This window comes from Barbus barbus (assembly GCF_936440315.1).
Source record: "Barbus barbus genome assembly, chromosome: 32".
In the NCBI taxonomy this organism is placed as follows: Eukaryota; Metazoa; Chordata; class Actinopteri; order Cypriniformes; family Cyprinidae; genus Barbus; species Barbus barbus.
The window spans coordinates 8,943,484-9,081,767 of record NC_136760.1 but is presented as its reverse complement, the minus strand read 5'-3'; the positions used below and the strand labels follow the sequence as shown (position 1 = coordinate 9,081,767).

The following is a 138,284-nucleotide window of genomic DNA, read 5'->3' as shown; positions in this document are numbered from 1 at the left end:
TGATCTCTCGTTGACTTCTGGGATTGAAAAAAAAAATCTTGATGTTTTCAGAGACAGGAGTAGACATATTTTTATGATTACTGTGTACACAATTTTTCAAACTCAATGGAACGTGAAGTTTTAATCCAACATAAACCGATTTGAGAAAGCGGTGGCTGCTAATCCTAAATGATGTTTCAGCACAGGGTGTCAGTGTTCTAAACTAGTGGCCTAATCCCGACGCTGCAGTGTTTGTGACATCTGATGAATAAAATCAGAATGAACCTTTATTTATCTGTATTAAATATGTTAGTTGCTATTCTGTGTCATACTCTGTGTCATCATTTCACTGTATGTAGCCTAATGCCAAAATATGAGTATTCAAAGTAGTCGTAGTGTTAACGTGTTACTGTTAAAAAATATTTAAATATTTAACATCGTTAAATAAGGCAGTTACTGCACATTCATTCAGCCATTTTAAACACTGGAACAAAGACTAGCTTGAAATAAGAGCACCAACACATACAAACAATACATATTAGCCATGGTTTTACTACAAATAAAACCAAAAATTGTAAGTGAAGTTAAACCATAAAACCACAAATTTAGTTTTTTTTTTTTTTTTTTTTTTTTAATACACTGACCATACTATAATTATGGTAGGCTTCAGGGATGTGCAGAGAGTTCCTCAGGGGCAGAGGCTCGAATGTAAAAAGGGGCAATATGAGGGAAAAAACAATATATAAGTCAAAACATTGGATATATTACTATTTTATATTTTTGCAAAAAGTCACTTATAGTCATCAAGCCTGTGTTAATAAATAAATAAAATAAAAATAAAAAAATTAAGAAGCACAACTGTTTCCAACTGTTACGGAAGAGGTTCCTGTACCGCCTCCCTCGCACCACCAGAGGGAGCCGTCTCCCGAATATTAACTCTCTCATGAACTCCAATTCCCATCATGCCTCATACCTGGGACTGATTGCACTACACACCTGCACTTCATTAGCACACACACATATAAGCCATTCACACACTGCGAAGTCTTGATTTTCCCCCGGCTCTCATTTCCGAGCGGTATATACTAGTGTTTGTTTTGTACCTCTCGACCTTGGACTGCTTCTCGTTGCTGATTGTTTTCTGCCTGCCCCGACTCGGATTGTTTACTGGACTATTGATTCTCGCCTCGACCTTCTGCCTGATTCTCAACTCTGTCTCTGCCTCGTCTCCATTGTTCAGTTTGCTGGTGTTTGACTCTGCCTGTTTGGCCATTCTTATTAAAAGCTGCAAATGGATCCAAACCAGTCTGATCTTTCGCAATCTTATACCCCACCGAATCAAGCCGTATAGCTTTTGTTTGTTCATTGCTTACCGGGAAGGCGTTAGAGTGGGCTACAGCAGTCTGGAGTCAGTAGCCTACAGCAGTGGGCTACAGCAGTCTTCCCCACTTTCGTGAAGTGTTCGAACATTCCACTGAAAGGGGAGATGCCGAAGAGCAATTACTAACCCTTTCCCAAGGGAGAAGATCGGCCGCTGAATACGCTCTCTCATTCCGCACCTTCGCTGCTCAAACCAACTGGGTTGAGATCACACTAAAACTGTTGTTTCGAAGAGGATTAAGGCCTGAGTTGCAGTCTGAACTGGCTTGCATTGATCTCGCCATTCGGATCGATAACTTAATCCGCTCACGACGCTTGACACAAGCCACACCCCACTTGTCCCATGAAACTGCCATGGCTCACGAACCCATGCAGCTAGGAGTCACCCACATCACTCCTGAGGAACGTGAACGCCACATGCAAAATCACCTTTGTATCTACTGCGGTCAACCGGGACATATGAAAACTTTGTGTCCAATCCGCCCGGCGTCGAAACCTCAAACGGTGAGTTTAAGCAAAAAATCTAACTTCTATGTCCTGCTTTAAGTTACCAGCTCAATTAATCATTCAAAACAAAGTAATTCCCACCACAGCGTTATTAGATTCTGGTGTAGGGGTTTATTACATTTTATAATATTAATACGTAATTTAAAGAAATAGTTTAATTTAGCTCAAAGGGAATCATTTATGAGTTTATAGGGATTTGAACAGAATCAGTGTTACGGCGATTCACTGAACGAGCCGTATGACAAACTCTGTACTGGATATTAAAATCCAAAATATAGTGAAAACACTATTAAATAGCACAGTAACGAAATCGACAGATTAAGGCATTAACTTGTGAGCAGAAAACACAAGATACTTCTCTTTTAAAATATAAATCAGATTTTATTTATATAAACCTAAGACATAAACTAATCTAACACATGAACACAAGCATTCACACATTCACACGTTGCAGAAAGAGAGAAAGTGAGGAAAGGATGAGTTTAAGAGAATGGAAATGTGAAATCCCAAGTTCACAGCAATATGTTCAATTGCATAGACCTGAACAACCATCAATCACTTATTTAACCCTCGCTTTGAGTTTCTCAATGAGGCTAAAATTTACATTAAAGTCACCAATTCAGAACTTCGAGGCGTTGCTTGCTTGCCTGTGTTACGGGGTTTCCTTTGTGTCGTCGTTGCAGACAGGGGGTTCCCCGAAGTGTCTGATTGGCTGGAAGTTCAGTAGTCTTTGAAGTGACGTCTTTGGGCGTTGGCTTGCTGGACGTTTGAAGAAGTGCAGTCGAAGCTGGACTTTGTATCAAACTTAATTAACACACGAAACTCCACGGAAAGAAAAGAAACTAACGTAAAATAATAAAATAAAATGATGTAACGAGACTAAGTTGTTTTCCTTCTCATTATGGCACATGAGGCCAGAGCACGCGGTGAGAGGGACAAGGGTAGGAGAGTCAGAGAACGGTACGAAGAGCGAACAAAAAGTAAGAGAGAGAATTTTACGATGTCCTGAGTTTTTAAACTCAGCTTCTGGACCGTCCCATCTGAATGTCTTGACCAATTAGATACTGTTCTTGCTTGGGGTATTGCTTTGTTTCTCCACCCCCCTAATAAATCTGTTCAGTCAGAGGTCTGAACGTTACAGGCTCGTGCAAAGTATACCTTTTCAACATTGATTTTATAACAAGACTATGATACATTTGACAAAGAATTGACCGGAAGAAACATTTCAAGCATGAATTCTCAAACTCATAGATACTAAACATGCAATAGGTCTCTTTAAGGCTTGAGCCATTCAATACTTATTAAAAGCAGGACATATTGAGTTATTAAAACAAGGATATTCAAATGGGTTACATACACAATATGCAGTTATGCCTAGAAATTATTAGTTTCATTAAAATTGAAAATGAAAGTCTTTGTGGTTCTATGGAGAACGAGGCATGTTCTTTAGACGAAGGAATGTTGGTTGGACTGTCTTCTATGTGGAGACACGCCCGAAAGAGTCTGTAGCTAATGATTTTCTATCACAGGTTTACATGTGAACATCAGTCTTGATTACTTGCAACAAATTTGACAGTCTCCTTCTTGAATTGGAATTATCAATAAGTGTTTCTTTTTCCTCAGTGTTGCAAGTTGTTTGGTGACAGAGGCTTGCTAAGTTAGGAGTTGCTTGCTCCAAACTAGATTTATGACGTCCTGTTCCTTAAGGCCTCTCTGCATTCCAGCTCCTCAGGTTTCAGTGTTCTGATGCATCTTAAAATTGTCTGATTCAGTCTCTGATATCCTACACTGGGGCAGCGGGGAACTTTATTTCAAGCGAATTCGCTACCCAATGCAAGTTGAAACTAACCCCATATAACTCATCCTTGGCAGTGGAGGCGCTAGACGGCCGACCCCTTGGCGAGGGGAAGATTCTTCAAATCACGGACAAGGCCACACTCTGCATTGGACCTTTACACTCAGAAAAAACTGCGCACCCATAACCCTCACATCTCTTGGAGAGAAGGTCAAATTATCCAGTGGGATACCACCTGTCAAGATTGTTGTCTGTCCAAGATTTCAAGAACCCACAGTAAGACCCCTGACTCATCTGTTACAGACTCTGACAAATTAAATGTGCCATCTGAGTACTCTGATCTAATCGAGGCCTTCAGCAAGAAAAAAGCATCTCAACTACCTGAACATCGCTCAGTTGACTGCGCTATAGATCTCATGCCCGGTACCACGCCACCAAAGGGAAGAATCTTTCCTCTGTCTCAGCCAGAATCCGAAGCTATGAAACACTACATCGAAGAAGAATTAGTCAAAGGCTTCATCAGACCCTCGACCTCACCAGCATCAGCCGGATTCTTCTTCGTGAAGAAGGATGGGGGATTGTGGCTCTGTATTGATTATCGCGGTTTGAACGACATCACCGTAAAGTTTCGTTACCCAGTGCCTCTGGTGCCAGCCGCATTGGAACAGCTTAGCCGCGCCAAATTCTACACTAAGTTAGATCTATGCAATGCCTATAATCTGATCCGCATTCGTGAGGGGGATGAGTGGAAGACCGCCTTCTCTACCACTAGTGGGCACTACGAGTACCTTGATATGCCCTTCGGCCTAGCCAACAGTCCGTCAGTCTTTCAATCCTTCATGAATGACATCTTCCGGGACATGCTCAACAGATGGGTGATTGTATACATTGACAATATCTTGATCTACTCCAACACCATGGAGGAACACGTTCATCGCGTCCGGTCAGTTTTAAACCGTCTCGTCCAACACCAACTGGAAATGCGAGTTCCACCAGACAAGCACATCACTTCTGGGATACGTGATCAGCCAGGAAGGGGTAGCCATGGATGAGAAGAAGGTTAGTGCGGTCTTGGAATGGCCTTTACCCCAAACAGTCAAAGAACTTCAACGTTTCTTAGGATTCGCAAACTTTTACAGACGTTTCATCAGACGAACTTCAGTGCCATTGCCTCACCATTAACCACCATGACGAAACGTCACACATCCCGTCTAAGCTGGTCCACAGAGTCACGTCAGGCTTTCAACGAGCTAAGGACTAGATTCACCTCAGCACCCATCCTACGACATCCAGATCCCGAGCGACAATTCATCGTCGAGGTCGACGCTTCCAACACGGGGGTAGGGGCAGTTCTGTCGCAACGTCATGGACAACCGGCCAAAATGTACCCATGTGCCTTCTTTTCCCGCAAATTGTCAGATGCCGAACGCAATTACGATGTGGGCAACCGTGAGCTTCTTGCCATGAAACTGGCCCTCGAGGAGTGGCAACACTGGTTAGAGGGATCTACACACCCCTTCATTATTCTCACGGACCACAAAAACTTAGAGTATCTCCGTTCAGCCAAACACCTAAACCCACGTCAGGCCAGGTGGGCTTTGTTCTTTACAAGATTTCACTTCTTGGTGACATATCTTCCAGGCTCCAAGAACACTAAAGCTGATGCTCTATCCCGCCAAACAGAGGAATCGACTTACAGGTCCTTCTCAAAATATTAGCATATTGTGATAAAGTTCATTATTTTCTGTAATGTACTGATAAACATTAGACTTTCATATATTTTAGATTCATTACAACACAACTGAAGTAGTTCAAGCCTTTTATTGTTTTAATATTGATGATTTTGGCATACAGCTCATGAAAACCCCAAATTCCTATCTCAAAAAATTAGCATATTTCATCCGACCAATAAAAGAAAAGTGTTTTTAATACAAAAAAAGTCAACCTTCAAATAATTATGTTCAGTTATGCACTCAATACTTGGTCGGGAATCCTTTTGCAGAAATGACTGCTTCAATGCGGCGTGGCATGGAGGCAATCAGCCTGTGGCACTGCTGAGGTGTTATGGAGGCCCAGGATGCTTCGATAGCGGCCTTAAGCTCATCCAGAGTGTTGGGTCTTGCGTCTCTCAACTTTCTCTTCACAATATCCCACAGATTCTCTATGGGGTTCAGGTCAGGAGAGTTGGCAGGCCAATTGAGCACAGTAATACCATGGTCAGTAAACCATTTACCAGTGGTTTTGGCACTGTGAGCAGGTGCCAGGTCGTGCTGAAAAATGAAATCTTCATCTCCATAAAGCTTTTCAGCAGATGGAAGCATGAAGTGCTCCAAAATCTCCTGATAGCTAGCTGCATTGACCCTGCCCTTGATAGTGGACCAACACCAGCAGCACTGACTGTGGGTACTTGACACTGGACTTCAGGCATTTTGGCATTTCCCTCTCTCCAGTCTTCCTCCAGACTCTGGCACCTTAATTTCCGAATGACATGCAAAATTTGCTTTCATCCGAAAAAAGTACTTTGGACCACTGAGCAACAGTCCAGTGCTGCTTCTCTGTAGCCCAGGTCAGGCGCTTCTGCCGCTGTGTCTGGTTCAAAAGTGGCTTGACCTGGGGAATGCGGCACCTGTAGCCCATTTCCTGCACACGCCTGTACACGGTGGCTCTGGATGTTTCTACTCCAGACTCAGTCCACTGCTTCCGCAGGTCCCCCAAGGTCTGGAATCGGTCCTTCTCCACAATCTTCCTCAGGGTCCGGTCACCTCTTCTCGTTGTGCTGCGTTTTCTGCCACACTTTTTCCTTCCCACAGACTTCCCACTGAGGTGCCTTGATACAGCACTCTGGGAACAGCCTATTCGTTCAGAAATTTCTTTCTGTGTCTTACCCTCTTGCTTGAGGGTGTCAATGATGGCCTTCTGGACAGCAGTCAGGTCGGCAGTCTTACCCATGATTGCGGTTTTGAGTAATGAACCAGGCTGGGAGTTTTTAAAAGCCTCAGGAATCTTTTGCAGGTGTTTAGAGTTAATTAGTTGATTCAGATGATTAGGTTAATAGCTCGTTTAGAGAACCTTTTCATGATATGCTAATTTTTTGAGATTTTTTTTTTTGAGGTTTTCATGAGCTGTATGCCAAAATCATCAATATTAAAACAATAAAAGGCTTGAACTACTTCAGTTGTGTTGTAATGAATCTAAAATATATGAAAGTCTAATTTTATCAGTACATTACAGAAAATAATGAACTTTATCACAATATGCTAATTTTTTGAGAAGGACCTGTACACCACCCTCTCCGAAAATATCATCTCTGAGAGTCTGCTCGTGGCCCCAGTACAGTGGGATATTATGACGGAAATCGAACAAATGAATCTTCAAGAACCACCTCCTGCCGAATGCCCAGCCAACCTCACTTGTGTTCCCGAGACCCTCCGAAAACAACTCATCACCCAGGTACACACAGCACCAAGTTCAGGTCATCCCGGAATCGCAGCCACAACACAGCTCCTTAGAAACCGCTTCTGGTGGCCAACTCTGTTAACTGACACAACCACGTTTATCCGTACCAGCTGCAATACATCAAAAACTCCCCGACAGTTACCAGCCGGCCTTTTGACTCCACTTTCCACACCACACCGACCTTGGTCAAACATCGCCATCGACTTCATCACTGATCTACCCAATTCACAAGGTCACACCACTATACTCCCCATCATTGATCGCTCCTCCAAAGCTTGCCGTCTTATCCCTCTGCCCAAACTGCCCACGTCCTTTGAGACCGCCGAACTTCTCTGTAATCATGTGTTCCGATTCTATGGTTTACCCGAAGATATCGTTTCAGATCGCGGACCACAATTCACCTCCCGAGATTGGACCGTCTTCTTCAAACATCTCAACATCAATATCAGTCTCACATCCGGTTATCATCCAGAATCCAATGGACAGACAGAACGTCTAAATCAAGAAGTAATCTGGTTCCTACGATCATATTGTCAACAACAACAAGCTGAGTGGAGAAGATACTTGTTCTGGGCCGAATATGTCCAAAACTCCCTCACTAAACCCACTACAGGTATGACTCCTTTCAAGTGTGTTCTGGGTTTTCAACCACCGCTATTCCCCTGGTTAGGCGAACCCACCGATCTACCTTCAGTAACGGAATGGTTACAGAACAGCGAAGCAGTCTGGGATCGAGCTCATATGCACCTGCTCCATGCAGTCTCCAATTCCCATCATGCCTCATACCTGGGACTGATTGCACTCCACACCTGCACCTCATTAGCACACACACATATAAACCCTTCACACACAACATCACACTGCGAAGTCTTGATTTGCCCCGGCTGTCATTTCCGAGCGTTATATACCCGCGTTCGTTTTGTACCTCTCGACCTTGGACTGTTTCTCGTTGCTGATTGTTCTCTGCCTGCCCCAACTCGGATTGTTTACTGGACTATTGATTCTCGCTGCCTGCCTCGACCTTTTGCCTGATTCTCGACTCTGTCTCTGCCTCGTCTCCATTGTTCAGTTTGCTGGTGTTTGACTCTGCCTGTTTTGACCATACTTATTAAAAGCTGCAAATGGATCCAAACCAGTCTGATCTTTCGCAACACCAACATTGATAATAAATCAGCATATTAGAATGATTTCTGAAGGACCGTGCATTGAAGAATTGAGTAATGATGCTGAAAATTCAGCTTTGAATCACAGAAATAAATTATATTTTACTAAAATAGTATAATTTTATATTAAAATAGGAAAAAAATACATTTTTTTAAAATTTTAATAATATTTCACAATATTAGGCTACAGTTTTTTTTCAGTATTTTTGATCAAATAAATGCAGGCTTCATGAGCATAAGACACTTTTATAATGCTGCATAATTATCAAAAATGGTTATATAATAAAGTCTTTTCACGTTACCATTTCGCCAGCCTACACTTCACATAATAGGCCTGCAGGTGGCACTTGGGCTTAAATAACTATGATAGTTTCATTATAGTAAACTGTGTATTTCATACATAAATATAAGTCAATTAAATAGCCCACTGATTATTGCGACTTTTGGCGCTGCACGGTTTTGTAGTCATTTAGCATACATTTTCCCAGCGATGTAATTTGATTTATAAAATGAGACAAATCGCAGATCCAGATCGCTCCACAAATAAGCTCGTCTGTCCCATTAAATTTTCAACTGATCTATGAATAAGAACGGAAAATAACTGCTCCACTTCAAATACTGTCCAATGAAATTTTAACTTCTTGTGCCAGATCATGATTGGTTGGTATATGGCTTGGCGTGACAAACGGGCATTGATGAATTATGTGAAATTCTAAAATATATATCAGATTATCAGTGTTTATATGCAGTGTTTATCAGTCAAATGAAATTCATTTTAAACTGTACATTCAACAGTTATGAAATATGATCAGTAAAAGAAAAATACTGCTCATGAGAAGATGAACACTGATGCGCAACGTTATGGGGAAGTATTATTCAGAATGCACATTTGGAAGGAAAATATATTTATAGGAAAATTTCAGCAGGTTGAAGATAATTCATGTTAACGCAGAGAATACGATTATTATTTTTATTATTATTATTATTTAAGGAATATCAGGCGTAAAATTTATTAATAATCTGCGTTCTCATGATGTGTTCTAAACAGTAACCGGAAACTCCCGAGGCATAATAAGTAGAACGTGGAAGTAGTTGTGCAAGTAGTCCATTGCTTGCTGGGTAGGATAATTATGAATGAATTACTAAAACTTATTTATTTAGTGTTACAATAATTTCAATTCAAGTGCATGATACAAAAATAGTTAAAACAACATTACAAATATTTGTTTCATTATATTTTAGTTCTTTGAATACATTTAAGGCAGAATTTAAAGGGGTGGTTTACTGCCTTTTTTCTTTGCTTGATTGTTTATGGGGTGCAATATAACATGTCTTCGTGTTTCGTTTGTTAAAAAACGCCTTATTTTTCATAAATTTCACCTTTATTGTAAGCCGCTTTCTCCTCTGTCATTTGAACAACCGGTTGACTTCCTGATTCTATGAAACCACTCCCTCAGAAACAGGCAATGGGATCTGATTGGTTAGTTGAGCCGGTGTGTTGTGATTGGCTAAACTGCATACTGCACAGTGTCCGGAAACTTCACGCCCATTACCTTTACAGGCGACAGGTGCATGTGCTCCGGTCAAATGTCAATAATGGTGTCAATATTGCCGTATCAGTTTGAGCCAGAATCAGACCCAGAAAGCGGTAATGAAGAGAGTAAAGCAGAACCTCTGGAAACACGGCTCTTACAAAACGTTTCTGAATGGTAATTTTTTTAAAAATTATTATTCTCTCAAAGAATTTCGATACGCTGTTACTTGAAAATGCTACTGCTGTTTGTTAGCTTTTGAGATACGGTTTTCTCCTGATTAAACATTTAATATAACTGAATACATGACTAAGTAATTACATGAAAAATTACGTCAAAGTATATGGAAAATACATTTACAAATATATAATTACAAATTCGGGTCCAAAATGTTTGTACGCGTTTGTCATAGACACACGAAATAGCATCACTAACTGGCTACTAAAGCCAGCGTTGGCATTTGTTTACGTCCTTGATAAAACTAAAACATTACGTCTGAAATTATACATGCAAATACATTTAAAATGATTAAATCTTACTTACAGGTTGTGGCCCAACAACTGCTGCCTCTGGCGAGCGCGATTTCTAGGAACTCTCTATCCAAGTCCTGTACAACCCTTCCAGCACTTCTTCGGTGGCCCAGCTCCTCCGTCTCCTGCATGGCCCTGGTTGACTCGGGGGCGGAGGGGAATTTCCTCGATGAGTTGTGGGCACGGAAGCAAGGTATTCCCCTCATAGACTTAAAAGACTCCACCCCTCTCTATGCCCTAGATGGTAGCTTCCTTCCTAGGATAAAGCAAAAGAGGGTGCCTCTGACTCTTACCGTCTCGGGAAATCATAAAGAGACAATTTCTTTTTTTATTTTTCGTTCTCTCTTTACTCCTGTGGTACTCGGTCATCCTTGGCTAGTACTACACAATCCCCAGATTAACTGGTCTAACGGATCCATTTTGCCGTGGAAATTGTCCTGTCATGTTGAGTGTTTAACCTCTGCTGTCCCACCTGTCTCCTCTGTGTCTGTTTTTCAGGAGGAGCCCGGTGATTTGTCTGGAGCCCCGGAGGTTTATCACGATCTGCGGGAGGTCTTTAGTCGAGCCCGGGCCACTTCTCCCCCCCCCCATCGTCCGTACGATTGTAGTATCGACCTTCTCCCAGGGACCACACCTCCGCGCGGCAGATTATATTCTCTATCGGCCCCCGAACAGGAGGCGCTGGAGAATTATCTGTCCGACTCCCTCAATGCCGGTACTATTGTGCCTTCCTCGTCACCCGCCGGAGCGGGGGGTTTTTTTGTCAAAAAGAAGGACGGTTCGTTACGTCCCTGTATCGATTATCGAGGGCTGAACGAGATCACTGTCAAGAACCGTTATCCCTTGCCTTTAATGTCGTCAGCCTTTGAAATCCTACAGGGAGCCAAGATCTTCACCAAACTTGATCTTCGTAACGCCTATCATCTAGGTCGTATCAAGGTGGGTGACGAATGGAAGACCGCCTTTAACCTGTTAACCTTCACCCCCATTTGTGGCCTCGCAGGTGAAAATAACCTACCTAAATTAAAATGGTAACAGTTTGTGACAAAGTGTGCTTACACAAACAAATTAGGTATCTTTGGAAAGAAGAGACTCTGGGCTTTACTATCTATCATCCAGAGTTGATAATGCTCAAAAAGATAAAAAGTTCTAGGCACTGACGTGCCTTGAAAAATATTTTTCCACACTGAATGTTTTTTTATTTCATATACAAATACATGAAATAAGTCCTGGAGCAATCCAGAAAAGTAATGGATCGAAAGCCATGTGTTTCATGAGTTCATATTTCAAATTTGAAGAAGATACCATGAAAAATGAGATTCCTGCAATATTTTTTCTGAAGCTATTTATAGTCCCCCCACCCCCCTGTTTGAGGAAAAATAACCACCAAATGGATTGCAGAATTATACAAGCTATTTTAGTCATTATACATGTTCCTGCATAGTTTTTCAATTATAAAATAATAGACAGATTTATTTGAGCACTAAAAAATACAAAAATAATTATTTGAGTAATAAAAAAGGAAAAAAAATAGAAAAAAATGCTTTGCATATAGTATGTATACTGAAGTATTCTTCGTTATTCGTTATTACAATGATAAATATCACTGCCAGACGTGAAGTGATATTGCCAGACATGGTCATAGAGTCAGTAAACACACGCTGATGTGCTTCCATTCAGATTATAATCAAACAGATGGGCCATATAATCAATAATAGCTGATCAATGAATCACAATGATAGCCGTCATAGATTCGCTAATAAACACGCTGATGTGCGTCCATACATATTATAATCATGCAGACACGGCCACATTCCCCACACAATACACACATATAAATATACCCAGACCAAGACCGGTAACTCCCCACCGGCAGGGTTGCTTCGACCGCTGCCTGTGCCAACCCGGCCCTGGTCCCATATCGCTCTTGATTTTATTACCGGGCTTCCTCCGTCGGCTGGCAATACGGTTATCCTAACCGTTGTCGATCGCTTTTCAAAATCTGCTCGTTTCATCCCACTCACTAAGCTTCCGTCTGCCAAAGAAACAGCCCAGATTATGGTAGATCATGTTTTTAAGATACATGGTCTTCCCACTGACGTGGTTTCTGATAGAGGTCCGCAATTCTCCGCCTTTTTCTGGAAAGAATTTTGCCGTCTTATTGGCGCCACTGCCAGCCTCTCGTCGGGCTTTCACCCCCAGACCAACGGGCAAGCCGAGCGTGCCAATCAAATTGTTGCCCGCATTCTTCGCAGCCTTGCTCATCGTTGTCCCGCGTCGTGGTCTGGGCAACTGGCCTGGGCAGAGTATGCACACAATTCACTCCCATCCTCTGCTACAGGTCTTTCGCCTTTCCACTGTTGCCTCGGTTACCAACCTCCTCTGTTTGCGTCTCAGGAGACTGCGTCCAATTCACCGTCTGTTCAAGCCTATATTGACCGTTGTAAGCGCACTTGGAGGAGTGTGAGAACTGCACTTCGTCGCTCTAACACTCACATGAGCATCACGGCCAATAAGCTTCGGGTCAAGAGCCCGCGCTACGTTCGTGGGCAGCGTGTGTGGCTTTCCACCACTAATTTACCCTTACATTCCGAGTCCCGTAAGTTGGGGACCCGGTTTATCGGGCCATTTCGTATTGTTAAGATCATTAATCCTGTCGCGGTACGGCTTCGCCTCCCATCCTATCTCCGTCGACTCCATCCAGTTTTTCATGTTTTGCATATTAAGCCTGTCGTTCGTGCGCCCTCTCGTCCTGTCTGCCCACCTGTTCGTGTTGATGATCCTCCTGTCTACAGGGTTCGTTGCATCCTCGACGCGCACCGCCGGGGTCGTGGTCACCAATACTTAGTCGATTGGGAGCGGTATGGGCCGGAGGAGAGAAGCTGGGTTCCCTCCCGGGACGTCTTGGACCCTTCGCTCATTGATGATTTCCTCCGCTCTCGCCAGCCCTCTTCCTCAGGAGCGCCAGGAGGCGCTCATTGAGGGGAGGGTACTGTCATGATCCGGGTTCCTCGCTTCTCTGCCTCCCTCTTGTGGCCGCACGTCACACTCATTCACTACACCGTCTCTTTAGCCTCATCAGTTTCAGCTGTTCCCATTTACCTTAATCTCCGCTCTATCCTCTCACCTGTTTCTCCTTTTACCCTGATGCTTCCTACTATTTCTAACCCTCCCTTTCTCTGTCTCTTTGTCAGTTTATTCCTAGCTTTCTATGCAGATGACGCTTCTCTTACCTACCTTGTTGAGCCGAATCAAAGTCTTGTCCCGTTCTGTCCTGTCCTGGCCTGCCTTGTGTGATTTGTGTGGATGCCTCTCCTCGAGCCGGTATATCCATCCATTCTCTTACTCGCTCACTGAACTCTGTCCTGCCGATTCAGACGCTGAGTTCCTGACCAGACGCGGCATCCAGTCTACGGTACCCTCGCTCTCGGAAGATGTGGTGGTGGTCTGTGACAAAGCACCTGTTTGTCACTGCTGAGGGAGCGGCACTGGCCTGAACACATACTTACACAAACTCAATTTACCCCCCCCCCCCCCCCGTCATTTATGCGTTCGGCAAAGTGAGTGCACGCGCTGAACCGATCGCCCACGGACATTTCTCCGCATCGCAGTTTCCACCGTCGCATATCCATTCACCTCACACACACATTATCCGCATATTGTCTTTTGTCCTTGTGTTTACATTTGAGTGTTTGTTTGTTTGTCAGGAAGTAGTCGGTCTTTCGGTGGGTGAACGCTGCATTAGCGAAACCTATTTGAAGTGTGGGGAATATCAAATGTGTAAGCATACCTGAATACTTACCTGTTGGTGAGTGATGCCAAAGAAGGGGCGGAGTTTGGCCTATCAAAAGGGAGGCCAGACTCACACATAGTTGCTTGTTAACCAAGTCGGTGAGAGTGTTACAGTGGTACCTCAAGCAAACTCTTTTTTTTTTTTTGTATATTGTGGTTACTGTGGCGTGTGTTTGTAAATCTAGTTTTCATCTTTATTTTTTCTATTTGTTGTTACTTTGGTACTTTGGTATAGTTTTGTGCACACCTGTTTATATTCTTCACTGTGGACCGTCTGGATTATTGGCACTGTAAATAAATTACACCCTGCACGACAGTGCTGTGCGAGTGAGCCATCGTTTTGTATTTTGTACACGGACTCACGTTCCCTTTTTCCCCTCCCCCTGAAGAGAGTTGTGGTACTTGCTTCATCACATGGTCAATCCTGAATTATGGTTTGTTTCTGAAGAACTCGTTTTTGCATTGCGAGGTGTTCTCTTGAAGGCTTAAGTCAAACATCTTGTAAAACTGTCTGAGTGGTATGATAGTATTGAAGTCAGAGCTGGTGTCCTCATATTGCAACTATTCATATGTTCCTTGTTGCTCTATGAGCAAAAGTATAGCATAGGTCAGCATACTGGTCAGGGTGTAAATTAAGTGGGGAAGCGCACTTCATGTAGTTTAGAATCAGTCTTTCCTTAGCAGTTCTTTATTATTTCTGTTAATGTCATTGGCCTGTAATGATTGAGGCAGGTTACTGCAGTCTGCTTTGGGAAAGGTATCAAGGTGGTCATTCTGCTTATTCCTGAAATCAATTGAGATACCTTTTGTTGTTAGTTTCTGAAGAAGTCGTTTATGCATAGGAAGGTCCTGTGATGGACGCTTTGGTCAAACATCTTTAAAAAGTGTCTGAGGGGTATAATAGTGTAAGTGTGGGGATTTAGCTGCCCGTGGGTTGATGTGAATAAAGACGATGGACTTGAAAATATAGACGGCTAATAACTTTTATTGAGCGAAGCCCTAGAACTGGGGAGGAGAGCAACTAGTCTCTGTGCCCGCCAAACTCTACTCTCTTGACTTCCCTTCACATACTTGACCCTCCTTCTCGGAGGACGCAACACCAAAATAAAAGTCCTTGGCAAAAACATCCAGAAAAAGAATACAATGAATATTAAACAACAACTTCACATTAGTCACCCTGTGGGAAAAGAAACGTCCATGTTTTCAATACACAGAAAGTAACAATGTCCTTAAACCAGACAAAACAATGTGCAGATTATTGGTGCAACATAACCAACACTTTCAATAAACACAATACGGGGTGTTAATGCATACTGCAGCAAAGCTTCCAAAACAAAGAACTGATAAGTGTTTTTTATTTTTTTTTATTTCACAATATAATCTTTAAACCTTGCAGGCAATTTGACAGGCCTGCGACCTAACGGTCTAGGGTCCAGCACACCATGCGGAGCCATAGTAGGATGGTCCACTTTTGAGGATACAGTGTCCATGTCATCAGGCTGTGTGACAGTAAACTGTCCAGTTTTTTGAGTCAAGTTTAGGGGGGACTGTCCCAAAAGCAAAGACCTAGCTGGACTCTGACTGGGGACCTCACCAGTAAAGACAACAGAAGGCAAGTTCTCCTGGACAGCAAGTGTAGAGGAATTAGAAGTACTAGTGGGTACTTCCCTTTCAACTGGCTGTGCAACGGGAGAGGATGCATCCGAAACTGTTTGTCCAAGCTGATAGGTGGAAAACAAGTAACTTTTAAGACGGTTATGGTGTACCACTTGCGGTGTCTTTGCAGGAAAACCTTTTGGCTGAATAGCATAAAGTACAGAATAACCATCAGTAGGCTGTACATTTTGTGTTACAGTGCAGGGTCCTTTCCAACGTGGGGCCAGTTTACACCGGGAATGAGCAGGATCATTCAACCAAACCAAATCTCCCACATTGTACGAGGTATATTTGGCCTTTTTGTCATATTGAGCTTTTTGCTGTTCATGAGCATGTTCCTGATTCTCCTGACGGAACTTGAAAGCACACTGCAATTTCCTGTAGACAAACGTAGCATACACTGCTGGGGTGCCTGCAGAGGCACTGGAAGGTTCAGTAGGACAAGGGAAGAGTAAATGAAGTGGCAATCTGGCTTCACGTCCATGAACGAGGAAGAAAGGGGTGTATCCAGTGCTGCTGTGTACACTAGTATTATAAGACAACTGGATTGCCCTTAACATGGTATCCCATGGCTCTGTTTGCTGGTACAGACATTTACTCAACTGATCTTTCAGGGTGCGATTGAATCTTTCGATTAAACCATCTCCCTCAGGATGATAAGGAGAAGTCCTGGTTTTGGTGACACCCAACTTGGAACACAACTCCTTGATTAAATCTGCCTCAAACTGACGGCCTTGATCTGTATGAAGGCATTCAGGAGCACCATGCTCTGTGATATACTGTTCAAAAATACATTGTGCAACCGTTACAGCTCTTTGGTCTTTCATAGGGTACAAATTCACATACTTGGTGAAATAGTCTTGGAGAACGAGGACATATTTATGGCCTGATGGTGACACAGGTAGCTCGGTAATGTCAACTGCCACCTTTTCAAAAGGACGACTGGCATGAATAGTCTGCAGGGGAGCTACACGATGTGGAACTGGCATAGATCTTGACTGACATGGGACACACTGTTGGCAGTAGTTCTCTATGTCTCTAGCCATGTATGGCCAGTAGAAATGCTCTCTAGCTCTTGCAAGTGTCTTTTTATGACCAAGGTGACCTACAGTGGAATGTCCATGTAAAAACTGTAACACCTGGGGGACAGCTTTGCTGGGAATGACTACATGAAGAGTAGGTGACTCTTTTGGTTTGTTACAGGCAAAACTGTAGATTTTCCCATCCTGCAAATGCAGTCTATCAAACTGTCACCAATACACTTTGAGCTCTGCCGAACCTTTCTTTAGAGCCCAAGCTGGAGGTCTTCGTCCATCTTTCAACCACTCACTCACTGTCCTCAGTGTGACATCCTCTTTTTGACACTTTGCAATATCGACTGACAAAGTCTGAGAAAGGTCTATGATGGCATGAGCGGTAAGAGGGGCTGTGACTAAAGGAGGTTCTGACTGGCCTGATATGGAGGGATCAGAAGTAGGCTGAGGAGTGGTATCACTTTCAGTCGGGCGTCTAGATAGTGAGTCTGCATTTGTGTGCTTTGCGCCATTCCTGTGTTTTATGACCCAATCGTACACATCAAGCTCCAATGCCCAGCGTGCCCTACGTTGGATCACGATCAATAGGCATTTTCTTTAAAGTTAACAAGGGACGATGATCAGTAACAATCACAAAGGGGCACCCTTGCAAGTAGTGTGAGAAATGTCTAACGGACCAAACAATAGCCCACCATTCTCTGTCAAAGGTGGACCAGTTGCGTTCTGTTGCACTTAGCACATGACTGGCATAGGCTACTACCTTTTCAACACCCTGTTGTTGTTGTGCAAGAACGGAGCCAATGGCATGGTGAGATGCATCCGTATACAGAATAAACGACTTGCTGAAATCAGCGTAGGTGAGAATAGGAAGGGAAGCTAAAGCATGCCGAAAATACTGAAAAGTGTCCTCACATTGTTCACTCCATGTGAATTTGGCATTTTTCTTCGTAAGGCTGTGTAAAGGGGCTGCCTTTTCTGCAAAGTATTTGATAAAACGCCGATAGTAGGAACAGAGGCCTATGAAAGCTCTAATCTCTGTAGGCGTAGTTGGACGAGGCCAGTTCAACACTTTCTCAGTCACTTTGGGGTCTGGTTGAATGCCATCCTTCGAAACAAGATGTCCTAGAAAGAGTACAGACTGCTTGAAAAACTGACACTTTTGAGGATGGAGTTTGAGGCCAGCTTGCCGTAATCTACCAAACACTTCAGAGAGATCCTGAATGTGGTCTTTAAAGGTCTTACTGAAGACTATTATATCATCAAGATATACTAAAGTCTTGGACCAATGGAGGCCACGGAAAACAAGCTCCATCAATCGCTGAAATGTTGGGGGGGCATTAGTAAGACCCATTGGCATGACCTTAAAATGATAGAGGGAATCACCTGTAGTGAAGGCAGTTTTCTCCTTGCTAGCATCATCCATTTGAATTTTCCAGTAGCCACTGGACAAATCTAGAGTGCTAAACAAGGTGGCTCCAGAAAGGGCGTCTAAACTGTCATCCACACGTGGAAGTGGGTGAGCATCTTTGATAGTAATTGAGTTCAAACGTCTATAATCGATACAAAATCTGTAAGAGCCATCCTTTTTACGGACAAGTATCACTGGGGAGGCCCATGGGCTATGACTAGGCTCAATTAAGTCAGCATCAAGAAGTTTCTGTACTTGGTTGTCGATTTCCTTTCGTAGGACAGGAGATGTACGGTATGCTCTCTGACGCACAGGGGAGGAAGAAAACATCTGTATGCTATGCTTAATCAAATCAGTTCTACCAAGATCGGCAGAGGTAGTGCTAAAGACATCACAGTTCTCTTGTAGGAGGGAGTTAACTACTTCTACCTCACTGGGAGTAAGAGTGTCAGTACCCATGTGAACATCAGGTATTTGGCATGAAAGGCTTGGCAGGCTAACCTGAGCCACAAGACTTTCCACAGGCCTATAGAAATCAGAAGGCACATTGCGTACAGTGTAGAATTGACCTAAATGGGTCTGTTTGGGCAGCTCAATGTCCTGGTGTGTAGGATTAAGTAGATGAACTACAGTGAGCCCATTCTCAACATTAGAGAAGCTACGAGCAACAGCCAAGTCTTTGTCAAATGTCACATTCGGTTCTAGAATATCTTGAAAACCATGAAGCTGACTTCTTGTTTCTGAGGTACAAGCTACTGAAGCAGGAACAACAATCTCTGTCAAGGGGGGGACTGAGACCTGTGAGAGCAAGAACACATTACAGCAAAAAGGCAATGCATGTGAGGAACTGAGAAGGGAAATTTTCTCATTATTGAACATAAAAGTACCAGAGACTGTGTCAATTGAGGCACCATGTGTTTTGAAGAAGTCCCATCCAAGAAGGGCATCCTGTCTAGAGTCTCTTACAACATACACATTCATACTGAATGTGTGTGACCCAAGACGTAATGTGACGGGTAATGAACCTAAAATGTCTAATTGTTGTCCTGTCAGTGTGTGTGCCACCTGGAAACTTTTCAGTAAGGGGCGATGTTTCAGTGAAGGGATGCGTTGACGTAAGGCCTCACTAATGAGCGACAAACCAGCGCCAGTGTCAAGGAAAACACTGACTTCTTGGTCCTCAACGAGTCCTTTTATGTATGGCGTCCAGATTGCAGAGTCCGAAGATGTCACCGTGTTTTCGCTATGGACCGCTGACAGTTGAACTGAAGATTGGCCCTCATCTCCAGCTACCATTCGTTTCCCGACCGCTGCTCGGTGAAGTGTACATGGCGTGAATGTGTTTGTTGTGGACTTGGAGAGCGATGTCTGTAATACTGCTCACCCCTACGTCGATCTCGGTTCCTGCCTGGACTGCTGTCATCGTTTGATTGACGCCTGTAACCGGGTTGAGAAGTCACTGAGTCATTGTATGCAGCATATCCCCGCTGAGGGCTGAAGCGAATATCTCGACTGTCATAGAGTAAGGGTGTTTCATAGCCGTGCTGCTGATGATAACTTGGCCTGGGGCTCCCTTGTGGTCTGCGATGGCTGTTACTGGAACGTACAGGAGATCTTCCTCTGGAGTAGGGCTCATCAGATGCAGTGAAATGTTGATAGCGAGAAGACGACAAATATAGATTTTCTTTAGCTCGGTCTAGTGAAGTTGATCGTCGACGATAGGCAAAGTGATGCTCTGGAGATGAAACAAAACTGGTATAATGAGACTTCGGCTGCGTAAGCATAGTAACAACAGACTGAAGTTTGTCTACTTTCAGATGGAGGTCACTGAGCTGTGCTGCAAGCATATTGGTGGACTCCGTCGTGAGGCTGTGAACCACGGCTGGTTGAGGTGCAGCAGGCGCCGGCAGAGGAAAAGTCTCGGTGGCTGCAGAACGTGCTCTCTCACACCGACCAGCTACTTTAATCGCATCGTCAAGTGTAGTAACACCAAACTCATACAGCTTAGCTCGCAATGCAGGTTCAAGTCCAGCTATAAAACGTCGCAAAATTTCACCTCTGATGGCTGATTCTCCATAGTCTGGAAAAGCTTGGTGAACAAGGCGGGTCAGTTCGGCAGCATACACTTCCAATGGCTCATTACTCAGACGCAGTCTGGCATTCAAGTAAGTTTGAAAGGTTCTTTTTTTAGCTGTTTTTGATCGAAAACTGCAGCTAATTTGCTACAAGTGGAATCGTAATCAGCTTTTATGTCATCCGACAAACTATCCCAGTAACTGAATGCAGCACCTGCCAATCTTGAAGGAAGTACCTTGGCAAGCTGAGGTTTGTCCATACCTGAGGTCTCACAGCATACTTGAAAACGACGAGCCCACTGAGAAAAGCTTTCGTTACCATCCCCAGTGAAGTCTGGCGGTAAAACAGCTCTGAAGTGCACTTGCGGGTTTGTTACATTGTCCTCTGTCATGTTTGAATAGATTGAAGTCAATGCAGTGTTGTATCAGTTCAATCGAGCAAAGTCTTTTATTGGTAAAGATGGTCTGCAGGTTAGACTTGCAGTCACCGAAGTCCTCCACAGGAGGGAGTAACACGCACACGTGTCCGAAAAGTGAGCGCTGTTCAATCCTGGCAATAGGCCAACTTCTAATAGTCCAGTTGCAAACGTCTTCTTGTACTTTACTTATTTTTCCAAAATAAAATGAAAGAAACAAATAACTGAACGTGAAATGAAAACTCACACGATGGTGAAAACAACAAAACTTCTCTAAAGTTATAAATAGTCCGTCGGAATACAGTCCATGCAATTGAAACGGTGAGTAAAGCAAAACGCGTTTCAGTCTAAATTAATCCACTAGCACAACTGATCCAGCATATATGATGAAAGGGCAGCGATTATCATATATTTTAGTTCTTGTCATCATACCAGTCCAACAGCAACTTCTCCAAAGACGCCGGAGACAACCACCGCTGCCACCAATAAATGTGTAAGGCGTGGGTTAGCTGCCCGTGGGTTGATGTGAATAAAGACGATGGACTTGAAAATATAGACGGCTAATAACTTTTATTGAGCGAAGCCCTAGAACTGGGGAGGAGAGCAACTAGTCTCTGTGCCCGCCAAACTCTACTCTCTTGACTTCCCTTCACATACTTGACCCTCCTTCTCGGAGGACGCAACACCAAAATAAAAGTCCTTGGCAAAAACATCCAGAAAAAGAATACAATGAATATTAAACAACAACTTCACAATAGTATTAAAGTCAGAGCTGGTGTTCTCATGTTGCAACCATTCATATGTTCCTTGTTGCTTCAGATGTAACAGCATAGCATAGAAGATAGTGAAAATACCATCATCTGTTGGCATGTTGTATCCATATGCATACTGGTCAAGGTTTCAAGTGAGTGAGGAAGCACACTTGACATAGTTTAGAATCAGTCTTTCCTTAGCAGTTCGGGATTAGTTGTGTTAATGGCATTGGCCTGTAATCATTAAGGCAGCTTATTGCAGTCTGCTTTGGAAGTGGCATCATACTGAATGTCTTCAGGCATGTAGGAATGAGACACTGTTGTAGAGATCAACTACACACATTATATCTTAGTTAAATCCACAGCACAGTCTTTTAGATTCCATACTGGAACAAAATCAGTAGCATTTGCTTTCCATACATTGATATTTCGTTGTGCATTTATAATGTCAGAAAGCTTTATAAACTGATGTAGGGGTTATGACAATGTATCATCTGTCTTTGTTCTAGCAGGTGAAGCAGTTGTTGAACTGCTATGGTAGTAAGGAATTGTTGCTGTTTAAAGCTGGGCTGCGATTATTATTTTTGTTGTTGATGTTACCTATATCTTGACATGCAAGGTTGGGTTTCAGTTGTCAAAGTGTTTCTCCATTTTTTTGCTTGCAACCTGCTTTGGCATATCTGATGCCCACTTTCAAGTTCAATATGGTCAAACTGTAGTGTTGTGCATTGCCATACTGAAAAGTCTTATGACATTTTTTGCAGACTGCATTTGCTGTCATCCATGGCTTGCACTTAGGAATAACACATTTTCGCTTAGTTGTTATTACATTAGAAATGCAGATATTTATATAAAACAGTGCAGCAGAGTTCTACAAATCAATATTGTCATGTTCAAATAAAGTCCAGTCAGTGGTGTTAAAAGGAGTTGCTGTCCAGAACCTGAATTGCTGCTAAACTAATGTACACAGATATTATAGTCAGTATTTAGTAAAAAGACCATGAGTCCATGAAACCAACTTGCCTTGAATCAAAAGTCCAGGAGGGTGATAGTTGTATGATGTCCAGTCACATACTTGCATAGCAGGCTATAGAGTACAGTAGACTGCAATATTGTCCTAATGATGAAGATGACGTGGTCTTCAAAGTAGCTTAAGACATTTGATTTACCTATAGACAAATAGGTTCTGATTAAAAAATTCTTTATTTAACAATTTGTAACATTTGAAAAAAAAATATTCTTACCTGTTCATCAGTGCTTGAAGTACTGAAATGTTCAAAATGAAGCAGCAATGGTACACCAATATTTCTGAAAGTTCATCTGTGTTCCTTAGTTCTTTATCTTTTTATGCTGTTTTGTTGAACATAATTTTTCAAACATTTTGTACACAATCATTTAAAGTAGTTCTTTATATAGTTCATTAGTCTTAACACTGTGATCCAAGTCCAAGATAGAAAATTATTGCAAAACGATAACAGATAAACATTTTGAACAATAATATACATTAAGTACGTAGATACTGTACACACACTACGTAATTTTTGTAACTGTGTGTACAATGTATGTGCAGATGACACATATGCAGTTGTTTCACAGTAATTAGTTGTTCCAGAAGGTGGCACACTGTCTCAGCCTATTGTTTCACAGTATAAAATGAAATGAAAGAGACATAACAACAACAAAATAGTGGACACTGCAACAACAACAGATGCTGACATTGACAAGTGCTTGTAAGCAAGAGGGTACAAGATAGTGCAGCTTTGCTTTAAAAGAGTCCAAGATATTTTTATTGATCATAAATTATAGGAAAAAATAGAGCAGACATTAGACAGATGGGCTGACTATCTGTGTACGTGTACAAAAATGAAGTATACTTTGGGCTTAATGCTGCCTTCACGTGCTATTGGAATTTGAGTACTTCTGACTTCTGAAATCATCATTTTGACTGTTTTGTTCAGGTGCTTTGCTGTCAAAAAATAAATAAATAAATAAATTTTTTGCAGATGGCAGGTTTAATTGACTTTCACTTGAAAAAAAAAAATAAATAAATAAAAAACGTTCTTAGTGTCCTTTTGCATAATTAACAAACTATTTTACTATTTGACACTGCGCTGCTGCTTTGACACAACCTGTATTGTATAAACCACTATATACATAAATAAATGTGATTCTTGATTATATATTTAAGAAATCATATTCCATGTTACTTCAACATATTTACTTAGTTTGATGTATAGGTAAAATAGCAAATTAGAACATTTGTATTTATGATCATTTGCATCAGTGATATGCACAAACATTTGCAAAAGAAGTCTTAAAAATCAGATTTTTCTTGTCTGTAATATTGTTCAAATTGGAGTATTACTCAATATTACTGAAAGTGCAGTTTTTTGTAATCAGTTAAAAAGGCAGAAGCAAAGGCAAAGTTAAAATGAAGTCCCTCATAGTTGAAATTGTGATGAAATTGAAGGGTTAATCAACAGTACCGAAAAAGCAATTTTATCATTATTGATGTCCAAGATGGCGCAGATGATAGCAGCTATTGTGCGTTGCTCTTCAGTGTTTGTACTGTTTTTGTTTGTTTTTCCTGTTTTTTGTTTTTCAAATACGATCAGTTTTACCAGGGATGACCTGCTGAACATTCGGCAGAACACACCACAAAATCTTTTACCGGATTTAGATTTTTCGGACGTTTTGCTGGACATTGTAGTTGGCGGAGCTGTAGCTCTGGTCAAACGCTACAGGAGGCGCAGGCGGCGGGGGAAGAGAGCCGGAACGCTTGTGAAGCTTCGTCAGCACGGACTTAGAACGGCGTTGCCGAGCATCCATCTGGCAAATCTCCGCTCTCTACCCAACAAAACGGACGAACTCCTTCTGCTCTCCCGGACAAACAAGGATTTTTCTAACTCTGCTGCTCTGTGTTTCACGGAAACCTGGCTGAATGGCGACATACCGGACAGCGTGCTACATCTGCCTAATTATCAGCTGATCAGAGCAGATTGGAACGCAGAATCAACGGGGAAATCGCGCGGCGGCAGGACATGCTTTTACATCAATGATCTAGAATCGCTCTTCATTAACTGCAAGCCATTCTATTCGCAGAAACTTAAATCTGCAAAGCCTGTATTAAGATCTGTTAAAAGATGGACTAACGAAACAGAGCGGGATCTACAAGCCTGTTTCGACCTCACTGATTGGACTGTTTTTGAAGCCGCTGCCACCGATCTGGACGAGCTCACAGAGACTGTAACATCTTATTTCAGTTTCTGTGAGGATATGTGCATTCCTAACAGGACTCATCTAATCTACAACAATGACAAACCACGGTTCACTGCAAACTCAGACAGCTCCGTCAGGCCAAAGAAGATGCTTTACAGAAAGGGGGATAAAGTCTTGTACAAACAGGCCAAATACACACTGGAAAAGGAGATCAGAGTGGCAAAGAGGAATTATTCTGACAAGCTCAGGAAAAAAATTATCTTCCAGTGATCCTGCTTCAGTGTGGAAGGATATCACCAGTTACAAGTCACCATCCCCCAGCACTGTGGAGAATCAACACCTGGCAGACAACTTGAACGAGTTCTATTGTCGTTTTGAAAGATCACCCCACACCCGCCCTGAACACCTCTCCACACAACCATTAACACCTCCAGCAACCCTCCTCTCCCCCACACCTACGATTCAAATCAGCGAAGAAGATGTGTGTCAGGTCTTCAGGAAGAACAAAAGAAGGAAAGCACCAGGCCCAGACCGTGTGTCACCAGCCTGCCTAAAAACCTGTGCTGACCAGCTGGCCCCCATCTTCACACAGATCTTCAACAGATCACTGGAGCTGTGTGAAGTCCCCTCATGCTTCAAACGCTCCACCATCATTCCCGTCCCAAAGAAACCCAAAATTACTGGACTTAATGATTACAGACCTGTGGCCCTAACGTCTGTAGCCATGAAATCATTTGAAAGACTGGTTTTGGCTTATCTGAAGGACATCACTGGACCCTTACTGGACCCCCTGCAGTTTGCCTACGGAGCAAACAGGTCTGTGGATGATGCAGTCAACATGGGACTGCACTTCATCCTGCAGCATCTGGACAGACCAGGGACTTATGTGAGGATCCTGTTTGTGGACTTCAGCTCCGCTTTTAACACCATCATCACGGAAACCCTTCAAAATAAACTAACCCAGCTCTCTGTCCCCACCTCCGTCTGCCAGTGGATAAACAGCTTCCTGACAGACAGACAGCAGCTAGTAAAGCTTGGTAAATTCACATCCATCACTTGTACCATCAGCACTGGAGCTCCTCAGGGCTGCGTTCTCTCCCCACTGCTCTTCTCCCTCTACACCAACGACTGCACCTCTAAAGACCCCTCTGTCAAGCTCCTGAAGTTTGCAGACAACACCACACTGATCAGCCTCATCCAGGATGGTGACGAGTCTGCTTACAGACAGGAAAAGTAGAAAATGGCGCCGCTGTGTTCGGACGCCATACAGGCCGCTCCGCTTAGATTTTGCTTTAACTTACTTTTTTACTTACTTTTACTTTTACTTTTTACACATTTCACGTCGGCACTGATCACCTATAACATAGAAACACTTTTGGACATTGGAAACCGCTACACCAACCTGTTCCAGGACACTTTAGCCACGAATCCAGCATGGCCTCTGGAGATTCTTTGGAACGCAGAGATGAGCAATAACCCCCCCGAGGCGAAGGATCAAGAAACACCGCGGGAAACACGCTGGGATTCGAGATAGACTCAGGAAAAGGGCTCACAGTCCTCCTCTTCCGAGCATTCTGCTCACAAATGTCCAATCCTTGGATAATAAGATGGACGATCTTAGAGCCAGGATTAGTTTCCAACGGGACATTAGGGACTGTAACATCCTTTGTTTGTCAGAAACATGGCTCACGCGCTCGGTCCCGGACACTGCTGTTATGCCGAGTGATAACTTCTCTGTTTTTCGGACGGACAGAACAGCAGAGGCCAGTAAATCCAGGGGTGGAGGAGTGTGTTTCATGATTAACAAGAAATGATGTGATCCCAGGAATATCTCCATTCTGTCGCGTTCCTGCTCGCCTCATCTGGAACATCTTTCCATTATTTGCCGCCCATTTTATCTGCCCCGGGAGTTTTCATTGATCATTGTTACTGCTGTGTACATTTCACCACAGGCGGACACCGGCTTGGCTTTGTCTAAACTTCACGATGTGCTCAACGGCTACATTAACAAACATACTGACGCTGCCTTTATCATCGCGGGGGACTTTAACAAAACCAACCTCAAGCAGGTCATGCCGAACTTTTATCAACATGTATCCTGTCCAACTAGAGGACACTCAGTTCAAGAATGCCTACAAAGCCCGCTCACTACCGGCTTTTGGCAAATCAGACCATGCCGCCATTTTCCTCATACCGGATTATAAACAAAGGCTCGTTCAGGATCCTCCGGTGCAGAGAGTAGTAACGCGCTGGTCCTCCCACTCAGAAGCTATGCTACTGAGGATGATGACGTTGACTGAGACATGTTCCGGGTGAGTTTGTAAACACGCTAACTGAACAAGCTACAGAAACAATAATGATAAGGACATTCTCCAATCAGAAACCGTGGGTGGACAGAACAATCCGTGCTGCAGTTAACACACGCACTGCCACTTACAATGAGGCTCTTCTGACCGGGAATATGAGCGAGTACAAAGCATCGTGCTATGCACTCCGACGCGCAGTAAGAGCCGCCAAACACGGATACAGAGAGAGAATTGAGTCCAGAGAATTGATTTCCAGCTCAATGACTCTCGACGGATGTGGCAGGGACTGAGGACCATCTGTGCCTTCGGAAACAAATCCTCCGCTGAGGTGGGAGCAGATCCGTTGCTGGCTGATGAGTTAATGGCGGCGGCGCGTCTCTGCCGTCCAGTGCGTCAGGAAGCAGCAGGCAGAGCAGAGATGATCCTGTAATCACCGTGTCAGAGGATGAGGTTCGGAGGGCGCTAAAGAAAGTGAATGTCAGGAAGGCAGCCAGGCCTGATGGGATAACCGGCCGTGTTCAGAGGTCCTGCGCCGATCAGCTAGCTGGTTTGTTCACTTCTATCTTTAATGAGTCCCTTGCTACCTCCGTGGTTCCCACCTCACTGAAAAAATCCATAATTATCCCTGTGCCAAAGAACAATAAACCCTCTTGCCTGAATGACTATCGCCCAGTTGCCCTCACATCTATAGTCATGAAGTTTTTTGAGAGTCTTGTAAAAAGCCACATTTGCTCCTCCATACCCGATATTTTGGACCCCCTTCAGTTTGCCTATCGCCCAAACAGATCTACGGACGATGCCATCGCTCATGTCCTCCACTCTTCCCTCACACACTTGGACAGCAACATACATAATTCCCATTGTTGCTGTCCAAGTGTGTGAGGGAAGAGTGGACAGCAACAATTCCCATTGTTGCTGTCCACTCTTCCCTCACACACTTGGACAGCAACAATGGGAATTATGTAAGGCTGCTATTCATTGACTATAGCTCAGCTTTCAACACTATAGTCCCCATCAAGCTGGCTTCTAAACTCACAGACCTCGGCCTAAACTTCTCACAGACATCGGCCTAAACTCCTCACTCTGTGACTGGATTCAAGACTTCCTCACCGGCAGACCTCAAGTGGTGAAAGTTGGCCAGTTCACCTCAAACTCCATCACCCTGAATGTAGGAGCCCCACAGAGCTGTGTCCTGAGTCCCCTGCTCTACTCTCTACACGCATGACTGCGTGTCCTCTCACAGCTTCACATCTATTATCAAATTCGGGATGAGGTAGAGAGACTCACATCATGGTGCCAGGACAACTGTCTCTCTCTGAATGTGAGCAAAACTAAAGAGCTGATCATGGACTTTAGGAAGAGACAGCAGCAGCCCTACAGTCCTCTTATGATCAGTGGGACCCCTGTGGAGAGGGTGAGTAGCTTCAAGTACCTCGGTGTAAACATCTCTGAGAACCTGACTTGGACTACACGCATCCAAACACAGGTTAAGAGAGCCAGGCAAAGACTGTACCGTCTGCGACAGCTGAGGAAATTCAGGGTCTCACCAGCAATCCTGAAAACTTTCTATTCAGGGACCATAGAAAGTGTATTGACTCAGTGCATCTCGGTGTGGTATGGAAACAGCTCCAATCAGGACTGCAAAGCACTACAGAGAGTTGTGCGCTTAGCTGAGCACATCTCAGGGTCTGCTCTCCCCTCTCTGCAGGACATCTACCTCAAACGCTGCAAAAATAGAGCTGTCAAAATCATCAAGGACTCTAATCACCCTGGTAACTGTCTATTCACTTTGCTTCCATCTGGTAAGCGCTTCCGTAGCCTGATGGCAAAAACTGAGAGACTTAGGAGGAGCTTCTTCCCCCAGGCCATCAGGCTCCTAAACTCTAACTCTGTGTCATAACATCACTTGACTCCATGTAAATATCACTATATCATAAGCTATTCATAAGTTTTCTCTACCTCATATTGCTGCTATTTAAATACCCTGTACAACTTTTTTGCACATTGCTCTTTATTACTATTTAAGTCAACAACATACTGACCTGCACATTTATATTTATATCTATATTTTTTATCTTTTATTTTATTTTATTCTTTTATTTTTTTCTACTTTCTTTTTCTTAATATTTGTATTCTATATAATTGCACTGTCCTTGGAGCGGACCTGACCTACATTTCACTGCTGGTTATATTCTGTATAATTGCGTATGTGACAAAAAAATCTTGAATCTTGAATCTTGAATCTTGGAGGTTAAGGAGCTGGCTGTCTGGTGCAGTCTTAACAACCTGGAGCTTAACATGCTCAAAACTGTGGAGATGATAGTGGACTTCAGGAGAAACCCCCCTGCTCTCCCCCCACTCACCATCATGAACAGCACTGTGACTGCAGTGGAGTCATTCAGATTCCTGGGCACCACCATCTCCCAGTACCTGAAGTGGGATATTCACATAGACTCCATTGTCAGGAAGGCCCAGCAGAGGTTGTACTTACTTCGCCAGCTGAGGAAGTTCAACCTGCCACAGGAGCTGCTGAAACAGTTCTACTCCGCCATCATTGAATCCATCCCCTGCACTTCTATAACTGTCTGGTTCAGCTCAGCTACCAAATCTGACCTCAGAAGACTACGGAGGGTAGTCCGGACTGCTGAGCGAATCATTGGTACAACCCTCCCCACTCTCCAAGAACTGTACTTATCCAGAGTGAGCAAAATGGCTGGTAAAATAACTCTGGATCCCTCACATCCAGCACACTCCCTCTTTGAACTGTTACCGTCTGGTCGACGCTATAGAGCTCTGTGCACCAGAACGACCAGACACAGGAACAGTTTCTTCCCTCAGGCAATCCATCTCATGAACACTCAACAATAAACATGGAACACACAACTATAATACACTATCCATTAACCACACTCACTAATTTTATTTTTATTTTCTCATTTCTAATTTGCACATACTTGACCTGTACATACATAGTTGTCAATATTATATATTGTGTTTTTGCTGCTTTGTACATTGCCTATTTGGTTATTTGTTGTTATTCTTTTATTATCTGTGTCGTGTCCTGTCCTGTTGCTGTCTTTCTGTTGCACTGTGACGCTTCTGTCACTACAACAAATTCCTTGTATGTGTAAACATACCTGGCCAATAAAGCTCATTCTGATTCTGATTCTGATTTATTGAAAAGGTTTTCATTGAAATCTCCTGCAATTATTTTACCACCTGGCAAGCAGTTCATATTATTAATTTAAGTTAATCAGTTTTTCTCTAAATAATGACATGTTATATGATGGTGGTCTGTATACAACTGCCAAAGTTGTGTTCAAATGTTCTATTCTGCACATTAGACATTAAATTAAAATAAACTGTAAATCCAATAGAGCAACTTGGACTTTTTCTTTGTGATATATACCAACACCACCATGATTTTCCTCTTTCAGTTTAGCAAAAACATTGTGACTTGTGTCATATGCAGCACTACGTGATTTGTCGTGGAAAAAGTACCCATCAAGATTAACAGCATTCTCCAAATAGTTTGGTTTTAGCCAGGTCTCTGTTACACACATCATATATCCTTCAAAATATCTCTTATCTTGGCGAATATCTAATATGTGTGGAATTAGTCCTTCAACATTATGTAACATATTTTGAATTTAAATGTTTCTGTTGTTTCACATGAAACAATGAATGGAAGCATACTCTGTAGTTCTTCCTTAATGTTATCTTTTGCAAAAATAGCTTTTTCCTTGAAACCTTGTATGATGAGTCATCAAGAGAGGTTACTTGACTTAATGCTACATATGCTTGTCCTGGAGCAAATATCGTTTTCATAGAAACAACAGCTTTGTCCACTGTTAGGCCTTGTACTTTATGAATTTTGCAAGCCCAAGCTAATCTGATAGGAAACAGCCTTCTGACACCACCACTGCTTGTTACTTTGTCTTCCTCAGGTTCAATAAGTGAAATTCCAGTCCAGTCCAGGTTTTAAACATGGATTTTTGGCTTTGTTTACCAATTTGTTCATTGTCAAATTCAATATATATGGAAATGTTTCATTATCATCATAATGGAATTCTTTAATTGTCCCAAAAATTCCATTCACAAGACCATCTGAAACATTAATATTTTTCAGTAGCATTATTCAAGCACCAACAGCTAATTCAAGGGCTTTTTCTAAACAGCTGATATGAATTCTGAAATGATGCCCGTCTTTTTCTTCCATTCAGCCAGTTTTAGGATTTCTCTCAAAGTCTTGTGCTTTAACAATAACTGTGTCAGAGCACAATTTATGCAGCATATGTATGTTGTGCACATCAAGTTCACTGTTGGTTGCATAAATGTGAATATCTGTACTGTTATCACCATCACCTGTTTCACATTTTTTTAAGCATAGCAATGTCATCTTCAAGCATTGGTTCATCCTTTTTATGTAGCCTTAAACGATTTAGTAATTCACCAAATTCTTTGTCCTTTTGCCTCATAATCTCTGTAAGTTCAATGAAACTAAAGTGACTTTCCCAAAGATTCACAAAGTTCACTGGTTCAGCATAAAGTGGTTTTCCTTTGACTGGAGAAAGTTGATCAAAATCTCCAACTGCTATTACTGAGACTTTTCCAAATGCTGAATAATCTCCTGTTTGTTTGATTTGTCTCAATCTGCCATGAACATATGCCAAAAGTTTATGATCAACCATTGACATTTCATCAATTATTAATATTTGCAGTTTTCCAAATTTGGCTCTCAAATAATTATTTTGTTCATCTCCAAGCATTTGTTCCAATACAAAAAGTTGAATGTACAGTTTTTGCATTTATGTGAAAGGCACTGACACCAGTCGGAGCTGTTAACACCACATGTGTCTCATCTGGGTTTTCTGATAACTTTGCGAGAGGTTTCAAAATAGATTGCTTTAATCACAACTGACTTTCTAACACCTCCAGGCCCAGATATGAACACATGAAATGGATCTGGGTTTTCACCTTGTACTTTTGCTAGACACCACTTCCGCACTTTATAAAGGATTTCTGTCTGTTTCTCATTCAAAGAAAACAGCAAAGCAAAACCATCACATCTTTCTTTGTCATAGTACATGGATTATTTTCTAATGTGAAACCATCAACATTTGGTAATAGATCAGGTATGACATCATCACCTTCCCCTGTTTCTATTGGTTGTTCTTTTCTATTATCCAGACATTGTAAACACTCAAGTTTTGCTTCTGGACAGATTTGTGCCCAAGCATCTTGAGCTCTTTGTATGGTCTCTGCTTCTTTTTCAAATTTTGCCCTGTTTGTGTCTACTATGATTTTCACTTACTCAAGCTCATCATTGTACAATGTTACGAATCCAGTCTCATAAAAATCCTGATATGAAGTGAAATTTGGTGGTTTCAGTTGGCTTTACAAAAAATTAGGCAAAAATAATTCCAAAATACTTTGATAATAATTTTCAGAATTTTTAGTGGGTGAAAAACGAGCATATCGTACAACTGCAAAATCTGTACGAGTTCTCTTTCTCACAAACCCCATGTCATTCTCCAATTTTACTCTGTCTGAGCAAGACTTTTCAGATTTGGACTATGATGTCCAAATCTGATGCTAAACACATTCCTGTAAATTATTTTGTCTTTGGGACGGGCTCTGTATCTTTCTGTGATGCTTTTCATTCATATTTCATCATTGCCAGTTTCTCCATTTTCAGTTTCACAACCCTCTTGTTTGACAATACACTGCATTAACTCTGTCTATCGCAAGTCAGCTGATGAAAATGAGCAGAACTATGTTGGGATCCCAAGTTGCTTCACCATTGCAAACAAATCTTTTTGAATAGATTGCCAAAAAATAGGACTGCCTCTCACTGGTTTTAAAAATGTATAAGCCTCATCATAATTTAAAATCCTTTGAAGTGAATCTTTGTTCGTCAGCATTTCTGAGGTAATTTTTGGTTTATTCCTTAAATCACAGCCTTTCCTCAAAGCAATAGATACATTAGAGATAACTTGATTGAGCTCAGACAATTATTGTCCATAAAAGATGTAGTCAATGTTTTGGGCAAAACATCCATCTGCATTTAAAATTATATTATTTAAATATCTAGACAATGTTAATGTGGAGAGGGGGGCGGGGTAGAGCGGAGTCTGCAGTGGGAGAGCAGGTGCGGAGACGAGCGGTGATAAGGAGGCCAAGTGGATGATGATTAACACCTGTCTTTAATTCCAGTGATTGGTGGGGGAGACGGATATATATCAGCCTGCACATCTGGGAGGTGTGCTTGACGCGGAGAAGGCTGGTTGAGAGACGGTGAAGGGCAGGGAGCCTCACCTAGAGATTGTTTGGAGTTTTTTCTGTTGAAAGCCTAATAAAAGGCCTTATTTCACGCACCAAACCTGACTTCCTTGTCCTGCTTCCACACGAACCGGGTTACATTGGTGCCGAAACCCGGGACTAGGAAGTCGTCACGCCGCTATGCAGCAGCCAGCTGGATCAACGCCACTTGCGGAGCTGGTGAAATCCCTTGCCGGGCTCCACCACTCGCAGCACGAAGCGCTGATGGACCTCCGGCGGGAACAGGAAGAGCGGTTCCGCCTGTTGGTCCAAGCGCAGGAGGAAGACCGGCGAGCCTTCCGGAGCTTGCTGGGCCAGGAGGCCCGGCCGGACGCAGCCCCCCCTATGGCTCATGTCCCGCTGGTAAAGATGGGACCACAGGATGACCCAGAGGCGTTTGTGGACCTATTTGAGAAAACAGCGGAGGCATGTGGGTGGGAGCGCGCTCAGTGGCCGGTGCGCTTGATCCCGCTGCTGTCCGGCGAGGCACAGGTGGCGGCCCAACAGCTGCCTGTGGAGAACCTCCTCGCCTATGCCGACCTGAAGCGGGCTATTCTTCAGCGGGTCGGGCGCACCCCGGAACAGCATCGGCAGCGTTTCCGCTCAGTGGATCTGGGGGACAGCGGCCGGCCTTTCGTATTGGCCCAACAGCTCCGAGATGCTTGCCGCAAGTGGCTGATGGCCACGACCCGTGACGTCGAGGCCGTGGTGGATCTGGTGGTGCTGGAGCAGTTCGTGGCGCGGCTGCCCACTGGAACGGCTGAGTGGGTCCAGTGTCACCGCCCGACGTCGCTGGATCAGGCCATCCAGCTGGCTGAGGACCATATGGTGGCGTGCCCGGGGGCTGGCGAGCCCCCCTCTAACCTCTCTCTCTCTCTCCCCAAACCTTCTCTCCCTCTCCTCCGACCTGTTCCTGCTCCTAGGTCACGGAGCAATCTTCACCCTCGAGCCCCACAGCGTGGGACGATGGTCCTGGGAAGCAGACCGGGAGCCCGAGGAGGCGTGGCAGAGTCCGGTGCCATTGCTCCACCCCCTCCCTCTCCCCGCCAATCGCTTGGTTCTCCTTCTGCCGCTGGGGTGGGGGGAAAGTCTGGGCCGGCTTGCTGGAGATGCGGGGATCCGGGGCATTTCCAGGATCGCTGTCCCGTAATGGAGGTGGGCATGATGATCCGGGTCCCCGACTCCCCGGTGGCTGCCCCTGATCAAGCCGGGCAGTACCAGATACCTGTGAGTATTAAGGGGGGTACATATCGGGCTTTGGTGGATTCGGGCTGTAACCAAACCTCTATTCATCAAAGCCTGATGCAGCAAGGGGCATTGGATATGAGCCGCCAGGTTAAGGTAAGGTGTGTGCACGGGGATGTGGTCGGCTACCCGCTGGTGCCTGTAGGGATCCAATTCCGAGGGAAAAAGCATAGTGTTAAGGTGGCGGTTAATCCCCACCTTCGGCATCCGCTGATTTTGGGTACGGATTGGCCAGCATTTTCACAATTACTGGGGATTTTATGTGCGGATGCTGCTTGGGGGCCAGGACTAGGGACAGGGGAAGCGATGGCTCAGGCGGGAGATGCTGTTCCGGGACCTTTACCGTCTGACCCGGAGGAAACGAGTGGGAGGGCGGAGGTTTTTCCGCCTGACCGAGATGACTTTCCTCTGGAGCAGTCCCGGGATGAGACGCTTAAAAGTGCGTATGACCAGGTCCGCACCATTGACGGACAGCTTCTCCAGCCTGACCGGCCGCTCTCTTTCCCCTATTTTTCCATTATTAAAGATAGGTTGTATCGGGTAACCCAAGATACCCAGACCAAGGAAGATACAACACACTTGTTAGTACCACAAAGCCGCCGGGAAATGCTTTTCCAGGCGGCTCACTGTAGTCCCAAGGCAGGCCATTTGGGGGAAGCAAAAACACGGGAACGTCTCATGGCCCGATTCTTTTGGCCAGGCATTCATGAGCAGGTCCGCCGGTGGTGTGCGGCTTGCCGTGAATGCCAGCTGGTTAATCCACCGGCTATTTCAAAAGCGCCATTGCGTCCTTTGCCTTTAGTGGGGGTCCCCTTCGAAAGAGTTGGGATGGACCTCATCGGGCCATTAGAACGTTCAGCACGCGGCCATCGTTTTGCATTAGTTCTGGTGGATTATGCAACACGATACCCGGAAGCAGTGCCGTTGCGCACCATCTCAGCGAAAAGCGTGGCGGACGCACTGTTTCGCATTATCTCCCGGCTGGGAATCCCTAAGGAGATTCTCACCGATCAGGGCACGGCATTTATGTCACGTACAATAAGCGAATTATACGAATTGCTGGGTATTAAATCGATCCGCACAAGCGTCTATCACCCACAAACGGATGGCTTGGTGGAACGATTTAATCGCACGTTGAAATCCATGGTTCGTAAGTTCGTAAAAGAAGATGCCAAAAATTGGGATAAATGGCTCGACCCCCTGTTGTTCGCAGTACGCGAGGTCCCACAAGCCTCCACGGGGTTTTCCCCATTCGAGCTTCTCTATGGTCGTCAGCCCCGTGGGGTGCTTGATGTGATTAGGGAAGCTTGGGAGGAGGGGCCATCAAACAGCCGAAGTGAAATTCAGTATGTCATGGACCTCCGGGCAAAACTCCACACTTTGGGGCGGCTCTCCATGGAGAATTTGCTCCAGGCTCAAGACAAACAAAGTCGGCTGTACAACAGGGGTACGCGAGAGCGTCAATTTGCACCGGGGGATAAGGTACTTGTGTTACTTCCAACGTCCAGTTCCAAATTACTCGCGAAGTGGCAAGGACCGTTTGTGATTACACGGCGGGTAGGGGATCTCGATTATGAGGTTAAGCGGTCGGACAGGGGTGATGCACATCAGATTTATCATCTCAACCTGTTGAAACGCTGGCAGGAGGAGACTTCAGTTGAGCTAGCCGTGGCCGTTTCGGCAGAGGAGGATTTCGGTCCAGAAGCAGCACTCAAAGCCGATCCGCTTGCTCTGGTCCCTGGGGGAGATCATCTCTCGCCACGGCAGCTCACTGATGTAGCCAAGTTGCAAACAGATTTTGCGGATGTGTTTTCACCCCTGCCTGGTCGCACAAACCTCATACAGCACCATATCGAAACGATCCCGGGGAAGGTCGCCCGTAGCCGCCCCTATCGCTTACCTGAACACAAAAAAGAGGTGGTTCAGGAAGAATTAAAGGCCATGCTGGACTTGGGCGTAATAGAAGAATCACATAGCGACTGGGCGAGCCCGATTGTTTTAGTTCCTAAGACGGACGGCTCTGTCCGTTTCTGTGTCGATTATAGAAGGGTGAATGCTGTGTCAAAATTTGACGCGTATCCAATGCCCCGAGTTGACGAGCTGCTTGATCGGTTAGGTTCGGCTCGCTTTTACTCGACACTGGATTTAACGAAAGGGTATTGGCAGATCCCCTTATCGCCCTTATCCAAAGAAAAGACAGCCTTCATTACGCCGTTTGGATTACACCAATTTGTTACCCTTCCGTTCGGGCTATTCGGGGCTCCCGCTACCTTTCAGCGTCTCATGGATAGAATCCTTCGACCCCATTCGGCGTACGCCGCTGCCTACTTAGACGATATCATTATCTATAGTAAGGATTGGCAGCGGCACCTCGAGCATGTGCGCACGGTCCTGAGAGCGCTGAGGGTTGCGGGACTCACGGCGAACCCACGGAAGTGTGCAATTGGGCGAGTGGAGGTCTGGTATCTGGGCTTCCACTTGGGACAGGGGCAGGTGCGTCCCCAAATTGACAAGACTGCGGCGATTGCGGCCTGCCCAAGTCCCAAGACCAAAAAGGAGGTGAGACAGTTCCTGGGGCTGGCGGGATATTATAGGAGGTTCATACCCAATTATTCGGAGCTCACCAGCCCGCTGACTGATCTTACTAAAAAGGAAGCGCCAGATCCGGTCCAGTGGACGGAGCCGTGCCAACAGGCTCTAACCAAGGTAAAGGCTGCCCTGTGCGGCGGGCCGCTCCTACACTCTCCTAACTTTGATCTCCCTTTCTTATTGCAGACTGACGCATCGGACAGGGGGCTGGGGGCGGTCCTGTCCCAGGGGGTCAGAGGAGAGGAGCGACCGGTGCTGTATCTTAGTCGGAAGCTCTCAAATAGAGAGACTAGATACAGCACCATTGAGAAGGAATGTTTAGCCATTCGTTGGGCCGTCCTCACCCTCCGTTATTACCTCCTGGGACGGGAGTTCACCCTCTGTTCGGACCATGCGCCCCTCCAGTGGCTCCACCGCATGAAGGATACCAACGCACGGATCACCCGTTGGTATCTAGCTTTACAGCCTTTTAAATTCCAGGTGGTCCACAGACCGGGGGTGCAGATGGCGGTAGCCGACTTCCTCTCCAGGAATGGGGGGGGTAGAGCGGAGTCTGCAGTGGGAGAGCAGGTGCGGAGACGAGCGGTGATAAGGAGGCCAAGTGGATGATGATTAACACCTGTCTTTAATTCCAGTGATTGGTGGGGGAGACGGATATATATCAGCCTGCACATCTGGGAGGTGTGCTTGACGCGGAGAAGGCTGGTTGAGAGACGGTGAAGGGCAGGGAGCCTCACCTAGAGATTGTTTGGAGTTTTTTCTGTTGAAAGCCTAATAAAAGGCCTTATTTCACGCACCAAACCTGACTTCCTTGTCCTGCTTCCACACGAACCGGGTTACAGTTCATTTTTGAGGTCGTGAATCATGAAATGTGCCTGTTCCTTTTGGAAAGAGAACTGGAAAACACTTGTCTTCATTACTTTCATGCATTAACATTCTCACTGGGTTATTGCCTAATGCTGGAGCAAGTGACATAATGCCATCAAAATATTGATCTAAAACCTCTTGTGCAATGTCCACAGGCTGTAAACATGAATCCATGAACAAACCATGCTGCTGTTGATCATGAATTGTTTCATCACTGATCTCATCTGCATTTTTAATATAGTGTTCATTATCAACAGAAATATTCTGGCAAATGTCTAAATCAGCCTCATTGTTACTTTCATCATTCATCTCTTCTTCTATTTTACTCAGATTATTAGTCCAACTGTTGTTAAACTCCACATCTGTATAAAATGTGTTATTTTGCTTCAAGTATGCCAAAGCTGTTTTTATCTTCTCAGTATGCACACATTTATAATCATAATGCCCTTTATATGTCAGTTTTCTCTTAAGCTTTATTGGTATCAAAAAATAATTTTCTGATCTTGGTAAAACATTCACCACTTCTGTAACATTAGTTGGTACACAAGTTACAAGGCCGTGAACTCCATTCTGTCCTCCTCGTGGTAAAGCCAACATTTTCATAAATGGAATGTTCTTTGATATTAAATGTTGCTCAAGAGAGTTTAAACACTTCAATTCACAAGGCGTAGCATCTAGAGCAAGATTGTTTGCTGTCATAAGTCAGGGTCCTGCGCTTCTCCCTATCGCCACAGGAGGCCACCATCTCCCGGACTCATTTCCTGCCACATCACATACACCTGCCACATCACACACACCTGCCGCATCATTCAATTACACTCATTACACCCCCAGCTGTTCTCCATTTTCCACAGACTATATAGTCTCCCCTCTCCCACCACTCTGCCTGGGTTCGTTAGATGTTTTTGTGTTTGTAATTTCATGTGAGTGTAATTCTAATGTTTGCTCGGGTCTGGGATACATGCACTGTGTTGCCGTTCTGTAGCCCAGTCCGTTTCTGTTTTGTCTTTGTGCCGTGCTGGCCTTTTTGTTTCAATTAAAGAGCACCTTCCCTGCACTTGGACCCTGACTCCGTCTTTCCACGGCGCTCCCCTTAGTGTCCCGTGACAGATTGCTACACTTTCAGATGGTATTTTACCTTCACAGATTTTTCTATCACATGTGTGGCAAATCCATAAAGATTCAGCAGGGCTATTTTTGTGTACACAATGTTGCCTACATTTTTTATAAGGTAATTCAGTGTTATACATTTTTGTGCTGTACAGCCAACTTCAGTTGATATTTGAAAATATTTATTCTTATTGCAATGTTTGACTTGTGTTTTGAAGCAGCACCGATGACACACTGCACAAACATATTCAGGACCTGAAGATATTTTTTCTTTAAACTGTTCAATTACATAGTTGATCTCCTTTTTTCATATCTATTTCATGCTGTCTTACAACATTTCTTATTTTAATACTATTGGCAAAATTAATATCATCTCTATATTTTTGTATGTTGTAATGTATTACCATGTTTTAGATTACTATTGTAAGAATTACAGAACCTCAGACACTTTGAACTTCTGAGATGGACAACACACACACAATGCATTAACATACAGACATCTGTCTCCACATCCCACTGAGAAAAAATGCGGGAAAAGGCCTCTCTGAAATATGCATCAGTTCCTTTTCATTCCCTCTTCCCCTCACCCATCCTTCCCTTCACTCAACTCACTCAGAATGGTCAATAGTAGAATGTAATGTTCTGCATTAATGCAAGTGATATTTACAGTCATGTTTGGTATCATTTGAATTGTCTCAGGGCGACTGGTACAATGGGCTCATTCTTATAAGAAGTAAACTAAAAGGTAATACAGATCATAAGAGTTCAGAGATATTTTGCATACTGTAGAGGGTGGGTCAGTTCCTAGTGGTTTTCATGCAAATTACCTTCTGTCCCAAAAGGTGCTAACTCGACTTGATTAAATTGCAAATTACAATTGTTAGTTCCTGTCTCCACCTCGGGAGGTATTGGTCTTGGTCTGAAGTACTTAAGGAAATGTTGCAAAATGTTGCGAATTCTGTAGCCAGAAGCCCGTAGTGTGGTGTCTCAATGCTCCACACTATGTATTTCTATAAAGCCAGATATGCATTCTTTACTCGTAGATTTATCTTTGAGAATTCTATGTTTTGTATTGATATGATTTGATCTCTTTGAATTGCTGTGTAATTGACATAATACATACAGTATTTACCTGACTGATAATAAATTGTTACATTTGACCTTATTCTGTTTTACTCTGTAATTATTGACTCTAGTAGATTATGTTGCATCCTTGTTAGAGACATGAGCAACCGAATGAAAGAGTAAATATAAAGTCAAGAGTTAACTAGAATAATCAAATATCAGAAGAATACTAATTAGACTTAAATTGAAGAACTTTGCACACTGGAAAGACCGAACACGCAGGAAACCTTCTCCACCATCGGATACCTTCTTTGGGCCAAATGGGTGGACCTTACACTATTATACTTTTGGACACTGTACTGTTTGACAGACTGTCTATGTGGTACATTTTGTTTATACTTCTTACTGAACTGTTTGACAGACTCTCTGAATAATTCATTCTGATTATACTTCTTAAAACTGTACCTTTTGACAGTTTGTTTGTGTGCTTCATCCGTACTGTACTTCAAGATGCTATATTCTTTTACAGCCTTACAATGCACATTGTTTAATTTGCATTTGTTCATGCTATATGTCTTCACTTTTTTTTAATATGTTTCAAATAAATTCCCTTCTGTTGACAGCTATGTCTATTAGAAGAGACATTTGAAGATGAATATTTAAGCCATTTCTCTTGACTATGTGTAAATATGTCTACACCTATTAAATCACTGGCTGCTTGTATTTCCATCTCTGTTGCCCAAGTTCCAACAAATTTTATTCTTGATGTGGCAATATACTCTGGTACACAGCTGTAGCCTTCTCTGAGATACTGTACATACTTTTCTTCATCCTGCAGGATGTGTGTAACTACAGTTCGCCTCACTTTTCTGTGTTCTCGTTCACTTCCACTTAAAGCATAAGCTACCGCTCTGAAAAAGCAGTTACCATGAGCAACAATATCTTTAGTTTCACAAGGTTCAGCCATTTCAACTCAGTCAGTCTCATTTGGATTATTGTCTTCTTTTATGATATTTACGATGTTCAGCTTTAAGCAAACACTCTTTTGTTGCTGTACTATTGTAATAATTTTAGAACTATTAATTTAATTTCAGTTTCTGGAAATCGAGTCATATCGATTTCATATTCGTATGATTAATGGATATTAATCAAAACGTCCAACTTATACCTTATTAACGATACCTCATTAACGACTTGTCCAGCAAGCATTAAAACCAGTATGTTTTAACAATTCAGATTATTCCCGTGGCCACAGTAATAAGGAATTGATTAGGTAAATTTTAGCATAGGTAAATGTTAGCATAGGTAACGCGATCTTTGGCAAATAGTTTAAGACTTGAAAATCACATAGCACCAGACAAAGATTTCTTAATAAATCAAAGTTTATTTGCTACTCTACAACACTACTAAGTTAAAATAACACAAAACAGAATACGTACACACACAAACACACAAACACACATACACGCTGCAGGCAATGAATTGTTTTGATTTGAAGAGGGTTTAAGGTTCTAATGCTCGTTTCCAAGAATGCTATAACTTCAACCTGAGGGAGTCACAAGCAAGGAACTTTACTATCTTTACTCTTAAAGATGAATGCAACCAGTTTCCAGCAGAATTATGAAGAATTATTTGATTACTTGCTCTGAGTTGTTTCTTTCCTTTCCTGGTTGAGGGAACCCCGGGTGCAGATTGGCTGCTGAAATTGCTGTTGCGTGATGTCACTGGGGATGCCCTCTTGCAATTGGTTGGTTTCTCTGTGACGTGATGATGCGCTTAGGAAGTCTGTTTAGAATTCTGTCGGCTTCAGGTGTTAAATTTTCTTTGGTCAGAACTTTGAAGGCATGTGTGGATCCTTGCCAGATTGTATATGGCTGGGAGCGCTTAACAGCGCCATCAGATGAGCAAGCTACTAAACAAAGCTTTAACATGCTGACCACTGTCCGGCTGCCACGCTCAACTTGACCCGAGGAAATTGGGTGGAAGCTTATGTGGAGCTTGGCCTGTATACCCAGGAGTTTCCACACTTCCTGCATGATTGCGGCAGTGAAGTGGGTTCTGCGGTCAGAGTTGACCCTTAAAGGCAGTCCAAATCTTGAGAAGATGTGGTTCATTAACAGGCAGGCTGTTGTTTCTGTGGTATCATTGGGAGCTGGGAGGCATTCTATCCACTTTGTGAAATCGCAGACCATGGTGAGGAAGTATTTGTTAACCCGTGTTGACCGTGGCAGGGGTCCTACCCAGTCTATTTGGAGGTCCGACCATGGGAAAGTCATTCCTTTCCTTTGCAGTGGGGCTCGGTGGTTTGGGTTTGCCGGTTGGAACTGCCAACACACCAGGCATCCTTTTACATATTCCACTATGTCTTGCTGCATGCCAGGCCAGTATGCTACTTGCTTGAGTGTTTCATAGGTGGCCTTGGCACTGTGGTGTCCCGCGCATGGTGCATCATGTGCGTGTGTCAGCATCATCCCCCTTTGGCCATGAGGTACTACGAGCTTTGGCGCAGTGAGGGGCTCAGGGACATATGTGAGAACACCGTCTCTTAGATGCAGCATGTGCTTGATTGAGTGGAGCATGCGGAGCTCGGAGGAAGCGGTTAGGTCGGAGGTGGAAATAGGATTAAATAAGGGATCGGCAATGTGAGCTGCCATAGTTCGCAGCGTTGGATCCGCAGTTTGGAGGGTGAGGAGATCGTCAGCAGCGAACTGAGGTGATAGGGCAATGTGGGAGGAGGCCACTGATGGGTTGGGTGGGAGGGTTTTGAAATGTACAGGACTCTCCGTGTAATGCACCTCCGTGAGGTTAGTGGTCATGCGATGTCTGCGTAGTTTTCGATGAGCTGTCGCGAGTAATTGCACACTCCCAGAAAGCTTCACAGCTCAGAGATGTTAGTCGGCACTTTTATGCTTTGGATTGCTTGGGTGCGATTAGACTGTGGCTCGATGCCGTTTCTTCCGACAAGCAGTCCGACATAGTTCACCTTGGTTTTGCAACACTGTCCTTTGTGAAGGGCGATTTTAGCTCCTGCCGTTGTCAGCTGGTTTAGGACGTGATCAATTTCTTTGAGGTGGTCTTCCACACATGAGCTTTTCATCAAAACATCATCTATGTAGACAAGGTTGCCTCTGGCTCTGGCGTCAGGGCATGCTTTGTTCAGAACGATGTTGAATTCAGCTGGTGAGTTGGCATAGCCGAAGGGACACCGTGTGAAGGTGTACTGTCGATTGCACAAAAGTGAATGTCAACTTGTGTTGGTCATCGGGGTGGACAGGGATCGTCCAGAACCCGGAGGCGACGTCCAGTGTGTACAGGATCGTCGAGCCTTTGATTTTGGGAATTTCTTGGTCCAATTGGGTCATAGGCCATCATGACAATGGTACTTGCTGATTCAACTTGCGATAGTCGATGGTGGGCCGCCATTTTCCATTGGGTTTTAGGACTGGCCATATCGGGGCAGAGTATGTGTTGTTACAGGGCCGGATGACCCTCTTTTCCAGCATGGAGTCAACAATTTCTTGCACTGGCTCATATGACGCTATTAGAATCTTGTACTGTCGCACAAATGTGGGTGGCGCATTTGGGTTTGTCGGGATGCGCACAGTGTGGATGTCGGTCAGTCCACAATCCAGGGAATCCTTTGCGAAGAAGTCCTTGTACTTGAGCAGAACCTGGTTGAGTCCTTGGCGATCCACTTCGTCGTGGAGGGCATCCGCCTCACTCAGGATCTGTTGAATTTGTGCGTTGAACTCGGCGTAGGGTTCTTCTGCAGTTAAGTCATTTGACGGGCTTTGGGCCCTGGTGTTCACCTGTGTAGGTGATTCTGTCGCAGGCTGTGTTGAGACAGCGTAGACAGCGAGATGAGTGTCATCTGTTAGTTCTGATCGGCAGACGCTTTCTCTGGACACCGGCAGAATAGAAGTGATGGCAATGATTTCATGGGGTTTTGTGAACGTTACGGTGTCGTCGTATTCGTCTGACATTAGCTGTGCTGGTATAGGGCTTATGACAGGTACCATCAGTTCAAAGTCGTGGAATGCCTGGCTGATGAGCCATCCCAGGCGATTGGCTTTGGGAACAACACATACACAGCACGAGATGACACTTCGATGAGAAGTGTGGCTTCCAGGGTCAGCCCTAGTTTCAGGCAGGTCCTGGAAGGTTGGAAGAAGCCTAGCTTACTGTTCAGAGTTTGGCCAGGTCGCATGTTGAGGCAGACACTGACACTCTTGCTGTAGGCAGGTATTGTGGCTTCTTGCTCTGTGATCATAGCACATGGTTTGACCACATTGGAGGTTCTTGAGGTTGACTTAAGTTGTCAGTCGGTGTGACAGAGGAGCCCATATTATGTCGTTCACGGTATCAATGCAAGCATTGAGCCGGACCATGATATCCGCTCCAATGTAGATGTCATGAGGCAGGTCTGGGATGACGAGGAAGTAGTGACTCAGATGTCTGTTGTTCCATCACATGTCCAGAGTGCAGATGATCTTGGAGGTGGCCATGGTTGTCAACCAGGGACTGAGAGGGAAGCGGCTGTGCTTAGCGACATGTGGTAGACTCTGATGTCTTTGCTTCAGTGTTCTGAATAGCTTCAGGCTGATGGCTGAGTTCTCTACCCACAGGGCTAGTGCCACGACGGACACTGATGTGCCTTGGACATCTATTGCAGTCATGATTCGAAGGGGGCCTGTGTTTGATTCAGGCTCCTGCAGTGAGCAGAGGAGAGGGTCCTGGTCCTTGCTGTTTGTGCTTGGTCCAGATCCTGGCTTTGATACTGCATCATCAATCAGTGAAGAATGGGCCAGTGTCTGTGACTTGACACTGCTACTCGTTGGGAGTCTAATGACTGGCAGGGCAGAGGTTCGCGGACTTGTGTCCACATCTTTAGGTGCTTGAAGTCTATTAGAGGTTTGACGCGATTAAGCAGATCTTTCCCTATGAGAAGTGGATACATCTTGAGTGGTGAGACATATACTGGATGGACGAGATCCATTGATCCCACCGTTAGGTGGATTGGGGCCACATGTTTCAGTTGGAGGCCCGTGTGGGAATATGCTTGGAGGTTCAGCTCACACCTCTGGAGTCTGAGGGTTCTGTTAGTCCTATTTGTTCTTTCTTGGACCTTTTCGAGGAGCTCGGTGGACATTAGAGTGATGTCGGCTCCCGTATCAAGAAGGGCTTCGACTCTGATGTGTCATTCAATGATGATGGAGAGGTAAAACTTTCTTGCTATACCTTTCTCAATGAGATCGCCTAGAAGTTGAGGGACTGGAGCTTGGAAGGAAACGGTTAGGATATCAGGGCTGATGTGGTGTTTTTCGGAGGAGTGGCAGACGACCAAGACAGCACTTTCAGGAACTTGAGTGGTTTCATTAGCAGGTGTTTGTTGGACGCTGCTGTGATCTGGAGCGTTGGGTGTTGAGTTAGTGTCTAACTCTGTTGCTGGGTTTTCAGGTGGGGTTTCGTGTCCATCTGAAGTTATTGCGATTACGGTTCTCTGAGAGTGAGGTGAAGGAGTGCTGTTCGCTGTGGCTAGTTGGGTCAGCTGGTCGCTGCCTTCTCGTCTGGCCGCTAGTCAGGCTGAATCTGGTTTCTCTTTCTTTTCCCATTTCCGATCTTCCTCTTTCCGTTGGAAGAATTCTTTCATCATCATTTTCATCAGCACACACACACGGGTAGCACAGCTAGAGAACAGATAAAGGGAAGAAGAACACAAACAGAGCAAGGAACCGGGTGATAATTGAATGCTTCCCCCTTTTCCTGTAAAGGAACGCCCTTCTTTTTTTCTTTTCTTTTTTTTTTTTTCTTTTAAGGGCGAAGGTTAGGCTAATGCCAAAGTGAGGGAGAGGGGCAAGAACAAAATATCTCTTTATGATATTAGATTTCCTTTTTTTTGTTAAGTCTGATCTTAGAAGGTTGCTTCTAGTCAGAGGATTGTAAAATAAAAAATTTTTTGTAAGTCTGTGATTGTTATTAATTTTCTCCGGGGTGAAGTAAACTAATAACAATGACAGCACTGGTCCCGTAATGGCAAGATTGACACCAGTTAGCGTGTCTCTCGTGCGTGCTGGAAATCTCGCCGACGCCTACCTTTTCGTTGACCTGCTTTAGCCTGGTGGGGTAGGATTTCACAAAAGAGGAAGGTCAATGGAAAACAATTTTGAAACGTCGTTCTCAAGTTTCACAAATACCAGTTCAATTGCTAAAGTTGTCTGCTTATGCTTTCCCTCAGGCAAAATCCCAGCAACCAGTAGCAGTAGTCAAAGTAGAAGATAGTGGCAGGGAGAAAAGAGAAGAAGAAGAGTGAGGATTTACTCCCAATGTCAGGATTAGTAACAAGGGTGGCAGCGCGGTGGCGCTGTTGAGTCGATGCACCTAGGGGTTTGGCTTTGCTAATTTTAGTAGAGTAAAATACACTGGCCTAAGTACTGAGAAAAACCTAATTTTTCTTTTGGAGTTTGGCCAATTAGAAGGTTAAGTTCTTATGCCCTAGGCAGGGTGAGGAATTAAATTGGTCCAGTGGAGTACAGCAGCAAGGCCCACCGCCTGAGCGCACCAGGTGAGCTCCTTTTCATTCTTGTTGTGGGAATGCACTCTGGTACAGAGCTGTAGCCTTCTCTGAGATACTTTACATACTTTTCTTCATTCTGCAGGATGTGTGTAACTACAGTTCGCCTCAGTTTTCGGTGTTCTTGTTCACTTCCACTTACAGCATAAGCCACTGCAGTTACCATCAGCCACAATATATTTAGTTTCACAAGGCTCAGCTATTTCAACAATCTCATTTGCATTATTTTGTTCTTTTACGACGTTTGCAATATTCAGCTTTAAGAAAACACTCTTTTGTTGCTGTAGTGTTATTGGAGTAAATGGTAAACAAACACTGGCAGTTTCTGAAATAAATTCAACATCACCTGCATTTTCATTAGTTGCGTTTCTGTTTTCTGTTCTACACACGTTTCATTTACAGATATTTTACCTGTGTTTATGAAATCACTCAGAGATCGACTGCAGCCAAAATCAATTTCCATTTCTGACTTCTCACCTTCACTCTCTTTTACCGCTTGAACAGGTTTCTGGATCACTGGACAGTATGACTTACACTGCTGGGTGTTTTTGTCAATCATAATTGCGTTTACCCCAGTTACCTCAAACTCATGATAACGTGCATTAATGGACACACCAAGCTTCCGGAAATGACTGAGCACAGAGCTCATATCACGATGGTAAACCACTACAGTCTTACCATCAGCTCCACATCTGCCATCACTGCGTCTCGAATGTGGATCAATCACTGCATACCAAGAACCTTCTCTGACAGCTGCACACATGGTTAGCTTAATGTTTACTAAACATGCATCAAACCTCTGGAATGCTCGATTGACTGCTTCATCAAGTGACATAGCATACCCTCATAGTTTTCCATCATATTTATTGACACCAATCAAGCCAGTAAATGATTCACCATAGTTTATTGAAAATTGACAATTGTTCAGCACGTGTGTGTGTGTGGCAGCTCATCAACACGTAGGAAGCCTGATTTACGATCACTGATTTTCCCTGCGTTTCTCACGGCACTGTACAGGTCATCTCCATGGATCAGAACAGCATTCAGGTCACTTCTCGTCCACTGTAACACATTTTTCATCTTGCACATCATAATTGCAGTTAAACTAATTGGACCACATTGCCTTCCACCATTCCAGCCAAAACGGTAATGTCCTTGATGAAAAGAGCCTCTGATGTAGGAAGTCTGTGGACATGGAGCAGAAACAGCATTCATAGTCATCTTAGTATCTTCAGTACTAGACTGAGGCAGAGAGGAAGATTCAGGTAGAGTTTTAGAGAATGTTTTTGTGTTCTTGAGACTTGTCAAAGGTTTGTCAAGATCATTTTCAGGTAAATTGTTAAGGGCAAGTTGTTTGCGACAATTGTTAAGGGCAGGTTCTTTGCGAAAATTATTAAGGGCGGGTTCTTTGTGAAAATTGTCAAGATCAGGTTCTTTCAGAGAACTGTCAAAATCAGGTTCTTTCAGAGAATTGTCAAAATCAGGTTCTTTCAGAGAATTGTCAAGATCAGGTATTTCAAGCACGTTGTGATGCACACAACGTTCAGATATTTCTGCCAGTTTTTTAAGAGGTGTCAAAACCTCTTCAGCATCAGCAGCCATCCGGTCCGCCATCCTCTTTTTGGCTGCCTGGGAGCGCTGAGAGTGCTTCGTCCAAGGCATCTATACATGCACACAAAATGTAGAAAGATAAATTAAATAACACATTGCTGCAGCATAATTCAAAAACATGATACAATAAAAAATTGAAAAACATGAAGTGTTACTTCTCATTACAAAAATGCGTATTAATGATAATATTACGTCACTGAGTTTATTGTGATCTTTTTCAATTGCAATGCTTTACATATGCAAACATGAAATAAATACAAGAATTAAACTTATTTGACTATAAAATATTTAAATGATAAAAGTACATTTAGTAAGTAACTGCAAACTTTTAAGATACAACACATCAGCTTATCATAATACCCACACAGAACATATTTGACACATGTAACAGACAAAAAATTAACCCGTATAGAAATTCTGCTTTTCAATAAACATTACATTATACAGAAAATAATGTGATTGCACTAAAAGCCATAGATAGGCAGCAATACAATAATCTTTAAATCCCTACAAACAACTATACATCTCAAAAGTTCTCAAAGCAATTAGATTGCAAAACTCTACTTTAATTAGTTATACTGGCATCTAGTGGTGAAATAATGGAGTTACATCTCATTTTATTTATTGTTTTATTCCAGTGAAGACAATCTACCTCCTCTTCTTTACATTTCAAATACTTTACCCTATTTTTAACTTACAAACTTTATCAAATAAAATAATTATAAATATTGTTCTTTGTATTTTCTATATAAAGAAATAATAATTTAGAGATTAAATGCACTTACACTGTAAATGTGCAAACTTCCTATTAAATAATATGACTACACTTACATGTGTACATAAATGTGTACACCCACAGCCATTCTATACTGTTCTGAAGCAATACTAACTCATATAACGATTAGACTGATAATTATTAATTTCTCACAGTCAAATAACAACACCAACTAGTTATGACTATTTTCATTTTATGACAATGTGCTAAACAACTAATTTTAATATTATTTAAAAAAAATTGTACATGATGCACAAAATTACTCTTTTGATTTTATTTCAAAGTTAATAACATTTTAATTAATTCAAATTCATCATACCACTTCACAACAGTTATCCATGGAAAACATTTATTCTAAGAACTAATCAGTGTGGACAACACAACAACAACCGCTGATTAATAAGATCCACACCTTTTGAAAGTCTTAAAGTTCAATAAACAATAACAATTTCCAATTTTGCTTGATCTGCTTCTCTTAAGAAATTAAAAATAATACCTATAAAAAAATTTAACCATTTGACTTTTTCTTACGTACCTATGAATCCATCTGAGTGTTCAATCAACATGAAGGAAAAAACAAAAATGAATTAGTTTACAAGACACATATCTTCAGAAAGCACTTATAATACCTATATACAGTATATTAGGGATGTAACAATTACCGGTTTGACAATAAATCATGATAAAATTCCCCATGGTTACTATTACCGTTTCATATTTTAATTATCATTAAAACCGTATGCAATTACCACAATCCGAAACAACTCATGATAAATAAAATACTGTCCAGCATAAAGCACAACTTTCAGTAACAGTCTCATGTGCGCACAGCACACAGAGTAGTTTCGTTTTGAGTGAAAATAGGGCAGAAAAGCTGGAAGGTTTCAAAAGAGTACTAAGGGAATTATACAAATGAATATATGAATGAATTAATTACATGAATGTACCTCTGAAGGTTCTGACTGTCTTCAGAATCGATTCGATGGCATTTTGTATTTATCTTCACTCCATGTAATACCTAAAGGAAGTGTTCTTAATTGCTTAATTGCTAAATACTGCTTTGTCCATGGAGTTTACGGGAAACTGTTATTGAGCTTTTCCATATAAAGTGCCAGCTGCTGTCAGAGAGTGGATTTACAGAGACTTATATTTACATTCAGTCGGTGTGCAGTTTCTGTCTGGGCAAAAATGGACTGAATTTGCATGCCCTGCTGTAAATTTTGCCCGGTTGATGAAAAAGAAGCTTATGTGGATTCTACACATTTAAACAATTCAGATAAGTAATCTAGAATTATTTTTGGAGCAGATAAAATACATATAATCATTTATTAATCAATTATGATTTTGACATAACACTGTTCTTTATTTAAAGGCTGAAATGTGAGGTTTACCTTTTTATGAAACTTTTTCAAAGCTTTATTTGAAAATGCTATTAAACTGTTGTCAGTCAAGTTGTCATTTAAAATCCGTACATCATTAGTAATGTTATTGTTTTAGTGATTATGCAAACAAAAAGTAAATTTATTTGTTGTTTGTTAATTTTTAAATATAAAACTTGGTGAAGTGATTTATGTCTCTGTACTTTTTGAACATCTCCAGCATTTTTTAACAATACCGTGATAATGCTGGTCATTATAATCGTGATAAGAAATTTTCATACCATTACATTCGTACAGTATATAAAATGCACAGTATAGTATACAAATGCTAACAACATACTTTCTATTAAAAACACTTAAACATTCACTACTTTACCTAAACAATTGAGAATTGGCTATATTATTGCAATATAAAAAATAAATCAATCAATAAATAAATAGAAAAGTAACATCTTACCTCAAATCAAGTATTCAAAATATTCTGCAAAACAAAATTGAGACAAAACAGCTACATGAACAAAAACATAATTTCACTTTACACTACATTACAAAGTTTTTGCAGCATTAACAATTACAAAACATCCGCCTCCACTTTGTCTGTACTAAACTATAGTTCTATTTATTTTTTTTACAGGATTTAATTTTGGATTCATATTACGTAGTATACATAGCATAATATGTATCATTTATTAAAAATATCTATATCTAGAACAAAATGTGCGCATCTATGTTTAAGACATGTTTAAACTGTTTTAAATATTATTCTTTAACTCATTCTTTTCAGTACGTGCATGTTTGTGTCCTAAGCATATTCTTTATAACAAATGTGCTCTACTGTCTCACCTACATTTTGCATCAGTCTAGGGTAAAGTTCTTGGTCCTAGTTTTTTTTTAACGTAAAATCAATCAAACCAATGCATTGCAATTCTCTATGTAAAGAATTATCAAAAAAAGTTGAACCTTTTCGACAGTTATCACAGGGCCATTTAATAATATGATCTTGATGTACTGTATCAAAAAGCAAATTAATTATTAAATAAAGCTCAAAACTAAGCCAACTCGTTCATCATATAATTCTAAACCACCATACAAACCTTCATAGAAATCAGGGGAAAAAATGCACTATAATAGTCAAATGTAAAAAAAAAAACAAAATGATTGCTTCCATGTTAATCTCTCTAAAGACACAATTACAACCACTAGATGGCAGTAGAAGACCACCAACAGACTCATTTAACAGACTAAGAAATTATTTCTAAATTTTTCTCAAATGAATTACAATTTAGATGTCATAAAATCAGGACCAATTTAAAATCACATTTAGTCAAACATTTACCATACATGGATATCAGTTTTTACAATGGTCACATTATGATTATAGTCAAACATCAAAATGACTTGAAAAACTCTTAAAAACACAACACTTGCAGGGTTTTGTTACCTATCCTTTACTACAGAAGTCTATGTGCAACAAAACAACTGTGCACGCATTACCTATTACATTTGTTTGTCCCAGTATGATGACAATATCTATATTATTGAATCCAAATTCTCAATAAAACTGTTTTCATTTATATATTTTTCTTTTGACAAACAATGGGATGAATATAAATAAAGACTGAAACGCAGCACATTAACAATACATTACAAACTCTTCCAAGATGTTAATCTGCACAAAAATCCATATTTATATAAATGAACCACCATCTGACAAATCAAATAAACGTAACAAAGACAAAGGGTCTGCTGTAATTTTGGATATTTGCATGTAAAATTACATTTGCATGTAACAATATCTATTTTAACTGAAAACACTGTTCCTGTCAGTCACTTGCTGAACTAAGCAAATGCACAGAGTAGTGTATTCCCACTGGGAAAGCAACACCTGATGCTCATGCAACACTACAAGCGAACCTTAGAAACTAAATAAGGTTTATCCAAGGAATGACTAGATTACAAGTCTTTAATTTTTTTTTGCACTAAAGTTATTCAAGACGCCATAAAACTGAATAAATCTAGTCACAAACAAAAAGTTGGCAACATGAAGTATATATGTTACTCAAATTCTAACATTATAGTTTCTATTAACTATTTACTTAATTTTTTTAGAATCTGATTATCTGGACCTGTCCAGTGACTGCTGAGAAAGATCAGCTGACGACAGGGGAAAGTCCTTGTGACAGCATGGAGAGACAGCTGGCAGGAGGGAATAGACCCCAACGGGACAGTCTTGGGTTAGCTGCCCACGACTGTAGTCTCTCATGCCTTGCAGCAAGTCAGAGACACCCCCCATTAGCTACGAAGAATCGAACAAAGAGAACACCCCCAGAGTCTGCGAGAGCGGGGGCGGAAGAAGACTCATCGGCTGACAAAACGGTAACGACTGGACTGGAATTGACTACGAGCAAAGACAGCACAGCGCAAGAGAATACCACAGCAAGCAGAGCAAGCTCTGCCACAGCATCGGACCACAAGCTGCAGGTATGTAGCTGTGGATGGAGGAGAGTAACATCTTTTCGGGGTCTGAGGATTCACCAGGGAAAGAAAAGGTGCTTGAGGGAAGAGAGACCGGGGCCTCGCATTGACTACTTCCTGCGGAAGGGGTCAAATCAGTCGAGTGAAGCTCACCAACTGGATGAAAACCATAGTTTGGAGGGCATCAGTACCCCCGTCGTGGAAGAGGCAAACTCAAGCACAGAGCTAGCGGTGGAACAAACATCAGCGGTGGAACCCACCCAACCTCCCCGACCTGCAGTCGAGCGGAGACTTCCAAGTTGCAGACTGCGTGTGAAGTGGCCCGGTGCTGCAGAGAAAAAGCTGTGGGAAACGGTGAATAAAGATCTGACCCTGTCCCTCGAACAACTTCGAGGCACAGTGGAGAAGAAGTTAGAGAATATGGGAAACATCATCTATCAATATGGAACAGAACGCTTTGGGGTACTAGAGCCGAAAGTCACTAAACAGGTTCCCACTCCACCAGTCTCCAGGAGGCAACAGGAAATCAAGTGCCTTGTGCAAGAAAGGAGACAACTCAGGAAACTTTGGAAGAAGGCCTCGGAAGTGGAAAAGGAGGGCATAAGCACCCTCCAAGCTGACATTAAAACACGTCTGGCATCCCTCCGCAGAGCAGAGAATTTACGGAAAAGGAGGAGGAATAAAGAACAAACAAGAACACGGTTCTATAAAGATCCCTTCAAGTTCCTGAAAACTCTCTTCACCAAGGAGAAAAGTGGAGTTCTAAGAACAACAAAGAATGACCTGGAGGAGCACTTGAGATCAATGCACTCTGATCCAAAGCGCTATGAACACCTGACCATCCCTCCAGACATTCCACCAATCGACCCTCCAGAGCATCAATTTGAGATCGGTCCTCCAATGTGGAAAGAGGTGGAGAAGATCGTCCATCGGGCACGAACAGCATCAGCGCCTGGGCCAAACGGAGTCCCATACAAAGTGTACAAGAACGCACCAGATGTTAGCAGGTTTCTCTGGAGCCTCATGAGGACAATATGGCAGAAGAGGATCATACCCAAAGCGTGGCGTAGGGCAGGTGGGATCCTTATCCCAAAGGAGAAGGATGCAGCAAACATCAACCAGTTCCGCCCCATTGCCTTGCTTAACGTGGAGGGTAAGATCTTCTTCGGGGTCATTGCACAAAGGATGGCCGAATACCTGTGCAGAAACGAGTATGTGGATACATCGGTACAGAAGGCAGGAATATCTGGCTTTTCTGGCTGCCTAGAACATGCCAGCATGATCTGGCACCAAATCCAAATGGCAAAGATGGAGAAAAGGGACCTCCACGTGATCTTCCTGGACCTTGCAAATGCCTTCGGCTCTGTGCCCCATGAGCTCCTCTGGACTACTTTTGAGTTCTTTAACATCCCGGACACCATCACAACCCTGGTCAAAGGCTACTTTCAGGACCTGCAATTCTGCTTTACTACGCCTGAATTTACCACCTCATGGCAGTGCCTGGAAGTAGGCATCATGGCTGGATGCACCGTCTCTCCCTTGGCTTTCACCATGGCGATGGAGGTCATCATCCGAGCCTCAAAATGGGTTGTAGGTGGGCAAAGACTTGGCTCTTGTCGGCGCCTTCCTCCCCTCAGAGCCTACATGGACGACATCACCACCCTAACTACCACCGTTCCATGCACCAGGAGGCTACTCAGAAAACTCAAGGAGAACATCAGTTGGGCCCGTATGAAGATTAAACCATCTAAGTCACGCAGCATCTCAGTGGTGAAGGGAGTGCTTACTGACTTGCAGTTCTTCATCGGTGATGACCCAATCCCCACTGTATCTGAGCAGCCAGTCAAAAGTCTCGGAAGGCTTTACGACGCAAGCCTGAAAGACAAAGACCAGGTGAAGCAACTGCGTAATGATATCAATGCAGGCCTACAGGCGATTGACAACACCCAATTACCTGGGAAATTGAAGACCTGGTGCTTCCAGTATGGGCTACTACCCCGAGTGTTGTGGCCCCTGGCAGTCTATGAGGTGCCCATCACAACAGTAGAGAAGCTGGAGAGAAGAGTCACAGCCCACATCAAGAAATGGCTTGGAGTTCCGCGCTGCCTCACCACCATAAGCCTCTACGGAGACAGCGTCCTCAAGCTGCCCCTCACCAGCCTTACAGAGGAGTTCAAGTGTGCTAAAACACGTCTGCAGATGACCTTGAACGAATCCAAAGATCCAGTGATCAGAGGAAATGCACCGACCCTGGTTACTGGGCGCAAGTGGAGACCAGCAAGAGCAGTAGAGGAGGCAACAGCAGCTCTCAGACATGCTGATATTGTGGGGAACGTGCAGCAAGGAAGAGGAGGCCTTGGACTAACAACTAGTCGTCCAGCCTGGAGAAACGCCACTGCTCCAGCACGGAGGAAGATGGTGGTGGAGGAAGTGCGGCGTCAGGAGGAAATGGCAAGATGGGCCAAGGCAGTCGCCCTCGGCAAACAGGGACTGTGGACACGGTGGGAGAGTGTCGAAAGGAGGAGATTGAGCTGGAGGGATATATGGGCCATGGAAGCGAGGAATTTGAGCTTTACCATCAGAGCCATATATGATGTCCTCCCAACACCAGCTAATCTCCATCAGTGGTTTGGCGAAGATCCTGGGTGCATCCTGTGCTCCAGACCAGCCTCCCTCCGGCACATACTCACCGGGTGTAAAACCAGCCTTACCCAAGGACGATACACTTGGCGCCACAATCAAGTTTTGAAGGGCCTTGCTGCCACACTGGAGGAAAAACGATCTAGCATCAATGCCCTGTCACTGCCAATGTCTAACACCTCAATAACACCATGGGCAACTGCCTTCGTCCGTGAAGGGACTACAGCTGCCAGGAGCAACTCCACACCATCAGAGAGAAGCCAGCTGTGCCTAGCGCGCGACTGGAAGATGTTGGCAGACATTGGGAAACAGCTGGTGTTCCCCTCAGAGATTGCCACTACCTCCTTGAGGCCTGACTTGGTGCTCTGGTCCCCCTCCATAAAGAAAGTATACATAATCGAACTCACCGTACCCTGGGAGGATTCCATGGAGGAGGCATATGAGTGGAAGCACCTACGGTATGCCGACCTAGCCGCCGAAGCAAAACATTGTGGCTGGAACGTGGAAGTCCGCCCAGTGGAGGTTGGGTGCAGAGGGTTTGTGGGAACATCTACCACAAAACTGCTGAGGGACCTGGGAATTAAGGGCCAGAACCAGCGCACAGCCGTTAAAGCTGCATCAGAGGCAGCAGAAAGAAGCAGCCAGTGGCTCTGGCTGAAGAGGAACGACCCCAGCTGGGCCCCCAAGAAGTGTGCCAGGAGATAAGACGGCTTTGGCTTGGCTCAGGGAACAGGACGTCTCTGCCATGCACAGTCCCCTGAGATGTCCACTTGACAACAAGGTGACTCTCATGGTTAATTGGACTCGGGACGCAAGCTGAGGTCTGATCAACCTAGAGCTGGCCGCCTCTGGAGAGGGTGTATAGTGTCAAAGGCCGAAACACCCCATGACCCAGAGGAACACTACTGATGATGCGTCCCGTAAATCCAATTCTTCTCACGAATCTACCATCCACCATTCACCGACAAGTCCACCAGTAACTCGCATGTGCTCGCACAGGGAGTCTCCATCTCATCCTGTGTTTTTAGAATCTACTTCTTTAACCAAAATACTTCAGTTACGGCTATACTACCACAATATTAAACACAATTTTATAACACAAAAGTAACATCTTACCTCAGAGCAGGTTTCTTCAAATCCTCTGCAACACAAAAGTGCAAACAGAAAAAACTTTATAAAGCATAAATCATTATATTTAACAAAAAACATATATATATATATATAGACAGGACACTTGATTCATCTCAGCACATGAGATGTTACACACACAACCAATTCTGAGACAAATAAAACACACTTTTCATTCAAAAAAATGAAAAACCACAATTCATAAGCACATATTGAACCGTGTAGGTCATACCAAATGATTCAATATTATATTAAGTATTATACCATCCCTACCTCTCACACTCTTATTTCAAGGAACTTTATTTATTTTTTATACTAAACCTATTATTATTGGTACATTCTTGAACATAATTGATATTTTATGGAAATTATCACCAATAAAGTTCTCAAATGACTAATATCTTAACTGGTGGGTTACTGCTGCTTCAATGCAGCCAGTGTATTTATGGGAACACAGAACACTTCATATAAATCTGGCAACTTATCTATCTTTGGTGACTGCAACAATAGTTTTTCCCAACCAATAACATGGAGCCATTTAGTTAATATCCGTAATACACAGCATTAACAATATAAGGAACTGGTCATTAACATCGTCACTTTGAGATAAGATATGATATCTATATCAGTAAGATCAATTCCATGTGATATAATATATTCAATCATGTGATTAAAACGTGTAAGTGGTCCAAATGACATTTTGCCTAACTCCAAAGAGTTTATTAGGTCAATAAACTTACCACGTCAGTTCTATTATCAACGTGAATGTTAAAGTCTGCAGTAATTACTGCCTTATCAACATTAACCAACAGATGTCAGAATTAATCTGCAAATAATTTTAGGAAATCAATACAAGGCCCTGGGGGTCTATACACACTAGCCACAAAAATAGATAGCAGACATTTCTATTACATATCTGACAGTTTTACTTTAAGAACTGAAATAATTTAAACGTGCACCCTGTTTTCTGAATAATATTAGCAAGATCACTATAAATTGTTTCAACACCACTAACACAACCAATCTAACAAGCCTCATGCTTATAGCTAGCTTGCTGCAGACTCATTTAGACTAATACAATTATTTGTTTTGAGCCAGATTTCAGTCAACCACGGTACATAAAAACTATTAAATGTTATAATTTCATTTATAATAAGTCAGTTGTGTGCAAATAATCTAATGTTTAACATCGCAAGCTTTAAAAATTATTTTTGTTAATTTATTTAAATTTTTTCTGCTTTAATCACAATCAGATTTTTCACAGATTGTGCATTAAATTTACATTTTTATTTCACTATTCAGGAAACAAACAAGTGTTTATAGATTAAACAATGCAATTACTTCTATCATTTAGGTTGGTAGAAAAAAAGCCATCATACTAATTATTTGGAAATTACCTTAGTAGTCATATATAGTGTAGAGTGCTGCAGATGTTCTCCACCAGCAGATCTGCTCCAACTCCACTGAGGTGCAGGCCATTGGCATGAAAAAAAAAAAAGCATACCATAAAACATTTACAAAGAGTAGTTACTATTTTTAACACTATGAAGATAACCATCAGTTTTAAGTAAAAACTCTACTAACCCTTTCATGTCCACACCAACATATGGCAACTTGTCCTGAACTTGTCATGATCATGTCCACAGGCAGTGTGCTGCATACTGTCTCAATTAGACTCCTGAAGTCCCTCTTTACAGTTTTCATCTGCCACAGCTTGACATCATTCACCCCTACATGGAGCACAACAGCACAGATGCTCTCGTCACCCTTCAGAACCACAGGTGTATCTGCACATAAACATCAACAACACAAACACAACAAAAACACTGAGTTTGCACCATACCTTTAGTTAATACAGCACAGATGAGCTGGACAATGCAGTCTCCGATAATCACAGCATCATGTTCCATCTCACAAAAGAGAGCAAAGCGATTCCAGACAGAGATCTTGAACACCCAAGTGACAAGTCCTTGCCTGGAACTTGGGTCACATTTTGCACTGTTGATTCACCAAGGCCACATGGTATTCCAATGACACACTAAAGGAAATCTGGACAGATCATGTCCTGAATGCACAAACAGTTTGCAAAGAAACATCGTTAGAGATGCTGGAAAAGTTACTATCACACTGTATACTTACTGTTGTGGAATAACAGTTAAAACCCATGGACCAGGTATGATGAAAGAAATTTACTGAAGAAGTAGTTTTCAGTTTCATCTGCAGAAATCAGCTTTAACACTCACACGGAGTTCGTAGGCCGACCTGCTTTACAATACAAAAATCACCAGCAATTATACCCTAACAGAGGTTGCCAATTGCATTAATGCATAAGTTATCAAAATTCAGATTGGTTCTAAAACCTAGATAAACTTAGACAATTTCCACATATGGACGCAAGCTTGAAGCATATCTTCTGATGACTATTTTAGTGACAAGTGATCAGAGGTCCTACACAATACGTCTCTCCAAAGACGTATATCTGATACGCTGGACATCAGCAGCTGAAAGTTTGTCCTGGGACTGCCTGAGCTTCTCCCTGTACATACAGATACTAACACACATACGCAGAGAAACACTTATCTTACTTCAAGGCTGCCTCTGCCCTAAACCTGACTTCAAGGTTACCTTGGCCCACACACAATGAGAGCAGCTTCTTAGAGAGTAGAAAGGCAGACTAAAGCCATATTCAACTTATTCTCTAACAAGCATAAATGTAACTTTGATTAATAATTATTCAAGAAATATTATAATAAATATTATTATGAAGGCCATTGTAGATCTGCCATCCAGTACTTCATTACAAGACACTTGTGACCATCAGGCCAGAATGTTTTCACCGTTGCTCTTCACTATAACATATGATTCATTTTATATCAGTAAACATATCCAAACAATTACTCTCTCCTAAAATAAAACAGATGATACACTAAAACACCCTAAGTTCATCCAAGGCTCATACAGATACAACATCATTCAATAGCCACACAATCACATGCTATATCATACTATTAAAAATACTTAATTTCTATGGATATAAACATTATTGAAAATATTTGACATAACAGACAACTTAACTACACATATCACATTGTTGTACCAATTTTAGATGATTCCAATGCACAAAAACTTTACACATATAATGCCTCTGATGATTTCTTAGCATTATAAATTTTTCTTTTATTTCTTATATCTGCTTTCAACAAAAATAAAATAAAAAACTAAAAAACTCTGCAATACAAAAAAGTACACTATATTGCAAGACTTAAAAAAAAACTACTGAATCATAACACCACTACCTTTACGTTACCTTTACGTTATTTACTAACTACTCATAATGGTAATCACGTTATGAAAAATCAACATACCACAATGACAAATTATGGCAATAAAATACATTGATAAATACAAAAAAAGTTTACATTTGTACACTGCCAACTTATTATTTAATGCAAGACTCACAACATCATTATCATATCAAACACTTTCACAAATCGAAAATATTTTATCAGTTGACTTTCAACACCTTATACACAAGACGTTTATGCATATAAAAACGAAAATTAACACACAGCCTATATACACCTCGGGTTCGTTTTTTTTGGTTTGACGCGCCGCGTCAAAAACTATCCGACCAATGAGATTGGCGCTTTTGCTCACGTGTCTGGAGCTGCTGAAGTTACAGTAAAACACAACTTGAGGGCGCTCAAACACAAAACGGTCTTGCCGAGCACACATACGTAACGAAGAAGAAGATATACGCCAAGTAGCGTTTACACTCATTCAACAGAACAATAATTTCTTCATCGCTCAGTGATTAATCCGCGCAATGCGATGCAATCAACCTGTTTATTTATCTATGTATTTCTTTATTTATTGATTGATCGATTGATTGATTATTTATTTATTTATTTATTATTTTTTTTTATTAATGAACAATGAAATATCACTATTACAATATAATATTAAAACATTGCGAATACCAAAGAACACAGGGAACAACCAGGGGAACAAAACGACAACAAACAAAAAAAATTACATAACATCAAGTAATCAAATTAATAAATAAATAAACAAGTACAATATAAAGTAATAATTTTACAGGGGAATTCTGAAAAGGGCACAACAGGATAGGGTTTCCCTTGCCTTAGTATTTTCCGATAATGAGAGCGTTTCAAAATATTGTTGTAACTCTTTAACAAACACCTTAAACTGTGGCTTATTATTGGAGAATTTGCATCTGTGGATATGGCACTTGGCTAGGAGAAGTAATACATTTATAAAATAAAACTCTTTCTCAGTATGTTTATCTGTATCCACAAAACCAAACAAAACATCTTTCCAAAACAAAGAAAATTGAGAGTACACAAAATCAATTACAAATTTGCAAAAACTATTCCAAAACACTTTAGTATAATTACAGTACCAAAATAAATGTACAATCGTTTCATCTTGAACATCACAAAAGTTGCACATTGTGTTAATATCATGTTTGAATTTTTTTAGGTAACTATTCACTGGGTAGAATCTGTGGATTAATTTGAAAGATTCTCTAACTTTGTTCACAATAAGGTATTTATGTGGCAAAAGCCAATTTTTTTTCCAGTTTGCAATATTAATAAAATTATTCCAATAGACAATAACTTATGGTTTGGATACAACTTCCTTCTGAAAAAGAGCACGAATCAGTTTGTTACTCGAGTGTGGAACGAGACAAGCTTTACCCACTGTTGTTTGGAGTGGATCACAAAGAGGTGGTACAGTATATAGAGTTCTATCAAAGCCTTTAAACAGTGTAATGATTCCTGAAGGAACAGCATCAAAGATAATTGCAAATTCTTTGGGGGAAATAGGAAACTTAAACTTCTGTAAAAACTCATAATATGATAGAAGAAGACCATTTTCATTAAAAAGGTCACGTACTAAAATTATTTTATTGTTATACCAGTTCTGAAAAAATAAAGACTTATTTTTATAGAGTATATTACGATTGTTCCAAATAGAAAAAGAGTGGGAGAGAAATTATGCTTATAAATAAGAGACCAAGCAAGAAGCATTTGCTTGTGGAATGCCGAGAGTTTAACAGGTAATTTTTCAATATTATAATTACATAGAGAAAGAAAATGTAGGCCACCCAGCTGTGAAAAAAATATAATTAGGGATATAATTCCAAATCGATGAGGGACATTTTAAGAAGTGTTTCATCCAATTAACTTTAAAAGTATAATTTAGAGTATTAAAATCTAGAAAATTCAGTCCTCCATTTTCATACGTGTTCATCACAACTGTTTTCTTAATATAATGATTACGATTCCTCCAAACAAAATTAAATAACAGATTATCTATCATTTTACAAATTTTACTTTCCAAATGTAAAGCCAAAGCTGCATACATCAATCTAGATAAACCTTCAGCTTTAGTAAGTAATACCCTTCCTTTTAAAGAAATATTCCTTTGAAGCCACTGGTTAAGTTTTTTACGGGTTTTTTCTATAATTGGGATAAAATTATCATTACAGCGTGTAGATTCATTTTTGGTTATAATAATTCCTAAATAAACTACTTTTTCTTTAATCGGAATATTACAAATTGATGAAACAGTACAATCCATAATAGACAGTAATTCACATTTAGAAATATTCAGGTGTAAACCAGATGCTTTGGAGAACGCATCTATTACTCCTAAAGCTACTGCAACTTGATCACTATTTTTCAAGAAGAGAGTAGTGTCATCCGCCAACTGACTGATGATCACTTCTCTCCCTGCAATAGAGAGTAAGATTACTTTGCTTAACATGGTCTGCTAATAGCTGCGCAGCCAATAAAAATAAGTAAGGAGAAATGGGACAACCTTGGCGTATACCCCTTTTAACATCAAATCTAGATGAAGTGCCATGTTTAATTGAGCTTTTAGCATTACAATATAAAGTTCTAATTACATTACAAAAAAAGGACCAAAACCAAACCTTTTAAGACTAAGAAAAATAAAATTATGTTCAAGAGTGTCAAATGCTTTGTAGAAATCCAAAAATAAAATAAAGCTTTGATCAGAAATCAGATGGGAATAATCAAGAATATCCAAAACCAGTCTAATATTATTGGCAATGTGTCTATCCTTCATGAATCCTGACTGTGTTGGATCAATAATTGAATCTAGAACAGTTTTAAATCTCTCGGAAAAAAACGTAGCCAGTATTTTATAATCATTATTTAATAGACATATTGGTCGCCAATTATCAATAAATAGCAAATCTTTCTTTGACTTTGGAATAAGTGTGATAAGACCTTGATTCATACTAGATGGCAGATGACCATTGGAAATACTCTCATTGAATACATTCAGTAAGAAGGGCGCCATCTGCTGGGTGAAGGATTTATAAAACTCTGCTATTAACCCATCTGTTCCAGGTGACTTATTATTTTTTAAATGGTTAATGGAGTCCAGTATTTCTTTAATAGTTATGGGTTTGTCACAACAAATCCTTTCTTCTGTTACAATATTCTTAGAGTCTTTTAAAAAGGAAAAAAAGAGGATGTAAATTGTTCTGAGTAATTTGAAGTGTATAATTTACTGTAAAACATAGAGCAAAATTTGGAAATCAACCTAGAGTCAGAGCTAATCGTACCATCAATATTAAGTTGATGTATAGTATTGTGATTTGCATGCTGTTTTTCCAATCGGAAGAAATAAGAGGAATTTTGCTCGCCCTCCTCAAGCCACTTCTTCCTAGAGCGAACGAATGCACCCTCAGCTTTCCTTCTATAAATCTCATCTAATTTGTTCTGTGAATCTGTTAATTTTAGCTGATCTTCTTCTGTAAAATTATCTATGCCCTTCTCTATGATGGAGGAAATGTGCGCTATTATATTGTCTTCCTCTACCCTCGTAGCCCTTACACACATATTACCATAAGATCTCAAAAATTTTGCACATTCGTATTTAAATAACTCCCAGTTTTTACAGAAAGACTGTTCTATAGTTGCTTTCTTTAAAAAATATTTAAGTAAACGTGAGCTATTAAGCTTCCAATAGGATGTTCTGGCTGTTTCTCTCTCAATTGCACATATATTAATTCGTATTAAGGTTGCTTTATGATCGGTCAACGGGGTGGGATGAGTAGAAATAGAAATGTCCTCTTGATTAAAATCCTTTGATACTAACCAGTAATCGATGCGTGAATAATTACTAAGATTCTTGGTAGACCAAGTAAAACCCGGATCATCTGAAAATTTTTGCCTCCAAGTATCTACTAATCCATACCTATCATTAATGATTTTAACTTTGTAGTTACTGAGGAATTTCTACCAGGAGGCCAGCGATCAATTTGACTATTAAGAGTAATATTAAAATCTCCTCCAAATAAAATGTGTGCACTAGGAAATTTAGTCAACCAGTCTTTAATTCTATGTTCTATCAAATCAAGCAGCCGGGCATTCTGTGCATTGGAGTTGTACCCATAAATATTGATAATCAAAAATGCTATGTTAATTATAGATATCACGTGAATGAGAAAGTGGCCATTACTGTCACCTTCTGAGTGTAAGACATTGCCATTAAAATGATTTAACAAAGTAATAACACCAGCAGAGCGCTCAGAACAATTGGAAAACCAAATATCGTTCCCCCATTGGGATCTCCAAAACTTGGAGTCTTCAGGTACAGAGTGCGATTCTTGAAAAAAGCAAAAATCTGTTTTAAATTGTTTAACAAACTAAAAAAGTGCTTTACGCTTTAAATTAAGCCGTAATCCCCTGGCATTTAAGGACAATACAGATAAAGACATATACAGTCAATTTGAAAAACCGAAAAACAAAAGAAAGAACCGAATGTCACTTGTGCAAAGATGTATCCACTAAAGGACCGAACGCAGCACCATATCGTTAGTAAAGGCAAGTAGAGTCAAAACTAAAAAAAAGAAAAAAATCCTGAGCAAAGGAGTCTTTAAAGCTCTAGCCTATGCATGGCATGAAGAAACCAAATTGACCGCAAATGGTCTTGTATTTAAGTCATTTCATCTCCGTCACCTCTAACATCCAGCTGATCATCCTCAATCTGCTGAAGATGAAGCTCAACGCCCCCGATGAAGGCCCGCGCCCCGACAAAGTAGGCTGATTTCCCCTCACTACGTGCCTTTTGAATTGTAGGCCAAAACTTGGCTCTACTTTCCTTAACAGCTTGAGGTAAATCTTCAGCGAACCTTAGGCCCTTTTCACGTAGGAACGGGTTGTTCTTCGCTGCAGCCGAGATAGAATCCCGGTGTGTTCTCGACAGAAAGCGAAGTATGATCCCTCTTGGTCTCACAACCCCTGGCTTCCTCTTTCCCAGACAGTGTACGATGTCAATCACCTCCGTCAGCTTGCTTTGTTCTTGAGGCAAAATGGCCTGGCAGATCTTGATGGTCTCCATTTTAACATTTTCGATTGACTCTGGTAACCCATGTAATTTCAAATTCCACCTTCTTGAGTAATTTTCCAGCTCTGTTACTCTGTCTTTAAGCTGAGCAACCACCTCCTCTTCTTTCTTCAAACATTTTTCAACCTTCTCCATCCGTTTTTTCGCATCCTTTATTTCTTTGCATGCAAAATCAATTGTCAGCTTTAAGCCCTCTATTTTCATGGAGTTTTCACCTACCATCTTTTCGATGGCATCTGATCTCGCGTTGATCAGTGTCGAGAGAGAATCAACAATGTCCGAATTGGAAGGGGAAACTGCACATTCACCTTTAAGGAGAGCTTTTTTAGAAGCAGGAGGCTTGCATGGTGTCGCTGGATATGAGGGAAATTCCTCTTCTGCAGGCATCAGAGCCAACTGACCGATCGGGTCATGACAGTTAGACATGAGGGGGTTCGTCAAACCTGTTGCAACGGCCTGTTTAGCCTTTTTATTTATTTTAACAACAAAAAACAGACATTACACAAACAACCCAACATTAAAAATGCATTACAAATTCATACATCTGGCATAACATCCATATGAGACAGAAGAATGGCATCTTGTTTGACTTTGTCGTTAGTGAAATAGAGCTGTTGTTTGATGTATAATAAATCAGATTCCTTCAAAGTAACAGCACTGCATGAAAAACTGTCATGAATGCATGCTACACTTGCGACCGAGCCATTTCCACTGTATCTACTTTCTTTCTTTCTTTTATACCCAGCTAACAATTTTTGGTTCCCAGAACGTTCTCAAGAACGTTCCCTTTTGGGTAGCCAGGAAAGTTTTCTTAACGTAAATAGAATGTTACGGGAACCCTCTGGGAACGTTCCTGGAACATTCTCGGTAGGTACCCGGAACGTTCTCCTAACCTAAAGGGAACGTTCTCTTTACGTTCCTAGAAGGTTCCCAGAAACTTCTCTTAAGGTTCCCAGAACGTTCTCCTAACCTAAACTCATAAATGTTTTGTCTTTGATTTTAGGTAGCTCTAAAAAGGAAACTCCCTGTTTCCACAGAACAATTTCAATTCAGATTGACAGTCCACTGTCCCAGGGTGTCACTCAACCAGTTTCAAGACGATCTGATGTTGCATTACAAAATTAAAGCCCTCCAAAAATGACCAGTTTTGTCTTTGATTTTAGATAGCTCTAAAAAAGAAACTCCATGTTTCCACAAAATAATTTCAATTCAGATTAATAGTCCTCTACCACAGGGTGTCACTCAACCGATTTCAGGACGTTCCGATGTTGCATTACATAATAAAATCCCTCCAAATAGTATTTTGCCTGTCAATTCTGATTGGTATAAAATTAAACTCCCTGATTCCACTTTCACTTCGGAGTGAGAGTACACCTGCTCAGAGAGTTACTCAGTGCCAGGACTATTTTATGTATAATTCCAAAATAAAAGCCCACTAAAGGCTCATTTAAGATGCTTTGTCTACACTCTAAAAAAATGCTGGGTTAAATACAAGCCAGTGCTGGATTATTGGACAGAACACATGCTTGGTTGTTTTCAACCAACAACTTGGTTAAATGTTTAACCCAACCTTCTGGGCAGTAACCCAAGCGCTGGGTCTAAACAACCCAATCGCTAGATTTGTCCGTATTTTACCCAGCATTTTTAAAAAGGAAACTCCCTGTTTCCACAGACCACTTTGACTTCAGATAACCAGTACACCTCCTGAGTGTCGCTCCCACAATGTCAGGATTATCTGGTGCAATATTACAAGTTGAAGTCCTTCAAAAACTCATAAGATGTTTTGTATAACAGTTTAGATTTGTATAAAATGGAAACTCTGTTTCCCCAAACCATTTTCACTTCAGACTGATTGTACATCACCTTAGAATATCACTCACACAATGTCAGGACTTTCTAATGATTCATGTAGCACCCGTACAACCACTCTGTGAGTTACTTACATAAGAGTGGGGGGTGCTTGGGTTCGGTGTAGGTCAGGTGGATACCACGAAGGTGCACCTAATAAGTGTCTGAGTTGTAAAAACCTTTTGACAATAAAATATTAAAAAATAAGGAGACCCAGAGATGGTTTTTAGTTTAGAAAAACAATAGGGTAACGCCCTTGTTTAATTGAATAAGAGAATTTGGCAAATAGAATATAAAAGCTTTCCCCAAAACTCAACACTAACGAATATACAAAAATAAATAACCAAAAGATTCCCCAAACACTTAAATAATAGCCCCTTTAAATGTAGCTAAAAACCCCAATAGTTTCAATCACACTTGTTACAACAGAATAAGTGGTCCCAAAAAATCCCCTCCCTTAGCTCTTTCCTAACAATCGATAATACACAGTAAACTTTACAATAAACAACAACAAAAACAACCTGCGCCAAGTGTCCTGAAACGAGTCTTAGCAAATGCAGTGGTGGGCCCACTCACACACACACACATTCATATACGTTCCAGTTTACTCACGGTAACGTTTTGAACAAAGAAAAAACACGTTGCAGGCCTGTTTTGGTCTTGCAAAACATTGAGTGCGCTGAACGGACACGTGCAATAAATTGAGAGCGTGGAAAGACTTTGGTCCAGATGATCAGGTGCGGTGCGATTAACCGACAATTCCGCCCAGCATACGCCCACCGTGGCTCGCTATCTCAGGTACCTCAGATCACCGCCTCCGCTCCTTCTCTCCCGCTCAGTTTCTCATTCAGTCTCTCCGCTCACAAAAATCCTGAGTCTGCGGTCCTCTTTTCTGAGCCTCTCGCTCAGTTTCATCAGCTTTACTCGCACTTTCTAGCATCTTTTCCTCAACGTGTCAGTGTTCCGTGCTCCACACGGATCCAGCGGGAAACGAAAAAAAAACATCCCGCACTTTCTCCCGCGTCTCTCTTCCAGGTCACGTGTATAAACCCGTGCCACCTGCAGCCAAACACTATTGACTATACAGCATGAATACCCGATTGACCAATAAGAATAATAACATAAAAACAGGAAGAATAAAGTAATAAAAGGATAACTGCATAACCTCTGGCAATATTATTCAGCTAAATAATATAAACTTTAAACTTTAGTTCTAATTACGGTCATGAAATAAAGTCACCAAATATTGATCTCCTTTTAATTATGTAAAATAAATTGATACTTCCTTATTTAGAAATCAAGTGTCCTCTATTTATTTAAAGTAAAAAAACGTTTACTTTTTTCTCTTTTATAAATAGACATGAGATGCTGTTTTGAGAGTAAGAGAGATTAATCATAACCCACCCTATTCCCATTACTCTATAATACCCAAGTTTACCACTGGGCTACATTCAGATAAGTAGAAAAGTCCTTGTTTACACAGACTACATTCACATCAGATTGATAGTACACCTTCTCATAGTATCATTTACACTACTTTAGGACTGCGTAGACAAAACAGCGTACATAAAAGTTTTTGGCGGGGTCTTATTTTGGAATTCAACATCAGACAGTCCTGAAATGGTGTAAGTGACAATGTGACACAGTGTACTGTTAATCTGGGGGAAAACTAGTCTGTGGAAATCAGAAGTTTCTTTTTTATACCAATCTGAAATCACAGACAAAGTCGAATTTATTAGATTTTTTGGAAGGCTTTCATTTTGGAATTACACATCATATAGTCCTGAAATTGTGAATTATGAAGTGACATTCTGTCTAAAGACGCTATGGGAAAAGCCTTTTTTCCTTCTGACTGAAGCATTCATTCATGCAGTGTGTTAAAAACGGAGCCATCTGGCAATATAAGCGGCCGTTTCGCCATAGGAACATAGATGTCTTCTCCTACAGCGACGACGACAACTCCGTCTCTCACTGATCCAGGAAGCCTGCTCGCTGTTGAAACGCCTCGCAGCTGGATCCAGCGACCTCTGCTCGGCTGAATCCGCCGCCTTCTCAGTGCCATCAGCACTGCAGCAGTTACCGGTCCCACTCCCCTGCAGCCATCCGGTGAAGCTCACGCATTCTTTTCTAAAAGAGCAAACGGCATTGTTGCAAATGCCGCGCCGTTACTGCAGTTCGTGCAGGTCCTCCCTGTACGCCGATGACGGCCACAGCAAGTGCGTGTCCTGTTTGGGGAAAACCCAAAAAGTTCTCACTGCGAGAACATCAGTCTCGCCTCACTGCGCTCGCCGATAGCTTTCTTTTCAGAGAGCGACACCGCCCCTCGCGGCCTCCCGTTTTTTTCCTCGCAAGGACCTGTGAGGAAAAAACAGCGGGGCAGAGGATCTCAGCGCATGGCTAAGAGCGAGCTCACGTCGGCTCAGACCCCGCCTGCCTCGCTCTCACCACACAGAGAGGTTTCTCCCGTCCTCTTTTCTCAGCCTGACCAGCGTTCCTCTGCTAGCACAAGCGATCTGGTCTTGTTTGGGGGGAGTGATGAAGAGCTGAATGATGAAAGCATGTCATTAGCAGCTTCGGATGCAGAGGAGCTGTCGGACTCGGCAGCTGACCCCGCCCTCCTGCCTTCGTCCGCTCCCAGCGCCGCCAAGGCTGGGATGGATGCCGATCTTCTCTGCATCCTCTTGAAAGCGGTGGAAGAGCTGGGTCTGGAGTGGTCTCCACCGGAAGAGCCATCTCGCAGCCGTCTGGATGAGTGGTTCCTGCCGGGGCACCGTCAGGCCCCTCGGCAGCGATCGTCGCCGTTCTTCCCTGAAGTTCACGATGAGCTCACAAGATCATGACGCTCCCCCTACTCCGTTCGCCTACGTTCTTACGCTTCATCCGCCCTCACCACGATCAACGGCGCTGAAGAAAAAGGGTATGAGAAGATGCCTCCTCTAGACGAATAAGTGGCAACGCATCTCTGCCCGCCCTCTGCTATCGGCTGGAAGGCAAAGGCCGCCCACCCATCTAAGCCATGCAGGACCACTGCAGCGCTCGCTGGGCGCTCCTACACTTCGGCTGGACAGGTGGCTTCGGCGCTCCACTCTCTGGCGGTCCTCCAGGTCTTTCAGGCCAAACTCCTCTCTTCCATGGACGAGTCTGAGCCTGATCCTGCGACTCTCAAGGAGCTAAGAAGTGCTACAGACGTGGCACTGTGCGCCACCAAGACCACCGCCCAGGTGATCGGGAGGTCCATGGCCAGCCTAGTGGTGCTCGAGCACCACCTGTGGCTCACGCTGACGGAGATCAAGGACGCAGACAAAGTTCCCTTCCTTGATGCCCCAATTTCTCCCAGCAGCCTCTTTGGACCGGCGGTCGAAGGGTTTGCTGAACGTTTTACTGAGGCAAAGAAGTCGTCCCAGGCCATGCGACACTTTCTGCCCAAGTGCTCCACCTCCGTAGCTGCTTCCTGTCGCCATAAGCCTATGCCGACACAGGAGCTAGCAAATCCTGCTGCCCCCGCGGCTCAGCCTGCCAAGACACAGCAGACGCGAGGGAGATTCCGTTCAGCCAGACGCCACCCCTTTTCTAAGCGCCAGGGCCCCTGACCTAGAATAGCATTAGACCCAGTGCCTCTGGCATCTTCCTGATCTGCATGGGCGGACCACCCCCCAAACAGCCTCTCTGGAGCCTCTTATCACCCTGCTCGGTACCGGGGGCGGAGGGAGATGTGTTTGTTGCGTACAATCACCCAAGCAACTGCCCGCTGTTATAGTGGGAAAAATAAAACACAAACTTTTTCAAAAAGAGAGCCCAGTCAGAGGTTGAGCTCATTCTGGCCCAGTCAGAGGTTGAGCTTTTATTGCACAGAACCCTCCTCCTCAGCCACCTAGAGTGCCTGGGACTCAGGGTCAACTTCGCCAAAAGCACGCCGTCTCCCAGCCAACGAATATCGTTCCTGGGAACAGTTCTCAACTCGACTCAAATGAGAGCCATAGTCGCGCCAGAACGTGCTTTGGCCATGCGAGAACTCGCGACCTCCTTCGAGATCTGTGCCACTCGCCTTCTCAAGACATTTCAAAGGATGCTGGGCCTCATGGTCGCAGCGTCGCCAGCACTACAGTTTGGTCTGCTCCGCATGCGACCTCTTCAGTGCTGGCTGAAACCACAAGTTCCATCACATGCGTGGCGTCACAGACGCCTGGGTATCAGGGTGAGCCAGGCCTGTGTAACAGCCCTAGCCCCCTGGAAAAACCCTCACTGGATGGAAAAGGGCATGGCCATGGGAATGGTTTGCAGGAGAAAGGTTGTCACGGCAGATGCCTCCAACACAGGTTGGGGGGCGCTGTGCGAAGGCAAACTGACTTTAGGCCATTGGTCGAAAGCGGAGAAAAGGCTTCAATCAACTGCTTGGAAATGCTAGCAGTATGTCGAGCCTGCCAGTTTTTCCTGCCAGACCTGAAGGAACACCACGTGCTAATCCGCTCGGACAGCATGTCTGTGGTGTCCTACATAAATCACCAAGGAGGCCTCTCCTCGAAGCGTATTTGCCTACTGGCAAAACGTCTTCTGGAATGGGCTCAACCCCATCTGCGCTCGCTGAGAGCGGCACACATTCCGGGTAAATTGAACCAAGGAGTGGACAAGTTATCTCTGAGCAATGTTCCCTCAGATGATTGGACGCTCCATCCGCAGATCTTTGGCGAGGCCGAGGTAGACCTCTTCGCCTCAGGAGCCAACTCTCACTACCTGACTTATTATTCGAAGATCGAGGATGCATTGGCCCACGTATGGCCCAAACTCCTCTTTTACGCATTCCCCCCGATCTACCTGATTCCACAGGTTATCAGGTGAATCAGGGAGTGGGGACACAAGGTCCTCTTGGTGGCCCCCCTGTGGAAGAATCAACCTTGGTTGTCAGAGCTGAAGGAACCCATTCCTCTGAGACGGGACCTCCTGTCTCAAGCGAACGGGACAATTTGGCACCCTCGGCCCTATCTGTGGGCCCTGCACCTTTGGCCGCTCAACGGGAGCCTGCGAGCTTCTCAGAGAGCGTGCTAAATACCATTTCTGAGGCTAGAACCCTCCTTTTGAGCTGCTACAGTCCACTACCCTTCGGTCACTGTCGCTCAAGATTGCTCTGCTCTTAGCACTAGCGTAGGTCAAGCGAGTAGGAGACCTGCAGGCGCTCTCCATTAGCCCTGCCTGCCTGTAATTTGGGCCTAACGACTCCAAGGTCATCCTGAAACCAAAGCAGGGTTATGTGCCCAAAGTGCTTTCCACTCCATTCAGAGCTCAAGTCATCATGCTCTCCGCACTTCCTCCCTCTGATGAGGACCGAGAGTTATCCTTGCTGTGCCCTGTCAGAGCCTTGAGAATCTACTTTGAGCATTCCGCCCCCTTTAGGAAGTCGGAACAACTCTTTGTTAGCTTCGGTAACCGTGCCAGAGGGCGTCCGGTTATGAAGCAGAGGCTCTCCAGATGGATAGTGGATGCCGTTATGCTAGCGTTCTCGTCCTTGGGTCTACAATGCCCCATCGGAGTACGAGCCCATTCCACAAGAGGCATCGCCTCATCGTGGGCGTGGTCTAGTGGTGGGTCTATTACAGAGATCTGTGTGGCAGCCGGCTGGGCCTCGCCGTCCACATTTGTTAGGTTTTATAACCTGGACGTACCGCCATTACAGACCAGGGTCCGCTCTGCTTAATGGCACATTTTTTACATGGGAACTTTCTGACGGAGAACTCTTGGCTGCACGGCGCTCAAGCTCTCTGATTGGTTACTTGTATGTTTCGGCCCAGTGTGCCGAAATGCAAGAAGTTCTGGAACGATTATCTAGGCCGGGCGTGACCTCTTTGAGTTTAGCCTGCTTTAGCCTTGGAGTTATTGTTATGCTTCCCTTGAGCATTGATGCTTGAGGAGGTATAAACTGAGTCATTCCTCTATCAGCACGGCGTGATTGAACTATGTTCCCATAGCGTCTTTAGACAAGTTGCAGTACAAAGTGGAGTATCTCAGGGAACTGAGGTTACGACAGTAACCGAGTACGGTTTCCTTTTTAGAGCTATCCAAAATCAAAGACAAAACAGGTTATATTTGAGATTTATTATGGATTTTATTATATAATGAAACATCAGCCAGTATCAGAATTGACTGAGTGATACTCTGGGGTGGTGTACTATCAATATAAAGTGAAAATGGTTTATGTAAACAGGGAGTTTCCTTTTTGGAGATATTCTACCTGTTCTGCCTGTGATTTTGGATATGAGATTTTGAGGGCTTTTAATATGTAATGCAACATCAGATCGTCTTGAAACTGGCTAAGTGACACCCTGGGACAGTGGACTGTTAATCTGAATTGAAATTGTTCTGTGGAAACAGGGAGTTTCCTTTTTAGAGCTACCTAAAATCAAAGACAAAACTGGTCACATATGAGATTTTGGAGATTTTATTTTGTAATAGAAAATCAGACAGTCCTGACATTGGGCAAATTACATTCTGGAGTGGTGTACTGTTAATCAAAAGTGATTTTTTTTTGTGGAAACAGGGAGTTTTCTTTTTATAACTGTGAATTTACAGATAAATATGGTTATATGCAAGTTCATGAAAGGCTTTTATTTTGTTATTTCTCATCAGTTATTTTCATATTATTTGTTAATTCTACATTTAATATTACTGAACATTTGAAGTCATTTTCATTTTATCAGACTGTTTTTTAAACATTTGTATTATTTAAAATGTATTTATTTATTCGTTCATTCATAAATTTATTTATTCATTATTGACAGAGAAACTGGCTTAATAAATTAATGCCAGAGATCGTTTTTCCTTTGATCTGAGTGGCGGCTAGAAATAAAGTTATTATTCACCCTTTTATGTTTATGCTTAACTGCCTAAAATGTCCGGGTTGCAAACCTGTCTACATATGATCACCATGGTCAAGACAATACACTTTATAAAATAGCACCTTTGTAACATATCAGTCAGCATTTGGACTGCTGTGTGTGTGTGTGTGTGTGTTTTGTAGTTTTTCATATGTATCATTACATTATTCAAGTAAGCTCAAAGCCAATACCAGCATTTAAAGTTGTAATCTTCCCAAGGTTTTATCCACATCGTTTCGCTCTCAGGTGGTCACACTTCACTCTTTCCATCCTCCTCCCTTTGCTTCAAGCAAGGATGAAAGGCTTCACATGCTCGGTCCTGTTTGAGCTTTGAAGATCTATGTGGACCGCTCCAGCCATTGGAGGAAATCTCCCCAGTTGTTGGTATGTTTTGGTCCTGGCCGCTGTGGGCTTGCCACATAGAAGCACAGAATTTCTCACTGGGTGAGGGATATTTCGCTGGCTTATGAGGTGCATGGTCTTTCTTTACCTCTCAGCGTTCGGGCGCATTCTACTAGGAGCGTGGCTTCCTCTCAAGTTCTTTTTAGAGGGGTCAACCTAGAGGATATGTGTGTAGCAGCAAGATGGTCCTCTCTGCACACTTTTATCAGGTTTTATAACTTGGATCTTGACACTGCTCTGGGTTCCCAGATTTTATCTGCTTGAACCGGCTGTGTATGCTGTCCGGTTCGTAAACGGGCCAGATAAGGCAGCGTTTTTAGCCTGGCGTGTTTGGTATATCATTCCCAAAGTGTCTTAGCTTACACAGCGTTAATTGAACCTATGAAAGAGAACGTCTCGGGTTACTCGCGTAACGCTTGTTCTCTGAATAGGGAACGAGACGCTGCGCTTGCTGCCAAGCTCCTCACGCTGCCGACAGGGGCCTTTTCAGCAGAGAAATCTGAGGAGCAGACGGCGTGTTCGCCAGTATAAGGAGGCGACGTAAGAACGTCGAGGACGGCATCCGTGCCATCAGCCAATGAATTGGCATGATTCTATAAGGGCTTCAGACAATCAGCATGCCCAGGGGCATTTCCCAAAGCGTCTTAGCTTACGCAGCGTCTCGTTCCCTATTCAGAGAACAAGGGTTATGCGAGACGTTTTTTTACATTTTCAAAAATCATGTTTTTTATTATAATTTTTTATTGTGTTTTATTGTGTTAGTTAGCTGTTTTTTGTAGTTATTTTTTAACCTAGTCAAAATAACCCAACTGCAAGTTTGATTGAGATTCATATTTGTGTGGAAACCGCTCTCAGAACATCCTCCAGCATTTCCCTTTAACTGTATTGTGATAAACTTCCAACCCTCAAGAACAGGAAGCTTGCTCCTGGTGTGGTCCCAATGTTTCCCACACCTTAGATTCCTGTAGTTTTTCTGAACTTCAATAGCATTTCTCCTTTTTCTTTGGAAAATGCATTACCCTGTTTAGAAAAACACAACAATGGTACAGATAATATCGCCTTCCCCATAAAAGGATGAGAACACAGTATCCCTAGAGTATCAATAATTGTAATATTTTTCTTAAACCAATCCTGAATTTAACATGAATTAGACATTTTGTTTGATGACACCTTGCTAAAGAAGCAAGGACATCAAACTCATTTTAATGTTCATGTGGCTCAGAACATCATGGTGCTTAAGAACACCATGGGTTTAGTTCTTAGGGAATGCATGAACTAATAAAATGTATATCCTAATTTCAATTCAAGTCGCTCCGTGTAACAGTATCTGCCAAATGCATATATGTGAATGTAATTTTGAACATAATAGCGCTCTATGGGCACAATTACCTGTCTTGTAAAATGATGACATCTACTGGCTAGATACAGAAGTGCATAGAGCTGGAATAAATTTTAATCTACCCTGCAATTCTAACGATATAGAAAATATTATGTATTATTAAGGTGCTTATTTTATTTTCAAATAAACTTTTATCCTTATGTTTTCAGTTTTCAGTTTAATTTGAGTAGTTTTGTCTCTCTTTTTTAGTATTGTTTTTATTTACGAAGTTTTAATTATTTGTTAAATGGCTACTTCTGCTCAATTTTTAATATTTCAGTTAGTTGCCATGACAACATTTCTATTTTATAAAGTTTTTTAACTGTAAGTTTATGAAGTATGCCAACTTTATGCTGAGGCACGAACGGAATTAGTAATTATAATACCGTACATTTCACAACCACCCTGGACCAATGGCTGCGTGGTTCAGTGTACTATTTACTTCAAGTCGGTTTACTTAAAACGGTTTACTTCTCTTTACTTCAAGTCCAGCCCCCAACTTCAACTATTTCCTGTTTGCATACCCAGTCTTCTTAGTGTAAACAACGGGAGCTGATGTTTGTGTTCTCAGGTGCTGAACCGCTGTTGTTGACCGCTTCAGTAATAATGGGGAGTACAGAACCGGCGGTTGTTACAGCGCAGCGTTCACCGGTTTCACCGCGGAGCAACCATATCTCTTTCCTGGAGGGACACAAGCTGTATGTCTGGGGGGGCTGCCAGGTGAGCTCTATAGAAAAATAAAAATTACATCGCGAATATTTTCCATGCGCTTAAACACACATATAACGAGTACAACTATCAAAACGATCAAAATAGTTGAGGGTTGTTAGTTTAGTAGTTTGTCTGGTTGGGATTAGAGAACTTTGTTTTGCGCTTGTTTGGATTACTGAGAAAATGTGAAAAATATGAAACGATTTTTTAAATGATTATTTTTATTATTATTATTATTATTATTTAGTGTGTGGATGGACAAGAAACGTTTTTGCCCAGCGATGAGATCTGGCTTTATGACATGGAGAGTGGAGTTTGGTAAGATGCCATGTTTTATTTAAGAACAATTTATCTGGCTTATTTGTTTTACCAAGAATTTGCATTGCCTGAATAGCTGGACATCCCTAGCAACAGGTGTTCCTTATGCAAGTTGTACTTTTGATGCATATATCAAGTATTTTGTTTACTGTATTCTGCCTGCTGTGCTTTATTGCATTAAAACAGGGTAGTTCCAGAGTTACCACAGACTACCATTCGTAACCACAAACAACATTTTCCCCTGAGTTTCAATTGCATGTTTGTGTGCGGCAGGTCTAGGAGGCATATGGGCGGAGAGGTTCCTCCTGTTCTTTCACAGGCTTGTGGTGCATATCTTCATGGCACACTTTACATTTTTGGGGGATGTGACATCAATAGCCACACCAACAAGGTGAGCTGCTTTAGGAATGATATCATCATAAAGCATCACATCTCAAAGGCAGAGTAACAGGTTTGACCAGATGTGTCCAAAACAATTGCATATGTTGTCTGTAACCTGATAGGGAATGTGATACTATCATAATGTGCTCTGAATGTACCAACATTTCCCTCATATTGAGAAAAGATTGTGGAAAAATGTGTAAGGTACATCTCAGTGAGATTTGGTTTTGCAAATGTAGATGTCCACCAAAAATAGGTTTTGCTCTGTGCACACTATAGGAAGTTGGATATACTGTAGTGTAATTCAAGGTTTATTACTCTAAGCAAATATGACTGAACAAAGCCTCAGTTGAAGGGAAACTACGCCGCCCCGAAATTTCTGGAGAATGTTTTTCTTGCTGCTCTGCCACGGACATGGAGAGGGAACAAAGACATAATATCATTGCATTTCCATCCATACAAATGTAATTTTATGAAGCTTTTTTTTATTCCAGCTTTTTGATCCTTCAATATCCTAGCATTTCAGACACATACATCTAAAATGCAATCCAAATACCCTGCACAAGATTTAGAAAATTGTGGAAAAAACAAACAAACAAAAAAGGTTTATGGGCTTCGGTTTTAAAGCTGCTGGTGGCATTTCTGTGGGGCATAAATTCTCATTGCTTACATTTAAGACTATGTTGCTGGTGTTATGACAGATGTATTGTGTTGACCTGTTGGACGTGGAATATAGCTGGAGAAAAGTGACAGACACAGTGGGAGGGACACCCTCTCCCAGGATCAGACATTCCTGCTGGGTCTACAGAAACAGGTAAGGAAAAACATGCTAACTGTACTGTCTATACAGATATACAATACAGTGGTTGCATAATGTCCTCTTCAGATTTTTATAGTATGACTATACTAGTTACTAAAATTAGTCACTAAATTTAAAGGACCATGTTTTGAAATATATGTGTTGCAACAGCAAATAGGGTAATGAAATTACAGTAATAAAAATGCTAATGATGCATATAATTGCCATGAAATAGGAAGCTATTGCTATGAAGTCACAGTTTTATAACAGCTGGTGTCATTCATAGGCTCATCTACTTTGGTGGATATGGGTGCAAAACAGTCAGAGAGGTCAACAACTCCAAGAGCTTTATGGTTGATGAGGTTAGCTGGGTGAGCAGAAAGATCTTGGAAAAAAAAAATAAAATGTACAGCTACAGTTGTTGTACAGAAGTAGAGATAGATCAACTGGACTTTTTACAGGCAACAGTCGGGTCAGATTTTTTCCAAGCGTTTTGGGGTTGGAATAATGAAGTGCATATGTTTGAACCAGTGTCATCCACATGGACCGAACCACAAACCCAGGTAAAAGAACAAGGATAAACGAAGCAATTTTTTTTATATACTAAGAGGAAAAAAAAATAAAAAATAATAATAATAATAATATGTTATATATATATATATATATATATATATATATATATATATATATATATATATATGTGTGTTATATATATGTGTGTAATATATATGTGTAATATATATATATATATATATATATATATATATATATATATATATATATATATATATATATATAATTACTTCATCTCAGCCATAAAAATTGATAGATGACAGTATACATTGTCTTGTTTACCCTGATGTATGGTTCCACTTCTTGCAGGGCCAGCCTCCAGAGCCCCGGGCCTCACATGCCAGTACTACTTTAGGTCATAAGGGCTATATCTGTGGAGGCCTGGTAAGACATTTAAACCTTTATCTTCCCAAACTGATATTTTCGTTTATTAGGTACACTCAAAAAATTATTTGGTCTAAATTTACATTTTATATTATTCAATTGCATAACAATTTTCCATCCATTTAGATTACAAAGTTTTAACATAAATCAATAAACTTAATGTGATTCATATGCATCAGTCATACGTGAATGAAACAGGTAAGATTTATGTAATAATTCCTAGCAGAGTCCCCACACTGCTGTTCATGTGTTTCCACATTACAGAGTGTTAAGGTAGCATTGAAGCAGTGTTTGAGTTAAGGAGATAATTATGTGATGATTGACCATTAATGATGAACACCTGCTGTTATCAAGCAGAATCACCAAAGGAAAGAGAAACACAAGAGCTACAACTGACTTTAGCCACAGCCCAAGATGAAATCAACTGAAATAAAAGACATAAAATCCTTTAAGATCTGATTAAACAACTCCACAAACAGCATCAGATTGACCAGATTGACTTTATTTCTGTCAGGCTTCTAGAGAAGGCCTTATTGAGAATTAACAGAGGTTTAGATGCTTTATTGTTTTGATTGAAATCACCATCAAAGAGACCAGTGTTTCCTTTTGTTGGGCTCTTGACCCTTGACATTTTGGTGTTAGTATTGTATTGGTTGCTTTAATTGTGTGTTCATGTGAAACACACTTAGCTTAACCAGCAAAGCTAAGAAAAAGGAGTTCATTCAAGAGTGGGGCAGATCATTTGAAGTCTAATATCTGATTATATGGATGTTGTATTGCTTTAGATTTTTTTATAGCTTCAGATCTTGTAGTATTGTAAATGCCAGATAGTTTGAATAATTTACAAATCACTTTGTGCACAAAAAAGTTTTTATCTGTAGTAATACAAAGACCACAGACATCAAGAATTAGCATATGAATCTCAACAATGGTGGCAGTTAACAAAATATTCAGATAAAACTCTGAAAAATCACAAAACAAGCTACTAAAAAGTCACAACTAAAACAGCAAACGTAAAATAATGTAGTAAGAATAAAAGAAAATAATCAGACAATTCAGCTGCATTGTTTATTCATGCTGCAATGCATGCTGGGATACATGGGAGAGTCTTGTATGCTGGTGCCCAGCATGCATTGCAACATGAAGCATTTTGTTGACTGTCACGATTGTTGAGATTCATATGCTGATTCTTGATGTCTGTGGTCTTTGTCTTGCTGCAGATGAAAACTTTGCACAAAGTGATTTGTACATTATTTAAATGATCTGATTTTACAATACTGCTAGATCTGAAGCTATATAAAAAAAATGTAAAGCAATACAACATCCATATAATCAGATATTGGACTTGAAAGGATCATCTGCCCACAACTTTTTTTTCTTGGCTTCGCTAGCTAAGCTAAGTGGGTTTAATATAAACACTCAATTAAAGCAACCAGTGTAATACTAACACCAGAATGTCAATGGTCAAAGAGTCCAACAAAAAAAATTAAACTCTGGTCTCTTTGATGGTGATTTCAAACAAAACAATAAAGCATCTAAACCTCTGTTAATTCTCAATAATGGCTTCTCTAGAAGTCTGACAGAAATAAAGTCAATCTGATGCTGTTTGTGGAGTTGTTTAATCAGATCTTAAAGGATTTTATGTCTTTTATTTCAGTTGATTTCATCTTGAGCTGTGGCTGAAGTCAGTTGTAGTTCTTGTGTTCCTCTTTCCTTCGGTTATTCTGTTTGTTAACAGCAGATGTTCATTAATCATCACATAATTATTTCCTTTTCTCCAACACTGCTTCAAATGCTACTTGAACATTCTGTAATGTGGAAACACATTGACACTGAACAGTGTGGGAACTTTGCTGTGAGTTATTACATAAATCTTACCTGCTTCATTCATATGATGCATATAAATCACATTAAGTTTATTGATTTGTTTGTTAAAACAGTGTAATCTAAATGGATGGAAAATTGTTATGCAATTGAATTACAGAAAATGTAAATTTACACTCATCTTTTTTGTGTAGACCCTGGTGCAGATGTGATAGCAGTTGCAGTGATATTTATACACCATTAAAGTATTTATTAATGTTTTGTATTGCCTTTTATTTTTAATATTCTCAGGTTTCATTTGAATTTGTTTTATTAATTTTATATGCTTTTGTCACTTCATTAGTTTTTAAATATTTCTCTTTAGCTTTACTTTAAACTTTATTTTTTTTGTTTTTTAGTAATTTTAGTATGTAATGCCATGTTGACCACATGACCAGCTGAGTACTACTAACTTCATGCCAGTAATCCCCTTTTATTAATAATTTTTACACATAGAATTAATTAATTATGGCTGATTGTAGAGATGCACTGATTGCAATTTTCTTGGCTGATTCCAATTTCTGATTTTTTGTAAGGGTGACCTGTCGATACCGATTTTTGCAGATTCTGATTTTCCTTCTAAGAACTATAATTGGCAGCTCATGCTATACTTTTTCTTTCCAAAGCAAAAAAATATTAAACATTACAATACCCCCAATCTGGACTGAGTTACAGTTGTTCTATCACTTAAATAACTCTCAAAATAAAGTGCTCTGTGACTGGAAAGAAGTAAAAATAACAATTAACTGAACATGAGTTGCTGTAACAAAACAGCAACTCAACATATTTCCCAATATGTTTATAAATTATATTTTTTTCCCCTTACCTTATTAAATGTGTCATGTTTCAAATATTATTAAGAAACAAGGCAAAACCACAACGTAAACCAAAACACAGCATAACAGAAAACAAAACTTTGGCAACAAAGGACACACAGAATACGGTATATAAAGGGGAACCGATCAGACTAAATGACACACAGCTGGAAACAATAAGACAATCAATAGTGCAAGGGGTGATGGGAACTGAAGTCCAAAGCAAAACAAACAATAGTCCAGAAGAGTGCCCTCAGGTGTCTTTTATGGGCACTCCAGCAGATGGCTGTGACAGATACAGTGGGGACAAAAAAAAAAGATCTCCTGCTCATTTTGTATGTTTGCCCAATGACAAAGAAATGATCAGTTTATAATTGTAATGGTAGGTTTATTTGAACAGTGAGAGACAGAATAACAACTTGGTTTTCTTGGTGACTATGGTCCTAGCTGCCTTGAGATAATCCTTGAGAAGATCCTCACGTGTAGTTCTGGGCTGATTCCTCACCATTTGCATGATCATTGAAACTCCATGAGGTGAGATCTTGCATGGAGCCTCAGACCGAGGGCTTTGTTTTTTTGTTTTGTTTATTAAATTATATATATAATATGGTAAGTGGGTCACGGCTTATATATTTTAACACAGTCCAGTATTTAAAAGAATGGCTTTCGAGTTAAGTTTGATGTTAAAGAAAGCTTTCACAGACTCTTCATTTTATTTTATTAATGGAACTAGTTTAATGGGCACTTTATTTCAAAAAGTGTTTTTCTATTGGACTTTTTGTGGCTGTTTGTTTATGTTTACTGAAATAAGACAGGAGAAATAACTGCTAAGATATGTTGTTTTTTTTTTTTTCATTGTGACAGTCTGTATATTAAGTGTATCATTCAACTTTTTCCCATGGTCTAGAGTTAAAAACAAAAAATAAAAATCGCAACACAGCAATATCGAATCGCAATAGAATCGAAATTCTTTAAAAAAAAAAATCGCAATATATATCGTATCAGCACCCAAGTATCGTGATAGTATCGAATCGGCAGGTAGGTGTATAGTCCCATCCCTAGTGGAGTGTTTGAAATCTGATTGACTGATTGCTTCTGTGGACAGGTTGTCTTTTATACAGGTAACAAACTGAGATCAGGAGCACTACCTTTAAGAGAGTGCTCCTAATCTCAGCTCCTTACCTGTATAAAAGACACCTGGGAGCCAGAAATTGTGGGGTTACATTGTAACCTTGGTTCTCTGAGTGAGAGACTATCTCTCCACCAGAATACATACGTATGGGACTATGACACCACCCGTGGCATGTGACGTGGATTATCTGTAAGACATTAATTATGCCCATGCGCAGATCGTACCCACCTGTGTATATAAGGGATGATCATAGCGGATTACTTCCTCTAAATGAACGCGTCTCTGAGCGACAGTTCGGTGGAGAGATAGTCTCTCACTCAGAGAACCAAGGTTACAATGTAACCCCACGTTCTCTATCGTATCGAGACTATCTCTCCACCAGAATACATACATATGGGCACTGTAAGACATGTCAGGAAGAGGAACACATTAAATCAATTTGTACACCAACATAGATATATGTGGAAAACAAGCAAGAATATTGAACAAATCACTGAGAACATGCATACCCAATTTTTTGTCAATTATCCTGGCCAAATTTCCCCATTGGCCTCTGACCATCACGGCCTCCTAATCATCCCCATACACTGATTGGCTTTATCACTCTGTCTCTTCTCCACCAATAAGCTGGTGTGTGGTAGGCGTTCTGGCACAATATGGCTGCCGTCGCATCATCCAGGTGGATGATGCACATTGGTGGTGGTTGAGGAGATTCCCCCCTTCTATGTAAAGCGCTTTGAGTACCCAGAAAAGCGCTATATAAATGTAACTAATTATTATTAGTATTATTATCTATCAGATGCTATCATGGCAGCTGTCTTCTCCTGCCATAAGCATCATTCCTTAGCCAGTCCTAGCACAGACTCAGAAAAGGATGTACTTGCTGCCACATTTAGCCTGTAGTACCGTGTAAAGGTGGACGGAGCAGCCCATGAAGCTGCTGCACAAATATCACCCATGGATGTCCTCCTAAACAGAGCCCATGAAGTGGACACACTGCGTGTAGAGTGTGCGTGAAGGTGGGAGGGAGCAGGCAATCCAGCTCCATCATACGCCTGCCGTATTGTATCAACTATCCAATGAGAAAGCCTAGCCTTTGACAGAGGGTGACCAAGCTTCTCTGTCTTAAAGCAGACAAACAATTGGAATGTACTTCTGATTTGACTTGTGTGCCTAATGTAAGTTCGTAGTGTTCTCACAGGGCAAAGCAAGGATGAAATCCCTTCATCTTGAGCCACTCCCTGGAAAGAATGCAGTTCAGTCACTTTAAATGGAGAGGGGACAAGATCTTTGGCAAAAAGGCTGGATTAGGGCAGAGTATAACCCCCTCCATCATCTGGTAGAAATCTAGAGCAGTCTGCATGCACTGACAAGGTGTGCAGCTCACTAATCCAAATCCCATGGAGGCAATGACTCAGACCTTCGCGCCTTAAGGCGTTGAGCACCTTTAACACTTTAACCTTCAACCCCATTTAGGGCCTCGCAGGTGAAAATAACCTACCTGAATTAAAATGGTAACAGTTTGTGACAAAGTGTGCTTACACAAACAAATTAGGTATCTTTGGAAAGAAGAGACTCTGGGCTTTACTATCTATCATCCAGAGTTGATAATGCTCAAAAAGATAAAAAGTTATAGACACTGACGTGCCTTGAAAAATATTTTTCCACACTGAATGTTTTTTTATTTCATATACAAATACATGAAATAAGTCCTGGAGCAATCCAGAAAAGTAATGGATCGAAAGCCATGTGTCTCATCAGTTCATATTTCAAATTTGAAGAAGATACCATGAAAAATGAGATTCCTGCAATATTTTTTCTGAAACTATTTATAGTCCCCCCACCCCCCTGTTTGAGGAAAAATAACCACCAAATGGATTGCAGAATTATACAAGCTATTTTAGTCATTATACATGTTCCTGCATAGTTTTTCAATTATAAAATAATAGACAGATTTATTTGAGCACTAAAAAATACAAAAATAATTATTTGAGTAATAAAAAAGGGAAAAAAATAGAAAAAAATGCTTTGTATATAGTATGTATACTGAAGTATTCTTCGTTATTCGTTATTACAATGATAAATATCACTGCCAGACGTGAAGTGATATTGCCAGACATGGTCATAGAGTCAGTAAACACACGCTGATGTGCTTCCATTCAGATTATAATCAAACAGATGGGCCATATAATCAATAATAGCTGATCAATGAATCACAATGATAGCCGTCATAGAGTCGCTAATAAACACGCTGATGTGCGTCCATACAGATTATAATCATGCAGACACGGCCACATTCCCCACACAATACACACACACACATATAAAAAATGTAGAAGAAAAAAAAAACAGTTTTTTATGGATAAAGCAGATCGCTAAGTTATGCCCCGCTCAGATGACAGCGTGCGTCACAGAAGCGTCACTGCCGGCAGGAGGGAGCGCCAAATTCAAATAATCTATATTCCGCTTTTCTGAGACTTTTTTTCCGTAGACGGTCTCATTATGTTTGTAAGACCGTATTCTACAAAATCGTTTTGTTTTTTTACCACCAAGACGCTGTTTTTGAGCGTAATTTATTCCATAACGGACGCGAACAATAACTCTCTGAAGAAATGAAACGTAAACAAAGGAATATTCATCCTTATTACAACGTTATTGTTTCGCTGGACTAAAAGTGCTCGCTGGGATGTTTTTCTGTGGACCCTTACCTCTCTAACTAAACTGGGATTTCAGCAGTGGACGCGTTTGTGGCTCGTTATTACAATGATAAAGGTACGTACGGCTTTTTTACTCTGCGTGTTTGGATGTGTACTGCTTACACAAATGTAGCAAATTTGTGCCACTCATTCCTTATAAGCTTTCCATCGAAAAACAGCGATCTGTCGTCGATGCTTGAGGCTTAGACCCTCAGAATGATATAGAGTTTGACAAGATTAACTTTGTCCCGTTTCATTTATTCTATTAGAAAACAATGACACATGCAAACAAAGAGCGTTCAGTGCGAGGTCGCTCTGGTGCAGGCTAACAGGTTAAGAAACTGGACTAACAGCCTGCCATCATGAGGAGAAAGACTCAATCTACTCCCTCGAGCTGCAGAAAAAGCAGCAACAAATCCTCTAAGAGTAGCAGGTGATTTCCCTGAATCCAAATGTTCCTGCAGAAACTCCAGAATGTCACGAATTGAACATGTCATTGGGTCAAAATGATGAGAAGTACACCAGGAAGAAAATACACGCCATCTATAAGAATATAATGTCCTTGTTGATGGTGCCCTGGCACTTTGCAAAGTGTGCACTACAGGCTCTGAGAGTCCACTAGCTAACAGCTGGGCTCTCTCAGGGGCCAAGCCCACAGCTTCAGTCCCTGAGGAAATGGGTGGAGCAGTGTTCCCTGAGCTTGTGACAGAAGATCTCGTCTGTGTGGAAGCTCCAGGGGAGGGCCTACCAGGAGAGGTTGAATGTCTGAGAACCAGGGCATGTGGGGCCACAATGGAGCAACAAGGATCACTTCCACTAACTCTGTCTGTATCCTCTGCAGTAAAGGAGGAAGTAGTCCGAAGGGGGGGAAAGCATACAGGAGACCCTGAGGCCACTCTTGTGCCAATGCGTCGTACCCCAGAGGTGTCTGCCTCTTCTCTAGTGAGAAAAAGAGAGGGCAATGAGTTGACTTCCAAAATGCGAAAAGATCTACACCTGCCATCCCAAAATGATCCCAGATGATCTTCACCACATCTGGGTGGAGACGCCACTCTCCTGGCCAAGGACCCCCTCTTGACAGCATATTGGCTGCTTGATTCTGCAATCCTGGAAGATGCACTGCCTTTAGTGAGAGGATATGAGGTTGTGCCCCAGTGAGAAGGCTGTGAGCCACCTTGCAGAGTATAGGGGATGTCAGTCCCCCCTGTCTGTTCACGTATGATGCGGCTACCATGTTGTCGGTCCTCATTAGGATGTGACGATCTACCAGGTGAGGTAGGAAGTAGCCCAGAGCTAAATGAATGGCCCTCAATTCCAACACATTGATGTGCTGAGACATCCAGGGTGGTTCCCAAAGGCCTCTGACCCATGTACCATTGAGCACCGCTCTCCAACCTCTCATGGAGGCGTCTGTTGAGATCAGTTGCCTCCGCAGAACAGGTCCCAGCCGAGAACCTTTCATGGTATTGGTTGGCTCGTTCCACCAGCGGAGGGCTCTCAGAAGTCCTCTTCTGACAGGTATCTCGCACATCAAATCTGTCTGTTGGCAGTGGCCAGACCTTAGTAGACACCTCTGTACTAGACGCATAAAAAGGAGCCCCAGAGGGATTATCTGAGCAGCCGCGGCCATGAGACCTAGTAGCCTGAGGCAGGTCCTCCACTGAACGTTCTGGCCGGACTGAAAAAGGGAGAGACAGTCCACAAGAGCCTGATGGCGCTCTATCGTCAAAGAAACTTTCATGCTCAGAGAGTCCAGGTTCATCCCCAGAAACTGGGCTGTCTGAGAAGGAATAAGCTGGCTTTTCTCCCTGTTCAGTTGGAGTCCTAAGGACTGAATGTGATTGATGACCAGCTCTACATGCTGCCGACATATCTTCTCTGACTGTGCACACTCCAGTCAATCATCCAAATAATTCAGTATTCTCACACCTTGATGTCGGAGAGGAGCTAGTGCTGCATCCATGCACCGTGTGAAGGTGCGGGGAGCAAGAGACAGGCCAAAGGGTAAGACGCGGAACTGAAACACCCTGCCATTGAACGCGAAACGAAGAAACCGCCTGTGTCCCTCCCAGATTGGAATCTGGAAGTAGGCATCTTTCAGGTCTATGCATGCGATCCAGTCCCCCTGACGTACAGCCTGTTTCACTCTTGGAATAGTTAAGATCTTGAATCTTAGAGGTTTTAAAAACTTGTTCAGACCTCTGAGGTCCAAGATGGGTCGAAAAGTGCCATTTTTCTTTGGCACTAAAAAGTAACAGGAGCAGAACCCGTTCTCTGCTTCGTCTAACCTTAATTCCTGTATGGCTTTTTTCTCCAAAAGGGTTTTGATTTCCTCTAATAAGGCTTGTTCTTCCGAATGACTGGACGTTGAGGACATTGTCAGAACTCTTGAAAGAGGAGGTCTGGTTATAAACTGAAGCCGATAGCCCTGAGTCATTGTTGTGATGACCCAAGGATTGTTTGTGATGCCTTTCCAGGCTGCTACATGGGCTGAAGGAAGGAGGAAGCACAGTGGGTTCTGGGAATCCTCAGGAACGAGGAGGCTCATCCCCCGGCCGTTTACAGGGAGCAGCTGTTGACTGCATCTTATGTCTAGGTTGCCTACAACCCTGGTGTCGTCAAGTGCCGTCCATCTGAAATCTCAAATCCCTTGCATCTACAGCATCTCGCCTTCCAGATGATTTTTGGCCTTCATTACGATATCTTGACCAGTTTTTCCCAGCAGCTGCTGGAATTTGCCCAAATTTGTGGAGAAATCCCCTCATCTCTCGTGCACAAGCTTGAGCATCACAAGCTTGCTGCAGCATCTCGACAGCACCAGGTCCAAACATTGCTGAAGGTACCACAGGAAGCCCTAGCAAAGACGTGCAATCCGCTGGGGGCAGTCTGGACTGAGAGAGCCACAGATGCCGTCTTGCCGTCCACAACCGAGCTGTCGACCTTCCTACTGAGGTTGCTTGTCGTTTTGACACCCTCACCAAGGTAGAAGACACAAGCTGTAATTCAGCTACCTTCTCTGGACTCAAAGATTCATTGAGGCTTTGCAGCAGATGGTTAAGATACAGCTGAAGAATATCACCGTGTTAGCCAGGCAAGCTGTTTTAGCAACCTCTCCATGAAGCAGATGTAGAATTCTATCCATGGCTCTGCAGTTCTTACTTAGTCCTTCTGAACGTCCAAGAAGTGACTTAGGGGGTGATATCACTGCTGCAATCGGTTGGTAAATTGAAGGAAGAGAACCACATCCGATTTTTTCAGCATTTTGGACAGTTGTAAACATTTTAAACTCTCTTGGAAATGGTGAAGGTTTGGAAGGATGTTACCACTGAGCCACAACCTCTCTCTCAAAATCAGGTAGCAGGGGAGAGAAAAACGGCCTGGATTGTGAGGAGACACTGGCCACATCAAATCGAGATGGAGCAGTCGGTGCTTCAGAGACCAGCGGAATATTTAAAGCTTCAACTTTCCTCTCCATCAGAGCTCTCAATGGATTGGAGTCATGTGACTGAGGGGCCAGATCCTCTTGACTCATCTTCTTCATCCCCTAGCTGATCAACACTTTGCTCAGACACAGTCTCAGAAATGAAAGAATGGTCTAGGGGGGCATTAACCTCTAGTACATCAGTTAAAGCAATACAAGACTCATAACCAGCTTCAGACATATCTGGTCATATATCAGACATACCATCGCAATAGAATCGAAATTCTTTAAAAAAAATCGCAATATATATCGTATCAGCACCCAAGTATCGTGATAGTATCGAATCGGCAGGTAGGTGTATAGTCCCATCCCTAGTGGAGTGTTTGAAATCTGATTGACTGATTGCTTCTGTGGACAGGTTGTCTTTTATACAGGTAACAAACTGAGATCAGGAGCACTACCTTTAAGAGAGTGCTCCTAATCTCAGCTCCTTACCTGTATAAAAGACACCTGGGGTTACATTGTAACATATCAGACATATAAAGCTGACTTGACTTGACTTGACTTGGTGCTGATAACCATGAGCTAGAGTAGGGATTATCATGTAGCACTGTTGTAGGTGCAGAGCTTGAACCCTCTAGGCGGGAAGCAAGGTCTTTAACTTGTTGTGCTAAAGCAGCAACTGTAGTAACCACATCCTGTCTAGCACGCTTTGGCTGAGGAGTGCTGGTGGAAGAACTCATGCGTTTGCGCTTAAAAAACTGCCAACGTGCCTCCCTTGCATGAGCTGGGAGAATAAAGCAATTCATGCAATCTTCTGGCTGCTCACAGCCTTTCCAGGCATGCTCTATGCCAAGACATGATATACAGAGTTATGACCATCTTGTGGTGGTATAGAGGCCAGGCATTGAACACTTCACTCAATGCTGCTGTCGCCACACAGATAGATGGCGCTGTAGTACGTGCTCCGGGGAGAGGCAGCGATCAAGCGCTTTCTGTGGAAAACCGAGGTAGCACAAGCCGTGCAATACGGTATCGTGCTTCTGATGTTCTTAACACTGCTGCATGCGGAAGATGACTTAACACCCACCTAAAGTCGCCCGCGTTAGCGATCTAGAACACTAGATGCAATACGGAACTACAGCTCGTGACCACGTTAACACCTCGTTAATGGTGTGATACGGTATAGCTGCGGGATGGATGAATATACAAAGATCTCTATACAAGCTACCGTCCTCCAGAAGAGGTGCAACAAGCAAGCTCTTTTTATCCTTGATGGATCGGAGGTTTCACACTGGTGCCTGCAACAACAGAAATCAGTCAGGTAAACAAACACTGAATAAATAGAAATGTAGAAAATATGATAAGATTACCAGCAATTACTAGCCACATGCACCGTAACGCGTGGAATCAAAAGAGGAAGTAATGCGCTATGATCATCCCTTATATACACAGGTGGGTACGATCTGCGCATGGGCATAATTAATGTCTTACAGATAATGCACGTCACATGCCACAGGTGGTGTCATGGACCCATACGTATGCATTCTGGTGGAGAGATATTCTGGATACGATAGAGAACTTGCTGATTGATAGGGGATCAAATACTTATTTGACTCATTAAAATGTAAATCAATTTCTAACTTTTTTTAATTGCATTTGTCTGCATTTTTTTGTTGTTATTCTGTCTCTCTCTGTTCAAACAAACCTACCATTAAAATTATAGACTGATCATTTATTTGTCAGTGGGCAAACGTACGAAATCAGCAGGGGATCAAATAATTTTTTCCCCCACTGTATGTTTTCAGACATTATTACCCTGCAAACATGTCCTTGCGGGGCCCATGCTGGCTTTTTTTCCAGCCCACACCAAACCTAAACTGGCCCAGTGCGGGCTTGCCCAGGTGAGTCCCACAGCTTTGGGCTCAAAGCCCTGTAATGCAACTAGAAGAATATTAACAGCATTGACTGTCCATTCGTTAGCCACTCAATTGAAGTGGAATGGCTCAAACCACAAGAGATCTTTTCAGAACCTGTTGTTTCATATAGGCCAGGCTTGCAAGATCCACTTTCCTGCAGAGTTTAGTTCTAACTTTAATCAAACACACCTGAGCATGTCTTCAGGATCATTAGAAAATCACAGGTGGGTTAGTTTGATCAATTTTAGAGCTAAACTTTTAATTGATAACTGATAATTGATAATTTTGTGGTCAGTTTTTTTTCCTTACCACTAGGGGTGCTAGGGTGTTTTAGGTTTCCTTAAGTAAAGCCATTTGGGTAGAGGGAGTTAGCAATCCAAAGAAATTAAACTGCAGATAAAGAAGCAGTTAAACACAACGACATTAACTTAATTGTTAATCTAAGTAAGAGTGAAATCAAGAGTATTGTTAAGAAAAGACTGAAGAAACGGTGGCAAAAACAATGGGATAAGGAGAAAAAAGGTCAATGGTTTTACAGAATTCAAAGGAAAGTGGGAGAGATGAGAAGTGCAGGGAAAAACAAGAAAGATGAAATAGTAATATCAAGGATGAGATTTGGACACACAAGATTAAATAGTACACTTTATAAAATGGGTAAACATGATACGGGAAGGTGTGAATTTTGTGAAAAAAAAAAAAAAAAAACTTTCCCTCTATCTTTCTCTCCACCTACTAGCTTGTACTTATTTGAACAATGACTGAGACTTGGTGTTACGAACACTTCCTCTGTCTGACTGCCTCTTCAAGATGAATCGCTTTTTGTATTCCCCAATTGTAAGTCGCTTTGGATAAAAGCGTCTGCCAAATGACTAAATGTAAATGTTGTGGGCAAGAAGAATCAGTGGAACGTTATTTTGTACTGTCAAAAATACGAAATTGAAAGAGGGATTCTAATGCAACATTTAGAAAAAATAAACATGCAATTTAAACAGAGATATATTACAAAATAACTCAAGAAATTAATGCTATAATTTTATTTTTCAGTACCTTAAAATAACAAAATTATGGGAGAGAATATAAAAAGTAAGGAAGTCATTTTGATCCACACTCCATACCAGTTGGCGGAAATACACCATTTTGTTGTTTATCAACCGCCAATAAATTTCAAGAAGAAGAAGAAGAGGGAGTTAGCAATAGCAAGCAGCAGTAGCCAGCATGGCTCACCTGCTGAATACATTGTGCAGTGTCCTGGTTGGGAAATGTGTAATTTCAAGCCCAGTCTAAAGGAAGGAGTTTTTTTAATTTTTTAATTTTTATTTAAAAGTGTACATTGCTGATGTTTTTGCAGAGATGTTACATGTATGTATAGCCTATGTTTGATTGATGCTAAGAGTTTAAGACGAGTGTATTTGTGTGCATTTTAAAAGTGTGATAACCTCACCAATTAATTGGTGAGGTTACCACATCATGGTCCAGTTTGAATATGGATTTAAAGTTCTTTTCAACGTGAGACCATAGTCTGGACTATTTTATTACATTTTTGACAATATAGACATTAGTTATGTGGTTACTGCATCCATTTCAGATGTATAATAACTGTTTTTCCAAAAGATTTAAGTTATAGTAGCTGAAAAGTATTTAAAGTAAAACAGATATTTTGTTGTAGTTTAGTGCAGGACCTGTGTGGGCCTAGTGAGGGCTTTACAAAAGTTGTCAGAATAAATATTGGCTCAGTGTGACCAGGGTGATTATTTTAAAACATATATTTGAGTGTTTACATACCACGAACAGAGACTGTGGTCGAGTTGTGTCTTTTTGTTTGAAAAAATCTGCATCTCAGTCAGCGTTAAGTATCTTTATTCTCATGGTAAAAAGGCTTTACAAAGCATTGACAGCGTTTCAAACCAATGTTGTTGAGCATGATCTAATTTAGGGGCAGGCAGTGATTGACAGCACTCTGATCCAATGGCCAAAAAGCTCTAATCCAAAAGTCAACAACATATAAAAACAAAATAATCTTTAGAGTAATTTAATTAACAAATGGAGAAAATTAAAAATGTAGAAAAGCATTCAAGCCGTGTCATCTTAAATTCCAGTGCAGTAAAACAGCTGTCGGCAGAGGGTGCTGCAGAAGCCTCAGCACCCCTAGTTCTTGCAACTATGAATCGAGCCCTGTGGTTCCCGCATGGTTTATTTTGGCCCTACGTGTATTACAAGTTGCGAACTTTGTTGCTGCATCTCATTTCAGAGGCTGCGTCCTCCAGAGGTTGCATTTGAACACTGCATATATCATCGTGGCAGTCTCATTTAAAGGTGCAGTAGGAGATCTTGGAAAATGCTAACTTTATTCTGATAGCACTGAAAGTGTACGTCCCACCTTCCCTGCAAATTGCCATCCAAAGCATTGCCCCCTGAACGCATGAACGCGAACTGATGAGACGACCAGAGACAACATTACTACAATACATATGTCATTCACCAGCAGTGTTGGGAGTAACGCGTTACAAAATTAATGCATTACAGTAACGTATTACTTTTTGATGTAACGCAGTAGTGTAAGGCATTACTAATCAATTTTCAGTAATATTTTACTCTGCACATGTTCAGTAACGCTTGCGTTACAACACACTTTTAGCCCCCAATTTTTATTTTTTTATTTAATTTAAAGTTGGGCTCCGACTTTTTTATGTCCCTAGGCCCGGGCTTCGGGCCAATATTCACGTCATAGTTCAGACGTGGGTCGGTCCTCGGCCTGTTTTAGGCTTCTCCTTATCTTTATATTTTAGACATCCATCAATTATTTATGAAAAAAAATTGCCGCGCTGGTGGAAATAACATGAGTTCGTGCTACTGCGACTTTCAAGAGCGGCTCGGTGTTTAATGTCCCGCAGCAGCAGCGAGCCGTCAGCACAGCTGAAGAGTTCTGCATTCAAATACACACAATAAAGCAAAAGTAATTACCATGAATGTGTCCGGGGGAAATAGTAAGGATTCGCCATCTCCTCGTTAGACGCGCCTTTAGAGAGAAGTGCATCTTCACGGATAACGATTGTATTAAATAGTTTTTGTTTTCATTTTTATTTATTTCGTTAAGTAGTAATTTCAAGCTTGCTATAAATATATTTATCATGTCTGTGAGGCATGTATTCGCTGACTTTCGGTTCATTTTAGTGAAGCGCTCCTGTTCAAGATAAAAGCACGACGTTTTGTAGATATTGTGAGTGCACACAAATAAAAGTAGACCCTTTACAGTTACAAATGATGTATTACTCTTACCTTTATGAGCAAAAATTATGGCGTAAGTTGTTTCCATTGAAAACTAATTGCAATTGATTGCGCTGGTGTCTCCATGTCCTGCGCTTTAGCTTCCACTCTCCGCACAAACTGGATGCAGCGCACATTTATCTAGGTTTAACATTTAAACATTGTTATATGCTTGAACTGATTTAGTATATCTATAGATTTTATTTTAGGCAAGTCATGATTATTTGAGAAGGCTGAATTGATCAAACATAAGCTATGATCAGCCTGCCGGTCTGCCGCTGGCCGCTTGGTCGTTACTTTAAGAAAGAAAAAACTTATTTAACGAACAGAAAATGCTCCAAACGTTTTTTTCTAAATGAAATTAATAAAAATACGGAACGAAATATAAACACTTTGCCATTAGGGCAGGGCTCTAGTACATTTTGTCATTTTAGAATGTTAAGTTCTACTTCTGTAGATATTTTGGTGAAAGTAACTCAAAAGTAATACATGAGTCATGTAACGCATCACAATTTTGAGACAGTAATATTGTAAGGTAAGGAATTACTTTTAAATAACAGTAACAAGTAATCTGTAATGTATTACAGTTTGGAAGTAACTTGCACAACACTGTTCAACAGTGAGAAAACTTTATAGTGCAGTTAGTAAAGGTACTACAATACCAGGAAGGAAGATCAGGTTGTTGATGTTTGCCTGCCATTCTTGCTCTTTCTGCATATCGTACATGAATGTGCTGATGACGTATCCTGTCTGCACGAACAGGGTGCGCAGAGGTATGCAAATACATTTGTTGACAGGTAGGAAAGTTAATCAAAATGCTTGGAATGAGCATTTTGTTTGGATGAACATTTCTTGGTCCTACGCCTTCCACAGAATATATAAATACATTTAGACCACTTAACTTAATGATTGCTATTGGGATGTGAAGCGACTTTCAACCAGCATAACAAAAAATGTTTCTGAAGAAAATCACCTATTGCACCTTTAAGAAAAGTAAGCATTAATTAACCATATTTTACACCTCACAAGGAATAACGGCTTTTCTTAAATAAGACATCCTTGATGATGTATGCAGCCTACAAATGCGACCTATCCCCGCAAATAAGCCTGCATTGGCCCTTTACGGGCCCACTTAGGGCTAGCCGATTATACATCTGAAATGGATGCAGTCACCACATAACTAATTGTCAGTATTATCAAAAATGTACAGTAGTCAAAGGAATTTCAAATCAATGGATTTGTTAAATACAAAATAGAAAACATTTAATTCATGTTAATACAGCTAATTTAACACTCTGAAAGGGACCAAAAATTAACTATACAAAATAATACAAATTAACATAAAAATAAAAAAATGCCAAATTACTTTGACCTCTGCTGCAAACATGTTTTGATGTGCTAAAGTATTCATTGGCAAAGCTCACTCTTCCCCTGAGGTCTCTCAACTAGTCAGCAGACGGTGGTAGCGCATCTTTCGTCCACCCGCTCTGTCTCTCGCATTCCGCAACCAGACCTTTATCTCACTCTCAACTTCAGAATCAGGAGGACTTGGCTGAAAGGAGCATTTTCAATCAGCCTTCGGAAAGCAAATAGGCCTATATCAGGGATCCTTTATAACTGTCTCGTGTTTTTTACTTTTTCACAAGGCTAGTTATACAAAAAGGGGTTCATTGCTTAAAAATGTTAAAACCATTTAGGAGACAAGACACTCACGAAGCAAATAGCACTGATTTTGTATATGCACATATCCAAAAATGTAAATACACAAAAGTACAAAAAACAAAAAAGCAAACAGAGCCATGTAAGATTGTAGGATTCCGTCATGTGAAAGTTGATGTGTGCAAAAGTCCTATCTGTAGTGCATCAATGTCTAAACACTGTCCGAAGCTGAAGTTGACTGATACGACATGAATAATTCAACCTCTAGTATTGAAAATACACCACAGTTCTCAAACACCAGACTCTTCCTAACCAGGAACAGTAAAAAATATTCCAGACTATGGTCCCATGTCAAAAAGATCTTTAAATCCATATTCAAACTGGACAATGATGTGGTGACCTCACCAATAAAGAGTCCTTTTAAAATGCATACAAATACACTGTCTTAAACTCTTAGCATCAATCCAAACATAGGCCAAACATACATGTAACATCTCTGCACAAACAACTCCTTAATTTAGACTGGTCTTGAAATTACACATTTCCCAACCAGGACACAGCATAACTTCCTCTACCCACATGGCTTTACTTAAGGAAACTTAAAACACCCTAGCACCCCTTGTGGTAAGGAAGAAAGGGGGGGGGGGGGGGGGGGGGGTTGGTATTGGTCATGTGACGAGTGATGCGAGACACTGTGATCCAAAAGCACAATTTTTGTTAATAAAAGTTTCATTTATTCGTTTAATATAAGCGAGTTTGTCTTTATTGTTTTCATAAACAAAATAAAAAAGTAATAAAACAATGAACCACAACGCATTTGTTTTAAAAGAGAGAAAAGACCTTATACAACCCAAGTAAGCTATATCTGTCTTATTCATTTTGTTAATAAAAGTTAGATGTTTAATATAGGCCTATGCAAATTTGCCATTGTACTATTTTATGGCTGATGTGTTTTAATTAATAGGCTAATAATGAACCCCAAACTACGATCATTTTAAAGAAAGGGGAAATCCAAAGACCGTTTATTTATTTGTGTTACAATGCAAGTAAAACACATTTCCCTTATTCATATTGTTAATAAAAGTTCGAAGTTTAATATAGGCCTAAGTGAATTTGTCATTGTAGGCTATAGCCTTTATTATTATTATTATTATTATTATTAATAATAACAATAATGAGCCAAACTAAGCATTCGTTTGAAGTAAGGGGAAAATCCAAAAACCTTTTATTTATTAGTTACAACGCGGTATGTCTTATCCAGTCAGTTAATAAAAGTTTATGTTTAATATAAGCTACTTTGTCATTGTATTGCTGATGTTGTATGTGGGATTTTTTATTTTTTTTCATTAAGATTAGCCTAATACTGAATCAACCTTAAGCATTAATTTTGTTCCAAGAATAGGAAATATCTAACTTTAAAGATCAAAATAAGCGCTGCAGATGCGAGAATGCAAGATTGGTTGCTGCTGAGGTAAATAAACGCTCTCAATCTTTCTCTGCTGTATCTTTGCAATGGCTGTAGAAATGGTCGTTAATTCTTGATTTGGGCACGGTGCAGGTAATATGATCAAAAAGTCATGGCAACTAATGACTTCCTAAGTCAGTTTAAGTTGAAACATCTTTCACAATCAATCTGTTCCACCTCAAATATGGCTCGTGACTTCCACTTACCTGCAGAGTTTAGCTCCAACTTTGATCAAACTCGCCCACCTGTGATTTTCTAATGACACTGAAGACATTGATTTGCATGCTCAGGTGTGTTTGATTAAAGGGGTGGTTGATTGCGATTTCACTTTTTTAATGTTAGTTAGTGTGTAATGTGGCTGTTTGAGCATAAACAATATCAAAACAATAAAGAACAAAACAATAAAGTTGCAGCGCTGAAAGTTCAATGCAAACGGAGATATCGTCTTTTTAAATTATTATTTAGTCAAGTCAAGTCTGCTTTATTGTCAATTCTTCCACATGTACGACACATACATACAGAGAATTGAAATTGTGTTACCCTCAGACCCTTGGTGTAAACAGTTAACATTAAACACGTTCGAATACAGATAATACAGTTTAAACATATGTACATACAACTCTATAGCTATACAAGGAAGGACATTGTAGAAAAAAATAAAGAAATGGATAAAGTGGGGGGGGGGGGGGGTCTCATAGTGTCAGAGTTCAGTGTTGTATGGGGTAAAAAGAGGGGAGGGGAGGGGGGTCAGGGACGGGAGGGAGTTCAGCTTCCTGACAGCCTGATGTATGAAGCTGTCCTTCAGTCTGCTGGTCCTCGCCTGGAGACTCCGCAGTCTCCTCCCTGATGGCAGCAGACTGAAGAAGCTGTGTGTCGGGTGGGTGGGATCACCTGCAATGCGGAGGGCTTTGCGGGTGAGACGGGTGCTGTAAATGTCCTGGAGGGAGGGGAGAGAGACACCAATGATCTTCTCAGCTGCTCTCACTATTCGCTGAAGTGACTTGCGGCAGGATGCGTTGCAAGCGCCATACCACACAGTGATGCAGCTGGTTAGGATGCTCTCGATGGTGCCTCTGTAGAAGGTGCACATGATGGGGGTCGGGGCTCTGGCTCTTCTGAGTTTGCGGAGGAAGTAGAGACGCTGCTGTGCTTTCTTGGCCAGTGCTACAGTGTTGTTAGTCCAGGAGAGGTCCTCTGTGATGTGCACACCCAGGAACTTGGTGCTGCTCACTCTCTCCACAGTCGCACCATTGATGGTCAGAGGGGCATGCTGAGTGTGTACTCTCCTGAAGTCAACAACAATCTCCTTCGTCTTCTCCACATTCAGAGAGAGATTGTTGTCACTGCACCACCCGGCCAGACGGTTCACCTCACTCCTGTAGTTTGTCTCATCTCTGTTGCTAATGAGACCCACCACAGTTGTGTCATCCGCAAACTTAATGATCAGGTTAGAGTTGTGTGACGGTGTGCAGTCGTGGGTCAGCAGAGTGAAGAGGAGGAGGCTCAGCACACATCCTTGGGGGGGCCCAGTGTTCAGTGTGATGGTGCTGGATGTGTTACTGCCAACCCGAACTGCTTGAGGTCTCCCGGTCAGGAAGTCCAACAGCCAGTTGCACAGAGGTGTTGAGCCCCAGCTGGACCAGTTTGTGTGTGAGCTGTTGAGGGATGATTGTGTTGAGTGCTGAACTGAAGTCTATGAACAGCATCCTGACATATGAGTCTTTTTTGTCCAGATGTGTGAGGGCTGGGTGGAGGGCAGTGGCGATGGCATCATCGGTCGAGCGGTTGGACCTATATGCAAACTGGAAGGGGTCAAGTGAGGGGGGGGGGGGACAGACTTGATGTGGTGCATGACTAGCCGTTCAAAGCACTTCATGAGAATAGGAGTGAGTGCTATTGGACGGTAGTCATTGAAACAGGATGGAGATGACTTCTTCGTGACTGGAATGATGGTGGTAGCTTTGAAGCATTTGGGGACAACGGCCTGATTTAGTGAGATGTTGAAGATGTCTGTGAAGACATCAGTGAGTTCCACTGCACAGTCTCTCAGTACACGCCCAGGAATGTTGTCAGGACCCGGAGCTTTGCGTGCGTTGATCCTGCTGAGGGACCTCCTCACGCTGTCCGGGGACAGCGTCATCACCTGGTCGCCGGGAGGAGGTGGAGTCTTCTGTGCAGTGGTGCTGTTTTCAAGTTCAAGTTCAAGTTGAGCTTTATTGTCATTCCGCTACATGTGGGGACATGCAGTGGAACGAAATGTCGTGTCTCGCAGGACCACGGTGCTACATAAATACAGACATTACAACAATGAAGTAAAAAAAACACTATAAACCTTTAAAGTATTTACCCTATACAAACTAAAAGGATAAAAAATACAACTATACGAATGCTTCACAAATACTGTACATGTGCAAAGAGAGACATTTGAGTCAGCAGCTGGTTGGGGAACAGTGCAGGATGATTTGTAGCGCATGAGCATGTAAACATACATATATTGCTGAGTTTTTTGTGAGATTGTGCACATAGTGTAAAGTGTAAGTGTCCATAGTGCACATAGTGTAGAGTGTGAGTGTCCATAGTGTAAAGTGTCCATAGTGCACATAGAGGAGAGTGTCCATAGTGTAAAGAAAAATAAGAATAAAATAAATAAAAAAATAATTAAAGTTCCATACAGTTTTTCTTTGGTGTGGTAAGGTTTGGGGTGGGGGGTGGTCCATGTTCAGGAGGTAGGGGTTTGCATGGGGTTTCAGAGGGGGGCGGGGTGGTTTGAGTTCAGGGCTCTCACAGCCTGGGGGAAAAAGCTGTTGAGCAGTCTGGCGGAGCGGGCTCTGATGCTCCGGTACCGTCTTCCTGATGGTAGGAGCTGGAAGAGACTGTGGGAGGGATGGGTGGAGTCCTTCACGATGCTGTTGGTTTTGCTGGAGTATCGTGTAAGGAAGATGTCCAGGATGGAAGGGAGAGGGGCACCGATGATCTTTGCAGCTGTGTTCACTGTCCGCTGGAGGGTCTTGCGGTCAGCAGCACTGCAGTTCCCGTACCAGACAGTGATGCAGCTGGTCAGCACACTCTCAATGGTGCCTCTGTAGAATGTGGTGAGGATGGGTGGAGGGAGACTTGCTCTTTTCAGCCGGCGGAGAAAGTGTAGGCGCTGTTGTGCCTTTTTGGAGAGTGACATGGTGTTGGTGGTCCAGGTGAGATCCTCTGTGATGTGCACCCCCAGGAATTTAGTGCTGCTGACTCTCTCCACAGTCGAGCTGTCGATGGTCAGTGGGGGGTGGTCAACGGAGTTTCTCCTGAAGTCCATCACAACCTCCTTTGTCTTCTCCACATTGAGGGACAGGTTGTTAGTGCCACACCATTCAGCCAGCTGTGCCACTTCCTCTCTGTAGTGTGTTTCATCGTTGTTGCTGATGAGACCTACCACTGTTGTGTCATCAGCAAACTTGATGATGTGGTTGGAGCTGAACTTGGCAGTGCAGTCGTGGGTCAGCAGTGTGAAGAGCAGCGGGCTGAGCACACAGCCTTGTGGGGCACCTGTGCTCAGTGTTGTAGTGCTCGAGGTGTTGTTGCCGACACGGACTGACTGAGGTCTTCCAGTTAGAAAGTCCAGGATCCAGTTACAGAGGGAATTGTTAAGGCCCAGCAGGTTTAGCTTATTTATGAGCTGTTGTGGGATTGTGTTGAATGCCGAGCTGAAGTCAATGAACAGCATTCTAACATAGGAGTCTTTATTTTCTAGGTGGGTAAGAGCCAGGTGGAGGGTGGAGGAAATTGCATCGTCTGTAGAGCGGTTTGGACGGTATGCAAACTGGAGCGGGTCGAGTGTGTTGGGGAGGCTGGTTTTGATGTTATGCATGACTAGCCTTTCAAAGCACTTCATCATGATTGGAGTCAGTGCTATGGGACGGTAGTCATTGAGACAGGTGATTTCTTTGGTACCGGTATGATTGTTGTGGATTTGAAACACGTGGGGACGACTGCCTGACTCAGCGAGGTGTTGAAGATATCTGTTAGGACATCTGTCAGCTGTGCAGCACAGTCTCTCAGAACACGGCCAGGTATGTTGTCAGGACCCGCAGCCTTGCGTGGGTTAATCCTAGATAGGGTCTTCCTTACGTCGGCTGGAGACAGACAGAGCGCCCGGTCGTTGGGAGGTGTGGGCAGTTTTTGTGCAGGTGTGTCATTCTGCATTTCAAACCGTGAATAAAAGTGGTTGAGTGCATCGGGGAGGGATGTGTCCTCATCACAGGCCTGTGGCGGGGGTTTGTAGTCTGTGATGGTCTGAATGGCTTGCCACAGGCTCCGTGTGTCTCTGCTGTCTGTGAAGTGGTTGTTGATTTTTTGGGCATATGACCGTTTTGCTTTTTTGATGCCACAGGACAGATTGGCTCTTGCTGTTTTGAGGGCTGCTTTATCTCCTGATCTGAATGCTTCATCTCTGGTCTTTAGCAGCCCACGAACCTCTGCTGTCATCCATGGCTTCTGGTTTGCACGTGTGGTGATGGTCTTGGTGACTGTCACATCATCAGTGCACTTTTTGATGTAAGCAGTCACAGTTTCAGTGTACTCATTCAGGTCTGTGTGGTTGTTGTAGGTGGCTGCCTCTTTAAACACGTTCCAGTCTGTGTCCTGGAAGCAGTCCTGCAGTGCTGAGGTGGCATTGTCTGGCCATACTGTGATCTGCTTTTCAACCGGTTTGGTGAGTTTGAGAAGTGGTCTATATGCTGGGATTAGCATAACAGTGATGTGGTCTGAGTACCCGAGGTGGGGGCGGGGTTCAGCCTTGTAAGAGTTCTTAACTGTTGTGTAAACAAAGTCCAGTGTGTTGTTTTCCCTTGTTGCAAAGTTCACATGTTGGTAGAACTTTGGCAAAACTGTCTTTAAGTTTGCGTGGTTGAAGTCACCGGCTATGATGAAAAAGGCGTCGGGGTTTTTTGTTTGTTGTTCACTGATGGCGCTATACAGTTCACGAAGCGCGTCCTAACGTTTGCACACGGGGGGATGTAAACCGCAACGATAACAATGGCCGTGAACTCCCGCGGCAGATAGAACGGTCGACACTTCACAACCATAAACTCCACCAGCGATGAACAGTGTTTTGATAATACCGCAGCATTGCTACACCAGTCTTTGTTGATATAAACACACAAGCCACCTCCGCGTGTCTTACCAGACAGTGATGAATCTCTGTCCGCTCGGAAGTGGGATAGCCCGTGCAGTTGAATGGCGGAGTCCGGGATGTTGTCGTTTAGCCATGTTTCGGTGAAAACAAACACGCAACAGTCCCTTGCCTCATGCTGTGTAGATCGACCGAGTTGAATTAAGTCCAGTTTGTTTTCCAGAGAGCGGACGTTTGAGAGCATGAGTGTTGGAAGAGCCGGTCTTGAGGGGTTAGCTCTTAGCCTAGCTCGTATACCTCCGCGCTTACCGCGCTTCCGTCCTCTCTCACACCGCTTGCGACGCTGCCTTGTGCGGGTAGCGTCAGTAGGCGAGGCCGCGGTCTCGAGGTCCGGCTCCAGCAGTAAACAAAGGCCTCGTAGCTTCTCAGTAGCCGCCGGCGAGAGTTGGTGTACGTAAGCGTTGCTGATATCCAAAAGACTTTGGCGATCATAGATGAATTCTGGGGTGATTTCCTTAAGAGTTAGCGGTAAACTGACACTATTTGGAGACGAACAGATGACATTAAACGACATAAAAGCACCGTCTTTGGGACCCGGAGCAGCCGCAGCGATCGATCGCGCCGCCATCTTCCTTATTCCTTTTGTGCCTCAAAGCGAGCAAAGAAGGCATTCAGCTCGTTCAGCAGGGGGATGGTGCTGTCACAGGTCTGTGGTGGGGGCTTGTAGTCCGTAATGGTCTGTATCCCCTGCCACAAGCTCCGAGAGTCTCTGCTGTCGCTGAAACGATGGGCTATCCTCCTGGAGTACTGTCTCTTGGCCTCTCTGATGCCGCGGGATAGGTTGGCCCTAGCTGTCTTCAGGCCCTCCTCATCTCCAGCTCTAAAGGCAGCGTTCCGAGCCTTCAGCAGTCTGTAGACTTCCCCTGTCATCCACGGCTTCTGGTTGGCCCGGACAGTGATGGACTTTGTGACTGTTACATCATCAATGCACTTGGAGATGTAGGCAGTGACAGTCTCCGAGTACTCTTGGAGGTCTGTAGTGTTGTTGTATGTGGCAGCCTGTTTAAACATATTCCAGTCAGTGGTGTCAAAACAGTCCTGAAGTGCCTCTGACGACCCTTCCGGCCACACTTGAATCTGTTTGTGTATTGGTTTGATGACTTTGACGAGCGGTCTGTATGCAGGCATTAGCATGACAGTGATGTGGTCTGAGGCTCCGAGGTGGGGGAGGGGGAGGGCCTTGTAAGCTCCTCTCTGGGTGGTGTAAACAAAGTCCAGGGTATTTTTTCCCCTTGTTGGAAAGTCTATGTGTTGATGTATTTTTGGGAACACACTCTTTAAGTCTGCGTGGTTGAAATCCCCGGCCAAGATGAGAAAAGCATCTGGGTGGGCTGTCTGCTGCTCACTGGTGTGCTGGTACAGTTCATTTAGCGCCTCACTCCTGATGTTGTTGTTGGAGCTGGGAGGGATGTATACAGCAACTAGCAGTATGGCTGAATATTCCCTCGGTAGATAGAACGGCCGGCACTTAATAATCATAAACTCCACCAAGGGTGAGCAGTGTTTGCAGACCACAACAGCGTCGTGACACCGTGCATCATTGATGTAAACGCTAAGCCCGCCGCCGCGGATCTTACCTCCCTCGACGAGAGCTCTGTCAGCTCGATAGCATGTTAGCTGGTCGAGCTGTATGGCGCAGTCCGGTACGCTGTTGTTAAGCCATGTTTCCGTAAACACAAAAACACAACAGTCTCTTACAGTCCTCTGAGTGGAGCGGAGTAGTCGGATGACGTGAGCCAGATTTGAGGATCCCTGGCCTACTGTATATGAAACAACAGGTTCTGAAAAGGAATATTTTGGTTTGAGCCATTCCAGTTCAAATGAGTGGCTAAAAAATGGCCAGTTAATGTTGTTTGTATTCTCCTAGTTGCATTACAGGCCTGCCTACACAAAACCTGCATGGGCCCAAAGGATACAAAAGTTGCTCTGGGACTGAACGGCCTGGCCCACACTGGGCCCTCATGGGATTAATGTGGGCAGTCTGCTAGTGTGGGCTGCTCACAGAGAGCCCGCGGTGAGCCCAAAGCTCTGGATGTAGCCTCTGAAATGAGATGCAGCACGAGTCTTGTTCACTCACAGTGAAGAACTTCCATGCCGACAACACGTTTACATGCGAAATGCAAAGTGTGATGTCAAAACGGACTGACTCAGAATCTGCAGACTGACTGGCCAGATTCTGGTCACCAGTCTGGGCTGATCATACGAAAATTCGGCTAATTTGTCAGCTAGGTGTCACTATAACTCTAAGAAGTCTATTGACCTACAAAACATGAACAAAAAATTACAGATATTTTTTGTCCTAAATGACACTGTACACTATGCACTTATTAGTCTGCACTATGGTCTTAACCTAGTGCAGGGGTGGCCAACGTCGGTCCTGGAGAGCCACAGTTCTGGAGAGTTTCACTCCAACCCTAATTTTGTTTTCCCGTTTATAATGAAATTCGTGACGGTTATGTTTCAGGGTGACGTTCATGTATTTTATTCATTTAAATGTATTAAATTAAAATTATTAATTTAAAAACATGTCTTGTTTTTGAAGCTACTTGGCAAACCTTCCTAAAAAATTTAATAACTGAAAAAGTAGGCTTTATTTGATTTTCATTAGGCCTACTATATTTCCATGAAAACACAGCTTCAGTTATTGTGCAACAGAACATTCAAAGCATGCACACAATATGAAATAAATGCACATAGAATTTCACAAAATACACCTTGCTTATCAGGCCCATGAAAAGCACGATGAAATGCAACTAAAGAATTATTTAGTGGCGTTAATAAAAGAAACACACTTTCTAAAAGACCAAAACTGCGGGGAAATGCAGTCTATTAAAACGTCTGTCAATCTTCACAGGATATTAGAATTTACTTTTAGAAACATTGGACAAACTATTGCTTATTCCACAGATTCTCGAACTAGGAAATTACCAAAGGGCATTTTGGGTTGAGCGAGCGGAGCGGAATATTCAGAAAGACGCTCTCTGCTCCCAAGGAAATATGCCCACCTGCTCCTGCTCCACTCCGCTCACATGCTCTGTCAAGAACACATAGGGGGTGCTCACGAGCACCCTTCTGAAGCCTAAAATGGCAAAAGACACTCTATGGTCTTTTTAAGTCTACAAGACCACAAGTGCACATGAAGTGTGCCATTTGGGACAGGGCCTTTTTCATCCAACATCTAAATCCGATAGCTCTGCCACCTCTAGTATGTAACTAAAGCTGTGACAGTTAAGTTCCAGACTTCATGCACTCGATAGTGCTTAAGTATGTGAATTGGGACACACCTAGAGTGTGCCTTTAAGCTCTGGTTGTTATAGCAAGAAATATAATACTATATTGTGGCGGCATAGATTTAAGGATGTCACAGAATTCACATAGATCATTTGTTATGTTTTCCCTTTAAGAAAGTTTTGTTTAAGAGTTAAGATGTTTTGTTAGTTCAGTAAAAGCTATAGCCTGTTCACAGCTTTTCATCCAATTTTGGTGTCGTCTGTGTTCATTTAATCACACGAACACCTCACGCAATCACAATCGTGAAGTCGTGGCCTAATGGTTAGAGAGTCGGACTTGTAATCTAAAGGTTGCGAGTTCAAGTCTCAGGTCTGGCAGAAATTGTAGGTGGGGGGAGTGAACGTACAGCGCTCTCTCAATACCAAGGCAATGGCTGCATGTCACTTTCACTCAGTCAAGTTATTTTTCCTCATGGAATACTGAAAATTCTGTCATTTCAGGAAATGCAGATTATAGACATTCATTGTTTAGATCTGGTAACATGGACATGGACACAAATGTAAGTAAAGTTTTTCTCTGAATAACTGACCTGATTACATTATTCATTAAAAAAGAGCACAGTATCAAAGTTGAACAATCTACACAAAGTGCTTCTGCTCTTTAAACACAGTGTTTCCTGCACAGATAAAGGAGCATGCTTGCCATGGAAAAGTAAATGTTAACACAGCAGCACTCTCACTTTATTAAACTAAATCTGTATATTTGCTAAAGAAAATGTGAATACAATGTTCTCATTGTTCTATTCAGTTGTTTTGAGTAGTTTAGGACACATATTCTCAACAAGCTGCCGAATGAATCATCTGTAGTATACAGTGCAATATGAGTTAAATACAGAAGTTCAATACTTATGTTCAAGTTTTTCAAAATGTTTGGTATATGATATCTATGCAAAGGCCTTTTAGTGCTGTCTAAACCACAGTTCGCATATCAGCACAGAATTACCAGATAGACTGTATGAGCCTAAACATGTAGAAAGTATAAGTTTCTGTTTACACAGCAGTGATAACCACAACTATAAGTGTGTCTAAAAGTATATACTAAAATGAAGCTCTTTTCTGTTGTTGTGCTTCTATAGTGTATTATTTCATTGTAGATCCATCCATTGTGATTATGTGAAACATTTAAAGACATTGAGGATAAAGCATTAGTGATGACTTTACTTTATAGGGTCAATCTTAAATGGACTCTGCATCATGTCATGAGACTGTTTAGCTAAATTATTATTCAGTCCAAACTATTCATGATTCATATAAGTCATGTAATTGTTACTCTTTTTGAACCTATAGAGAACATCAGGCTGCTTCTCTCCCACGGGGCCGCACTCTTCACACACTGACTGCTATCTCAGATGACACACTCTTCCTGTTTGGAGGCCTCAGTACTTCTGGGGAGGTCCTAAGTATGTTTGTGTCAAGATTTTAGAAATTACAGTATGGAAGAAAAATAATGACAAGGGCTTGCATTTTTAGAGGTTGCCGAATTTGAACCACTGAATTTGTGGAAGCAAATTTGTAAAGTGAAATAAAATGGACTTAAAATTGACAGTCCAATATTACACATATTTTGAACCAGATTTAATATTTTGCAAGTGAACTCTGGAAGGTAAATATGGATTATTGAATTATTAATTGAAATATTCACTGCTTAAATAAACAACTGTTATATTTCAGCCCCTAAAAATGCAAGCTCTAAAAAAGGCATCAAAATGCAAGCGCTGTTAATGCAATTAATTATTTTTTCAGTTAGTGCAATTCAGCATGCTTTTTTGTTTCAAAGACATTTTTCATAATTTTTTTTTCCATAGAAGCAGTCATATCTATAATTATAACCATCAAATTTTTTTGCAAACATTCCATATTTCTTTTGTTTAGGTGATGGATGGGAATTTGACACTAAAACAAGAGAATGGCGAGAGAAAGACCATGCACATAAAGACAAGCCCAGGTACAATAGATTTAGTATTGTGTGATGTGCTGTATGAGCCATTTGTGTAGAAACAATTTATAAACAAACATTTTGTGTTATGCTATTTTTAATAAAACAAATTCTCAGCTTTCAAATTGTAATTTTTATTACAAAGGTAAATGTCATTTTGAAGCTCTTTAAAGTGGCGTTACAGATTGTTATAGCTGCTGCATTTCAAACATCAGCACACAGCGTGCATTACCTGTTGATAGCTTCCACTTTTCTACTGGTTATTGTAACAAAGCTGACGAGACAAGAGGCGTGTGGATCCATATGCTGAGCTTTTATTAAACAGAGACGTGGTCAAACACAGGCAGGGTCGAAAACTGGCAAATAGGTATATAGAGTAGTGATGGTGAAATTAAGCTTTTGAAAGCACCAAGGCTTTCCCCTCAAGTGTATCGTAAAAAGGTTCATTACTCAAAGCTTTCCAACACTGCGCACACTAACGACATCTTCTGGTCAAAAGGTGAAGGTGATGCATGTCCCAGATGGCCCATTATAATAATAATAATCATTATTTTATGTATATTGTTGATTGTTTCATTTAATAAATCACTTTCTGCTCTGAAAACTCCAAAAGCAATACAATAAAATTCTTCTGAAATAAAGTTTTTTCTGCGTGGATGCAGTACACAATAGCTTATTAATGAATTCATGAAAGAATTAATAAATGGGATAAATTAACTTGTACAGAAACTATTTTTTTTTATGAATGTGCTTTGTTCAACACATGCAGCCTTATTCACATAAGCTTTATCCTTATTCCTAAACCTATGGATTCATAGGCAAGGCTCATGTAGGCATATATAATCAAAAGAAAAGGACATTATTGTGGAATAATGTCCCCCGCCACAGGTCTGTGATGATGACACATCCCTCCCCGATGCACTCATCCACTTTTATTCACGGTTTGAAATGCAGAATGACACACCTGCACAAAAACAATCATACCGGTACCAAAGAAATCACCTGTGTCCTGTCTCAATGACTGCCGTCCCATAGCACTGACTCCAATCACGATGAAGTGCTTTGAGAGGCTAGTCATGCATAACATCAAAACCAGCCTCCCCAACACACTCGACCCACTCCAGTTTGCATACTGTCCAAACCGCTCTACGGACGATGCAATTTCCTCCACCCTCCACCTGGCTCTTACCCACCTAGAAAATAAAGACTCCTATGTTAGAATGCTGTTCATTGACTTCAGCTCAGCATTTAACACAATAATCCCACAACAACTCATAAATAAACTAAACCTGCTGGGCCTTAACAATTCCCTGTGTAATTGGATCCTGGACTTTCTAACCGGAAGACCTCAGTCAGTCCGTGTCAGCCACAACACCTTGAGCACTACCACACTGAGCACAGGGGCCCCACAAGTCTGTGTGCTCAGCTCGCTGCTCTTCACGCTGCTGACCCACGACTGCACTGCCAAGTTCAGCTCCAACCACATCATCAAGTTTGCTGATGACACAACAGTGGTAGGTCTCATCAGCAACAACGATGGAACGCACTACAGAGAGGAAGTGGCACAGCTGGCTGAATGGTGTGGCACTAACAATCTGTCCCTCAATATGGAGAAGACAAAGGAGGTTGTGATGGACTTCAGGAGAAACTCCGTTGACCACCCCCCACTGACCATCGACAGCTCACCTGCAGAGAGAGTCAGCAGCTATTTAATGAATAATAAAAAAGTTAAATAATAGGCCTACATAATGTAGGAAAAGAATTTCAATATATTAATACATGTGACCTCCTTATGTAGGTTGAGTGCCTAATTTGTCCTCAACAGCTTCCTTACAACAACACATCCTCCATGTTGAGACATTTTAGAGCTAAACATGCACTTTCACTAACCAGTTCACAAGCATTTCACAATTCCACAATAATGTCCTTTTCTTTTGATTATATATGCCTACATGAGCCTTGCCTATGAATCCATGGGTTTAGGAATAAGGATAAAGCTTATGTGAATAAGGCTGCATGTGTTGAACAAAGCACATTCATAAAAAAATTGTTTCTGTACAAGTTAATTTATCCCATTTACAAATTCTTTCATGAATTCATTAATACGCTATTGTGTACTGCATCCACGCAGAAAAACATTATTTCAGAAGAATTGTATTGTATTGCTTTTGGAGTTTTCAGAGCAGAAAGTGATTTATTACATCAAACAATCAACAATATACATACAATAATGATTATTATAATAATGGGCCATCTGGGACATGCATCAGGTTCACCTTTTGAGCACAAGATGTCGTTAGTGAGCGCAGTGTTGGAAAGCTTTGAGTAATGAACCTTTTTATGATACACTCGAGGGGAAAGCCTTGGTGCTTTGAAAAGCTTCATTTCACCATCACTACGCGTTGCTATCACTAGCTTAGCAATATGCGCAACCAATAGGTCATCTGATTGAGGAAGTCCATGGCTTATGTAAGGTGTGTGATTGGCTGCAGTTGAGTGCATATGAGTGCAACGGATTGTGGGAACTGAAGTCCAGTGTAGGTGTAACAGTCTGTGTAATGTGAGAGACAATATGATGGAAGAGCGACCTCTTGTGGTGAATGAACGGAAGTTCATAAACCGGATTCGTGACAGTAATACTAGCACAAACAATATTGGTTTAAAATATATATGCTGAAGACACACTGCAGCTTACTGAAATGTATTGTCTCTCATGTATAGGAAAATAGCTTTTAAACAACATGTCTTTGCAAAGTACTTTGTGTATTTGTACGGAGCCCCTTAAGGGACATGGTGGTGGGAATAATTCGGGGTGAATGCAAAAATTTTTTCCTTGGGTGGGAGGAAAAAATATTTTTCAAATGTTTTGCGTTCTCTCGCAAAACTTTTGCATTCCCATGAGAAACTTTGCATTCACTCGCAAAACGTTTGCACTGTTACGACCCTGTCTAGGCTAAGGCCGCAACATAAACTGGAATCAGCAATCAAAGATCCTTTATACATTTATTTACAAAACTACAAGTGAAAGCACAACTTCAGGGGTGAGCAAAGGCCAAAACAACAAACAAACACCAAGCTAGCTCCTAACAGAAAAGACTAAATTCCCTAACAAAAGGAAAACTAAATAAAAATACAATGTTACCCTTACTCCCTATCTAATGAAAACCAGGAGAAAACATTTACAAAGAAAATGGCACTCACCCCCTACAGCTTCCAAGTGCAATAAGAGTATTTACAATACTTTACAAAATATACAAAAATGGAAATGAGATTGACAATTTAACTCAAAACCAAAATTCACACTGCACACAACAGGCAAGCTAACAGCAACAACACACTGTAGCAAACACACAACAACAGGAAATCACAAGTTGGGCAGAGCTCGCCCTTCAGGTACGGCAGATCTTTTTATTGCCCCTCCTTGGTCCCATTAGCACCAATCAGATCTGGAGATCACTTTGGTAGTATCCAATCCTATGAAAGAAAGGGTGGGACGAGAGAGAGAGAGAGAGAGAAAGCAAGGAGACATATACACCAGCAAAGCAAGACATATACACAATACGTCTCAAGACGTAACACTCTCTCGCAAAGATATTTCGGGGGAAGTCGTGGCCTAATGGTTAGAGAGTCGGACTCGTAATCGAAAGGTTGCGGGTTCGAGTCCCCGGCCGGCAGGGATTGTAGGTGGGGGGAGTGAATGTACAGCGCTCTCTCCACCCTCAATACCACGACTGAGGTGCCCTTGAGCAAGGCACCAAACCCCCAACTGCTCCCCGGGAGCCGCAGCATGGCTGCCCACTGCTCCGGGTGTGTGTTCACGGTGTGTGTGTGTGTGTGTGTGTGTGTGTGTGTGTGTGTGTGTGTGTGTGTGTGTGTGTGTGTGTGTGTGTGTGCGCATTTGTTCACTACTCACTGCTGTGTGTGTGCACTTGGATGGGTTAAATGCAGAGCACCAATTTCGAGTATGGGTCACCATACTTGACAATACGTCACGACTTATATACTTATATATATATTTATGTTCTCTCGCAAAACTTTTGTGTTCTCTCTCAAAGATATTTGCGTTCTCTCTCATACCCAGCTGAGCTCGGACAAACTCTTTCTGTTTACTTTACAGCTTGCAGTGGTTCATACAGCTCCGTATGTTCACAATGGAGCAGTTCATATAGTTTTATTTTGAACTTGGACTCAAATAAAGAAATACGTCAGCGCTTAGTTCAAGGCATGGTTTTTGGACATTCTAAAATGCTTAATGTGTTTTAAAACAGTGACATTAGAGGACCAAATTCGATAATAATAAATGCATATAAAATTATTAGGCTAATATTAATGTCTTTATTAATAATATTAGCCTACTATTAATAAAGCATAACCCAGAATATGAACGCAACCCCCTGCACGTTAAGCTTTTTCTCCCCCATAAAACGCTTAAGGTAGGCTAAAGAAGTCAAGTCAAGTCAAGTTGAGCTTTATTGTCATTCCGCTACATGTGGGGACATACAGTGGAACGAAATGTCGTGCCTCGCAGGACCACGGTGCTACATAAATACAGACATACAACAATGAAGTAAAAAACACTATAAACCTATACACAACTAACCTACTGACAGATTTAACTATAAGTATACCATATATAAGTATTTACCCTATACAAACTAAAAGAATAAAGGATACAAAATACAAACTATACGAATGCTTCACATACATATTTACCCTATACAAACTAAAAAATAGAAGATAAAAAAATACAAACTATACGAATGCCTCACATAAATATTTACCCTATACAAACTAGAAAAATAGAAGATAAAAAATACAAACTATACGAATGCTTCACAAATACTGTACATTGCAAAGAGAGACATTTTGAGTCAAGCAGCTGGTTGGGGAACAGTGCAGGATGATTTGTAGTGCATGAGCATGTAAACATACATATATTGCTGAGTCTTTTGTGGGATTGTGTACACGCAGCAGTGTGTGTAAAGTGTCCATAGTGCACATAGAGGAGAGTGTGTTACTACAGGTGGTTTGTACAGGCCCACTCACCTGTGTGTAGCACACTTCGAATTGCACAAAAAAAAGTTCCATACAGTTTTTTCTTTGGCGTGGTAAGGTTGGGGGGGAGGGGTGTTTGGGGTGGGGAGTGGTCCATGTTTCAGGAGGTAGGGGTTTGCATGGGGTTTCAGAGGGCGGCGGGGTGATTTGAGTTCAGGGCTCTCACAACCTGGGGAAAAAAGCTGTTGAGCAGTCTGGCGGAGCGGACTCTGATGCTCCGGTACCGTCTTCCTGATGGTAGGAGTTGGAAGAGACTGTGGGAGGGATGGGTGGAGTCTTTCACGATGCTGTTGGTTTTGCTGAAGCATCGTGTAAGGAAAATGTCCAGGTGGGAGGGGAGAGGGGCACCGATGATCTTTGCAGCTGTGTTCACTGTCCGCTGGAGGGTCTTGCGGTCAGCAGCACTGAAGTTCCCGTACCAGACAGTGATGCAGCTGGTCAGCACACTCTCAATGAATGTGGTGGGGATGGGTGGAGGGAGACTTGCTCTTTTCAGCCGTCGGAGAAAGTGTAGGCGCTGTTGTGCCTTTTTGGAGAGTGACATGGTGTTGGTGGTCCAGGTGAGATCCTCTGTGATGTGCACCCCCAGGAATTTAGTGCTGCTGACTGTCTCCACAGTCGAGCTGTCGATGGTCAGTGGGGGGTGGTCAACGGAGTTTCTTCTGAAGTCCATCACAACCTCCTTTGTCTTCTCCATATTGAGGGACAGATTGTTAGTGCCACACCATTCAGCCAGCTGTGCCACTTCCTCTCTGTAGTGCGTTTCATCGTTGTTGCTGATGAGACCTACCACTGTTGTGTCATCAGCAAACTTGATGATGTGGTTGGAGCTGAACTTGGCAGTGCAGTCGTGGGTCAGCAGTGGGAAGAGCAGCGGGCTGAGCACACAGCCTTGTGGGGCATCTGTGCTCAGTGTGGTAGAGCTCAAGGTGTTGTGGCCGACACGGACTGACTGAGGTCTTCCGTTTAGAAAGTCCAGGATTCAATTACACAGGGAATTGTTAAGGCTCAGCAGGTTTAGTTTATTTATGAGCTGTTGTGGGATTATTGTGTTGAATGCCGAGCTGAAGTCAATGAACAGCGTTCTAACATAGGAGTCTTTATTTTCTAGGTGGGTAAGAGCCAGGTGGAGGGTGGAGGAAATTGCATCGTCCGTAGAGCGGTTTGGACGGTATGCAAACTGGAGCGAGTCGAGTGTGTTGGGGAGGCTGCTTTTGATGTTATGCATGACTAGCCTCTCAAAGCACTTCATCATGATTGGAGTCAGTGCTATGGGACGGTAGTCATTGAGACAGGACACAGGTGATTTCTTTGGTACCGGTATGATTGTTGTGGATTTGAGACATGTGGGGACGACTGCCTGGCTCAGCGAGGTGTTGAAGATATCTGTTGGGACATCTGTCAGCTGTGCAACACAGTCTCTCAGAACACGGCCAGGTATGTTGTCAGGACCCGCAGCCTTGCGTGGGTTAATCCTAGATAGGGTCTTACTTACGTCGGCTGGAGACAGACAGAGAGCCGTTGGGAGGTGTGAGCAGTTTTTGTGCAGGTGTGTCATTCTGCAATTCAAACTGTGAATAAAAGTGGTTGAGTGCATCGGGGAGGGATGTGTCCTCATCACAGGCCTGTGGCGGGGGCTTGTAGTCAGTGATGGTCTGAATGGCTTGCCACAGGCTCCGTGTGTCTCTGCTGTCTGTGAATTGGTTGTTGATTTTTTGAGCATATGACAACTGCTCCCCGGGCGCCGCAGCATAAATGGCTGCCCACTGCTCCGGGTGTGTGTTCACGGTGTGTGTGTGCACTTTGGATGGGTTAAATCCAGAGCACAAATTCTGAGTATGGTTACCATACTTGGCCACATGTCACTTTCACTTCACTTCAATGGGTTTTATTTACATGCTGCCTTATTGGGACAATATCTCCCTACACCAACCCTAACCGATAGCCTACTTTATTTTCAACTTTTCAATTATTTCCTTCATAATACCTTTCAAAATACTATTTATGAATATTATTTCCTTCAAAATACTTTTGACCGCCATATTTGAAATAACAGCTAAACACGAATACGTTGGATTCACGGTGTTTGGATTAAGGGTGTGCGATACTGCAAGTTTTGGTATCGATCCAATACAGAGTAAATACAGGGCCAGTATCACCGATACTAATACTAATATTATATTCACCTTAAAGCTACTTGGATATTATTTGCCTATCTAAAAGGACTTTGCAGGCAGAGGAGCCCAGAACATGAAAGCAATAAACAGTTTCATGTTAAGTACTTTCTTCCCATAGAAAAGAGTGATAAAAATAATTAACGTGGCTTAATAAATTAAGAACGTAATGTTAAAAAGACAAAACTCAGTATAGCCTACACCTTATTAATGTTTCAAACTAGATATATAAGTAAGCAGATGTGCCCAGAATATGAAAGCAACGCTCAGTTTTCACATTATGCATTTTCCTCGAATAGAAAACCATTATAAAGAAAAGTTTAACGTAAGTGGCTTATTGAATGAAGAGATTGATATGAAAAAGATCTATTAAACCATAACTCGTTTATTATTGAAAGGATTTTAGTATGTTATGTACGTACTGTATTTTCTGTGTGTTTTATACATACTGTAATATTTGTTTATTATTGCAATAAAAAAAACTCAGTACACACCTTACAGTGATAATGTATAAAAAGGACTCCTACCAGGGGGCGGACTGGCCATCTGGCAGACTGGGCATTTTCCTGCTGGGCCGACGTACTTTTTGGGCCGGGCCTATACATTTTCTAATACCATATTTGTCTGATCGGTCCATAAAACTCTTAGCAGCCTATAGTTTTTTCTGCATAAATAGTTGACGGCATTGTGGTCTTTGCGGCTGTTTAATGTATTTGTCAAAAAAAGTCGGTTTAGGATTTTTTTCCCCCCAGACAGACCAGCCCATGAGACATTTAATCAGCAGCCCATTGGTTATTTTCTTAATTGACATTGGGCTGATCCAATCACATCTTTAAACAACTCCCCTTTTGGTCTCTCTCGCTCTCTCTCTCACACACACACACACAGTGGTGAATTGTAACAAAGTAATAATACTTCTTTACAGTACTTAAGTATTTTTTGGGAGTATCTGTAGCCTACTTGAGTTTTTATATTTCAGCCAACTTTTACTTTTACTCCGATACATTTCCCTGAAGCATATTCGTTACTTTCAACAAAATAGTCAGAAGAACACAGACTGCAGGAAAGCAGGTTTGACGAATCAGTGGTCTGGTCAAGTTAGAACAGCTTTGCTCATCTGCAAACCGTGCAAACCATAGACTGTAAAAAAAGAAAACAAGTGCGCGCACAATCGCGGATGATTCATTTTCCACTCAAAGTGGAGTCTGGGGTGTGCGATATACAGTATATCTTCTGCAATAATAGGGTAAGTGTTGTTGTAATGATGTGTGATCTGGAATTATCAAGTAGGCTATATCATCAAATCACACACAGAGTGCACGCACGTTGATTTATTAATGTATTAAAAAATTCCAGGCATTCTAAATTGTAGACGGCAAAAATGCTTCTGTATGCTTTTTATATTTATATAATATAGTTAACTTCTAAATTTTGCACATATCACCTGGACTATATCTATATCACACAAAGAGTACCGTTTTTCTGCAGATATCAGCATGAACACATTTAATAATCATTTCATACAAGTCCAGTAAGCAATAAGTGACTTACATTTTAGACTTATTGCTTGTTTTTGCTAAATTTTGCCAAAGAAAATAGTTCCAAACAAAGATCACAGCAAAGTTTTGCGTCTCTGAGCAATGGACGGTATACTTATTGAATGAATCAGCTTTTTGAACGAATTGGTTGAATAAATGATTCAGTGATTCACTCATTAACACAGTCAAATGCTCTGTTCCTGAATGAATCAGTCGTTTGAATGAATCGGTTGAATCTCAATGACTCACTCATTAATGGTCACTTTCTGTCACCAAAGTCTTTGCTGTCACCTACTAGCAGTTTTAATGTCACATTTTGACTATTTTTTCATGTTTTAAATTATTTTAAATATCAGTATTCGATGTTTTATGTTAAAAACACAACATTAGGCCTATTTATGCATCTGTAACTGCAGTTTAAATGCATCCATGTCCCCTCTGAGATACATTAAACTGTGTAAATAAATACATCTTAATGCTATTTCAGATGACGATTCCAGAAATGTTTTCTTATGTTGGAATGAAAGACACTAAGTACCGGATGAAGTGCTTCTTATTCTTACCCAAAAATACAAAATGGAAGAAAGAGTTCAAACTGAACACAATCTTGCTACTAAAGCTTTTATATATATATATATATATATATATATATATATATATATATATATTTGCTTTTTTTCCATTTTGCATTTACTTGTACTTTTACTTTCAATACTTAAGTACGTTTAAGATTTTTAAAAATACTTTTCGTACTTGAGTAAAAGTCTTAAATATGATATTTATTGTACTTAAGTAATTTTTTTGGTAAGATACCTGTACTTTTACTTGAGTATGGCTTTCGGGTACTTTATGCACCACTACAGACCACACACACACACACACACACACACACACACAAACACACACACACACACACACACACACACACAGGATGCCTTCTTATGCTTTTAAAGGTTCATCCAAGGAGTTAACAAATTTGACTAAGTAAGTTTACAGTTTATTTAATGCTATACTATGGGAAACAGTGATCATCTGATCAACAATTTATGATGTCTCTTCCCTTTCTCCCTCAAACACACAGGCACATACACAGGATGTCATAACTATATAGGCCTATAGTTTTAGGATTCATCAGTGTGGATTATAGTTTTATTATATTAATAAATTACACTTTTTAGAAGTTTTTAGTGTCAACTCTCACTCTTTCCTACCTATTATTATATGGCTTTAGTGCTTTTATGGAATAGAAGCTGGTATACATATTCAAGAGCGTGCAAAGATATTTGTATTTTGATCGTATGTAGTGGGCCGGTCTGGGCCAAAATGCCAGGGCCGATTTTTTTGTCCCAGTCCAGCCCTGCTTCCTACCCTTTTCATTTCTTTTGTAGCTAGGAGTTCTGTTCCATCTCTCACTGTACTCACTCCACTCGCGCTCTGAGCCGCTGAGTCACGTGATGGCATGACAAGCAAACACAGCGTAGCAGGGGAGGAGCAGCAATGCTTGCATAAGAGATGTGAAAAGAGCTGCATATACACCCACATGTCTACACTTTGTTATATGTATTAAGAAATGTTATTAAGTGTATAGGAGAAAAAATTAACCTAAAGTATCGATCTTATCAGGCTTGTGTCGATCCGATACCAATACCAACGTTGGTATCGATACTATCGATATTAGGATCGATACACCCACCCCTAGTGGATGCCGATGTAGGTTAAAGCCATGAACATCAATAGCAATGCAGCGTCCTCTTTGTTGATGGTGTTTAGGCTTGTTTGGGATGCATCGGCGCTGGGTGAACCGGTCGGTACGTGGCACCAGTGCGCCGCGGGAGCGACTGGAAGGCAGACGTCTCTTTATGCTTTTGGATCATTCCAACGGTGCCTTGGTATCGCATGCCGTTGTGTTTGGCGCTGCCGTGCTACCGTTGCTAGGGGAAATGAGACGTAGTCAGATGACGTATTCAGTGACGTAAGATCTGGCTTTGTGGTGGCTCTCTAGCCAGTGGAAAGGCAAATTGTTTCTTAGAAGGCTCGCCAGTCAAATCATCTCTGAAGCAGCAATAGCACTGGCTCTGAACTAGCACCCGGTTCATGCTGGTGGAAAAGGGGCATGAGTGTAGCCCATGAACGGGGGAGCCTCCAAAGCATTAGAAGGAGGGAGCCCATGGTGGATGTTATTATTATTGGTGGGACTTTACAAGTATAATATGAAATTAAACGTACAAGAGAAAATGAGAAGGGGCTCATTGCAGCTGCAGTGAGAAAATTAAAGGTGCAAAGAAAAAAGAAAGAGTGCTCCTGCTGGAGTGAAAGTAAAGATCACTGCTGCAGTAGTGATGAAAGGCAGATGAGCAAAAGAAAAAGCACTTCTGCAGGAGCTGAGCAAGAGATCTTTTTAAAATAAAAGTAAAGGTTCTTTAAAAATATATGTATATGATTACTGGTTGTTTTCTCACATTTGGCAATATTAGGTGGGTAGGCTGATGTATTTATGTACTTTTTAGTTACAGTAAAATAATTTAAAATCTACTGATCTAATCTGGGCAGGCAATAATATGAAATACAAATAAATAATGAAAAAATATCAGTTAGTGGCAACACAATTAGAAAGCAGAGACTATATTTTATTCAACTTACCTGCATCAAAATAATGGTACAAGTTATAGGATGATAGTGATATAGATTAGGCTTGCATCAGTGAGTTGTACCTGTTTCCTCCCTCAGGTTATGGCATTCTGCTGATAAGGGGAGAGACGGTGATGTAGTCATTTTTGGAGGAAGCCAGACCTACCTCTTTGTAATGGATTCGGTATGTACAGCTTAATCTACAATAAAAGGCTTGTATTTGTGATGTACTGCAGATTCATAAATATATTTACATATTCATCGCTGAAATATTCAGAGACTCTGATTCTACTTTAAAAGATATATGGGCTCTGTTTGAACCACAATCCTTGGTCTCTGAGCAGTACATCCATGTTCATTGCAAAAATAAATGCATGCAGATTAAGCAGGGCTAAGAGCATTGAATATACAGTACCAGACATGAGTTTACTAGTGAGCATTAACTCAGCAATTGTGTGACACATTAGCTCAGAGCTCTCTGCAGACCTTAATTAGCTGGTATATATCCAAGGTCATGGATTGGTTTAACCCTTGTTTGATGAGTCACAGTCAAAGCAGATGAACTTGATCTGGTAATTGAGAACAATATTTGTACTTATATAGTTTTTTTCCTCTGTAGGTTGCAGTTCTCAGGTCTCCCTCTCAGAATCACTGTGCAGATGTACTGGTGTTTCAGACTCAACCGTACGCCCTGTCAAGGTAAAAAAAAACAAAAATAAAACTTCCTATTTACACACTACAACAAACAGCTCATCAAATAAATGTTTAGGAAAGACTGTATTTATGTCTATAGTTGTTTGATAAGGCAATATAGACCTTAATCAGGTTAGACGCCATATTGAATTTAACACAGATGAAAACAAGCCTGTGATTGATAGACTTACAGTCAATATAATTGTATACAATAGCATGCACTGTATAAAGGTACTAGATCATGTCATTTTTTTTTTTTTTTAATAAAGACATTTTATCAGCTGAACAATTAATATGTTGTTCAGTTTTTTCAACTGCTTTTTACTTGTCGCACAATTTCTGAAACCTGACCTCAAACCTCAAACACCAGAACCACCCACCAAATCTGCAAAACCATACACTAGTTCTTGGCCTTTGACTTGAAGTTTTCAATTTCATAAAACACTTTTTGCATAACACAACACACAATTCTCTATGTAACACACAAAAATCTACCAGGAACCAATCAAAATGCCACACTAATTTATCAATGCATCACATTTGCAAACACTCATTGCTAGAGATGCACCGATTGACAGGCCAGTGATCGGAATCAGCCGATTATTCGCCTGACCGGCCCGGATCGGTGACCGGCCGGTCACTCTCACATCTTGCTGATTCCGAGCCGATCCTTTTATTGCTAGCGGTGAAGGCAATGACGTCACAGCCACGCGCACACTTACAGTCGCGTGTAAACCAGGGCTATGTTAGAAATGCCATACTATCATACTACTCTTACTATTTCTGTAGCATCCAGTATGTATGCTGTGCATAGTATGCAAATTTTCTGTATGCATGGAATGCCTGGATTACCTGCTACATTTGCTGAAATTTGATGTATGCATTTGTAGACACTGCATGGGATACTGTTTCCCAGAACGCAACACGCTACATGTGACGTTTCATCTTCAAACGCGTGAGTGAACTGGAGGCGGGGAATAGTAATTATAAATGTTACACTTGTATATGTATGTATATACATATACATGCAAACTACAAACTATCGCTGTGTATTGAAAAACAATATCATTATTAGGATATAAATTGTACTTTAATCTCTACTGCACTTTTCCGGTCAAGTCAAATGACGTTGCATTTATCTCTATAGCACTTTATACATTGTTTCAAAGATATTAAATAGTAGTATTAATATTGTAGTAATATATATATATATATATAAATAAAATATTAATATTTCAGTTATGCAAACAGAATTAAATTCCGCTGTCAAGCAGCTCTAAAAAGGAATGGAGTGTATTTATTCAAAGGACAACACATTAACTCCACCCACCAATGCCTGGCTGTGATAAAAAGCACTGCAAAAGTCACATGCATTTTTGTAGAATCAGTGGTGCAGTAAGTAAAAGACGCGAGACGTGGGCTGTTGATGCGAGCGAGCAGAGTTCGATTCCGGCTTTTGGCAAACTCATGCAACTCCTTTTCCCATCACATACCAGGCCAGAAAAGGATTAATTTTCAATAAAAAATTAAGAAAATATTTGAAAAGTGGAAATGAAATGCCTCATTAATAATACAGTGTGCTTAGCTGTAGTAGGTAGGTTTTTGTCCCAATAAAGTGGTTCATCAAATAAAATGTATGATAATACACTCAATATGTTATTGCATACTGTTTTATAATGTACTACAGTACTGAAGTATACATATCTGCCACCTAACTACTGTTTACACACCTGTTGCTAAAGAAAATGCTGCTATTCTAGTGTAAACAGAATTTATCATGATTTGCACTTAGTGTAACTAGAATCACTTTTTTCAGTTAAAGACAGCTCAGTGTTGATTCAGTTCTGTCCAATAGCCTATGTAAAGTTCTTAAATTATGAAATGAGTTCAATTGGTCAATATTGCATTGTTTACTAATATGAAACCTTATTAACAAACCTTTGTAAAAAGAATGGTTAGCACATTTGTTTGTAAGGTAACAACCTTGACAGCTGTGCTGAATTAATGTTTGTGTTTGTCATGTGACAAGCATATTACTCTGAAACATTTGTTGCTTATTGTATACTGTTTCACACACTATTCTTTAAAAAAACTAGTAGGCAGTATGCACTGTGTACTGGGCAGTAAGCAGTAAGCAAGTATGGCATTTCGAACACAGCCTGGGTGTGCCTCACATGTCCTGAAAAGTGAAGCTGCGGACTCTTTGATCGCCCCTTGGTGGCTGGCTGCAGTACAGGTCATAAACCCAACCCTCTCCATGTAAACAAATGGGACTTGAGTCAAAAAAATAAATAAATTACACTTCCAATACAATTGTCCGAAAAATGGTTTTGGTCATTTAAGGTAGTTGTTACGACTCTGATATATGTTCAATTGCTCATTTTTGTGATAAGTTTCATTTTAGCTAGTAATTTGATGCTATAATAACGAGGCGTGTCATTAAGGTTAATTGGGTCTGCGGGAGTTTGGGCAGGAGTTTGATTCCGCGGCTCCACCTCACGACACTACTGCGCAGACTTTGGCTCCAAATGACTTCATTTTCTCAAGATGGCAACGGCCATACTGAGATCCTTTGGCTTCAATTTTCTATAGGAAGCGGAAACGCATCATCCATCTTTTTTTTTACAGTCTATGGTGTAAAAACGTAATTTCGTGTGAGAATGATTCTAATTTTAATTGCATTCAGTGTAAACAGCAATGTGAGAGACTGCACACACAATGTAACTCACAGAAATTTATAGATGCATTCTGCGGTATAAGAAAAAAATATATTTTCAATATGTTTCCCCCGAATATCAATATCAACAAGACTGCAATGTGACACTGATTTTGTACAATAGTATTTAAATAAACAATAAGTTAAAATAAATATGTAAACAATAATGTTATAAAATTATTTATGCATTTGAAAGTTTGCGTAAATGCATCTAATGCCACTTCAGATGTAGCTTCTGTTTCCTCAGAAGTGGAAAGATAGAGTTTGTTAATACTAATTTAATTTGAATAGTAACAACTCTACAGTTTCTTATTATGCTAAGTGAATTAATGGAAACAAAGAATTTGATGTGAAAGATGACACATTTAATAAGGTTGGGGGGAAAATGGTCTTTTACAAACATAGTGGAAAATGACATCTTTTGTTACATACAGCAACTCATTTTAAGTGAACTATTTCTTCCTCTTTCCAGAACACTTTATTTTGAGAGTTGTTGTTTAAGTGAGAGAAAATCTGTAACTTAGTCCAGATTGGGGGAATTGTAATGTTGAATAATTTCTTTTATTATGTGAATTGAATTTGCATAGATTTTTGTTTGTATATGCTGTCAATTAGTTCTTAGAATTGGCAAAAGTCAGTATTGGCAGGTCACACTTCCAGAAAATCGGAAATCGGGCAAGAAAATTGCAATCAGTGGATCTCTACTCATTGCTTTACTTAACACCAACTGATCATGGCTTTAGAATTGGCCTATAAATACACATCTACACAGCTGTCTCACTCGTCCTGAAAAGTGAAGCTGTGGGCTCTTTGATCACCCCCTGGTAGATGGCTGCAGTATAGGTTGTAAACCCCGCCCTCTCCATGTAATCGAATGGGACTTGAGTCAAAATAAAATAATTAATTACACTTCCAATGCAATTTTCCGAAATAAGGTTTTGGTAATTTAAGGTAGTTTTTATCACGCTGATATATGTTCAGTCGTTCTTTTTTGTGATAAGGTTGATTTTAGCTAGTAATCTGATGCTATAAAAATGGGGTGTGTCGTTATGGTTGATTGGGTCTGCGGGAGTTTGGGCAGGACTTTCATTCCGTGGCTCCACCTCACGACACTATTGGGCAGAATCTGGCTCCAAACGAATCTCTACTGCGCAGACTCGGGCTCCAAATGTCGTGGCAGCGGCCATACTGAGATGCATTCGCTTCACTTTTCTACAGTGGAAGAAAGCAGAGATGCGTCATCCATCTTTTTTTACAGTCTGTGAGCTACACATGTTTGATGTATTTATTTTCTTTCGTACTGTGTGATATTGTATTCACAACCACAAATGTTTACAGTAAAAAAAAAAAAAAAAAGTTTGGTTTCAGTTTCTTGCTTTTGTTTAGCGTGATTTTTTCAGCATCTCTCTGCCAATTAGCCTACTTCCAATCTTGACCAGAAATGTACATAGGAGCTCATGAAAGAAGAGGTGTGTAATGAATAACTGCGTGCATATAATATATCCAAAAATATAATATTATGGCAAAGGTATTTGCAAATTAAGACGAATATTTGCTTTTGAGATGTTTGTGATATTTTGAATGCAGTGCTTCATTTAGCAAGTGGTGTGAGGCATTTTGCATTTTTTGCGTGCAATTCTTGGATTTGTGTGTAAAGTTTTGAAAAAAAAGAGGCAAAGTTTTGAAAATGTAAACAGTTGAAAAAAAAAAAACTAACAGTTCAATCTATTGAACACATTTACTTCTATCCCTTACAGCCTCATTTTCATTCCTGTCAAAACATAAACATGCCACTATCCTGATTATTATTCACCACTTATTTGATCTTTTCTTTGTAGATTATGTGAAGACTGCATAGGAAAACATGTGTTTTCTGTCCAAGAGCAGGCATCGTGGTTACCGGGCAAGCTTCAGAAGACAATTGGCAAGAGGGTATCCTATTTCAGGACAAATGCTCAAAATATAGATGCAGGTTCATAGGTTCATAAGGATGGTCCTTGACTGTTTTACAAATATTTCTGTCCAATAATTCCACACATCAAAAACAATTAAATATAATTAGTAATTTTATTTTATTAAATTAAATATGATGATGATTATTATTAGTATTATTAGAAATTGAGTGATTATGTTCTAAAAACCATTTGATGTGATGCCAAAAATGTTTCTTTTTTGAATGTACAGAATGTGTAATATAAGGAAATCGTGTGGAACTGTGTTTTTAAGCATATATGCAGGGTAGAAGCAACCCATTTGTAAAATTTTTGCATGAGTTTTAGTTATAGCCCAATGTATAATTCCAGCCCTTTTGGCCCACTGTTGAACAAGTAGATTTTAATGCTGAAAACATGTTTGTTGACACAATAAAACAAAGAAATTTACGGTGTACGTTTCTGTAATTCACGATCATTTCGATCACTACTTATACCTACACGTACGTTCTTTATCACAATAATTTATTTTATATCAGTCAATATCGATAATTGTCAAAATAAATGTCAAATCTTTATTTCTTTCAAGTTTAAATCCAGAATTTTGCTCCATTTGCTAATTTTCCAGAACAAAAATATCTAAATAGAAAAATGTATTTCTTAGTTTCTGCATGTTGTAATGAGTGATATTGTTTCAAATCAAGAAACAGGTTTGGGTTGCCTGATAATATTAATAATAATATTATCAAATTTGTTTGTCTCTTAGAAAAGCACATTTGATAGTAGCTTGAGTTAGGATGCAGAGGTGAATTTTTGTTCCTTTTTAAAATCAGTAACATCTGTAAAAATTGTACCAACCTCAGTTTTATATGGTTAAATTTATTCAGACCGAATTTATTTATTTATTTATTTTAATTAATGATCTCCCATAGTAGCATACATTTAAATCATGATAAACACAATTAAAACCACACATATAGCACCTCAATACCATGGTAAAAATCTATGGTTTTTAGGTAGCCTATTTGTATGAAAACCAGTAGTCTAAATACATTGTGTAAATGCACACATGCTATAGCTTAATCACAAATACATACACTATAAGTATATACCATTACTCCTGTAATAACATTCAATGTGAATATCCCACATTTCTGCCACAATACCATGGTGCAGTGAGTGTTACTATAGTAAATCCATGGTAAATGATTGCGATGTGTAGATTGAAAAGCCTTCTGACTGTCTCGTTGCACACAGTGTTTCTCTTGTTTGGCTATAAACTAGTTTAAATCATGTCATTAAAAGTCATGTGTTCGCTGAATTGAAGCGTTTCACACTGAATCTCACAGCGCTGTTTAATGCCCGCGTAACCGAGTAACTGTGCGTTCACACCGTCGCCGGCGAGAGCGTCAAAATTCGTTCTGGCCGCCCTGCCAACAATGCTATAGAAAGATTAATTGACGCTCTGATGATTGAGCGCTTGGTCTTTTATTTAAAGGAGCCGCAAAGGAAACAAGCAGGTTGATCTTGTGTAGACTGACCACAAGTAGGGTATAAGTTAACCTCATGAAATATTTTAATTGTGAAAGCAAAAAATTGATCGATGGAAAGAACTTAATTAGTTACGTTTGCTAATGAAAAAAACCAATAAAAGCCATTTGTGTGGTGTGTTTTTGTATTCATGGTTAAGTGCTAAGTTAGTCTAATTTCAACATGCAGTTTATAGGAGACATTTACTAGCCTAGGTCTTTAATTAATATTAACATTAATTTGTGCGCAGCCTACATTCCAAACTGTCCTGGTTGAAGTGTAGCCTAAATGCAATTATGCATTAAATGGTCAAATCGGTGTTGTTTTGAGCAAATTAATTGCATTTCCGCTGAAAAACAAGGGCTCTAGCATGAAAATGCTTGGGAACTAATGTGGTCGGAACCAAAGTTTATAGGACTGCGTTCTCTGGAACCCTCTCAAGCGGAGGACTTCTACATTCAGATTGGTTGCCGCCCAACTGTGTCATAGCTCATTACCATAAAGTTGACCTGACTTCAACTCTCCTCGACGCCCTCACCAGACGCACCGCTCTCGCCGCCAGCTCACATTGAAAATGAATGACTTCTGGCCACTTTGACGCTCTCGCCGGTGGCGGTGTGAACGCACGGTCAAGTTGACCTGACTTCAACTCGCCTCGACGCCCTCACCGTCCAAGACGCGCCGCTCTCGCCGGAGCTCGCCACCGGCTCACATTGAAAATGAATGACTTCCGGCCACTTTGACGCTCTCGCCGGCGGTAATGTGAACGCACAGTAAATGCATTCTGCTCCAGTGAAGCTCGCGCCGCGTGGCAGTTTGAACTTTGATCTCTGAGCGGATAAACGGTCAGTGTGGCGCGATTCAGTGAGTCGCGCCGTTTCGTTCCGCTTTTGTAGGCTATATCGAACATTTATCAAACTCTTCATATCATTTTATCGAGGAAAATTATATTGCGATAATAATTGTTATCGAATTATCGCCCAGCCCTTGGTATAGGAACAATGTGTTACGTTTGGGTAATAACATTTCAATATAAATGGCGGCGCGCACAATCGCAGCGGCTTCTCTCTCTCCCGACAGAACGGTGTTTTCGTGTTTTTTGTCTTGTAAGTCGCAATGTTTTTGCACATCTTCGTCTCGTCTACCTGTTTGTAAGCGCGCATACAGTCGTGAGTTTCTGCTCGATGTCGGCAGAATCACATTTTTTGAGTTAAACTCAGCACACGCCGAAGAGCTGCGGGACCTCGGTCTGTTCCGAAAGCCTACTACATCACCGACCCCCACTACTGCATCTCGCCCACAGCGGAGGCGCTACAAGCGGCGTGAGAGGAAGCAGAAGAGGGGTAAGCGCGGAGGTATCCGAGCTAGGCTAGCGGCCAACCCACACAAGCCAGCTATCACCACCATCGTACTGGCGAACGTACGCTCTTTGGACAATAAACTGGACTACATCCGACTACTCCGCTCTACTCAGAGGACTGTAAGAGACTGTTGTGTTTTTGTGTTTACGGAAACTTGGCTTAACAACAGCGTACCGGACTGCGCCATACAGCTCGACCAGCTAACATGCTATCGAGCTGACAGAGCTCTCGTCGAGGGAGGTAAGATCCGCGGCGGCGGGCTTTGTGTTTACATCAATGATGCATGGTGTCGCGACGCTGTTGTGGTCTGCAAACACTGCTCACCCTTGGTGGAGTTTATGATTATTAAGTGCCGGCCGTTCTATCTACCGAGGGAATATTCAGCCATACTGCTAGTTGCTGTATACATCCCTCCCAGCTCCAACAACAACATCAGGAGTGAGGCACTAAATGAACTGTACCAGCACACCAGTGAGCAGCAGACAGCCCACCCAGATGCTTTTCTCATCTTGGCCGGGGATTTCAACCACGCAGACTTAAAGAGTGTGTTCCCAAAAATACATCAACACATAGACTTTCCAACAAGGGGAAAAAATACCCTGGACTTTGTTTACACCACCCAGAGAGGAGCTTACAAGGCCCTCCCCCTCCCCCACCTCGGAGCCTCAGACCACATCACTGTCATGCTAATGCCTGCATACAGACCGCTCGTCAAAGTCATCAAACCAATACACAAACAGATTCAAGTGTGGCCGGAAGGGTCGTCAGAGGCACTTCAGGACTGTTTTGACACCACTGACTGGAACATGTTTAAACAGGCTGCCACATACAACAACACTACAGACCTCCAAGAGTACTCAGAGACTGTCACTGCCTACATCTCCAAGTGCATTGATGATGTAACAGTCACAAAGTCCATCACTGTCCGGGCCAACCAGAAGCCGTGGATGACAGGGGAAGTCTACAGACTGCTGAAGGCTCGGAACGCTGCCTTTAGAGCTGGAGATGAGGAGGGCCTGAAGACAGCTAGGGCCAACCTATCCCGCGGCATCAGAGAGGCCAAGAGACAGTACTCCAGGAGGATAGCCCATCGTTTCAGCGACAGCAGAGACACGCGGAGCCTGTGGCAGGGGATACAGACCATTACAGATTACAAGCCCCCACCACAGACCTGTGACAACACCATCCCCCTGCTGAACGAGCTGAATGCCTTCTTTGCTCGCTTTGAGGCACAAAACAGCACCACTGCACAGAAGACTCCACCTCCTCCCGGCGACCAGGTGATGACGCTGTCCCCGGACAGCGTGAGGAGGTCCCTCAGCAGGATCAATGCACGCAAAGCTCCGGGTCCTGACAACATTCCTGGGCGTGTACTGAGAGACTGTGCAGTGGAACTCACTGATGTCTTCACAGACATCTTCAACATCTCGCTAAATCAGGCCGTTGTCCCCACATGCTTCAAAGCTACCACCATCATTCCAGTCCCGAAGAAGTCATCTCCATCCTGTTTCAATGACTACCGTCCAATAGCACTCACTCCTATTCTCATGAAGTGCTTTGAACGGCTAGTCATGCACCACATCAAGTCTGTCCTCCCCCCCTCACTTGACCCCTTCCAGTTTGCATATAGGTCCAACCGCTCGACCGATGATGCCATCGCCACTGCCCTCCACCCAGCCCTCACACATCTGGACAAAAAAGACTCATATGTCAGGATGCTGTTCATAGACTTCAGTTCAGCATTCAACACAATCATCCCTCAACAGCTCACACACAAACTGGTCCAGTTGGGGCTCAACACCTCTCTGTGCAACTGGCTGTTGGACTTCCTGACCGGGAGACCTCAAGCAGTACGGGTTGGCAGTAACACATCCAGCACCATCACACTGAACACTGGGGCCCCCCAAGGATGTGTGCTGAGCCCCCTCCTCTTCACTCTGCTGACCCACGACTGCACACCGTCACACAACTCTAACCTGATCATTAAGTTTGCGGATGACACAACTGTGGTGGGTCTCATCAGCAACAGAGATGAGACAAACTACAGGAGCGAGGTGAGCCGCCTGGCCGGGTGGTGCAGTGACAACAATCTCTCTCTGAATGTGGAGAAGACGAAGGAGATTGTTGTTGACTTCAGGAGAGTACACACTCAGCATGCCCCTCTGACCATCAACGGTGCGACTGTGGAGAGAGTGAGCAGCACCAAGTTCCTGGGTGTGCACATCACAGAGGACCTCTCCTGGACTAACAACACTGTAGCACTGGCCAAGAAAGCACAGCAGCGTCTCTACTTCCTCCGCAAACTCAGAAGAGCCAGAGCCCCGACCCCCATCATGTGCACCTTCTATAGAGGCACCATCGAGAGCATCCTAACCAGCTGCATCACTGTGTGGTATGGCGCTTGCAACGCATCCTGCCGCAAGTCACTTCAGCGAATAGTGAGAGCAGCTGAGAAGATCATTGGTGTCTCTCTCCCCTCCCTCCAGGACATCTACAGCACCCGTCTCACCCGCAAAGCCCTCCGCATTGCAGGTGATCCCACCCACCCGACACACAGCCATCAGGGAGGAGACTGCGGAGTCTCCAGGCGAGGACCAGCAGACTGAAGGACAGCTTCATACATCAGGCTGTCAGGAAGCTGAACTCCCTCCCGTCCCTGCCCCCCCTCCCCTCTTCTTACCCCATACAACACTGAACTCTGACACTATGAGAACCCCCCCCCCCCCCCCCCTCCCACGGCTCCCCACACCCCCAGGACCAGCCACCTACTTACAAACTGTGACCAGCACCTCTCACTTGTGCAGCATTGGACTGATCACTACCTCATCCAGCATTGACTGCAAACTACCTCCTCGGATAGTCTCATAAAAAGACTGTTCTCCTGTCAATTTAACAGACTGACAAGCTCTTTTTGCACTACACACATATCTGCACAGTGTTTGTTTTATTTAACTGGTTTGCACTCTATCTATTCTGCCATGTCACTTTATCTATCTTTTTTTTATTTTTCTACAATGTCCTCAGACTGACAAGCTCTTTTTGCACTATACATATATCTGCACAGTTTTGGTTTATTTAACTGGTTTGCACTCCATCTATTCTACCATGTGCCTTATGTCACTTTATCTATCTTTTCTTTATTTTTATTTTTATACAATGTTCTCAGATTGATAAGCTCTTTTTGCACTACAAATATATCTGCACAGTTTTGTTTTTATTTAACTTTTTATTTAACTTATTTATCTGCCATGCGCCTTATGCCACTTTAACCATTTCTTTATTTTTTTTCTACAGTGTCCTTACTTGTATAGCTATAGAGTTGTATGTACATATGTTTAAACCGTATTATCTGTATTTGAACGTGTTTAATGTTAACTGTTTACACCAAGGGTCTGAGGGTAACGCAATTTCAATTCTCTGTATGTATGTGCTGTACATGTGGAAGATTTGACAATAAAGCAGACTTGACTTGACTTGACTTGAACAAACCAGATAATCAACCTGTAAGGGACATTCTAAAACGCTTTACGTGAAAAAAAGTTTAACGTGACTTAATGTACCTAAACACCGACCAGGGAAACCCAAATTTCTGTCAAACCTTACTTGTAATAAACACAAACTACTATCACGTTAATAATATCACGTTAAGCATTCTCCCCCATACCGTGGCTTAACGCTACCTTAACAACGACAACTCATACTAAACATAAGACTTTTGAGTATTGGATGTTGTAGACTAGAAAGTTTGCTACAAAAAGATGTGAAATCCATTATGCTCACTTTTTCACATGTAGGCCTATCAAGGTGGAGATGAGAAAGAATATTAGGAGATTTAAAAAAACAGATGTTTTATTTGCAATTTATTTACTAAGTAAATAGTGCACTTTATAATCGAAATATAAATAATGAATGTCAGAGGCTTATTTTTGAGCTCATTGTTGCACATCCTTGTGTCATTTTTGGATACAAGTCCTCTGCAACTGTGTGTATCACCTGCACACAAAAAGCGTTTGCAGGGAGGAACACACTGCTTGTATTCTGATTTGCTCTCGCTTTTTGCCATTTTTTTTTTTTTTTTTTTGACAGACAGACAACACTAAATAAGACTCACAGAGACACAGAGCGCTAGCTGAATGACAGAAAGCTAACGCTGGTTTCACCGCACGTGCTTTTATACCAGCTGGTCATTACGTCACCTCGCCTGTGACGTCTCGCCCATCCATTGGACAGATTTCACTTGTATTCAGAGCCGGTTACGCTGAAGGTGTTCCCCAAAGCATCTCCAGACGCAGCTTGAGTTCCTGAAGAGGAACAACATCACTATCTGCTGGGAAAGAACCACGAGTTTAGGACTTGGTTTCATCTCGACGTTGATAAGTACTGGGTGCAGAATTCTGGCACAATACACTTATTGCGAAACCTCAGAGATGTTGCTGAGTAAGGATTCATCTTTTGGTAACTGAAACAAGTGCACCCAACTGGGAGGGGGAGTGAGTCTGGCCAACTTGCTTTCTCTCTCACTTGGAGGGTTGTTCTTAACCCGCACCTAATTTAAGTATAAAAAAGGGGTTTCTTTCAGAAACAGTGGAAGCTCAGCCATGGGATAAGCGCGTGTCGCCCGGCATTTCTCGGACAGGTGTTGGTCTTCTACTGTGACTGAAACGGGCTCCCCAGTCTTTTGAAGAGTGAAGATGATGGCACAGTTCTGAGGTTGTATATTGGTTATAATACTTTGCTTGGGGTTTTAGTTTTAGTGTATGCTCGAGTTAGTGTATTATTCATTCATGAATATTATCTTTTATCCATTTACTCATGATCATTCTTATATTATTCACTGCTTTATGATTATCCTTCTTTAATGTGTTTATCTTTGATTATCATTATTCTTTTATGCATATTCCTATGATCATTATCAGTATTATTGATATCAGCTGTGTACCAACAATAAACAGTTGTAATTGCTTGATTAGTATGGTGTACGGACCTTTTATTGACACCTTCTCTCGCCGAATTAGCACCTCACTAGTCTCACATCAGTTTTGAAAAACAAAACAGAAACCATACTAAAACATTATTGGTGTCACGAACAGGATTTGTGAGACATTTAAAATAATTTTGGTGCGAGGCAGAGAAGGTCGCAAGGGTGTTTTGAAGGTATATTGATGCAATGTTTCCTACGAAAGAGAAGGAGCCCGAGCCTGATGTGCTCCCAGAATGGGATGACACTTTGTATGAGTCAGTCGTGAGAGAACTCGGAAAGGGCGGAGGGTTACCTCAGTTCTGGTCTGGTACGCTGAGGGACGAAGAGCCGCATCAAGTTGAATCATGCTTGAAAAAGGTTGCTATATCGGAAAAGGATCAATTGAAGGGCTTACAGAGTCGCTTTTGGATCGTGTTAACTGTTTACAGAAAGCAGCATGAGCGTGCAGATCATAAAGGTAGAGAGATTGAAAAATTGATGAAAGAAATGTCAGAAGCCTTAGGGCGCATTTCATTAGCGCAAGGTCAAGCTGAAATTTTGCGCCGGCGTCTTAATCAGATGACTGGTGTGGCAGAAAAAGCTGCTCTTCAGGTAGCCAAAGTTAATGCTAAAAAGAAGCAAAAACCAAATGTACGCAAAGTACGGGCGTTTGTAGCTACCGCAAATGCAGACGGGTGGGACCCATCCACTTGGGATGGGCATATTTGGGATTCTGATGATTATAATACTGGACCGGACGAAGTTGTCAGTCCAGATGAGGGATCTGAAATAGATCCCCCATCTGTTCAGGTAAAACCAATTCAGAGAAGGAGATTAGTGCAGGGAGCATTGGGTAATAACAGACAAGATGTAATGGAAGATTATACTCATCATGAAATTTCAAACATCAGAGAGCAAATGAAACAAAAATCTGGAGAGCCTCTTGATCGTTGGTTAGTGCGTCTTTATGATCAGGGAGCAAGTCAGATCGGAGTGGATGCTGTTGATTAGATCGGTGTAATGATCCGGTTGTTCGAGCCAGAATGAAAAATGAGGCAGAAGCTCTTGATGGACATGAAAGTAGCTTGTTAACCCTTATTGCTAATGCAGTGTATCAACGCTTTCCAGATGAGGGTAGTTGGCCCTCTAAGGAGGGGCAATGGCGCACTTTGAGTGAGGCTGTCTCACGTTTAAGAGAATTAGCTATGAGGGTAGCTGCAGTCACAGGGCATGCAGGAGAGTTAGATGACACCCCACTAACTTTATCCATGAGAAATGCCATTATAAACAATGACCCTTCTCAGTACAAAGGACTAGTAATGGCTGTCCTTTTGGGGGCAGAGGATTGGATGATAGGGGGTACATTACCAAATTACAGGAGTTAGGTGATTTGGGGAAATGGGACAAGATCGAGAAACCACAATCTACTCCCAATAATGGTAATACATCAGGAAATACTGGGGGAGGAATTCAGGAGGTAGTTTCCAGAAAACAGTTATGGGCTCTGATGCGGCAAGCAGGGGTTAATAGAGAATACATGGATGGAAAACATACTAGTGAGTTAATCAAAATGGCTCACAAAAAAGGAGTGGTTAAGGGAGATCCGCCGCAACCAGTGAAACAGATAAGCATGGTGTAGTGTTGTGAGCGTATGTCCTTCAATGAATCAACTTGCAAATGTAATCACTCTGTGTACAAGTCAAAGAATAAAAAGAAAGATGTGTCTTCTTCCTCGGAATCTTCTTCCTCGGAGGATGAGTCAGAGGAAGAACCAGAAGAAAAGGCAAAGGTCTTTGAAAACAAATCAGGGACTAAAGGGGAAAATAAATTTAAGAAGGGGAAGAATAAGAAAAAGAGTCTTTAACCGCATAAAGAATTGTATGAAATGGCCCAACAACATCACTACTAGGAATCAGGTCGAGCCCCCGCAATTCGTGTAACTTCTTGGTCGCATGAGGATATTAGACCCTATGTACCGCAGGAAATTAATTGTAAAACAAAAAATGTTCAAAATGTCAGGGTCTTAATCGATACGGGGGCAGAGGCCACCCTTATATACAGCAATCCAGCATAATTGAAGGGAGAACGATTGACTGTTATGGGGATAGGGGGAAAACCGATACAGGCTGTAGCCACTCGGGTGAAATTGAAAACAGGCCATTTGCCTACCCGTGAATATGAAGTACTCATCACCCCAATAAAAGAATGAGTAATTGGCATGGATATTTTAAGGGGAATGATGTTACATCTTGATGATGGTTGTTTAAAATTTGGGGAATGATTCAGGCTCAGCGGGCCTAAATTTATATTCACTAACCACTGTAACTTTAAACCCACAGGAAGTCACCATAGTGGAAACAGGAGTTGGGGTACAGTGACCTCCTGGACATTATGGACAAATATGTCCTAGGTCAAGCCTGGCTATAAAGGGGGTCATCGTGTTGTCTGGAGTAATTGATTCTGACAATCAAGGGACTATAAAGGTAGTCCTCCAAAACACTTCGGAAGTGCCACTACCCTTAGATAAGGGAAGTAAAATGGCTCAAATTCTAATTAAACCAGTACATATGGGAAATGTAGAAGAAATACCTAAACCCTCAGTGATAACAGAAAGGGGGGAGGGTGGATTTGGGTCAACTGATAAAATTGGTTCTAAAGTTTGGGTTGAACAACACAATGGTCCCCCTAAAGCAGCAGAAATAATAGCAATGGGACAAGATAATACTGTTGCAGTGATGGAACCAGGAGAAGAACAATGGAGACATGTCCCTGCTAATAAATGTTATCTCAGAGAGTCATAGTAACATTTGCGAAGTATGTGTGCGTTTTTCTTGTGTGCATGAATCATTGGAGACGGTTGCTGACCAAATGACTTTCTCTGAGATGTCTGGAGATGAGGCCTACTGGTGGCTAGGAGAGGAAAAAGGAACGGAGTTAATCCAATCCACCATCGGCTGGCCAGATACTTTGCTCTCACATAGAAACGGGCTCTGCTTGGCGACCACATGGGCATCATTCCGAGCTAGGAGAAACCAGAGAGATAAGCTTCTGTTCGAGCACAACATCACCTGGCAATATCAATCAAGGTTGGCTGGTCATCGGGTGTGGAAAGTATTGAGATATTACTGCGTCCAACAAAGTGAGTGGTGGCTACAAGAAAACGCCTATCAACATCAAACAGGGTTGTTGATAAAATCTGCAATTGTCCACGTACATCAGGAACTAAGAGTCATCTTGGATCGAGGTAAAGCACGACGAGTGTGGTTCACATACAGGGTCATAGCCTGGGCTGGATCATCAGATATTTTGCTCAAGTGCCTGGGGTAGAGGTTCGATCATACACCGGACACCGGACTGGTGTTGCGATGGAAAAATGACTCACATTCTAGGAGACAGTATCATCTGTGAAGCTAATGCTGCATGTCCGGTGGGCCGAGTAAAGCCAACTGGAGGTTGCATGATATATAAAACTAATCTCTGTTTTCGGGGTCATTGTAATCTTCCAATATTAGATTGCCCAACAAATCTATCAGTAGAAATACAAACCAATGTATCACTATGTATAGGGAACTATACTATACGGAAATGTGATGGTCAAAATATTACTGGGTTACAAAGTGTGGTTACCAACGATCCAAGACCATTGACACTGTTTAATTCTACTAGAATCCACAACAGGTCTACATATGGGACTGTAATACCATGGGTTTGTAAACCACAATACTTAGATCGACATGTTGTGCTGATACCACACACTTGCACACCTGTTGCTAATACTGTCAAACACACAACTGTATTTTGGACCATTCTTTTCCCTATACCTAAATGTAGAAACAAACGAGGATGGTATGATACATTACTGGGAGGGACAGGTTAGGAGTGCTTAACACTATCAACGAACAAGTGATTGCTAACAAACTGTCGAATGTAGGGAGATATTCACATGATGCCTTACAAAAGATAGGGCGATGGATGCCATCTGGTATATATTCTCAGAAATATCAAGCTTATTGGGATGTAGTTTCTGCCCATATATTGAAACATTCTATTAATGATTTCCGCTGGAATAATGTGTCAGAATGGTTGAATTGGACAGAATGCAATCTCAATATGCTTTCAGCGAAGATACAACTTCGTAATGTACAACAAACTGTAATGTCTTCCAATTATAATGCTTGGAGGGCATTATGGAAAATTGATAGGGGAAATTGGCTTAAGTTAAGTGCCCACAGTACCGTTTGTAATGATACTGTGTGTTATGGGAAGTGGGAACAATTTAACGTAACTGAAATTCACACACTATGTGAATATCATGTATTACCTTTTATAATCAAGGGTTCTTATTGGACTATGCGTTTAAAGGGGGATTGGTTGAATCCTTATAGTAAGTAAAATGATGTTTCTGATTGTGATAACACTGATCAAGGAATAATCTGTTCTCTGCGAACAGGGTATTCCAATCCATGTTTGACAGAGGGAGTTCGTGTCTGCCAGTGGGACCATTCTATACCAACTGATATCTTGTTTGAAGTTGGACCACATACTTTGTGTGTTACCACAATGAATCCACATCCTAAATGACTTATATTTTTCACTTGTATTCGGCTCTGAATACAAGTGAAATCTGTCCAATGGATGGGCGAGACGTCACAGGCGAGGTGACGTAATGACCAGCTGGTATAAAAGCACGTGCGGTGAAACCAGCGTTAGCTTTCTGTCATTCAGCTAGCGCTCTGTGTCTCTGTGCCTTACTTTCCATTTTCTGGATGCCTCCAGAATGTATACATTTGGACCTGGCAGAATAGGACGTATTGGTTAACCAATCAGACTAGCACACACGGTTTGACTCAAGTTCAATAGGAAATTCTGCATTCTAATTTAGGCATCTCTTTAGAGAAACAAGCAAAATTGCTAAGGGCATCAACTAAATTAGAGGACATGGCAAAGCAACATCTTCATAATGTGACTAAGTTGGCAATTAACACTGTAATCACATCTGATCAAATTGCTTATTTAGGCAAATTAATTGAGAGTACAGCTCATGATAGTTGGTGGTCCATTTTTGAAGGTTGGTCCCCACGAGCACGACATCTCAACATTTTTATTCATCCCATAATAATTTTATTAATACTCTTTATTTTACTTACTATATTCAATATGTATATTTGCTGCTATGTCAGAAGGATGCACCTGAGATATGTTCGGAGTTTGGTTCTCCGTTGAGCGAGGGACCGAATGTAAGGGATGGGTTGTTGTTTTTTTGGGTACACTCAACGGATGAACATTTAGGGACTTAAATGCTAGGGGAAACATATTCAAGGTTGTAGATTGAAGCAAAACATATTCAAGGTTGCAACTGGTGCAAAACAACATCACTATCTCCTGGGAAAGAACAACGAGTTTAGGACTTGGTTACATCTCGACGTTGATAAATTTTGAAGTATTAAAAAAAGGGGTTTCTTTCAGAAACAGTGGAAGCTCAGCCGAGGGATAAGCGCTCGTCGCCCAGCATTTCTCGGACAGGTGTTGGTCTTCTACTGTGACTGAAATGGGCTCCCCAGTCTTTTGAAGAGTGAAGATGATGGCACAGTTCTGAGGTTGTATATTGGTTTTAATACTTTGCTTGGGGTTTTAGTTTTAGTGTATGCTCGAGTTAGTGTATTATTCATTCATGAATATTATCTTTTATCCATTTACTCATGATCATTCTTATATTATTCACTGGTTTATGATTATCCTTCTTTAATGTGTTTATCTTTGATTATCATTATTCTTTTATGCATATTCCTATGATCATTATCAATATTATTGATATCAGCTGTGTACCAACAATAAACAGTTGTAATTGCTTGATTAGTATGGTGTACGGACCTTTTATTGACACCTTCTCTTGCCGAATTAGCACCTCACTAGTCTCACATCAGTTTGGAAAAACAAAACAGAAGCCATACTAAAACAGGCATCCTTCATCTTTTCTTTTTTCCTTGATTAAGTCCTTACTGAACTTGATGGAACAATCTAATTTTATATTTTAAAAATTCTCATTTATTATCTTTCTATTATTAACTATCTATTGTCTCATTATTTTCAATTTCGGCTATTATGTCACGAATCCTGGCCATGCACTTCCACTCATTCACCACCAGAGGTCACCCGTTCACCACATGGACTTTTCACACTACACAACACATTGGACTCCATTTCCCACTATGCA

At 41.8% G+C, this 138,284-nt stretch overlaps 1 protein-coding gene across 3 annotated transcripts; it reads left to right on the top strand.

The window, feature by feature from the left end:
• The first annotated feature begins 76,197 nt into the window (after positions 1-76,197).
• LOC306852481 (kelch domain-containing protein 1-like) lies at positions 76,198-137,925 on the top strand. 3 transcript variants are annotated; one of them, XM_079389355.1, is made up of 13 exons: positions 76,198-76,399; positions 76,638-76,708; positions 76,982-77,099; positions 77,791-77,903; positions 78,175-78,259; positions 78,350-78,451; positions 78,771-78,845; positions 105,990-106,048; positions 106,836-106,948; positions 107,421-107,493; positions 118,979-119,063; positions 119,499-119,578; positions 137,537-137,925. In XM_079389355.1, exons 1-13 carry the CDS (start codon positions 76,235-76,237, stop codon positions 137,562-137,564), a joined length of 1,167 nt encoding a protein of 388 aa, XP_079245481.1. In that variant the 5' UTR covers positions 76,198-76,234; the 3' UTR covers positions 137,565-137,925. The 3 variants fall into 3 exon arrangements, with proteins under 3 accessions (XP_079245481.1, XP_079245479.1, XP_079245480.1); XM_079389353.1 differs by lacking the exon at positions 137,537-137,925 and adding an exon at positions 124,127-124,674; XM_079389354.1 differs by having other exon boundaries at positions 78,175-78,451.
• The last annotated feature ends 359 nt before the right edge of the window (positions 137,926-138,284 follow it).

Coding starts and splice junctions, on each gene's coding strand:
- LOC306852481 (XM_079389353.1), top strand. CDS start 76,235: ATGTTTGTGTTCTCAGGTGCTGAACCGCTGTTGTTGACCGCTTCAGTA. Junction 76,709..76,981: donor GACATGGAGAGTGGAGTTTG/GTAAGATGCCAT, acceptor TGTGTGCGGCAG/GTCTAGGAGGCATATGGGCG. Junction 77,100..77,790: donor TCAATAGCCACACCAACAAG/GTGAGCTGCTTT, acceptor GTGTTATGACAG/ATGTATTGTGTTGACCTGTT.